The 144,179-nt window shown below is 38.4% G+C and overlaps 6 protein-coding genes, 2 long non-coding RNA genes and 1 pseudogene across 11 annotated transcripts; 2 read left to right on the top strand and 7 right to left on the bottom strand.

The window, feature by feature from the left end:
- The first annotated feature begins 859 nt into the window (after window positions 1-859).
- LOC122648819 lies at window positions 860-13,017 on the top strand. 3 transcript variants are annotated; one of them, XM_043842061.1, is made up of 7 exons: window positions 860-1,267; window positions 2,461-2,637; window positions 8,880-9,005; window positions 9,193-9,372; window positions 9,745-9,909; window positions 12,429-12,817; window positions 12,869-13,017. In XM_043842061.1, the coding sequence occupies exons 1-7, from the start codon at window positions 1,049-1,051 to the stop codon at window positions 12,873-12,875; spliced, it is 1,263 nt and encodes a 420-aa protein (XP_043697996.1). In that variant the 5' UTR covers window positions 860-1,048; the 3' UTR covers window positions 12,876-13,017. The 3 variants fall into 3 exon arrangements, with proteins under 3 accessions (XP_043697996.1, XP_043697994.1, XP_043697995.1); XM_043842059.1 differs by having other exon boundaries at window positions 12,429-12,824; window positions 12,880-13,017; XM_043842060.1 differs by having other exon boundaries at window positions 12,429-13,017.
- Window positions 13,018-17,206: 4,189 nt separating this feature from the next.
- Window positions 17,207-32,493, bottom strand: LOC122648818 (RING finger and transmembrane domain-containing protein 2-like). Of its 2 annotated transcripts, XM_043842058.1 has the most exons (9): window positions 31,716-32,493; window positions 29,401-29,477; window positions 23,479-23,647; window positions 21,613-21,701; window positions 21,320-21,484; window positions 21,078-21,155; window positions 20,151-20,254; window positions 17,501-17,596; window positions 17,207-17,469 (listed from the first exon to the last, which is right to left on the bottom strand). In XM_043842058.1, the coding sequence occupies exons 1-9, from the start codon at window positions 32,365-32,367 to the stop codon at window positions 17,460-17,462; spliced, it is 1,440 nt and encodes a 479-aa protein (XP_043697993.1). In that variant the 5' UTR covers window positions 32,368-32,493; the 3' UTR covers window positions 17,207-17,459. The 2 variants fall into 2 exon arrangements, with proteins under 2 accessions (XP_043697993.1, XP_043697992.1); XM_043842057.1 differs by having other exon boundaries at window positions 17,207-17,596; window positions 31,716-32,492.
- A 9,728-nt stretch (window positions 32,494-42,221) lies between these two features.
- Window positions 42,222-43,255, top strand: LOC122672046. The gene has a single exon (XM_043869580.1). It carries the CDS (start codon window positions 42,284-42,286, stop codon window positions 43,253-43,255), a length of 972 nt encoding a protein of 323 aa, XP_043725515.1. The 5' UTR covers window positions 42,222-42,283.
- A 35,476-nt stretch (window positions 43,256-78,731) lies between these two features.
- Window positions 78,732-100,939, bottom strand: LOC122659160 (annotated as a pseudogene).
- Window positions 84,341-84,851, bottom strand: LOC122659176. Its single transcript, XR_006332515.1, has 2 exons — window positions 84,497-84,851; window positions 84,341-84,440 (listed from the first exon to the last, which is right to left on the bottom strand). It is a non-coding gene; the product is annotated as an uncharacterized LOC122659176 (long non-coding RNA).
- Window positions 100,940-102,468: 1,529 nt separating the features above from the next.
- LOC122671953 (putative zinc transporter At3g08650) lies at window positions 102,469-105,269 on the bottom strand (the record flags this gene model as incomplete). The annotated part of the gene is made up of 3 exons (XM_043869485.1): window positions 102,469-103,499; window positions 103,740-103,837; window positions 105,132-105,269. Coding segments are annotated over 3 exons (1,050 nt in total), but the record flags the coding sequence as incomplete, so codon positions are not given.
- Window positions 105,270-109,167: 3,898 nt separating this feature from the next.
- On the bottom strand, window positions 109,168-111,803 carry LOC122659169 (NADH dehydrogenase [ubiquinone] 1 alpha subcomplex subunit 1). The gene is made up of 3 exons (XM_043854313.1): window positions 111,636-111,803; window positions 111,454-111,543; window positions 109,168-109,371 (listed from the first exon to the last, which is right to left on the bottom strand). Exons 1-2 carry the CDS (start codon window positions 111,741-111,743, stop codon window positions 111,454-111,456), a joined length of 198 nt encoding a protein of 65 aa, XP_043710248.1. The 5' UTR covers window positions 111,744-111,803; the 3' UTR covers window positions 109,168-109,371.
- Window positions 111,804-120,060: 8,257 nt separating this feature from the next.
- LOC122659153 (hydroxyacylglutathione hydrolase cytoplasmic-like) lies at window positions 120,061-143,953 on the bottom strand. The gene is made up of 7 exons (XM_043854300.1): window positions 143,892-143,953; window positions 143,613-143,735; window positions 128,144-128,305; window positions 127,056-127,131; window positions 126,374-126,487; window positions 121,270-121,446; window positions 120,061-120,407 (listed from the first exon to the last, which is right to left on the bottom strand). The coding sequence occupies exons 1-7, from the start codon at window positions 143,936-143,938 to the stop codon at window positions 120,333-120,335; spliced, it is 774 nt and encodes a 257-aa protein (XP_043710235.1). The 5' UTR covers window positions 143,939-143,953; the 3' UTR covers window positions 120,061-120,332.
- On the bottom strand, window positions 127,368-128,137 carry LOC122659181. The gene is made up of 2 exons (XR_006332516.1): window positions 127,524-128,137; window positions 127,368-127,467 (listed from the first exon to the last, which is right to left on the bottom strand). It is a non-coding gene; the product is annotated as an uncharacterized LOC122659181 (long non-coding RNA).
- Window positions 143,954-144,179: the final 226 nt, after the last annotated feature.

Below are 144,179 nucleotides of genomic sequence, written 5' to 3'. Positions count from 1 at the left end.
ATATGATACTTTTGTTCTTATTATTATTATTTTTTTTTATTAGAAATCTAATTTCTTTTACCATTTTACTTTTGTCCATATAAGTAGATTGGATTGGCTCGGTCTCAACCGATACCGATCTGATCTAAGATTACGAACCTTGAAAATCACAGACAAAGGCCAACCTTCAACAAGGGAGGCAGGAACAACAATAGTAACCATACAAACTTAACTTAAAGCTTAAAGGAGAGAATGCACATCCTTATTCTCTCTTAGGCTGGTGACAGCACAGGTAGATGAGTTTCATTACCTGCTATTTTTTTGACACGAGACCTACATTGGGGGGTGGGGGTGGGGGTGGGGATAAGGGGGGAAGATAAAGACTCACAAGGGGCCAGTAGGGAGGCCAATGGTATGCATATTCTCATCGGAAGACTATGCATACATGGGAAAAAGACCCTCTCCAATGGTGGGGAGGACTTGGATATACATCTTTAGGTATTGACAAATGTTTACATAAGTGTCCAAATCCTCCCAGTCGTTGAATGGATGATTAAAGAAAAGTTGGACGTCAAAGTAGTTATAGAGGATCTGGATCCGATACACATGACGTTGACGCTATGATTGGACTTTGGGGTTGTCTTTTAACTCCTACCTTTTATTGTTTATGATCTGAAATACCCTTATTGAATCCAATCAGAGCCTAAGAGGGAGGATCAGTTGGCCAGGATGAAGGAAGAGATTTTCCTTTCACCAGGTGTAGAGAGAACCTGGGTAAAAGGATGGGAGAGAGAAACTGAGAAAGAGAAGGAACCAGATATGAAACCAAACCAAACGAAACGTGCCAAATATAGAGAAGAGAGAGAGAGAGATGGAGGGAGAATGGGAAATTGGTCGAGAACAAGAAGGGGGCCGGTTTGAATTCGCATTTCGAGTCTTCTGTTCTCTTCCATATAACGAGGGGGAGGTCGTTTATTAACGGCTTTCGATTTCGAGTTCCTCTCTCCCCTTAGGATTGGAAAGGAAGCCTGGACTGGTAGATTCGTCGTGGTGGTTTCATTCATAATTAATGGCGTATCGAAGAAGACATGGCCTCACCAAGGCTTCGACGTTCAAGGAAGAGATTCGACATCCTTCGGAAGAAAGCTCCTCCTCGTCTCTAGCCGCACAAGCCATCAGAGCTTCCTCCGCTCATCGTGATTCGTCTTTCTCTTCTGCCTATGGCGAATCCGCACTGGCCTCCGCTTACAAGGAACCCAATCACCAAAGATCTTTTGGATCCAGACAGGTCGGTTCAACAATCAACCTCTTTAAAGAAATTTCTTTCTAGGTTTATCTTTGCTATCGGACGGTTCGATCCTCCTTGTGCGGAAAAAATGTAGGGTTTCGTCCATTGGCAGGATATACTTACATATGTTCTTCAAATTTATGGCTTTGGATGATCAAATTATCCCTGGTGCCTAGCTGGAGAAGTTTAAATTGGTTCCGCTGATGCTTGTTCTGGATCAAAATAGTGGTCTTTCGGTTTATGATTGATTCCCTTTTTCATTTTTATTGTTTTCTTTGTGTTTTAGATTGGAATGGTCTATGAGGGATGATGACCTGGATCTTTATAAGAGTTTTTTTTTTGTCCGTTAGATTTCAGGGGGCCTTATATATTAGCCAGGCATTGAAATAGGGCAAAACATTTTCCATTTCCTACAAATGCAGCGAGGAGACACAAGAGTAGGAAATATATTTTGATTTAATTGATTTTTATTGCACTCGTTGAGATTCTGATTTTAGAGCAGTGTTCTGATTGCTTTCATTTTGATTCTATGGTGATGATGGTATTCTTCCGGGAAGAAAGTCATGACTTTTGATCTTTTGCATATTCAATCCATTTAGCTAATGAGGTAGAGATAGAAGATAATATAAGTAATGCAGTTAAAACTGACCTAATATTATCAGAACCTTCTCCTCATTAAAATGTCAGATGATGTTGATTAGAGTTAATATTTTGCGACAGATAAGTGAATAATTTAAGCCTTGTTCTGATCAATTCATCAAAGACATAGAAAAGACAATTTAGTTCTAGCAGTTTTAGCCTGATTTTGTTGGGCTGAATCACTTTCTTCTGGCTTGAATTTATCATTTGATTAACATGCAAAAGTCTGCATTTCTAAATTTCCCCCCTCCCCCCTCTGTATCTGGTGAAGAATCTATAAGTCCACTCTGAGCAGCTCAAGTAACTCTCAGATTGAAAAAAGAATTTGCCACATTAGAAACTTGGATTTTGTAGGGGAATGCTTGTTCATTTGGGAGTGCTAGTAAAAATAAAGTCTGTCTGCAACACCCCCCCCCAAAAAAAAAACAAAGAAAAATCCATTGTTATTGTAATGGTGGTATCTGATTCTTTATTTGAGTTCTTGTAGTTTAGCCTTTTGCAACCTATCTTTGTTTTGTTTGATACTAATAGGCTGATTTTGTCTGTGAATGTAGGATCCAACGTCTTATAAATATACATCATTTGAGAATTTGAATGAGTCCAAGCATGGGTTTTGGGGAATCCTTGCTAGAAAGGCTAAAGCGATTCTTGACGATGATAATGCTGCCCAACAATTTGAAACATCTAACAAAACAACACCCCAAGTGCTTGAAACGTCAACTGGTGGTCGGGTGAGAATTAGGTTCCTCTGACACATAAAAGTTGATGGAAACTGATATTTTGGCCTTTACTCTTATCATTGTTCTGAGTAATTCTATTTTATTTCTGTGGTTTTTATTGTTCAATATCTTAGGATCAAAATATTTTAAGTTTTGGTCATTTTTTCAGTTGAAACTTAATTGTGATAGATTATGAAAATGTAGATAATTGTAAGCATAATGTATATGTTTTGAATCTTATGTAAACATTGTGAAAACCATAGAAACATGTGCATTGATATTTTAGAACGATACCCTATCTTCATGGGAAACCATTTTGGAATAAGCAAGATTAATGTAAACTGGTATGCTGAATCCATATGTAAACAAATTCGAGCAGGGATGAAAGAAGCATCAAATCTGTTTAGATGGGTGACAACGTGTAATGTAGTACTGAATTTGAAGAATCAAAACAGTACCAAAATAGGACCTTTTCTCAGAGAATAAAAATCCAGATTTAAGAGAAATCAAATTAAACAAAATCAGATGGTCAAACAAGGCTGAAACTGGGATCGAGTTCAACAAATCAATAATAGAACAACTACTAAAAATTGGTGGGATCAATCTATTGGTTAGATCAGAAAATAGAAGGTAATCCTAGTTGATCTAGGATAGGGGCAAGACAGTTAATTTACCTTTCGAAACAGAAATCAGATTATAGGAACAGGATGAACATTCGAATCTGAACATTGACCATAAAAATCAGCATTAACAGATCAACAGAAGTCACGGTTCGAGTCAGTTTGTTAATGACAGAATTCGACTTAAGAAATAAGGACAGAATTGGAAATATTAAATAACTCAGGATCAGCTGGTCAGAATTAGGTCAAACTAATATCGAGTTCACCATTAGGGTTCCTGGACATATGGTCAAAATATTGAAGGAATCTAATGGCTAGATTGCTTAATCTCAAAAAACATGTAACATGTAAATTCTAGGTTGAATAGGAATTTGTAGAAAACTCAAGGTCTGAACTTACTTGTTAATGGTAGAAATTAAAAAGAAGAATCCAATATTTCCAGTAGAATAGTAGCAGCAACAGAACACGAACATAAGGATGATCCAATCGGGCTTCCCACTTCAAGGTGTCAATTGGATCAAACACCAATCCTTTTCCTTGAGCACGCACAAGGGGTTTCTTGATCAAACACTAGAGATCTTCAATGGAGAAGAAGAATAGCAAAAGCAGCAACTTTATTTATCAAATTCGTGTACAATGCTGGCCTCCTTACAAACTTATATATAAAACTCAAAAAATAGACTTAAACATTAAAAAGGAAAGACCTAACCCAATCCTTAACTAATTACTAACCTTAACTGAGTTGGAAATTGACTCAAAACAGGGCTGGACTTATAGAAGCCTAATCGAGCCTAACTAAGACACTTATTAACAATTAAAATAAAGAAATAAAAACACTTAGGCCAGATTTGGTATGATTTTGATTTCTATTTCTATTTCGGATGATTTCATGAAATAGTCAACAAATAGATTTTTGGTAAAAAATTGAAATTGTTTTGGTTGTACCAATATGAAATATTTCAAGAATAAAAAAATCCATTTGGTAGTTCAATTTATGAGAATAGATTCTCTATATTTCTTTGGGAAGGGTGGTGGTGGGGGCGGAGTAGTGGTGGTGGCGGCAACGGTGGTGGGTTGGTGGTGGGCCGGTGGCAATGGTGGCGGTGGGTGGGTGGTGGTGAGATCATTAGGAGAAAAAGGGTGGTGTTATATTTTTAACATCAAATTACTACTGCGCCCATCAAATTAACCATGTGCTCATTAAAGAGCAAGAGTGAAATCAAATGAAATAGAAATTCTGAAACAGCTCCTCAGCTATTTTAAAATTTCTATTCCACTTGATTTCTATGTCACTGAAATAAGGTGCAAAATCAAACAAAAAAATTTCCGAAATAGAAATCACCCCCTGAAATTGAAATAGAAATCATACCAAATCAGGCCTTAACTATGTAATCCCATATGCCTAGCCTATACCCATATTATAGGCCCAAGTGGCCCTTTACAATAAAAACCCATTGGACTAAAGGCCCAACACATATAACCCAACCCAAGGCTTAAGCCTATTTAGATGATCTAACTGCATCAGTGTGCCCCACCTCTTCCCCCCTTCCCCCCTTCCCCCCCCCCCCCCCCTAAAATTAGCTAGTTGTGGACATAAACTACCTTGATAGTGAAAAAAACAATGTCGAGCTAAGAGCATCTTTATTCCTTTAAAAAATGGTGGATGTAAGAATTCACAACCGATCATGCCTTTCAAGTCACATGTTGCTTTCTACCACTTCGTTTCAATACTATACATTCCTCTAATTTGGAACAGGCATGGAATTGATTCAATACAGAATCGTGAACTTTTCCATTTTTATTCATGTTACCAGTGTTTTGATCCAAGATTTCAATTCTTCCATGTTTCAGTAGTAGCAAGAACTGGTTCAATTATTAATGGCTACTTTTTTGTCAATTCTATAAAAGTTAGATCCCTCTGAATCAACATTACATTCAGACTCATTTCTTCTCTTTGATAACATACTAGTCATTCCTTTGCTGGCCTAGTCTAGATGTACCACTCATTTTTCAGGGCAAAATAACCACCAGAACTTCTCATATAATCCGTATAAATTCACCAAATGTTCATGGATTGGCATACCATTCAGATGGGCCCAAAGGGAGCTTCTTTGTGGAATCTGGTTCCTTTTGCTATCATAGGGAACTGAGAGAAACAGAAGTTCAAAATATAAAGCAATGGGGCTCCTAAGGTATATTGACTCTTTACTGATAGAATGGGCATGCAACCTACAATATTCTGCCATTCTGGCTCTCTATGCTGGTAACAGAAAGCTGAAAGGAGGTGGAAGAATACTAGTGACTCTTTTTGAGCTGTTGTAATTTCTTAGATTACCCATGTGGCCTGTTCCTTCCCCTAAAATTTTATTAAAGTTAAACTGGTTTAACAGAAAACTCATTGTTATTGGAGGGGGTGTTGGGAGAAATTTTCACTACAGAACTTGATATGCACCTTTTCCAATTTTCTTTCTCATGATTGGGGATGCGGACCTTGTGACAATCTGGACCATGTGTTAAGCAAGACATTAGTCCAGCATTTTAGGATGTTGCTCCTTAGAGCTAATTAGAATATAGTTTGGGAATTTCTGTTGCTCATGGATGAAGTATTTAATGGAGTAGGTTTCTTAGGTTTTCATACTCTGGTGGACAAGGTTGGATAATGGTAGCATCCTATGGAGTGAGCATAATTTGAAAATTCACAAAAAACATAAGAAATATTCAGACCAAATCAGAATTGGTTCAGGAAAAATTAGTGTTTTTTGGAGTTTGCAATATTTTGGGACACGAATAATTCGGTTGAAAATCTTGGAATCTTTACGAAGCTTCAATACAAAAGAGGAAAGAAAAAATGGAACGTAATTTTTTGTCCTAAAATTTTGAAGCATGAATGTTTATTAGCTGAATTAATTTGTTTCCAACCTTTTGCCTAGAGTCAAGGTTCCATGATGCAGTTAAGATTGTCCAATTGGGCCTCAGAAGATTTTATTTTAGCCTATGGATGGGTTTCATAGGCCTTGGGCTTTATTTTTGAGTTTAAGATGTGAAAATAAAGCCTCTTTTATAAGGCTCGTATTTGGGGTTTTAAATCTGTACACAGGATTAAGTACATGGATAAAATTGTGTTGGTTCCATGTGCTGTGAAGTAAGTTCAGTGTAGAACGAGTCCTTTTTATTTAAGTATTTAATGTAAGACTAGGTTAGGGTTAACCTAGCCCCAAATTAAACCCACAACACAAAATAGAAGAAAAGGCTGAAATTAGAAAGTAATCAAATCTGAGCAAACCAGCCGCAGGAATGGACTCCAAATCTGATCGAAGACTAGCCTTGGTGGTGTGAATGCCTGCTCCAAATCTGGTCCAACTCTGATGGTCAGAAGTGGAGATCTGACTTGGTCTTCAAAATAGAAGGTAAATCTCAGAATTAGAAGGTGGTGCTGTAGAACATTCCAGCCAGTATAGGCTGAAACTGAGGTCGAGTGAAGGCCCAGACAGCAGTAGAAAACCCTCCAAATCTCAGTCAATTCTGACCCAGGGCTGCTGAGATATAGGACAGATTCAAAAATAGGAAGTCTTTGGAGATCTTGCAAACCAGGGGGAGTTTTGGACTCCAAGTCAGGATCGAGTGTAGCCCTGGGTTGTGAGATTCAGTCCTCCAAACCCCTGCTGAAACAGAGTACAAGTTACTGAGGAATCAAGGCTTGAAGTTTGCAGGAGTAACTGGGCTGAAACTGCAGATCCGCAGGTGTTCTGGAGCCTCAGGTTGTATAATAGCAGCAACTAATAAGAACTTGACAGCGGCTTGATTCGGGTCTTCAAAGTATACTCTCACAGTGATTAATTGCAGTCACAGAAAACAGCACAGCAATGTTGGTCGAGTAGGAAGGGAGGAGAAAGTTAGAAGAAGAAGGGGGTAGAGGGGGATGGGCTTTCTCAGCCCTGGGTCTCTCACCCACAGCTGTCCCAGCTGTTGAAACAATGATTTACTACCATAACTGAGTGCAAGGATGCCTCAAAACTTTTATTCAATAATTCATTGTCTAACTATTACAAAAAGTTAAGTTGTCCAAAGAAAGGTCACCAAGGAATTGACCCGTATCACCATCCTTAAAATGTTAGTTTTGGAAGAAAACTTTATAAATAGAAGTGTAAAGGATATCCTTAAGCAATAACAATCTGAATACGATGCTAAATTTGAAATTCAAATATACGATATACAGTATTGAGTTCTAAAATATCAATCAGAAAGTATACATGTTCATTTATCTGTGGTATCTGTTCGATGAAATATTGGCGAAAGTTTTTCTTCATCGTGGGTGAAGAGAATCTAGCCATTTAGGTTTTATTATTCCCTCTGCCCCCCATTGTATGAAGTTCGAAATGCGTAATGTAAAGAACCAGAATAGGTCTAGTCCCAGGCAGGATCAAATAGAAAACACCCAGAGGACAAGAAAGAGAACAATGGGATCTCAACTTTGTTGGAAGAGAATGATGAGATCTCAAATTGATAACCACAAGGAATATAATCCACAAAATAATAGCCTGTTGAAGCTGCAATTGAAGTTGAATGATCTCTTGAAGAATTAAGTTGAACTCTCCCCAATAGAAGAAACCGATCAGAACAAGAGAAACTGAGATTGAGCAGCACTTAGGGTTTTGGAAAACCCTAGAGTCTTTTGGATCAATGATAGGAATGCTATTGATGGTTCGGCTGATGAGAGTAATCTTCAAGAATCAATGAAAGAATCTTGTAGAAAGAAATCTCAGCAATCTTGTTATTCTCTTGAAATCGAGTTGAACAGAGTTAGGGCTTGGAGTCTATAATCAATGGAAGGAGATGGGGGAATGGAATGGGCATCTCTCCCTAGGCCTCACCTATCCTATCTCAAGATTTCAACATTGCATAAGCAAACTTTTCTACTATTCAAATTCGTGTACAATGCTGGCCTCCCTTACAAACTTATATAGAAGACTCAAAAATAGACTTAGACACTAAAAAGGGAAGGCCTAACCCAATCCTTAACTAATAAAGTAACCTAAATTGACTAGGAAAGTGAAATATTAAAGAAAACAGACTCAAAACAGGACTCTAACTAAACTAATGAAGTAAATCCTGTTTTCCTACTTTCTACCCATATTTTAGGCTCATTAAATTGGCCAATTACAAAGTAAACCCACAGTATCAAAGGCCCAACACATACATAACCCAACCTAAGGCATATTCCCAATAAAATAAGCCCTCTAAGTGACTTTTCTCCATCAATGCCCTTGGCTTTATTCCTGGAGTCCCATCCAACCACCAAAACCCGTGGATTAAGATATTTTCTGTTCACCTTGGGTGAAGGAAAACTCAGTCCTTAAATATTTTTACTTACTTTTTTAGACGTTTGTACTTATAATACACTTCCTTACAAAATTACTAGTTTTAAAGTGGTTAACTGAAGGGATTTAATTGTGTTCAACGGTGGTCAACGCAATAGACTCAGGCTTCAGTCCTCACCCCATCTCACTCTTAAGTATGGAATTTTTAAATTTGTCTTTTGGTCCATTCAGTGGCCACTTGTTTTGAAATGCTTTATCCTTCTTATTTTGCTTTACATTTACGTGTCCCTTCATTGTGCTTATTTTCTAATTGCAGTTCCAGCAGCCTTATCTATCATCTGAGAGCGGTCGCAAGTCGGAGAATCCTAAAATTCAGAAGGGGCTAGATGCAATCACCTCTTCTCTTAATTACCTTGGCGGTACAATTGGAAAATCTTTGGAGGTAAAGTTCAAAATAATGTAATATTCAAGTTCACTATTGTTGCTAATTCAAATGTTTTGCCTGGTCTAAGTTCCAAGGTCAGTCTCAAAGAGAAATATGTCATGCGTGCATTTTCATTATTTCTTTCTCAGTGTATATATTTACTGCATGTCCATGCTTTGATATATTTTGTATGAAAATTGTACAGGAGGGTCTGACAATTGTTGAGAATCGTACTGCTGATATCATTCAAGAAACCCGTAGGCTGCAGATCAGGAAAAAGGGTAGCGGTTCTGATTCACAGAACCAAGCCAATGATGTATGTGCTCCACAGCAGCAAGCGCAGATGCAAATGGACCATGAGACTCAACTCAAGGCATCCCGCGACGTAAGGTGGCAATTGTGTATCACTGGATCATATAGTAAAAGCATTTGCGAATATTGGTTGGGTTCTTATGTTCATAAACAATTAAATTAATCATGCGTCCGCTTTGATGCCATCCTTTATTTGTTGACCTGTAGTATGTATTGTACTTTGGAGTTAGAAAGGCTTAACAGATGAACCAAAATAATTGAATAATCTTTATTAATTCAGTGAGTGGCATGTTCCAGTACCTTCATCAGTTATTAACTCAGATTTAGGGGGCTTTAATTTTAATATGGTCTGTTTATTTTTTTCGGTTATTTTCATTAAAATTTGCTTTCCAAATGTATCTTTCTGCTGGTAATATATATGATTGGCCTTTCTTTTGAGACACAGGTTGCAATGGCAACGGCAGCCAAAGCCAAACTTCTTCTACGAGAGCTAAAAACGGTCAAAGCAGATCTGGCTTTTGCCAAGGAGCGATGTGCTCAGCTAGAAGAGGAGAATAGAATTCTCAGGGAGAGTCATGAGAAGGGGGATAGTCCAGAGGATGATGATCTGGTAGGCTTTCCCTGTTCCTCTCCCCCCTCTCTGAAAACAAATTCAATTTAGAGAAAAGCATCTCTTGTGGTTCTGATTTTTATGATGCATTTATATGTATTTTCTTTTGTGTGTGTGTGTGTGTGTGTGCTTGCGTGGATTTTATTGACAACGCCTGCATTTCTGCTCTTCAAATGAGTTCTTGTTTACCATGGCATGGACCTCAGATGATTCATCTGACAGCTCTTTTAAAACATACCAATCTAAACTGTACCCTTGGTTAAGATATTTTCTCCCTAAGTCTCAATCTTGTAAGTTAATTCATGGATATAGATATGAATTTGTGTCCTCTTCGGGACATACATGGCGATATCTTTCTCCTTGTATTAACATTTGCCATGCCTCTCTGAATGCTTGTCCTTTATGCCTGTAACTTAGTCACCTGGATCATGGACATTAAATGGGTATTGGATCATTGATGCTTGGATGTACATTGAATGTTGCTGAAAGTGGAGATGGGAAAAAGATAAAGGTTCTGGTGTCTGAGATTGGCCATTTAGTGGTGTTTTAGAGAGTGGTATTGGTGGCTGATTCACTCACCATCTAGGAGTCAGGAGGTCAGCTGGTGGCTACTGGAGTCACTTGCATTTCTTGGATAACACCTGTCATGTGCTTGTTATTTGAACATGATTTCTTTTGGATATCCTGATTGGCTAATGCCTTGGCAGATCTGTTGGCTGAAGGTAGAGAGTTTGTATAGTGGGAGAACTAATTCCATGCTATGCTTATTAAATTTGTGATTGGTCTGTGTTTTACTTTTTGCATTTTGACATTTCCCTGTTCTATTATTAGTCTGTTAATGTAGTACTGGTTTGAATATCAAATCAGTAGCCAAAACAAGATCTTTATTCAGGGGGATAAGGTTCAGATTAGGGTGATTTAAGATAACAATAAAATAGGTGGTTGGATGGGGCTGTGAATGAGGTCAAGTGTAATAGGTAATGGGGGCGGGGGGGGGGGGGAGAGGTTTGGTGAAAGTTTCAGCCAAAACGGATGGGTAAAACAGAAGTTATGATCAACTCCTAGTGAAAATAGGAGTAGGGCTAACAGGGTAATTTCGGGTTTAGAATATGAAATTAATTTACTAAATTCAGATATGATGTAATCTAATATCAGCAGCTTAATTAGGTCATGTAAACAGAATCGGTTATGGGTGATCGAAGGTCTAAACAGTGCTTTAATGGAGGTAGGGGCAGAATAAGGAAAACAAAAATATATCCAAATCTAGCTGTCAGAACAGGGCCAAATTTGAATCGATTTCTAGATTAGGATTTGTGAACATGTGGTAGAAATTTCAAAAAGATCGAGTGACTGATTTATTTACTCTAGAAAAAACCCTTGTATCAGAATAATTAGAAACTAGGATTCTAGTTGCAGAAATTTAAGAACACTTACTTGATAATGGCTATGATCTGAGATTAAGGATTACAAACCAGTAAATCAGTAGTAGAACTTGAACAATAACAGTAGAAGATCTACCCGGGCTTCACACCGCAAGTTGTCAATTGGATCACACACTAATCCCTTTACCTTGATCAAACACAAGGAAATCTTCACAGTAGAAGACAAGTTGCAGAAGCAAGCTTCAATTCAGAGTAAGGTAATGAAACCCCCCACACACAGCTTTATTTATAACTTGAAAACTAAGACTTTGAGTTGGGCTTGGAGTGGGAATCCCACCCTAGCCAATTCTCTTTACATTACACAACCACATAACTAATCTTATACCTGCCTGTAAGTGGTGTGGACCGAGGAACTTAATTGCTAACTTCAAAAAATTAAACTACTTAAATTAACTCAAACATTGGACCAGTATTAGACCACGATTCAAGTGACAATTAAAACATAACAAAGACTCATAAACTAAGTATAGAATGCAACTAAAACAGCATAACATCAACAGGACTAGGCCCCAGTTTGGCCTCTCTTGTTGGCCTTCTTCCTACGGATGTAAGTCTTCAGATCTGCATCAATTGGTGTGCATGTCATTTATTTTTTCCCTTTCAAATATATTTTGCATGTGAGTGGGAAGGAGGAATGGCAAATATTGGGAAGAGAGAACTATATTAGTACATCTGAAGGAACATGTCACTCTTATGAATGAAATCATGCACGGTGAAGGGCTATTTCCTGCTCCTAGTAAGGAGCTATCTGCCTGGTTGTTGGCTGGAAGGGCGAAATGATATCAAGGTGATGGGATGTAGATGCATGTACTATTTTATTGGATATACATGATCTGACATGATTATGATAGCTGAACTTATGGAGTTGTGACAATGCTTTTGTTGATGATTATGTGTGATAAAATATGATTGTGCGTTGTGTTTCCTCCCACAATGTTCCATTTATTCAACTATTCAAGAGTCATGAATATTGTATCAGTGATAAGATGGTAGAGAACTATCATGGGAATTGGAAATGCCTTCTTCGGATCAAATCATGTCTATTCCAAATTTTGATAAACAATGTTTGCATCTCAGATTCGGCTTCAACTGGAGACACTTCTGGCTGAGAAGGCTCGTTTGGCACATGAGAACTCTATCTATGCACGTGAAAATCGCTTCCTGAGAGAGATTGTCGAATACCACCAGCTCACCATGCAGGATGTTGTTTACTTGGATGAGGGCATAGAAGAGGTCACAGAAGTTCGTCCCATTTCAGTTTCTAGGACCACCAGTGCGAGCTTCACTTCAATTCCTACATCTGCAGCCCCAACCCCACCATCCACACCACCACTATCATCATCACCTTCAGCACCATCTCCACATGTTTTTACTGCTACTGTAAGTCCAGTGGTGGACAAGGATGTTCTACCTGTTCCCACAAGCCCAGTTAGAGAGATCTCCTGCAGCGTACCACCAGGCTCTAGTGTCCACGTTCCAGCAGTGGAAGATCCAAAGCATCCTTCATCAAAGTCTTCTGTCTGAACAGAGTCTCTCTTTCTCCAACTCATCAAAGGCCTTTGCATGTAACATTAGTTTTTTTATAGACATCCTGTGAATCATTTTTTGGGTGTATTTATATGTATGATTTTTTTCAAAAAAAATCTGCAACTGTATTGGCTTTTCCTTCTGTTTCTTTTGGTGTATTTTTTGGGGGTGTGGGATGGGAGAGGGGGAGGGTGGGGGAGAAGGGGAAGAAGGGGGGGGGGGGGGGGGGAATGATTATGTGTATTAGCATTTTGAGTTGGTTGATTACAGCGACAACTATAATAAAATACCATAATTTGGTTGCCTCAAAACCCACCTTATTGGTCCTAATATCTTTTCTTTCACACATTTCACTTAATGTGGCCATGTGTTTAAGGGCCTCTTTCGTTGGATTTCAGTTTCAATTTCTGAGCAAGATAGTTAATTTCTGTTCTATTCAAAATAAATTTCAATCTATTATGCGCTAACCTGTTAATGAGCATGGGTAAAATTGTAATTTCGATTAAAAACAGAAAAACCCTCTCTCTCTCTCTCTATCTCGTTTTTGCTAGAATAGGTGCAGAGAACACATGGTTTTGTGAGCCATTGTCCCCTTGCCGTGAGCCACCGCTCCACCTGCTGCCCACAACTACCTTTGCTGCCACCTACTGCCAGCTTCGAGTTAAACTCACAATCCAAAGGTAAGCTCATCAGAATCAGAGCTTCTGTTCTTACTCCCAAATGCCCCGGTTTGCAACCAATTAATTTATCACTTCTTTCATTCTGTCTTGTGCAGGAGGTATTGCCACATTGAAGAAATTCCTCTTTCTGTCTTATGCAGATGAGGTATGATCACATGGAATAAATTTTTCGCAGTCCTTGCAATTACTAAAGAATTCCAGATTTTGTATCTCTACAGAACCAGAGCCATTAGCCAAAAGTACTGTTAAACCATACAAGCTGTTACTCACTTACTGGAAAGAAAGCTTACCTTGACGAGCAGGACACTATTCTTTCTTCATCCTCCCAAAGAGTTGATTCCATTGGACCCGACATTGTATAATCATGCTGCCTATCTTTAATCAGTTGTAGTGGTGATTTTTCATTGCTGTTATTCTGTTAATGTCTTTCAAGCAAATATGGTGAGTTTGTTGCTGTTGATGCGTTAATGGTGTTGTTCTCTATTACATATGAACCCCTGAAAGAGTAATTTTTCATTCGCTGTTTAGGTTGTGAGGTTTTCTAATTTGTTTGTTCTAGTAATAGTAATTTTCTGTAGATGCTTCTTGCCCTCCTCTGTTCCTCTTTCCACTATCCTTCAGAGGGTTAGGAGGAACTGCCACTTTTTCCTCCCATTTCTGGCCAACTGTTTGGCCTTCTTGATGCTGGTCTTGCCTTTGCTTCCTTTGATTCATGTCTAAGCACCTGCGGACCTTTCTCAATTCATCGCGAATAGCCATTAAGGACCTTGCCTGAATTGTTTATTTTTAGAAATCAATTTGAAATTAAAATTGAAATCCAAACAAAGAAAAATAAAAGAGATTGTTATTAAAGCAGGTCGAGGTTAAAGAAAGAGCTGAGAAGTCATGATCGGTGCCAGATTCCAAGTCACCTGGACGAGATGGCTCACAATATGAATTTTATGAGGAGATTTTTTGGTTCACTATCAAGTTCTGGAGTTGAGAATACAGTAAAACTGGGTCTTCATTTAGGCTGCCAGTTTAAGAACCAAGTCGTACCCAAATCCATCTCTGAACAAGTTTGTGAAACTCTAAGCACAAATATATGTGACACTCGCGAAAATCCTCACATGTAGGGGACTTTTCTTCCTAGTCCAACCATTTACATTGTAGTTAATATCTTGCTTGCTAATGAATCTCATATTAAAAGGCCGTCGGTAGATTAGAATGGTGGCAAAATTGATTACTAGTAGATGGATTGATGCAACCAACCAATCTTATGTCACTGCATCAATTCTCCCTCTATGAAAAAGAACTCGACCAAATCGAGTTTGGATGAGGGCCAATTCTACCGTTTGATTAACATGCTCTGGAGGAGATAGCCTACTGTCCTCTTGAACTTAATGGCTGGCGAAAAGAAGTTTCATGATCTTCGTGCTTGAAAGAATTGGTATTCTCATAACCATAGACCATATTGTTGCACTTTCTTGTCAAAGAACCATCATCGTCTAAGAAAAATATGACAAACCTTCAAAGGTAGCATGTAAATTTGCGGAGTCTCCATTAACCCATCAATACAATATCGTGAGTTTCATGAATTTTTAGATTTGTGTTGTTCACCCAAACAACCTTATAGAGGTGAGGGATGTACGTAGCTCTTTTATTCAAGCCAAGTTTACAAATAGCGTCTTCTGAAACGACGTTGGCACAACTTTCACTGTCAGTCACTATTTTGCACAATCGGTTGTAGCACTTCACCCTTGTTTAGAAATTACTGTTATGACGCCAATTATCATCTTTAGAGATTTTGTGGCCAAAAGAAGACGAAGAATGTAACAAGGTTGTTGTTCACCATCGCTGTTATCACCTCTCTCTCTCTCTCTCTTTAACTAGCCTCACGCTGTGCTTCCAAATAAACAATCTCATTCTTCCATTGCTCTTCTGAAGTAGTTAGCTATGAGAGCATCCTTATCAGCAAAGGTTACAAGATGAATAGGATATTGAGCAGAAAAATGTCTATATCTCTTACTACTAAACCCAGTATTTTAGTCCTTATCTTCGAAGTAGATCCTTTAGAACCACACCCTCAAGGAGGAGCAAAGCTGCGGTTTGGCCTAGAAGATGCCATAGAAGACCTGCTGGCCTACGATTTACTGAATGGATTTCTTAGGTGAAAAGAGAACTTACTTGAAACTTCATATGCATATCAGAGTCACCTTTCTCACCTATGGAGTCAACTTATTGCCTTTTACCTTGATCGTATGAACTAACGGTCCATTCGTTGCTTGTAATCTATAGGCAAGATTCTTATCTTTCGTGGCCTCTTTTATCACAGCCAATCTCCCCACCAACCCACCCCCCCCCCCCCCCAAAAAAAAAAAAACAAAAAAAACAAAAAAAGGCTTGAACATTGAACTTGGCTCATCTCTCTGACAAGCATCATCAAATAAAGTGAAACAGCCCATGAAACATAGGAATCCAATCCAAAACCTTGTACATTTAGACACATCCAAGGTTCCAGATAACATGTGAGACTATTACTCTAACTCCAAACAGGAAAATCTCTCTATCTCACACACTCACAAACAAAAGACTCTCTTGCGCCTAGTGTTGCCATAGTGCTTTTTCATATGGAAAAAATGTTGGGAGGTGACGATTTGTAGAGAAATGTTGATTGTCTAGTTGTAATATAGAGTCCTACATTATCCCAATATGAAATGCAATGATACATAGGCTGATGGAAGACGTATTTTTCTCACTCAATTTACTATGGATTATGAAATCCTTGAAGAAATTGCTAATGCTACTCGAGAATTAGTCTTAAACCTTCAGCGACTAACTCTATTAGACCTTCCGACTGATCTTCTTTTTGAGGTTGAAGAAGCTCTCACAGAACTTGAAGCTCTCAGAAAGAATAGCCAACCAGTTTGAGGAGAAGTCTTGTTAATGTTCTTTCTTTATTTCCACCAATTAACAATCTCACTCCCAGCTAGGGTTAACCTTTTCCTTTCCTCAAAAACATGTGCTTAACTGCAGCTGTTAAGCAGTTGACTGGTACACGATTCATTTAAAAAAATATAAAGCTGATGGAATATATTATATCAAGGTAAAGGAAACCAAGAAAAAGAATAAAGACCTAGCTTTCCTAAACAAACATCACCAAAAGAATCTCCTTCAGGAACATGCACACCTACCACATGATTGAAATTGTGGACAGGTGTAGAACCCAAGGTTCTTATTCAAATGTCATTTCAGAGCAATCCAAGTTTGTCAAGGACAAAACGAAGAATTGAAAATCTGAAGAGTACTACAATGAGGGTGAATGGAAATTACATTAAGAAGGTATGGGTTCGGATGAGAAAACAAATGATTCAATTCGAAGCTAGAATTTAACATTTGACATATTCAGACCATTCACTAGATATCCAAGGGTCAGATTTATCACATCACTCTTACAAGTGGCAAAACTAGATGTCCCACCCCCGCTCCCCCCAAAAAAAAAAAAAAAAAATTAAAAAGATATTTCACATTTCTCATTTTTTGAGTGCAGATCTGAATTTGGATATCACAGATCACAGTAAGATTTGCGTTCATTTTCAGGGCTTGAGAGGAGAGGTATTTCTGAAATAAGAAAGTATTTTTATATAAATGCTACACAACAAACAATCATACATCGAAGATGATTCTCATTACCACCTTAACATGTATATATGATAATACGGTCAAGAAGACCCTGTGCTTGTGAATATAAACCCTCCGGGTTACGACATATGAACATAAAAACAAGTTGCTCTTCAACTTAAGTGACACCTTTCCCAGCAGCAAACCTCTGACGGCAGCCCAAGAAAATGGCAACGGAATAAATTACATTCAGAACCTGTGCTGGATAAGAAAATTGAGCAAAACAAGATTCAACAGGCTATCAGAACAAGGTATGTATTTATATAAATATCTCAGAACAATTGGAAGAACAGGCTGGTTGATCCATCGCCAAATGATCGGAGGTCTGCAGGTTTAACCAATGCCCTACACAGTGGGCACGTTCGTTCTCTCTCAAACCTGAAAAAAAAAAAAAAGGGTGGTAAATCCTTCAACACACAAAGGTCACATGCTATTCAACAAAAAAAGCATACACGCCCAGCTAGTTCATGAGTACATTTTCAAGGTGTGTAAAGAGAGAAATAATGTATTACCTTATGAATGAAAGTATCGATTATTATATAAACACCAACACGCACGTAATTCAGTATTCTGAAACATTAACCCAAAAAAAAATATTTTTGCACATACAAGTACAACACCTAAATACTATATGGGAATTTACCAAGTATATTACTCATGAGTACAAAAATAAAGTCCTCCAACACATGTTCATGACTGCAATGAAATTCATCACAAAATATTAGGAAACAAAGTATTCAATGTATGAAATTTTTCGGTTTTGACAAAGGGCAGAACGAAACCAGGTGCAATACCTTGGTCTTACCAAGTTTCGGTTAAATTTCAACCATATTTTGTGTCTTGGCGAAACGATACAAACCCTTTGTACAAATGCATGGTTTTGATAGAAATGGGTCGACTTCTCTAGTTGCAAGAATTTAGACTCCAAAGAGTAGAAACTTCCAAGAAAACCTTAGTTTTTCTGATTTTGGCCAAATAACTCCCATATCTTTGTAGAACACGGTGTTGGCAATATATTTCGTAACATTTGATAATTATAAAACGGTTTTTGATTTTATGTTTATTGAGTCATAATGTATATTTTAATTGTTTTAATTGAATTATTTGTATTCTAGTACTAAATTTTGTATAGAATAGAGCATACAGCAGTGTACAATGCACACTACCGACCTAGGGTTTGAAGCCAAACTACCGTTTTGGGTGTATTTTTTTTTACAATCTAAGGGTTTCACTATGTTTAGCAGATCTAAAATAGGGTTTCCCAGAAGTTTTGGGATCTAATTTGGTCATTTGGACCTTGACACTAGCAGTCGAAACATACAGCCCAAACTTACAAGGTTTCGGCCAGTTTCGACCAAAACTCAAAATATTTTGGTTTTCAACAAGGTTAAAACCTGCCTCGAGACCGAAACTTCGAACCTTCGAACCTTCGCACCATTCCAAGTAACAGAAAAAGGCAATGACACATGTAGATGACTAGATGCTAAAGAGGGAAGAACAAATGCAGATATGCAGAAGTATCAAATAGAGTACCCATTATTTCAAGTTCTCCTAGGTATCAGCAAGCTGACAACTAAATCTGGTCAGGGACAAGATAACCACTCAGACTTGATATCATGGTTCACTAACAACTTACAATCAAGCTAGCAATAACTGCTGCTAAGGACGAGATCCCTAGTACAGAAATAAGCAGTTGTATCATCATCTAATTGCCCAAGCATTATGAGTTGGTTAAACAAATTCCATTTCAAGTTACAGGATGCAGACAGCATTTCAAGAATTGGGATTGGATCGGAATCGGCCAAGGTCGATCCTAATTCCGGCCGATGCGGCTCGTCCAATCCTTGTATGGAAACCAGGGTTAGGACATTAAAACACCGATTCCAGGGCCGATTCCGATCTGGAACAGAATCAGCCAGGACCAATCCGGATCCTGATTCCGTGTTTTTAAACCCCAGATGCGAGTATAAAATGAAAATCAAAGTAAACCACAAATGAGAAGGACTAAATGGCCAGTTGGAACAACCTTTAAAAGATGACGTGATAACTTAATAACAGAAAAGGGTTGCAGAATTGCTTCATACAGCACCAATATATGGATGGGGGGCTGCCCTCATCCCATTACTGTGTTCAGCCAGATGGACCAAACCCAACCCAAATGAAACCTGAGAGCATTCCCCACTTAAGAGCTGGTTTTTAAACATACATTATATTGGCCGCTAGTTGTTCTCTGTGGCCTGGACAGCCCAAGGCAGCAGGCAGCTAGCTGTAGACTATTAGAAAACGGTATGTAGTCTGTCAACACATTGTTGTTGAAGACACCTAGGCATGCCTTTGCAGTCAGAAGGGGTAAGGGACCATAAAACACTCGTCTGGGGATCACCAATTAGGTGTGCACCTGAGCACCCAAATGCGCACCTAGGCTGTCATTTTGGCTCGGCAACCACCCAGCCAATAAATGTATGCATATGCTCTGTTGAATTTGTCTTGAACTTGTGAATACCCCAAGTACATTGACACCAAATGCAATGTTAGACACCCAGAATATAAAATATATTAACCAGGTTGGTAGTTCACAGTTCCCATATACCAGAGCACAAATAGATTATCCCTATCTAAGATACAGCTGAGAAGTGTTGATTCCGTACATCTCTTTCATGCCACCAAATATGAACAAGCACCACTGTACAACTTAATGGAGTTCCCAATGTTTCTGGGGCATTCTTTATAAGCCACTACAAACTTAAATAATTTGTACCCAAATCAACAAATTTTCAGTTCCCATTCCAATTCTCAGACAGTTGCAAATGCTCAAACAAAAATAATGCCCACAGCCATACAGATCAAACAAAAAACACGAGTAGCAAAATTAAACTTTTGTAAACGCTGAAAGCAAATGAAAACAAACTAGAACTAAAGGAAAGTAACTGACCACTCTGATACACAGTCTTCACAAAATAAATGTTTACAGCGAAGTAAGATTGGAGTATGCATCTTCTCCTGGCAAATAGCACACAGATCACCAGCTGCATTGACCTGCATTATATTACTGGTGACTTAGAATGCTAGTAAAGAAAAATTATATAGCTAACAAATATAAAAGATTAGGAGCTACATATACTCATGCTTTTCTAATGTTGTCCTCAGAACATGAATTTACACTATCCCAAAGTGAATCATTTTTAATTCCAATAAACAAACCAGAACCATAGGTCAAAGAACACTCCATTTGATGATCATATAAATTAAGGATAGAGTTCTTCGTTTCCTTCAAGTTCCTACTCATATTAAAAAGCCAATAAGAAAAAATAAAATAAAAACTAGAGATAGAATTTGTTAAACTACAACCTTGAAAATCTGTTCTACGAACTATGCTTTTCTTCGAAGGAATCTTGTAGGTAACATAATAAAACCAAAGATACTTTAATTAGAATGTCAAGCTTCAGATATCAATATTGACAGAACAGAATAATGATGTCATTACTAACTACAGCATTAATAATTCATTTCCCCTTTTCTGATGAGCCATCAGTTATTCTTATTCTGACCAATTTGCTCCTTGCTTTGTCAACAAACATACAGTTGTAATGAATTCTACAGATCAAAATTTTCCCAAGAACTAGAAATTACTTACTAAACCACTCTTTTGTTTTCTGGCCTATATGTAATTTTGCATGATGGAACATGGAAGTCCCGAAAAATATTTAGATCAGGAAGGAGGATTGAAGTAAAAGAGATGGTATGAACATAATGGATGAGAATAATTAGATATCACAATTTGGAATATTGTTTAAACTTTAGGGGCACTAGAGCTAGAGAAAACTAAATCCCCCAAGTAATGGACCTTTTTTACTCCTACCTGTTCTGATGTAGCATAAGAACCGTAATGGACCTCTTTACGAGACAATGCCTTGAGAGCAGCAAAGAATGATTGGACCTGAGCATCAGATACGAAGAAAAGTTAAAAGGGCAACATATATTAACGCTCCACTTGAAGCAGTTTCCGGAGGATAAAAATGCAGACAATGAAGGGACATAAACGAACAAAAATAAATTATAATTGGTCATGGACACAAAAGATTGTGTTTATGGAACCCATACCTTCTCAACAACTGATGTAAGCTTAAAAGTTAGGTACAACCCTGTAGTTAGTGATGAGAAAAGGCTGCCATATTCCTTGTTCAAGAAAAACCGGTACCAGACAGGTGTTGGTAACAAAGCACGATAGAGCAGCAGAAGATACTCAACTAGAGTTAGCATTTGACCCTGGATAAGCCAAGCAAGGTTTAAACAAACCCTTAGGCACTTTGAGACAGAAACCTAAGATATAAAATGGAGATAATTGTCTATTATAAGATAGTTTCACATAATATACTCTCTAAGAAAAGCCTTACCTGCCTACGATAATTCCGGCCTCTATTGTTTTTGTAATACATCAGTAGAATACACTTCAAAACCATAGCTGCCTGCCGCACCATTGTGTCTGAAAAATAAAGCAATACTGACTTAATGTTGCAAAGACATCTATATGCTTTTATATATACAGAAATGGCAAAAGTACTTCATACATGAACTCAATAAAAACAAGAATGCCAAAGATCAAAAGAGAATGCAAGATCAACACATTGACATAAAACAATAAAATTGTTCAAAGAGGTGGCACCTGTAAAGAAGAAACTTCTACAGGCATGTAATTATTTATTTATTTATTATTAATTTTTCTTTTGGGTGTTAGGGATGTGGATAAGTTTTGTGTCGGCCTCCAGAAGACCCTGAAGCCCATGGAAAGTCCGCTTTGAAATCGTCCGCCCTGCACCCACCCCCCGAGTATATGCTTCAACAGGAATCAAACAAGGCGAACCCATAGCTGATGATGGAACTAGAATAGATATCAATTTTGAGTGAAATAAATACCGTGACTTCGGTCTTTTTCCGGGATGTTAATGAACAAGACGTACTTCTATTTATCGACAATATCTTCGGTTTCGTCCAAGCAGGATCCGAAGTATCCGCTTCATTAGGCAGAATCCCTTCTGCTGTGGGTCAAAATAGAGAGAGGCCTATCACGATGCATGCAACATAGAACTGAGGGATCAAAAGCCCACCCATGATGTGAGGAATGACGGTTCAATTGGCAAGTGAGGAGTCCGAACATTGTGCATTGTCGTGATAAAAAGTGACTATAGGCCTACAACTACATGAGATTTTCTTCCAACCAAAAGAGAGGGGGGGGGGGGGGCAGAACTGCATGGAATTTTTTTCCCCCCACCTTCTTTCATCTTCTTTGTCCCACCTTATTATATATCTGTAACTTACCTTGCTTCAAGAAAGAGTAACAAAAAAAAACTCTGTACAATTTACCAGGATCAGAAATGGTTTCAAGGCTCTTGTAACCTAACTTCTGCTGGACTATATCCAACTCCATCTTTTGGATCATATTTTTCTCAACAAGACAGCTTCAAGCCTTCTATGAACCATCAGCAACAATTTATTTCCTGCTTACAAGAGAGACCCCAGGTTCAAAGCAAAATAAAATAAACTGATCTGTGACTTTTGGGATGGCAATTTTTCGGGCAGCCCAACAAAGCCAATTATCCAATCCTGCCTGCATCCGGGGCCAAGCTTGAGCTCACCAAAGGCCTTCCTAGTATTCCTCCAATTATATGTCTGTATATACATCTTATTTGTAATGCTTACAAAAACAAGCAATATAAGCCAAAGTGAGACAGATGCCATTTCATATGTGAATTTAATTTTCAAGATACCAAACTGAAGGAAACTTGAAGTTCTGCCCTGCATTAATATAAAGGCCAAAAGCCTTCGAAATTTTCAGTATCAATATAATCATCAAATAATCCATAGGCAGGTTGCTTAAGATTAAGTGCCATCACTACTTCCATTATCTATTACACCAGGGTTTACACGACTGTTGGACAAGGCAGTTGAACTGCTACTACCAGAATTGCCAGGCAGTTGCAGTCCTGGATCTTATTTGTCTTATTCTTTCAGAATGTTGAATACTCAAATGACCGTTCACCCCAACAGTCTCAACAACAGTTGGACCTTTTTGACCATTCCATTGAACTGGAACCCAAAGAAAATGTACATATTCAAACTAAAAACATATTCACAGACAATCACCGGGCCGGAATGGTTGAACAGCTACTCATTTTCTAAAGATACTGACTACCTAGTAATTGTATATCATAACCCTGGAAAGATATTTGTAGCCATAATCTAAGAAAAAGTCAAGTCCATACCATTCACCATTATTATGAATATAGCATGCCAGAAAGGTGGTATTGCTTTTGGTGGAAGCATGACCAATGGGTATAGAAGATCATCATTTCGATACCACCAGTAAACACCAACCACATGAAGCATGAAAACGATCGTGATGCCAATAAGGACAGAAATTTTTCGCTCTCCCTGTAGAAACCAAAAAATAGGAATAAAAAGAACAGCAACGCAAATCCTATTAGCAAAGGTCAAAACCAAAGGGGACCACTATAAATCATAGCGATAGAACATGTGAAATGAAATTTCTTATATTTACCAGAGTACCGAATACATTTATAAATTAAGCAGCAGATAAAAATAAATAAATATTAGCAATAAGAATAAGTTTTTGTAATAGGAAAGTACTTGATCACATAAGATATCAGGAAAATCAAACAGTAGGCAGTAAAAAGGAGTTAACCACCATTCTGCCTGATGACTCCACAGATCCTGAGGATTGATCTTCGACTGCGTCCCTAGAACTTGAAGCTAGCTTTAAAACAAGAGCAGTGAATAGGAAAAGAGTTGTAAGGGACAGAGGTTTTTGTTTCGACTCAAAACTCAAGAGGTAAAGGGGATAGAGCACAAGAAAGTGCAACTACAGCCTCATAGGACAAAGCCGGCAAGGCTCCTAAGCTGAAGAGGCATAAGCATATGCTAACACAGAGGCACAGCATTGGATGATTTTGTAATTTAGCAATTAAACAATATATTAGAAAAGCCCGTGGCATTGGAGACTAACACATACAAGGGGTAACAAATCCTAAAAATAAGGTTCAGGGACTTGGGGGGAGGTATACAGTTTTATTAACATAAACATGAGAAACTCCAAAGTCTCAAGTATTCACAAGATGTAGGCTTTATATAGATTAGCAACTTGAAGGGTCAAACCTCTTCAGAATTAAGAATATGGATTGTGGAGGAGTCAGCACAACAGATGTGTTATGTTCAAGTAATGAGCAAACATCTAAGATGACGATACCCAAATGTTTGATTGGGTTCTGAACTTGATGTAGTTTAAAAGAAATTATAAAATAATTTTTGAGCAATCACCAGTGAGGGAAAATCGAATATAAAATCAACTAGACCCAAAATCAGGGTTAAATCTGGTCTAGGGATTTTGCTTAGTGCATTATATCACCCAAGTTCTAAAATAAAGGTTTTCAGTTATCACCCTAGGTCAAACATAGCGTTAGATAAGTTGCCTAAAAGAGATATATTCTGGCAAGCGAAAGAATCATCCAAGTCTTTACGCAGGTCTTGATGCGACCCCGGATCACAAAACCCCAATTTTGGGTCGCTATGGGCCCACCCAAGTGCTAAACAGCTCAACATGAAAAGGTAATGGCAATTCTATACTTTTCGAGACAAATCAAGCCCTTAAGAGTAAGGTAACAGAATATGGACGAACCAGGAACTATTCTAAAGGAAAAAGAACAATCGGGCAATTAATATAGGTATAGATTAAAATAAAAGAAATTTTAAAAGGCAATGTCTTATAAGTAATTCTGGAAAGTTGGGCCTTAAGGTAAAATACGAAAGTAGTATGGAAGGAGAGAGGAGGTAAACCAGATCTTGTTCGAGTATGGAACTCACCCATACGGCATTTCAGACTAGTAAATCCAACTCACAACCCTCTTAGATAGTCAATGACAGGTCCAAATATCAAGTAAATAATTAGTTTTTATTTTCTGCAACTGATCCTAGCAGTAGACACTAAACCAGAATCAAAGATGGGTTAGGATCTCCCCATCCCCAATTCTTTTCAATTCAAACTTGGCGGGCTTATTCGCACATGCAAGGGTAACCTACGCCCAGAATTTAAGAGTGAAAGGAGTTGAATCAAAGGAGACTTACCCAAATCGGCTGCAAGTATCGCTTAGACACAGGATATGTTCAAAGGGCCTTAATAACTGAAACAAAAGAAGTAATGGACAGACGAAATGAAAGGTAAAGGTCTTAAAGGAAGATGAAAGCTAGAAAACAAGAGAGGATGGATCACACCGGTAGTTTGAGTGTGAAACCGAAACGCAGCAAAGGAGGAATGAGGTCACACAACCCTACAGCTACCAGTGGTTTTCAACACAAGAACCAGCAACCATAAGAATCTTTTCATTCAACTCTGATCTTCCTTCAATGGTTAAGGAAACTCAATCTAATTTCCTAGGTATATCCAACTCTAAAATAAACCCCTTACAACCCTTATTGGACCAAAAGCCTGATTGGGTTCGGTTTTGCCTCGGTCTAGGTTTCCAAATCGGGTCATGTCAGTCCAACCATGATAATGCTACTGCATCACGCCTATTTTGGAATCTACGTTCATAGATATGACCACAGAATTTCAGAGTGAGTTGACAAGTCTGGGTAACATATCATTGGAGGCAGTTAAGCACCTGATGTGAGTAAAAGATATGTACCTCCTCACAAGAGACCAGGATTTAGTGTTAGCCATGGGCTTCGTTGTAAGAGGTTTGGGCTTGGTTTTGGATAAAATAGAATCCATCTATGCTTACATAGGTCCTAAGGGATTTATTTATGGATTTTTATTTTGTCATGAGCTATAAGCCCAACTATGAGGGATATGTGTCAAGTACGGGAATAGGATTATTAGTCTAAGTTTTAGAGTCCTCTTACTGTAGTCTTAGTTTGACCTTGAGATTTCAAAGCTGCTGTGAGATCTTGATTGATGAGTTTCAGAGTTGCTACTGTAGAGTCCACCCAGTTCAATTTCAGGAATTTCTTATTATTTTTTTATTGATCTTCTGGGCTGTCATTGATTGAAAGAGGTCTGGTAGTTAGATACTTGAATCCAAAATTTCAGCTTGATTCGATTAATTTTGAGTTAGATTTGATGGTGATTGTTATATTGTCGAAGTGAAGAAGACAGCTTTCCTCATATTTACAAGGAAAGAACGTACGGCTATTTGTTAAGAATCCCTCAGTTTAAGTTGTTTTAAAATTCAATATTGCTCTGAGTTATAATTACAGAAAGGTCCCTCTCTCCAACTAAAATTATTCAATCACCTCAGATTCTGTTTTCTCTTTATCTGAAGGTCCAAAACTTCAATATAATTACAGAATTGCCACTTGTCTTGTCTTGTCTTGTTTTATTGACGAATAGCTTCTATATGACCTTCAATTGGGGATTTGATTGTGAGTGTGGGCACTAGGAGATGGAATTAGGGTATTGAAACCCTAGGGGCACCACCCCAGTCCTAAAAGTTGTAAGAATCAGGTGTGCCTATCATATTTCTTGTTTCATTAGAGGTGAAGTAGGAATGAGGAGACTGCAATATAGCAGATGAATAACGGGATGAACTACATAATTTTAGGCAGTACACTGGTCAAGATAGAAGCAAGGCAGGAAACCAGTTTCACCTTAAACTTCTGCATGTTCTTCACCCACAAAATACCAGCAAGGTTGAAAAGCTAAATTGAATACAAAAGTTGCTCTGGATGAGCACAATCTAAAAGGTATCTCTTGACAAGCAATTCACTTCAGATACATAGACTTGTGAACACTGGATGGATAGAACATCCCTTGGAGTGTCTATATGCCTACATGTCAAAGTTTGAGGCCCATCTCAACCTGTCAACCATATGGCACACCATCCAGTGAATTTTTCTTCCCTTGATGTGCAGAATTTGTCCACAAAATTGGTACTTGAACTAAAATGACATATGGCATATAAAAACAACCCAAGCAGTGGTCATCTATAGACCTCGATTACACATGTTTACCTAGAGAAACTGCACATTAAAGCGCAAGAAGTATAGAAAAAATCATAAGCTATTTACCGGATGATCCCCATGTTGTTACACAAGATGTAACAGGCCTGCATGATAACTCAAGCAAACACTCACCCCCATCAACTTGCCCAATTTTTAGCACAGCTCATTCCCAAAAAGTTCAGCACATGATATTCATGATATTTCTGAGAGCGTAAGTTACAATTCAAAACCTAATAACTCATTATCCCCATACAGTATTAAAATGAACAGCAGCTCTAAAAGGAACATTAACATGAACATGCAGTTCTGAAGAAAAATACAAATCCACAGAAGTGTGCTTATGAAAACATATCACATATGAGAGACCATTTAGAAGAATTTCAAAATCATAAAGGTTCATATATCGTGAGGAGGTTTCCAATGACTCAAGTGATCCAAATAGGAGAAAATTTCAGAGATTCCAGCTGTTGCGCTAAGAACTTCAGCTCCCCTTTTTTTTTTTTTTTTTTTTGGGGGCGCGACATCGACCCTAGCCTCCTCGAATTGAAGAAGCCACCCTAAGCCTAGGGTTTTAGTAGGAGCCTTAGTTTAGTTTATTTCAGTTCTATACTTAGTTTTTTATTTTGTGTTTTTAATTGAACTGGTTTAAATTGGTTGCATCCAATTGGTTCAATTGGTCTATAATTTAAGTGAAGTGCTCCTATTGGCTAGTAGGGAATCTTCTTTTATTTCAAGTAGTTTAAGTTGTTTTAAGTCATTAGGAACAATTGAGTCTTTTTATACCTTTTAAATTGTTTTAAGTCACTTAATTGTACCTCTCCACGATTTTGGTTGGAGATTAGAGTTGTAATAGTTTTAGGAATTAGGCCTTTGGCCTCCTATTTAATAATAGATCATGGTAGAGGCTCCCCCACCAATTATGTTTAAAAAAAATAGACTTTGCTGCTGGCCCTGGCTGCTGCTGCTTCTCTTTTCTGAGAATTGTCTTGTGAGTCATATCAAGACCCCTTGTGAGTGAGGTCTGGTGGATTCCGGCGACTCCTTGCATCTTGTAGATCGGGAGGTCCTTCTTCTTCTTCAATCAAGCTTCCTCAACTTGCTGCTACTGCAGATCTGCAGATCCGGTGAGTTGTTTGTTAATTTAGCTATTCCCTTCTTCCCCTGACCTTTTACAGCCAACCCTAACACCCCCTTTTTTTATTTTATTTGAGTTCCTTAACCCTGAATCACTCACAGCCCCATTCCCCCATCAATTCCATCGATTCCCCCAAAACTCTAATCCATCTAAATCTGTCCAGCCATAACTAACCATCAGAACCAGCCCCAAACCTGGTCGATCTACCCTCTCACTGTCCCCTATACTTGATCCAAACCCTGCCCTAAATTCCCATTAGAAATCCTAAATTCAGACTATTTCCTAATTCCTAAAACCCGAAACCCTAACCCTAATTCTGCAGAATTTTCAAACTAAACCAAATCCAATTATTTTTATCCCATAATAACCCCCTAGACCTGCATATTAAAGCCATGTAAGACTCATTCCCAAATTCCCATCCTAAACCCTAGAATTAACCTAAATCCTAGTGCTGTCCATTCGAATCAGCAACCCTTTTTTGCTATTGATCCTGTTATCTGGCTCCTATTAGGTCTCCTACCTATCTAGGACTACATTAGGGGCTCTGTTCTTGGATTCTATCCCTACCTTAAGTCGTCTTGGATTGTTCATTTTATGTTCATTTTTCCTTCCAAACAGATCCGGCCAAGGTCACCTTCCTCTTCTAGTAAACTCTAGCCATACAGGATCCCACCAACCACTTTCCTTGATTTAATAAATTATGCTTAAACCTACCCTCACCCCCCCCCCCCAAAAAAAAAAAAAGAGTTTGGGTACGTGGCAACAACAGACAGTGATAGGGTGTAGGAAAAGAAAAGGAAAAAAAAAATCCTCCCATTTTGTATGTTTTCCAAATATCCCTGCTTATCTCCTGTAGGAGCTGGGCTATTCAAACCTCTCATTTTATTGCTAATTTGCTAGTTTGACAAAGGGGAAAATCTTTTTAAGTGACATAATGAGCATATATCTCCATCCAGAAAATATGCAGGGAAAATCAAGAACAATCTAGCATAAAGAAAAAAGGGCAAGAATGGAAAGAAAAAAAAAATTACAACACCTTTAGTGCTGTCTGCTTTCTTAGAATGTCATTGGATTTAAACATTACTGCAGCAATCCAGATTGTGACAAAGAAACCTGCAAATTCTCCCAGAAAGGAAAATGTTACAAACAGGAAATAAACAATATTTGGTAAAATTGAAGCGGTAAAAGGGCTAGCAAACTAAATGATCAGTAGCAACAGAAATAATTAGCAAGGAAACTTTAAAATGTGCTAGAGTAATCAACATCCTCCCTGGTCCAATGCTATGTCAGCCTAAGAAGCAGAATACGTGGACAAAAAAACCAAAAAAAATTAATCTGTGCTCATTACAAAATCAACAAGATAACATAGTCCAAGATGACCATGGACCATGGGGGTGGATAACTAGAAAAGGGATATATAATTTAGCGATGGTTGGCTGCTCGAACTTCACTATGCTAAAATGTACTGAAGGAAATAAAAATAAACTTGATTGACTTGACCTGATACTGTTGACATGGTTTCAAGCAGTTATCAACTCTTTGAAATGGTGGTCTTTCTTGCAGCTGCAAATTTATTCCACATAAGCTCTACAGTAACACAAGCGTCTCTCTTGAATTTCCTCATAATGTGAGCAATAATTAGAATCGGTCTGACCACTTAAGCAAAAATTAGCATCACCAATATTTCTCATAATTTACTGGTTTGTTTATAATCAATTGGACCACCTAGCAATATTCTCTTCGTTGAATAATGTAATAAACAGTGGACCTCGTTATTTTTAAGGGAAAAAAAATCAGCCTCATTGTCTGAAATCAGTTAGATTGAAGTTTCTATGGATATTCACTCATATAAAATATATTGGTGATGGATCACTTAAAAGGAAAGAAAGGAGAACAATAAAAGATGAAAAAGAACATCCAGTGCCTCAAGGGGAAAAAGAAGAATATTTAAGCTAAACTTAATCCTTATTGCATAAGATATCCAGCCACACCAATCAATTACGTTGAATTTTAAAAGCAGAAGCCTAGGATGGATTCTTAGAGAATGGGTCTAGGTGCAATGGTTAAGGTTGCTCCATTGTGACTAAGTGGTCACGGGTTAAAGTCTGGAAACAGCCTCTCTGCGTAAGGCTGTGTACATTATGATCCTCCCCAGACCCTGCAGTGGCAGGAGCCTCGTGCACTGGGTATACCCTTTTTTTTTTAGCCTAGGATGGATTCTTCTGAAAGGCGTAATAGGGTGGATTCCCAGACAGCAGAGATAAAAGTGTTAGTTCAAAGGCTGACCATATGTGCAACACAAGCGTTGAATCATCCAGAGTTAAAAGGAAAACCAGCATCAGTAGATCACTGGACAACTCAGAAAGAGATAACCCTGAGGGGAGGCTTGCACACATTATCTGGAGAGAGAGATCGTTAGGTAAGCAAACAAACAGTTTGTTAATATGGTGACCTAAATCAGGCACCTACTTAGCAGATTCTTTAGTGAGAGATGGAGTGAGGACAGAGATTTTATACATCGGGCCTTGCTATGGGTTGATGTGAATACAGTTTTTGAGAGATGATGGTCCGTAATAATGCAGATTATTTCTTTCGTGTAATTTGTTATGTTTCTTGAAAAATTTCTGCCACGGCCAAGTGCCTGATAAAGCTTTTTCAGTATCCATTAATTAAAAATAAATAAAATCTTCATAGGAAAAGGCACGCCAAAAACCGACAGTTCGAAACATGGACTAGACCCACAAAGACTTGTATCCTGTCCACGTACTATCTCCAATTTAAACAATGACTGGGTGGAAAAATTAAACGGTCACACCGAGGTGGATTTAGTTCTAACTGATGCCTTCTAATCTACTATTCACTAAACTGACCAGATAGATCTCTGATCTGGATTCTAACTTCAAAGCTATTGCATTCATGGCATTTCAGGTTGTCAATTAGAAAGGGACAAGGACAAAAACTAAATAAAGGAAATAAATACTTCAACCTCTCCCTTAAAGGCTCTAATAAATCCTCTGCAAGGGAGCATTGGTGCACCAGAAATTATCATAAAGATTTAAATTTGATGATGCCAACTAATGGAACATTGTTCCCATCTTGGACCCAGTTGTCAGAAGATTCTACTGTCACAAGTATTATATAAGTTCCACAAATATACTTTTGTTGCAAGGTGTCCAAAAAAAAAAATCAACAATTTGGAAGTCCACCAAGGCAAATGACACTCTATCCCAACCCTGAAAACATGCGAGGGGATGACTATAAACATATGATTCTACCTACACTTCCATAATTTGTTTACAGGAGCAGCTCAGTAATAACAATATTTCAAAAAGAATGATTGGGAGTAAATACCTTGCAAATGCTGCCGAATAAATACAACCAACAGGAGCAAAGAGAAGGGAAGAATCTGCTCAATCCACCTCGCAACCCGCTGAATATCATATCTCTGGTAAGAAGTGTCCCTTGTATTACCTCCCACACCATTCCCTGCCTCCCCATCAGAGTTCCCATTACCCGAATTGACGGTCGAAGTTGACGAAGAAAGGCCATCAGCAGCCCCGCCTTCAATGGCAGCATCTCCCTGACGATCTGATGCAGCTGTTAGTGGTGCGACCATTTGGTCAGCGGACACACCGGAGTCGCCAGAATTTGCCTCCCTCCCAACTGCTGGCGAAGTTGGAAGGCTGGTTCCCAACCGCACATGCTCTTGTTCTCCGGCACCGATTATCCTAATGGAAACCTCCCCGCCACTGCCGGCTGCGGGAGGATCGTCCAACCGGTTCTGAATGTGGTCTCTGAAACCAGAACTAACACCTCCATTGATTAAACCCTCTGTTTCCTGATGATTTGACCTTGTACGAAATATACCAGAATATTCCAACAGAGCCGACAGAGGTGCCTGGATGAAATTTGCAGCAGAGAACTGCATTCCATATCTTCTCGAATTACTATTGCTGTTCGAAGAATTCCTGTAAGGGTCTGGACTGTTGCCGGAAGTCTCCATCCCTTCGAAACACTAACCCTCACCTCGATCGTTGGTTAGAGATCAGAATTAGAAGAATGCCAGTATTCTAATTCTACCAGGGAAAAAAAACCCACGGATTTCCCACCTAAGAATCAAAGAAAACCAAAACCAGCGAGTGGAAATCCCCCCTTTGAACGATGATCAGATACTAATCCATGAAAACAAACTAACCTTTAATGAGACGAAGCTTCGTCAACGACCCTAAGAATCAGAAAGCCAAAAAAAAAAAAAAATCACGAACCGTAATTTTAACCTTGAAGGGCAAAAGAAAACAATAGATTACCTCAAAGAGAGATAAAGGATAGAAAATAACGGAGAAGTAAGGAGACGGGAGGAATTCGTCAAAACTAACCTGAGCTCTGCACAGGAAATGCAGAAATTGAAAATATTCTTTCTTCAATCGCGGAGAAACCTTTCTTTCTTTCTTTTTAGAGGAGGTTTCGGAAATTCGGAATGAATAAGAAGATTCGAGGCAGCTTCGCCTCCTTGACTTGACTCTCCCCCGCTCTTTCAATCTCTATTCTCCATTTCTCCTCCTCGCTGCATATTTGCTTCTGATCGAAAGAAAATAATAAACGCTTCGCTATCTATCTATGGTGTCTCTGACCTTTTCTTTCTCTCTCATACCCCCAAAGCCCAAAGAGGGAGAGAATCATAAATCATTATTCCATTCCATCATCGTTCATGGACATCTATTTCACATTTTCACTCGTTAAGCGTATTATACTTCCCCATTATAAAGTATAATTGGGTCCCACCCGTATAAGGCATAAACTAGTAGGACTGCAACAGGGTCAGGTTAGATCAAACTTTATAAAACCCTAGCCCAACCCTGAGTCCCTATAGCTGGGTCCAGGCCCAACCCGGCCTTGAATCAAGGTCTGAAAAATACAACCCTGACCCCCCCTCAAGGTCGGGTCAGGTTGACCCTGGTTGGCCCTGATCATGGGGAGGGGTAAGGGAGATGCATGGAATGGATTGGGCTGGGAAGAAAATTATCAATTTTAAGTAAAATAACACTATAATAAAATATGTATATTACTTATTATCTTCATATATAATATATTATATAACAAAATATGGGTGATATTTAAAGTTTATAATATACATATCTATATATTATATCAATATATATTTTATAGTATAACTTAAAACAGGGTCTGGTCAAGTCGGGCCAGGATCCAGCTCAAGGCCTCAACCTTGGCCAGACCCAACCCTGACTTAGGGTTAGAAATTTCCAGCCCTGACCCGCCCTCAGGGCCAGGATATCTCAACCCAGGCCCTGTTCGGGCTCAGGATGGGCCAGGGTAGGTTTGGGCCGACAGGGCCAAACTTGCACCCCTAGCATAAAGTATATATATTTCCCTAGAGGAGGGTTCAACCCTAACCCAGCCCAACCTACCTCTAGTTTTCAACTCAAGCCCCGTTCACGAGCTTAAAATCCCAGTCCAAGCCCGGGGAGGGGGAGAGGGGAAATCAAGTTGGCCATACTTGGGCTCAAATTGTTGAGCCCAAGCTGCACTCTTAATCCTTCAGACCAACACCAATAAACCCCAAGGTTCACCACTTGAGTACACAAACAAAAAACATATGAAGTGTCCTCGCCAAGAGAAACTAGTCCCGTACATACATGGCGAAAGGTTTCCTTCACCCATTGAGTAGGAAGAATTTACCATGGGTTAAGTGACCTCATGATTGGACTCTTGGATCATTATTATACTCCCACCCATTATTGATGAAGTCAAAATTACCATCCTCTCTGACTATCTGATGGTACCAATGCCCATGGTCCTACATATATTTATGAGTTGCATGTAATCTAAAATTATCTTATCCAAAAGTTTCCCAATATATTCAATAAAGCCACAAACTCAAGAAGCTTACCCGAGCCCAATTATGGGTTGATCTTGGGTTGGACAAGTTAATTCCCAATGTTGGGCTCAAGCTATGCCCTCAACCCGCCCAACACACCCAATGCCCACCCCTAAATATAATAGATCCAAGGTCTACAACACCTAACGAATATAGAAAAACTTGTGACATTTCTTATTAACACCCTTTAAGGAGTTAAATAATTTGTAATCCTTTTTTTTTTTTTTTTGCCTTTTTTGCATAGCACTTTTTTTTTCCAATGAGGGAAAATTCTGTAATTTTTCATGTTCATTTGAAAAAATGAGCAAGAAAATAACAACTTTAGATAATGATGACAAGTCCACTTTCAAATTATTTTTGAAAACCTTTTTTTAACTCCTAACTTAAAGAACTTTTGAGGATAAAATAATGGAGAAATCAAGAGAAAGTGACAAGTTCTAAATACACCTATAGAAATGTCATTCAGACAGTCCAATTATTATATAGTATAATTATGATTAAATATATTAAGTTTCGTAGTATAAAACATGTATCCAATTCCATTGACTAAAATTCAATCATTATATAAACAAAAATCAATAATAAAAAAAATGTCTTCCATGGACTTGTTTAGTAGTATTTGTTATCAGAATTAATAATTAGACTAAGCCAAAGTTTTTCGGACAATCTCTTGATTTCATACCTAGTTAGTTGTGTCACATGGAAGGGTGATGTGACGAGTCTGTTTGATAAAAATATAGCTAAATGGGCCAAATTGGCCATGTGTAAAATCTCATTTTGGGTAAACTAGTGGAGCTGAAACTTTGTTGCATGAGCATGGGACCTTGGGATATATTTTTTTCACATTTTTCACCTCATATGAACTACCACATGACAAATATTTTTACCATCCATGGTTTCCACAATGATATGCCATCCAAGAATACCACTTGCTTGTAAGACTCAACTTCTCTAAAAGCTTTCTTTCAATTTTCTTTTTCTTTTTTTTTTTTTCATGTATTTTCCCACATGATGTGTGAGAAACAAAACTAAGTCAAAAGTTACCAATTTTCCCCTTGCTTTTTTCTCCCCCTTGTGCAACCAAACTATAATATCTCATGGGTCTCTCTCTCTCTCAAATTTCATTTCCTCCATCACCAGGAAAAGCAGCCAAATGCAGTGACTCTCTCTAATTTCAAGTGAAAAGATTTTTTTTTTTTTTTAAAGAAAGAAATAGAAAAGGTTTTATAATTGTAATTGTGTAACTAAATTATAGATTTACTAAATATGGAAATTATCAAGACTTTTTCAGATAGATTTCTTAGCCATTTACAGTACTGATTCATTCAAAATTTAATAATTTGGCAGAAAAACGAAGGAAGAAGTATGATAGAACTAGTGATGTACTTGTCTCATCACAACATGCAACCATTTGAGTTCCATGAATGGGAGACATCGTCCATCCAAACCATTATTACATTGACTACTTGTAGATTGGACTATATGTAAAAGGACTGAGTTTCCCTCCACCCAAGGTCCTATTCACCGAGGGGCAGGAGCGGGCGGGAATGGGTATCGAGAAGGTATTTTGAAATATACTAAAACCCTAGGGTGATGGATGAACCATCCTCTATGGGTGGAGGAAAACTTTGTCCTATGTAAAATTTGGTGCGTGTAACTCCTCAATCACCCTTTTGCTTCACCTTACAATAGACTTTTCACGTCTAGGGATATCTTATTTTACGAAGGAGGTGCTCTGATTTGTTTTTTTTTTTTCCCCTGATAAATTTACTTCTCATGTTATTAGCATCCAATGGGAGAGTAAGGTGTCATTAGTTGGTTGGCACCGGTAGGTAGGCCCGGCCTATACTGACTGCTTGAAGCCTAAGACAGATCCACTCGATTACCAAACATGTCGGGCTCAAACACTAACTGACTAATAATTTGACTTTGCGTTGCAAGGTAGAGGCCCGGTGGTCGTCTAATTGAGACCGATCAAATGTTGTGACCAACCAATAACCAACTGTTTATAGCCCGATTAACCTGTTTAAGCTCATTTAGTTCAATAGTAGCCAGTTTATGGTCCATTTAAGGATCATTCACAACCCGATTGGCGAATAAACCTGTTTAGAGCCCAAATACAATATGATTGTGTTCATGCATTGGCCTATGAGGCCACATTACCTAAACGAGCAAAAATAATGTGGGGCCTTAAATTAGTGGAGACCAATTAAATCTGACCAACAGGCCGAAACTGACCAATTGACACCCCTAATGCAAGCCTCCATCAGCGGAATTTTTTAATCTATACAAAGCATGGTGGGGTCAAGGTTTATTGTGTGTATACGTGAAGGGATGGAAACTCTTTAGAATACAAGCAAATTTAGTTCTTTAATAGATTATGAGCAAAGTTTGAGGGGGTGAATGTTCACGTATATGAACGTATGTGAACAATTCATAGCCGTTCAGATGGAACATTCCCATAGAGTGGATTCCATTTGAACGGCTGATCTGGTATACATTGCCACATCAGCATAGACGGTAGTTTATATAACCATCAGTCTTGTAACTTCCTCATGGTGAAAGTGAGTGAAATTTAAAAACACTTATGAGTAGTCCTTAACACCACAATATATATAGAAGGTAGTGTCATTGAATCCCTTCCGTCAGATAGAGTTTGAAGGTATAAAAAATGTGTATGGAAATAACAGCTTTTGAAAATAAAATAATAATATTTCACTTGTAATTTATTTTTAAAAACCATAATATACTCTTACCTTGTAAGACTTTTCAAGAAAAAAACAAAAAGTCAATTAAAAGAAGGTGTTAAAAAGTAAATACACCTATTAAGGTGTAGGTTATGAAAAAAGTGTATGCTGATGCGGCTTACATTTCCACATCAGGAGAGATGATAGTTTCTATAACCACCAGTCCCTCAACTTCTTGATGATGGAAATGAGTAGGGTTTAAAAATATTTGATAGTGTGAAGGTAACAAACATCATTGAATCCCTTCTGTCTGATAGAGCTTGAAGGTGCTAAAAGACGTTGTACAGTTACTGTCACCAGAGAAGAGAACATAACATTGGATACGATGATAGGGAATATCAGATGAAGAACAAGGCCCTTATGATAGAAAAAAAATTTCGTTGCTACCCAGTTTGCAGGAATGTTCCTGCTACTTGGATTTGCAGTCAAAGAAATAGATTGAATAATTCACTTTTCCTTTGGATTCACAAATACCTTGCTAGATTTTCATATTTTTCAAAATGCCTTTTTAGATTTCATTTCTTTGGCCGTGAACTAGATAACATGAACATTCCTACAACCCAAGTAACAGCAAAATTTCATCCCGATCGATGATAATACTTTTCATTCTTTTTTATTTTGAATAATTGTCGAGTGGGGTATGGGTATCATTTCATCAATACATATTTCTTATGGGCATTCTTATTGGAAACTTAAATAGAACCTTAACAGATATGAGCAGGCATGCCAAATATGTGAATTGTTTTTTTTTTTTTAATGCAAATAAATACGTGAATTGTTAAAACAGAAGAATTGAAGCCTATTTACCTCCATTAAGCATTTAAGCTAATATATTTATGGGAAAATATTATTAAGCTGATGGTGGAGGATACATTAGCATTCTCTCTCTTCTTTACATGAAATGATCTCTCCGTCTTTTGTTACCCCAAAAAAAAAAAAAAAAAAAAAAAACTCTCCGTCCTTTATAAGAGAAAAGGATCTCTGAGTCACCAGGTAGCACCATTGTGTCTGTATCTCTCTTATTCACATGAAATGATCTTGATGCCTTTTTATGTATAATATTATTTTGTATTTATAAAAAAAATAAGTACGAAATTGTTTTGTTGCTTCTCATTGATGCGATCCTCCTATGTTACTTGCTTAGAGAAACCTCTCTCTTATATAAGGGAGAGGTTTTCTGAGCAAGCGGTAGGCAGAAGAGCAATATGAGGTGCAGTAAAACGTAAGGGTGTCAAAGATCAGTTTGAATTGATTGGACCAACTGAGACCGACTAGTTTAGCCCTATCAAACTAAACCTCTGGTTTCCTGATTAGAAATAAAAAAAATCAGATCGAGCAAATGCACCGATCAAAACCTAAAACAAGATCGAACCCAATAAAAAAAACAAAGGAGACCGGACTGACGGTAAGCTAATAAGAAACCGAAAAACCAACCAAAAAAAAAAAAAAAACTTAACTTTTCCATTGCTTTCCTTATGTATACATGTAAAATCAAAGTCGGACCGAACCAACCAATTGAAATAGTATTGTACATTAGAGGACATCGAGGTCATTTCATGTTAGGAGAGAGATAAATACAGAACTGCTATCATACCCTACTCCAGTGTTTCAAAGAACTTTTTCCCGAGAAATATGTAGAAGGACCTAGTTTTTATGCACAATTGCCTCCCCCATCCGTGGTTGAAGGCACGATAGTGTACCTACATGATCCTGCATAAAACCTTTTGCCTATATAGAATATGAGACAATGTTCTCAGCACAGGAGCGACGGGTACGTTAGCACCTCTCGTTCTCTTTTGCTCTACTCCGAGCATGGATTGACCTAGGGGTGAAATAAGACAAGGTTGGATCAGGTTTTTTAAAACCTCAACCAAACCCTGAGTCCTCTTAGTTTAGCCCAAGCCCAACCTAGCCTTGAGGTTGGGATAAGATGTCTCAGCTTAGGGCCCAACCTTGACGGGCTCAACCTAGTCTAGCCCAGCCTTGATTGAACTTGGTTGGTCCCTTTTTTTTTTTTTTTGGGCTATTTGTGTCCTTATATGCACAAAATAAAATAAGATGAGACATCATCAACACCAATCATTCTTAAAAAAAATTCCTAAAAGCTTAACACCTTAGACGTAATTAAGGATGTCAATTGGTTTGATTTTGATTATTCGGATCAATTTCGATTCAAGATACAAAGTGCAAAATAGAACCGACGGTTCGATTTCCGTAAATAATTGGTTTCTTATTCAGTTTACATTCGATTCCATATTTGTTTTAGGTTCTATTTTAACATCCATGAATCACCCAAAACCAAGCTGATTCTTATTCGATCCGATTCAGCTCGATTTTATGGCCGATTTCAAATTCATTTTCAACACCCTTAAGCTTAATATGTAATAATTAATATATATATTTAAATACATAATTAATTAATTCAGGTCTGAAAATTCCAACCTAGATGCACCCTGTGGGCCGAAAAGCCCAACCTAGGTCCATGTTTGGACAGCAAAATTTACACCTGTAAAATGACCTAATTGCTCAGAAGAGAGAAACATAGAGCGGAAGATGGTGACCGAATAAAGAACTTTCGCCCATAGAATATTTATGGACAAAAGGTTCTCTGGGCCGCTAGTTGCCTCTCTCTCCTCACGTGAAATGACATTTTGACCCTTTATTTATAAATCTGTCCTCGTTGGCGCACTCCTATATGTCGTATCACCGCTTGCCCAGCGAACCCTCTGCATGTGTCAGGGTGTGTGTATTGTGTGTCTATATATATAAAAGGAAGCAAAATAATTGTTGTTAAGGTTTCAGAATTTGGAATCCTTCTTTAAGGAATTGCCAGCGCATTTGCACACCTTCCACTTTGAATTACTTGAAATCCCTCTATTACCCCTGGGCCTATCTTTCTTGATTTTTCCAATATGAAGTACGAACTGGCCTTATCTTGGGCTTCCTAATTCTTTGGCCCACATTAAATTTTTTGATACGCAGTTGTACTAGGATTCTTCATTTTTACTTCAATCTAATTTATGTTTTTTCTTTTTCTTTTTTTCTATGTTCTGCATTAAGCTTCCTTTGTTTGAGAGATTTTTTTTTTCAGAAATTCAATTTTCATATGAAATGTTGAGGGAAAGGTTTTCTACACACTGTGCCACGTGGATAGATGATGTAGCTATTCTAATGGTGGATAAAGAAATAGTGGTTTGGACTAGACAAATGTCAAATTTAAGAGTCTAATCCAATTAAATAACCTTCCATATATATTGGCATGGGTTCCATGAATGTCAATGTACACACCCTAGGGTCTATCAGTCTACAAATTTGAGCCCATCTGATATGCCACGTGGTAGTTATGGACTTTTAAAGTGGTTGAGTAGGAAACATGGTTCATAATCTTGGATCGGTTCGATAAAAAATCATCCGGATCCTGGATTGGATCATAATGATCAATCCTTGCCCAGTATTAGTGGATCATTTCCTAGATCGGTCAACTCAGCTGGATCGCTCGAATCTTAGGATCGGATTGGTTTGTAGTCATTACGATTCTAAAATAGTTTGCAATCTTGGAATCGGATCGGTATCAACACTGATTTTCAATTTACTTTTAATTTTCAATTCTAACTGATACTGGCCAATACGGGATCTGATTAATCAAAATCCAATTTTTGGTCATTGTTTTTATTGATACTGGCCAATTTTGACCGGTCCAAACGGTATCGGCCTTGACCGATCTGGATATTACAAACCATGGTAGGAAAGGTTCCTAGAGGCTCCCATTATATTTTTTTTGCTCTTGTGCAGATTTCTTTATACACTTCTCACATAATAAATAATATAATAACTAATAGGGCCCACATTGACATTCTTTTCTAATCTGACTATTTCATGTGGACCTCATGTGGATGATACCATTTTCCAATCTCTCATTGGTGTAGTGTGTATTTTCTCCACGGCATTGGAAAACGGAGGAAGGACAAAGAGTAGAGGCCCAGGTTTGTTCGCACAAGCCCAGCTCAGCCCACTCACATACAAGTTTAATCAGCTAATTTTAGCTGTGAGGGGATTCGTTGGTCAATTTGAATGATGCGGAGGTTTTATTGTCAATTCAAGGAATACTGTGGGGTTTACCAGTGGTTACTTAGCTGTAAATCTCTCCCTCGTTTTTTTTTTTCTTCTATTGCTTACATTTGTTCTTCTGAGTTTTTATTTTTTCAAGGATTACTTGTTCTCTGTCTCTCAATCTTTGAGTCTCCATCCATTGTAGTGGATGTTCTGAAATTTCTTCGGAGTCTTTCTTCTCAGAGGGATTCGTTTCAAGATACATCGATCGTTTCATCACTGGTAGCGCCAATCTTGTGCGAAATTTTCGGTGATAAAGAGTTCTAGAAGAAGGATTTCGACATTATTGCTACGGAGCTTCTTGAGAGACGCGATGCGATTAGTTAGGGTTTATGCGTCTCTTCGTCTCCCTATTTGAATTTCCTTTAAATGTAGAACGAAATTCTCTGCACATTGTTAGCATTTCCGTTAACTCTTGCTCTTGTCTTGGAATATTTTCTTGAAGCAATTACAAGACGGTATCAAGACAAAAAATGAGGATTATCGAAAGTTTTTTAGGGTTTTCAGCATGTTCTGGTGTCTTCTTCAGCGTCTTTTGTTCAAGAATTTGTATGTCTGTGGAATACGGAATGTTTGGGAGGATTTAGAGGTTCGTCATTTGTTCAGCTGAGTAATTTGGAGGATTTCATTTAAGGAAAGCTGGAGAGAGACTGCTTCCATTGCGAGAGAATCGGTGTTCTTCTTCTCTGGCATATTGTTCGACGATCTTGCCCAAGAAAACTGATGATCTACTACTGCAATTGAACGAGAGAGCTCAGATAAAGTCGGTCTTCCCACCTGTGTGAAGAATCTTAGAATCATCCGTAGCCGCTTTGTATTCTCATCTTCCAACTTCTTTTCGTCTCAGAGAAGTGCTGAAAGAGTCAGGATTATTTCTGGAGTGATACAGCTGGGTTGCTTTTCTGTGTATCCTCTGTGAGCCTCTTTACAAGGATTCTCTAAGGGGAAAAGGGATCTAAGATGCTAGTCTGTAACGGTTCAAAGCTTCAAAGCCGCTTTATTGTCCAGGGAGATTGTCTTTAGGAGAGTGTGATCTATAAGCTTCTTACGATTTTACATTGGGATTTCACTCGATATTCGGCTCTTCTCTGCTCTGGATCTGCAACGGTTTCTCTCCTGGTGTGTGAAGTTTTGGCATTGATTTTTACGGTAATTAGGAAGCATTGATGGGGCTTCTCGGAAGTCTCGCAATGCTTCTCTCGTTTCTTTCCATCCTGTGGTCGCCGGCACTTGGTGCTGTATCGCATGCAGTTTCAACCGACCGAGCAAGATCGTTGGATGCACTTCTGCAAGATTATGCTTACAGGGCTTTCGATCGGCCACGAACCGGCATCTCCTACAATGGAAAGGTCCCCTCGAATTTAACTGGGATTACGATTTCTGCGATGAGGCTCAGGAGTGGAAGCTTAAGAAACAGAGGTGTTAATAGCTACAAAGAATTCGAGATCCCAACTGGAGTTGTGGTGCGACCTTATGTTGAGAGGCTTGTTCTGGTCTACCAGAACCTTGGGAATTGGTCGGCGGACTACTATCCAGTACCTGGTTACATGTACTTAGCTCCCGTCGTGGGTCTTCTTGGCTACGACGCTTCGAATTTATCTGCAACGAATCTGGTAGAATTGAACGTAACGACGTCCGGTCAGCCCATCTCAGTCAGGTTCTCTGTAGTGAGATCGGTTCCTGTTGGGTCAACTGCAAGATGCGTAAGGTTTGATCTACAGGGCACAACGATATTCAGCAATGTGACATCTGGTAATGTCTGTTCGACAAATGAGCAAGGGCACTTTGGCATCGTGGCCGAGTCTACTGCGCCCTCTCCTGCGCCTGTGCTACAGCCGCCGCCGGCGTCTCTGCTACCGCCGGCGCAGTCTCCATCTTCAAATGGGGGTTTGTCGAACAACGATAAAATGTGGTGGAAGATTGTAGGGTCTGTGGGTGGTTCTATTCTGGTGTTAAGTCTGTTGCTGATACTGGTATTGGGGATTCGGAAATACAAGCGACGGAAGGCCATGGAAGAAATGGAGGAAAGGTCGGAGTATGGGGAAGCGCTACAGATAGCCAATATAGGGCCGGTAAGGGCTCCCATGGCGAGGGGTACCCGGACACCACCAGAAACGGAGATACAAAATGTGGATTAAGGTTTTTACCACTTTGTACTATACTGTTTTTAGTCTTACCACCATACATTTTCAGTTTTCCAACTCAATTCATGGAGTCAGAAATTATTGATTCTTCTTCTTTCATCCATGATTTTTGTTCAGAGATATTCCTTTCTTACAGGATTGATCCAGACCCCAGACAACTTGTTAATCATTTGGAATTGGGTCTTGTTGTTTACTCTTGAAAATTCATAGATTTCTGTTCTTCACCGAAAAAAACAAGAAAAAGAAAAAGAAATCTAGTTAGTGTTCATGATCCAAATGGCCTTTCTCTTTTCTCTGTATTCCTCTTTCTGGTGGCATGAGCAGGGCTCTGACGGAGCGTTGCGTTGAACGGCCGGACGGTTGAACTATAAGGCTGAGGGATTGACTAACCAATTCGACTCCTCTACTTCCACCTGCCCCTACTGCCTAACAATGGCTTTACATTAAGATAGAGCAGACAGTGCAGGGGCCAGGGGGTCTGTCGTTTACAGCATTTTGCTAACTTGGGGAAAGGAAAGGGGTTTGTACTGTCTCTGAACTCATCACATGGCTTTCTTGGGCATTTTCGTTGCTGAAATGTTTTTATTTTTCAAGTTTCAGCTTTCTAATCTGAGTGGTTGTTGGGGGTGTGGACTCGGGAGTCGGGACAGTGTGAATGAGAGGGATGGCTGTTGGAAGGAACAAGTTCACTGAGACTATTCGGTCAAAAGAAGCTCACATGTGAGAAGAGGGTTCACACAAAATAAAAATAGTATCTTACTTACCCATGGTTTAAGGATACGGGTATCGATATGGATCGGCTGGGGATCCGGTAATTTTATTTTATTACATTTTTTACACTTGGCCCATCGGCCAAGTATCCAGATCTTCTGTGAGTGTTGCACTGCTGCTGATACAGATCTGCATCGGTTGATACAGCTGATCCTAGACCGATACCTCAAACCATGATCCGACCCTGTTATTCCATTGCTAGTTGAAGTTCTAAAATAACCTTTGTTGATTTGATTTGGATCAATATTTTTCAAGGATTTAGGAGTCGGTATTGTGTCGATATCAGCCAACAAATAAAGGGTAAATCAGTCACACAAAAAAAAATAGTATAGTTGGTATCGTTCAAGGAAATTTTTTTCGATAATATGTATTGGATACGATTGGCAGATACTTCCTAATCCTTATTCCTTAGAACTGTAAATATGTACAATGAGTTTTGGGCCTCATTTCTTGTGATTTCTTATTCATTTAGTCATATAAAATCTTCAAGCTTGGGGATAGGTGTCATTTTTTAGCTGATCTACATGCCTATTGCATCCAAATTGATCCTAAAAAAATTATATTTGGGATACATTCTATTCGAACTTGAGGTAAAACTCGATTTCTTTTCCCTGCCCAAACATACTGTCGGGTGGGATCCACACTCCCCTATTAATTGTAATAAAAGAAATGGAGCTCCCCTATTAATTGTAATAAAAGAAATGGAGAGGCAAATAAATGAAGACGATAATTTTTCGTGATATACGTACATTACATTTATTTGGTAAATTTAAAAAAAAATTATTTCTTAATAGATTTAGTGAAAGAATAGATCGAGACGGGGGACCAATTCCGTGTTTTGAAACGTTGGATGGGATGTAATATTCAATCTTAGCTTTGACTCGCTCACCGCAACAACTTGGTCCCTAGTTCCTACCGTTGAATTCTAGACGCTTATCTTATGGGTTTTGAACATTTGAATATTCTATGACCTACATTAATTATACTAGGATTTTTTATTCTTAATTCCTTTTAATTATTTTGGGAACTTTTATCTAGTTTTTCCTTTCATTATTTTAATGATCTAGTTGCCTTCACTTCTTTAAATAATTCAGCTCCAAGTTCCACTTCTTTTTTTATTATATAAATTTTTTTTTTATCAGAGCATGATTAATAAATGTTATTCTTTTTTACATCAGATAGAATGGATAGATTCATATCTGAAAGAGGCTTAATCATATTTTCATTCATAATAATATTTTTGTATGATTTATGAATTTTTTTTTCTATCATTATTATGTTTTCTTAGATAAAATATTCCTTAGCTGCACTGTACATATAAGTAGGTAATTGAATTTCAAGCCAGTGATCTTGTGAGCAATGTTCTTTGCATCGCAGCGCATGGAGGTACAAGCTACGCCCAGACACATGGTGGGGAGGGGTCAGTCATTTTGTCCACCCCCATGTGTTTAGGCATAACCTGCGCCCCCGGTGAAGAGTACATTTTCCCCTACATTATTTACTCATCCACCTTCCCAAATTATATAAAAAAGGAATGGTCTTGGATTAGCTCTTTCTCCCAACGCGTGTGTTATTTTATTTTTTGATGAATTTGAGCTTCCTCATCTAACCCCACGGGTGATGTAATTACTAATAAGTGCACAATGGTTATTGAGAGCCATCATTTTTTGGTAGCGAAGTACTTCCAAACATTTACTTAATATCATCATAAATCATAGTAATATTCTCTCACTACAACTCTTGAAAGTCTTTAGCAATTGGCAATGCTTTGTTGACAAGAGTCCAGACTCTTATTTTGAGCTAGGGATCTCATTAATCCTTTCTTGTAGTTCTTAAAGGAAAATGTACTATTAGAAATGAGATTTTCTTATTGACAGTTGACACCACAATAGATTTATAACTTTACTTTTTATCTTTTGTTTTATTTTTAAAAGTTTTAATGTAGGGTAAAAAATGATTTTTCAAAAAGTTGAAAATCATTTGATGCAACATTTAATACAGTTGGTATATTGAAATGACATATTTTATCCTTAATAAAAAAAAATACACTAAATACTTCAAGAATAGGAAAAGGAAAATTAAAAGAAGATGTCAAGTTCTAAATAGAGATGGTGTTGTGTTGATAGTAGAGTATCCTAAGAGAAGTGGGGAAGGTATAGGCATCGGATCTGTGGTATCAGTAAAATAAAGGACTGTTTTTGAATTTCCCCCCGATATCGTGTCAATATCGTATTGGTATTGACAATGATCGATATTCGTGCTAATATTATACATTAAAACGTTAGGAAGGGAAAGGGTTATAGGTATCAGTATCGTATCGATTGATACCCATATTGGTATTGAAGAGCACTGAAATTGATGAATCTAAAGAATATTTCAACGATTTTGGTGCTTTTATCCAGGAATTGATTATATCGAATCGTCAAACATTGAGATCAATGACAAGTGATATCGAATCTTCAGAAATTGAGATCAATGACAAGTGAATGAAGTGATATCCAATTTGATTCATTGATTCACCGATTCTTGAAACCCTGTTGGGGACCTTGCAACCTTGCATAAGATCAGGTGTGGGGTGTGCGTTACATGAATCTGTTTTTATTGTTTACCCATAAAATAAAAAGGGAAGCAGTTTTCTGTACGGAAGTGTGGCCTACACCAACACTCTCATGTGTCTATCTCTCTCCTCCTTAAAACAAAAGGATAGAAATATATTTTCACATAGGGAGGAGAGAGATAGACTTAGAAGAATGCTCGTGTAGGTCACACTCTTGAACAGAGAACTTTTTTCCAAAAAAAAAAAAAAAAACAATCTATTTTGCTTGGATTTAATTAATCGTACGTGTTCATTTGGTGAAATAATTATTCCTACTATTTTATGATAAAAAAAAGGAAAAAAAGATTATTCCTACTTATATGTTCGAAAGCAAAAAGAAGAAAAAAAATTGGGGTCCTTATAAGGAAATTAAATGTTGATATGATGCGCAGTTAATGGGATTGACTTTGTCGATATCAAATTGGTTCAAATTGATGAGCAATCATGAAACACGAGAAGAACGAGAGAAAGACACGTGGAACGTACGATTTGACTTTGAATTGGTCTACCTAACCCGATACCAATCAAACTGGAATCCGCGGAAACATGATTTCTGAACTTCTGACTGAGTTAGACCGAATGATGTAAGGTCTAAAATTCTAAACTGATTCCAAAACGATTCTTAGCTGATTCATAACAAAAATAAATTGTTAGGGAGCGGTCGAGACTCGATACCCCCGCCCCCGATACATGATCATTATCGTATTGTTGGCATATGAACAGGGATGGGTAAAATGGTCAAAATACATAAGTATTGATCTGATAAGGATCTAAACGATGGAAATTTATCCTCTCAAGTGGGAGTAGTGCACCACACTTCAGAATCCGACCGTCTCTACCTAACACTTGAATGGATAAAAAAGATGCAACTATCCAAGTTTTTACCCTTGTTTGTACAAGTAGATTGCGATTGGTGTAACCCAATATCAATGTAATCGATCCAATCTTGCCAATATCGGCCGTTCAGGGTTGGAATAATGAATATCATTATTAACTCTCACATTCTATTGTTAAAAATCCAAAATACCCTTTCTTGCATGGTTTTAGTGCACAGTATCGAAACGAGTATCAGTCAACAAGGAAACCGATACGGTATCGGATCGATCGAATCAAACAAATTTACCCCTTATTCTTCTTTAAAAATAGATTTTTTTATTTATTATTTTACCCCTTGTCCATATTGTATCGCCGATACAATTTTCAATTCAATCACTTGCAAAATAGGTACGGGCGATACGATATCGATACCTCAAGCCATACTTTCTTGGCTATGTTTGGAAGCCAAAAAAAAAAAAAAAAAAAAAAAAAATAATAAAACAAAAGATATGACGACTGATTGATTTATATGGCTATTTGCCTATTTCTTTTTAAAGTTTTTTTTTTTGTTTTTCTATTCTTTAATTCCAAACATAGTTAAGAGATTCTCTCTTCAACATAGGTGAAAAAAATTTACATTAGAGTAAATTTCTTGTACACCTTTGAAAGTTTGTCCTGTTTACTTGTATACCCCCTTGTTTATAAAACCTTACTTACAGACCCCCTGGGATTGATGGAATATCCATTTCATTTGGGTGAACTTGTTAAGTGATGATGTCAGCAGGCCATAAATTAGTAAAAAACCAAAATACCCTTGGGTCTCTCTCTCTCTCTCGTTCTTCGTTCCTTCCTCCCATCCATGGAGAAAACCAACTTCAATCCAGAAACCCCCACCTCCTCATCAACCTTGCAAGTCCTCTCTCCAATGAGTAGTGGGAGGAGAAGCAGCGCTTCCAACTCATCCGAATTCGAGTTCTGGATGGTTAGGAACCCTTCATTCCCACAACCCCAAATCCTCTCAGTCAACGAATTGCTCGTCGACGACGTACTCCTCCCTCTCCACCGGACCCAGAAGAACACAAAGTCGATTTAGAAACTCCTAATCCTGAAATTGAGCCTGAACCTAAACCCGGACTGGGATCTGAGTCCTCAGCCATGTTATTACCCGAGTTATCGACAGGGTTATCTACATCGAAGCGATGGAGGGACATTTTCAAGATAGGGGAGAAGAGAACAACAACCACAACGTCCTCCGCAGGCTCCGAAGACAGAGAGAAAGACAAAGATAAGGAGAAGAAGAAAGAGAGGAAGAATGGTGGTGGCAGAGCTAGTGAGGCGGAGCTCAACATCAACCTATGACCATTCTCGATGAGCCGCTCCGCTTTGAGAGAGAAATCGCCACTGAGGTGCAGGAGCTTCATTGCCACTGAGTTGTAGTTTTTTCTTTCCAACGTTCATTTCTAATTTCGAGCCTTAAATTGTCATTTCAAAGTTGGAGATGGAATAAGGATACAACAGTTATTTTAGTTTTAACTATTTTAAAAGAAGGTGTACAAAGACTATTTGAGTCTTTTATATTGTAAAATTAATACTTAATTAATACCTCCTAATGGTAAACCCCAAGGGGTTTGTAAGTAAGATTTAAAAAATAAAAGGGTGTACAAATAAATAAAAAAAACCTCAAGAGGTGTACAAGAAATTTACTCATTAAATTAAGGTATCACAACACCAGCATATACCGGTCCAAAGTACAAACCCCAAACCCTATCAAGACAATGAGAACCACTGAAATTAATGGAGAGGAAGTGCCCCTGCCATGTGAGTTAGGTGGGACATCAGCCGTCTCTCTGTCCTTCTACATGGCTTTTTCCCCCTCTCCCACATTCTCTTACCCACCAGGTGGGAACCCTTTCTGGTCCTGATTTCTTTTTTGTTGATGGGGAAATCAACAGAAAGTAAAGATAGAAGAACACCCCCCCCCCCCCAACTCAAAGCGACAAAGGCTCCACTAAAAACAGATCAATATTTTGCTTTGAAAGCACACTTTGGATCAAGAATTCAATAACTAACTAATATAATTTCCTTCTTGTTGTGTAGTAGAAGTAGAGGCCCTACCACTACCTTTTCACAATGGCTAATGACTTCCAACCTGATGATCCTCAACTCCTTTTCACTTTAATGAGCCCTTCTTTAATTAACAAGTTTATTCCATCTACCTTCCACTCAATGTATTACATCAAGTTATAAATATTGTGGTCCTTCTCCTAAACTGACCCATGATGTTTGATGAATCTAATGCTTTCATTCACAAATAGGCTTACACTCTATATTACCCTCCAACTTAGGTTTTCAAGAATTGGGATTGGATCAATGATTCGGATCAAAATCAGCTGAGTCTGATCCCGATTTCAGTTGGTTTGACTCGATTGATCCTTATATGGAAACTAGGGTTCGATTCTGACCATCGTTTCACTAATATTCAGATTGAAATCTGCTGAGACTGATCCAAATCCCAATTTCTGGTTTTTAAATCCTGCTCTAACTCCTCTTTTGATTTTGTTTTCCTTGTTTTATTCTATTAAAATCAGATCTTTGCCCAACCCTAATTCCAAATGAAAGGTCACTAAGTTGGAGATGAAGCATACTCCATAAACTTGCTGCAGCATTTTCCCCCTTTTTCAGTTTGTTTGTTTGAACAGAAAATGTTCAGAAGTAAAATAAAGTTGAAATCTCTCAGAACCATAATGGTGGAGCCCCACCATATTTCTTCATTCTTTTCTTTGATTAGATCAACTTCTGCCCATTTTGTTATGGTACACATTTAGCCTTAATTTTTATTTTATTTTATTTTTTAAAAAGAAAAGACACACACACAAAAAAAAGAGATCAAATTGCAAATATTTAATTTAGAAATCCTCTACATAATATCATAGTTGGAACATTAGGTTTTGACACACCCGAGTCAGGGAAAAAAAAAACAAGAAATCTATTCACAGACATAAAAGACTTGCCTAGATTTAAGAAATGATCAGACTGTGTCTAAGTCAGTTTGAATGTTCATTGACTCGCCGTTTTTACTTTAGTCATGTGAAACTCATCAGGTTGATTTTTTTTTTATTAGGCCATATATACTATTCATTGTCCGTAAGTTTGGCTTACAACTAAATAAAATCCTATAATTTTTGTTTGTTGTCTGTAATATTATTTTCTTTTTTCTTTCTTTCACCTTGAAAACAACCATAGCCTCAGTCCCTCCCCACTTAGAGATGGAAAAGAAGGAAGGTATTAAAAAAATACAAAAATATATAACTCAGCCTAATCAAGCTTAACTTGCCATATTCATAAAAATAAAAAAAACACTTAACTTGTCCGAGTCATCGATTTTTGAAAAGGACGATCGAATTGAAAAACATAATTTCCCAACCATGCTATATATACAAAATAATACATAGATTTTTTTTTTTGGAGACAAGAGGGGTATCCGACTTTAGGTCGACTAAATCCCCCCTGGGCTGGTACATGACCCTCGCACCACGCACGAACCGGGAGCTTCTGGACCTTAATGAGCCTCAGGCGGGTGGCCCCAAGAAATTATGCAACGGTGAAGGTTTGATCACGAGACCTCGCTTGCTGATGCGAAGTCTCAAGTCCCCTCCAAGCCAACTGCGCTAACCCCTTGGGGTTAATAATGCATAGATTTTATTTCATGAGAAGTTGTGGAACAAACTCCCATTGGATGCTATTGACATGGGTTTCATTTTGGAGAACGAAACAACAAAGTACCAAAAGCAGAAAACACCACCACATTAGAGTGGCTCCCCTATATGTTTATGTGAGAAAACAACATATGAGATGAGACTTGAGAGTGAGTCCCGTTTAGGGGGGAAGGAAGAGTGTGTCATGTGATTACTGTTTAAAATGACACATATGACACGATAAGGACTACCCTACCCTTATTCAGATTTGGTCCATTTTGGAGTCTATCTCTCTCTAGTAATGGTAGACTGACAGGAGAGAAGTCCCAAAACTAGAAAAGAATAGAGGACCATAGAAGAGGTTGGTGATCATATTGATCACTCCCTCTCCCTTTCTAGTCTTTAATTTCTGGGTGGGTCACCTATGTACTCTTACATTATTGGATCATTAACACCATTGTATTAAAAAGTATTACAGACTATACAGAGTTGTGAGTTGTGACTGACAAATAAAACGTATTAATAAGTAAAAAATTAAGGGGGGGAAAGATAGATAGAGAGAGAGAGAGAGAGAGAGAGAGAGAATGTGTTTGTGGGAGACAAACAGGAGAAGGGAGGAAGTTGGTGTACGTGTTGAAAATTTGTATAAGAATTGAATCGAAACAAAATTAATTGACAACATTATGATCCAAGATTGAAAAGCCCAGAATCGGTGAGGAATCGATAAGAACTGTCTTAAATGGGGGCAATTACTATCACTATCCTACATTTAGCCTATATTTATTAAAACTATCCAATCTTCAACTTCTTTTCTAAAACTATCTTGTTTTTTAACTTTATATCTCCTTCTGCCCTCATGTTTTTATATACCCAGATTACCCTTTCTTTTCACCTAGTAACCTGCTAATCTATTCAACCTACCATTCTTCTTCTATTTTTTACTATTTTTGTCATTAAAATAGTAAAAAATGAAAACACTCACCCGCTTCTTCTCTCTCCCATTTTTTACTCCATTTTTTTTTTGTTTTTTCTTCAATTTTTCTATTTAATTAAATTTTTAAAAAGAGTCGATCTGTTCCATGGTTTTAGTGCACGGTATCGGGTGCTTTGAAGAGAATCGATCTTTTCCATGGTTTTTGTGCACGGTATCGGTAACTTGCCAAAACCAATACGGTATCGACACAGTATCAGTGACTAGTAAAACCGGTACATATCGCCCGATACGGGCGATATGATACCGATACTTAGAACCATGATTTGTTAGAAGAAGAATGATGATGATGAAATGTTGAATAAAAAATTAATTAAATAGAAAAATTGAAGAAAAAAAAAAGGAGTAAAAAACGAGAGAGAAGAAGCTGGTGGGTGCTTTCAATTTTTACTATTTTAATGACAAAAATAGTAAAAAATAGAAGAAGAATGGCAGGTTAAATAAATTAACAGATTACTAGGTGAAAAGGAAGGGCAATCTAGGTATTTAAAAACATGAGGGTAGAAGGAGATTTAAAAGTTTAAAAGCAGGGTAGTTTTAGAAAAGAAGTTTGAGGTATGATAGTTTTAGTAAATATAGGCTAAGAGTAGGGCAGTGATAATAATTGCCCCTCTTAAATATGCCTTAACCCTAGTGTTTAGAAGAGAATCAACCAAGCTAGATTGCAAAATATTTAGAAGATTACGTCGTTTCCTAATAGACACCAATAAGCTCCTAAATGACCAATAGATGTGACTATTGGACGACTTGTTTGAATGGTCAATAAACAAGTATTTTAAGAAAAGACATGACATTAGGGCATGTCTCTCGGAGATACCCCTAGTGGTGTTTCTTCCTCTCCTATATATATAGAGAGAGAGAGAGGGGGGAGGGGACCTTTATTGCTTATGGTTCCTTACCCGGTACGGTTCCTACAGTTCCCTAACAAGGGGGACAAAATGACCATTCCACCCCCTGACTGAACATTCTGCCCCGGGTGGGGTCCATCCCCTCTTATTAGAGGCATTAGGGAACTGCACCGGGCAGGGAACCGTAGGTGATAAAAATTCAGAGAGGGGGTGTTACCTATTTCTCTAAGATTTTTTTGCTTGGAGACAATGGTTTTTCGATTGCATTAAAATCATTTTTTGAGCCTAGCCTTGCTCTCCCTCGTAACCAAAGTCTTCGTGCAAAAGACCGTGATTTGATAGTTATTTTATCTTGGAGGTAAAACACAAGAACCCCGGTTGCACTAGTACAGAGGCGTTTTAGACCTTAAGGAGAATATCTTCATTGATACGACTCAACCACAAATACTAGTTCATGGCTATCAATAGCACCGAGTTCATGATTATCACAACATCATCACAGTCTACTACACTTGAGCTTGTTGAATCATATTAGAAATTGGGAAAAAGATCTTTATCCAGGGGATAGCCTATGCAAGCGCTCCCATTTGTCTATCTCTCTCGTCTCCCTGTTCTCTTTGTCCCTTATTTAGGGGAGGAGAGATATAAAGAATCTTCAAAGAGTCTCAAACAAAGAGAAGGACAAAAGACAGATGGAATCAATGAATGATTCTAGAAAGGTCGAAATCGCTGGCCTTGTCCTGCAAATTTTTGAGGGGAACTTATCTATTTTCACATGGGCCTCCTAGTTATGTAATTATGGGCCCCCACCCACCCAACTCCAACCCCCCACTCCCAGTAATTATCGATCGGCCTGCAATTCTTCGATGGGGTTGGGTATTACCTATTAGTGTGTTACACTATACATTAAAGTAAAATTTTAATTTCACGCCAGCTGTCTGTGTAGAGTAATTGAGGGGAGATTACCTAGATGTATGAGATAAGAAAATTAATTATAAAACTAATAAGTTTGATTATATTTTACATTTTGTCTTGTAAATCTATTTGTTTTATAATTTTTATTCTTATCTCGTAGTAGAACTAAGGAATTGTCTTTTTAGTTCAGGTGCATGTGAAGTTCCCATGCTCAGAGACGAGCGAAGGAAGAGGAACAATATTTATTTTGTTTATAAGCTTGAAAAACATATGGAGCCATTTCAAAAATCAGATTGAAATAGTCACAAGGGTGAATCCGACCTTCCTTCTTCTCCTTTCCTCTCCTTCTTTTTCTCTTCTCTGTCTTTTCTTCCTCTTTCTCCTTTCTCCCCAACGATTGAAACAGTGATAGGTTTAGGAAATAGCTGGGTTTATATAGGTATAGGTCCTAGGGTTTGTTTGGCTAGGGTTATTTACCTAAAAACTGATTTTTAAGTCGAATTCACGTACACAGGCCTATACGCGGGTCCCACATACCAACATTAATAGAGAAACATTTCTACTAGATAATTGGGATGCGACGACGAGATCACTGACTCGAGACACTGGGCCCCGCACTCCTGAGATAGAGATCTGCTATGACAGCAGCTATGGTCGATGGGAGTAGTCGATCCAACATCGATTAGAGGGATCAACCAGAGTGGGTTTTCCTTGCTGTTTTTATGCAGGGACATCGAGTGTTGGTGTGACACGTAATAACACTTTTCTATCGCATTTTCTCAGGGTCCAAACATCAGTTTATGGTTTGGGTTCGTCAGCCAGTGGTACTTACCATAATCTGTACATTCGATGGTGAATCTTACAGTTGCACGGGGAAGGTACCCATCTACTTTTTGGCAAGTGGAATCTCACAACTAGGGTCCCTTCTTCTCATTCAAGCACCCAATTAATATTCCACAAAGTGCTGGTGGCCATGGCTTCGGTTTCCAAATCTGAAATTGGATTCGGGTTAGGACCCAGGTTGGAATTAAGCCAAATTGTAACAGAAGGGGGGGGGGGGGAAACAACATCAACAAAGATCTCTAGGACAGCGACCCTTTGTAACTATGTACAACTTCTTAACTGCCCAACATTCTGCGCTAAATCTCGAAGAGGTCAGGGTGAATACAAACAATGACAACAAATAACAAATACCAACTAAATAGGGTTGATCACATGGATCTTTGATCTCCAATCAGCTCTATTTGAGGTCATACTTGGAGCAAGGCCTAAGCTAAGCATGTCTTTCTTCACCACTTCTCTTAAGGTTATCTTAGGCCTGCCCAAGTTCTTTTGGTTCCCTCAATCAGGATCATGTCGCTCCTCCGGACTAGAGCCCCGGATGGCCTCCATTGGACATGACCATACCATCTCAAAAGATTCTCTCTAAGCTTATCATGAATCGGGGCTACTCCCAACAGCTCTAATATGATCATTCCTTACTTTATCCTTCTTAGCTTTCCCACTAATCCATCTCACCATCCTTATCTCTACCACACCAAGTTTAAGTACTCAATAAGGGTGTACTCAGGGCATGAGGCTCCTGCCACTATGGGGTTTGGGGAGGGGCAGCTTTACCCCTGCTTTCACAAAAAGACTGTCTCTAAACTTGAACCCGTGACCACTTGATCACAATAGTGAAGTATTCAATGAAATCATTAAATTGTAGATATAATCAATTTGCCCGACCAGGCCCGGCCTGAATACTTAAATGAGCGGTCACAGTGCAGTCTTTAAGGACTGTGAGGCCCAGCTAGCCCGACAGAACCTGACCGGTTGACACCCCTACATTGGGGTGTCCGTTTTAATTAAGATTATCATAAATTCTTACTTGACTTGCTAATAACTTTAAATCTATTGTTGAAACAGGGAGACAGGACCTATGCAGGGACAATAAGTATATTACCCAAAATGTGAGTTCCAATCAATTTAATTCAAGGGAAGTTCTTTATGTTTTTGAACCTTCTTTATCATGCATTGACACAAAATGAAATGCATGGACCCATTGTCTACCGTCAGCCCAAAGAGGGGGAGGGCGAAGTTCTTGGTTTAGACTATGGTTCGTCATGACCCGGTCTAATCAGATTCAAGTTTTACTCTAACCCGGCCAGTGGGGTACTTCTTTAAGGTTAGTTTGGCACGATTAATTCAGGTCTGGGCCCACAATGTGGACCTCTGAAACTCTTGGATTAAAACTTGGGTAACTACGCAACGAAAAGGTGGGGCCCAGAGTCAAGTTACTATAGACCTCAAGCATATTCCTTCCCTTGATCAACATAGATAGATGTTAAGGGTGTCAAAATGTAACTGGAACTGGATACCGAATCCAAAGCCGAGCCGAATTAATCGAATTGAACCGGACCGAATTAATTCGGTTTGGATTCAGATCGACCAAGCAAGATTTTAATTTTATTCTGTTCGGATATGGTTTCGATGTAAGAACCATCGGTTCTATCGAACCGAATGACCGAACCTAAATCCCTATTTTTTTTTAGTTTTACAACTTTACATTTGACAGTTGACCTTTAGGCTTTAATGCTTTATTTCTTCATTCCTATGTTGCAGACTTGCGGGAGACTCTTTACCTTCCAAAGTTCCAAGTTCCAATACCTTTAATAATTTTTAAAAGGTTTTACTATCTCTATTCTCTACGATTCTTCGTCTCTCCAAAGTTCCAAGTTCCAACCTTTTATAATTTTTTAATTAATGGATTTTCAATGTGTGCATTTAAAAATGCAAGGCCCAAAAATACAAGATGGGCATTTGTAGGACTTTCAGTAGCAAATGTTGCTGGGAATTTAAAACCAAATAATAGAACAATTTAGCAAACCGAATAGGAACTGAGTTGTATAACCGAATTAAAACTGTATCAAGACCCGAATTAAAGCCGTATTCTATAACCGAATTGAAACCATAACCAAACCGAACCGAGTAGGTTCGGATTAGGATTTAATTCTAGAACCGAAACGGTTCTTGGTTTGGATTTGGATCATACTATCACTTCATGGAACCAAACCGAAACCAAACCGATTGACACCCCTAATAGATCTGAACCCTTCAAACTTCAATTTTAAAGGTTGAACCGATCTAGATATAATGGATCGGTTTGGATTCTTCTACATTTGAGCCTAGCCAGGTTCGACTTTTTGGTTCTTGTTTGCATGTCTAATCTGAGATTTTAATTGAGACTTCAACCCCTGATTAATGTGCAATTAATTAATTTATCATAGCAGTTGGGGATTCGACGAGGCGATCCTAGGGTTTCCTTTGGAACTACGGAAAAACCAGAATCAGTTTAGAAGTGGGAAATCAAATAGTGCATTCATTCCAAGTTAAAAAAACAAAAAAAAAACCCTAATTGTAGTTGAGAAAGGAAACGAGAACCAAATCGGAAGAATGAGGAGATAATTACTCATAGTGGATCATAAAATCCTTGTGGGTGCTTCAATATCCTACTATTGACGATCATTCGCTCCAGGTACTACTCATCAATTCTAACAGGTTCTCTGTTTGTTTGTGTGTTTGTGTTTTGTCTACTGTTAGTTTAGTTTGTTGAATGTATGTATTTTAATTGAGATTGGGTGTAATTGGAATCTTCGATGGATAGAAGATGGATGTGCAATTTTTTCAAGGTTTTGTTCTAATCTCCTTCGGATTATTGTTTGATATTACTGTACGGATCAATAACTCTGCAAGCAGGTAGAGTAGTAGTAAGATAAGAGCATGGATTCCCTTATGGACTATTTCACTGCTATTAATTTTCCCAGCTGCTGCTGCTCGAAAATTGCAATGGTGGTGTCAAGAATAGTAATATTGCACAAAGAGTAAGTGTACTTCCAGAGGATATCATGATTCTGATCGTAAACAAGTTAGACTTGGTGAGCTTTCATCGTTTTAGTGTAGTCTGCAGATCCTGGCAATCCATTGCCATTGCTGCCAAGAAAATACGACGGCAGCATCACTTTCTCCTTAAACCTCAACAACTCCCATGGGTGATGTTTTCCTCCTCAGAGTCAGAGTCAAAAGTATCATAATCATCGTTGTTGTCATCATCATCATCATCATCATCAGGGGTTTTTCAGTTTCTCACTGTCTCCACCCATCTGGTTCACACCAATTTCTTGGTAGAGAGAGGATTGGGGACTGATGTTGAGATGGGGTATCAGAGATTTGTACATTCAAGCTTGTCTTATGATTAACATTACGGGGGGAATAATGTAATTTTGTTCTTACTTTTTATCCTAATGTTATTTGAAACGGCTCTCTTTTATTTTATCTAATTAATTTGAATATTATGGATCGGCTTCCAAATTTTTACAATGTTCATTTTGGGGTTGGGGGTTGAGGGTAGGGTACGCTCGCTCTCTCTTCATGTGATTGAAAAAGATATCATTCATATGAAAAAGAAAAAAAACACATGTGAAAATCTAATGGAAAAAAAAAAAAAAAACATATGAAAATCTAATAAAATATATATATATATATATATATGAAAATCTAATTAAAAAAAGAAATGAAATGAAATGGCTGACTATAAAATATAAGTGAATATACCAATACAGGGGAGGATGTATATGATTGAATTTGAGTTTGAAATTTGGCCTTTTGCCATTCTATACCATTTCTAAGATATTCGTTTAATAAAAATTGCTTCATCAGCCATCAATGTAGCAAAACTTGATGTCCCTAGTCAGATGTTTTTTTTGTCCATCCTATCTAACTACCCAACCGGACTTTCACTATAGTTAGTTACAAGAGATTTCTAACTACAGCTACCAAGGGTTTGCCTTTGGCACAAATGTAAAATAGGAGAGTCAGTCCCATTACCTCCTGGGGGCATGCACTCTACTGCAAGCCACCAACCAACTAACCATGCAATTGTTCACTTCGAAAGTTTGATTACATGAGACTAAGCTTCTTGCCCTTCTACTTCAAGGTCTTAAAATTTGAAAACCAACTTTAAGTGAGTATAAGGTTAAAAAAGTAGGCTCACTAAGAATGTGTCGTTTGGAATGTTTACTACCATAAGCACTAGAAACTCGACAACCACCCTCTCTAGTTTTGGGGGCTTCTTGAGCTTTTGGCGGTAAAGATTTCAAATACTTTTTTTTTTTTGTTAGATTTGTCTTTTAATCCCTATAATCATTAGAAGCTGGCTTTAGAAGTGAATAAGCATAAGTTCGGGAACCTAAGCTAATATTCCCTTAGTCTTTAACTAAAATATAAAAAAGATTGAAAAAAAATATATTAATAAGCTAACATATAGTAGGTTATGTGGCTGCGAGAGGCCACTATGTGGCTGCGAGAGGCCACCAAATATGATATGTTATTCATCCTTGGCATGGGATTCTTAATCTGTGGAATTGTTATATGACCAAACGGCGATTTCTACACAGCATATACAGAATATGGAGACAAAGTGTTGTGTGATCGATGTATTCCGAGAAAAATTTTATAGAACAGTCATATGATCGGCTATAATGTATAGTATGGAATGTTGGACAGTTAAGAAGTACCATATAGATAAACTCAGTGTAGCGAGATGAAGATGTTGCGATGGATGAGCGGCAAAACTAGGAATGCTCAAAGTATGGAACGATCATATTAGAGTTGATTTGGGAGTAGCGCAGAGCCGATTGATCATTCCTTACTATAGACGTTGTGCAACTTGTCCGCAGTGCATGACCATATTCAACGGAGGCCTTTAGATGCTAAAAGAGCTAGGGCAGACCTAAACTGAACTTAGAAGAAGTGGTGAGAAAAGACATGCAAAGCTTAGACCTTATATCAAGCATGACCTCAGATATAGCTGATTGGAGGGCAAGGATCCATGTGGCCGACACCACTTAGTTGAGATAAGGTTGAGTTGTTGTTGTTGTATAGAATATGGTGACAAATTATAGTATTAAGAGAAAATTTCGCGTACCTCCCTTGAGGTATGACTTATGTACACTTTCACTCGTAAGGTTTGGAAAATTTCATGTACATCCCCTGCTTTTCAAACTAAGTAACAAAAACACCCAGTCAGTTAACTATAGACGTTAAACATTTGTTTTAATTGACCAAATTTCCCTCATCTTCCCCAATTCGTTTAACCCACAACTCATCTTCCCCAAACCTGCAAATCCACTCCAATCCATTAATAGATCTTCTCTCATACTGCTCGGGACGGGAATCAGGATATGACATACCATTGGCCATTTCCATAATTTGAAAACAATTAAATCAGATAAAAAAGAATGGAAAATTTCATGGAAGAAACGAAATGGTCAATAGCAAAATTTTTACATTCCTTAAAAATATCAAATCAGTGCATCTTTAATGGCTTGTGCTTTTCAAGGCTCTCAATTCTCACAAGCTTCTGCAATAGCCATTACGCAGAAAGGGAAGGGCGACCCCAGACCAAGACGTGCAACTTGTCCACAGTGCATGTCGATGTTTCTCTTCTCTGAAACCCTTCTGGGTTCTTCACATTCTCTTTTCTGATTCTCTACTGAGTAACATAGATCTGAGTATGGAGTTCTTTGTGAGTAGCGCAGAGCCGATTGATCAAAGCATTGTTCTACTGTCTCAATTGTTTTCTTCTGAGCTTTTTGTTGTTTTTTCTTCTTCTTTTTGTTGATTTCAATCCTTTTCGGGGTTTTTTTTTTTTTTTGGGAGGGGGGAGGGGGGGGGGGGGTAACTGAAACCCACAAAACCCCACAAACCCTAGACCATGAAGGTAACACCTAAGGATTCAAAGAAGCTACTTTGGGATCAGATGAGGAGCAACTTTAGTAACCCCATTGTCTTTTCCTTCGGTCCTTCTCGGACTCTCTCGAAGCTCATGGTCTGGCTCATCGTTTTCATTTCTCTTACCTACGTCGTTTACACCTTGAAACTCGTCTCCAGTTCATGCAACTGTAATGAAAATTGTTTGGGTCCTCTCCACCTTCAATCCACTTCATCTCGAGTGTCCAACATTAGAGCTTCCAATGCATAGGCGAATCAGAATAGGAAGGTTCAATTTGTCGGCCAGGCCGATAACCCCAAAATCTCCCAAAAATTGGGGCTACAGGGCATTGTCTTTGGCATTGCAGCTTCGGCTAGGCTATGGGAACAGAGGAAGAACTACATCAAGCTCTGGTGGAAACCAAACGAAATGAGGGGGATTGAGTGGTTGGATAAGCTTGTAAAGACTCAGCTGGACGAAGTGGTCCCACCTGTGAAGATCTCAGGCGATACGATGCTAAACTAAGAAATGGAAACCATGGGGGATCCAACCTTTGAACTATTGCATGGTGAGCTTCCTAACCTCTAAGACTTCGGTATTTATGAAGTATGAGGTAGGGAAAGTAAAGAATAAAGACTTAATGAATCTTTGTGTAGACTCGAACAGATTCCCGACCGGACCCAAGTAACGGGAGTCCATTCGAGAATTCGTTTAGTGTAAATGAATGATTTCAGGAGGCTTGGCTTGAACGGATTCACAACTGGATCCACCAGACTGACTCCGTTTGAGAATCCGTTCAACACTTCTTTGCTATATTGTGAACGGATTTACCAACGAATCCACAAAAGAGAATCCGTTCGAACTCTGTTGTGTTGCACTAACATTCAAACCTTGGGGATCCTCCATGGGACCCTGCTACCCATCCTCACACCTGTGTTCACACACTCTTAGGCTATAAATCTTCTACGGGGAAACGTGTATCACGACGATCAATAACAAATACAAAAAACGATATGCAAACTATTGGTGAGTGGGTGTCGAGTGACTTCTTCGGTTGAACTATAATTAAACACGTACTTATCATACCACTTGCATCATTATCAAGCATATTGCATACTTGCATTCTATATCTTGATTGATGAGTTGATTTGAGTATTGTTGTGAATTGTGTTTCATTACTTGTATCGTGTTACTTCTAATATATATGTGATGTTTATATTAATTTAAACTGTGATTTGAGACACTACATTTGGGATCCTGGTGGCTTTTGAGATGACACGTGTTGTCCTAGTCATATTATTTATTGTATTTTCTTCCTTAATGAGATAGGGGCATGACAAAATGTGCATTAGGCCCGATGCTGTCTACCCCATTTTCTAGGAACTTGAGCTTCATCATCTGGGTGTCGGAGGCTAGGCCTTTTCGTCGATCGCACTGTTGTCCTCCTCTTAACTTTCCATTGTAGTTTATCCTCGCACAAGTACACACCATCATCCTTCTCGCTCTTCTCTTCTGAGCGTATCGGCTCCTTCCACAAGGCTGACTCTTTATCATTTCGTCTTTGTACATTTCTTTCAAGAAGTTTCTAATGTTTGTTCTTGCTTTCGTAGGAGGATCCATCAGCCACATGAGGCGCACTCTTTCCCTCCATATCCTTCTTAACTCTCTCAAAGGTACCTTTATGGGTTGGATCAGAGAGGTAGGGACTAAACTGGAAGATGCCCAAAAAAGGCGATGAGAGGTCAGCTGACAGAGAAAAGTCGAATACACAAGGGGAGACACTAGGAGTTGAAAAAAGTTCACATGCGTAGATGCTAAAAGGCAAAAGGAGCATCGCACTTGAGAGTTGAGACCCCTCCAAATACTAAAATTAGTATTATATAGAAGATATGAGCTGTTCATTGCGTTACTATTCATTTGCTTGTTTCAATACCTCTCTGTCCTCACAAATGGAAAACCAAGAGGTAAAAGAGTATTTTGGGCTATACCTTCTCTTTCTTTATCATCTCTCCCAACAACCAAACATTATAAAGCTTAATACATAATATCTTTCCATTAGGGCTCGAAACTGTTAGGCCTAACACTGCTAAGATTGATTTTGATTAGCAAACGTGCAACCCAAATCAAGCACTACACAGGCTGAGATATGTGAAACTGAAACTGTGAAAAGGGTCGGTTTCCTAATTTGCCACTATTCTCGATACCTGTAAAAGGGAATAATTATTGAGTGACAAAAATTATGACCAAGTTATATTTCGGGGTATGAAACAAGTCTCAGAAACTCAGAAAAATTAAAAAATCCTAATTAAAAAGGTAACAACACTCGGAAGGCCAGCATGGAAAGTGACTAAACGATCTAGAAACCTTAGTACTTGCATTTGGGCACAACAAACAGAACTCCTAGAGATTTTATAAAAGTAAAGCATATTCATACCACATAAAATATAAAAGGAAATGGAAAGTTTATCGTAGGTGCAATTGAAACAACCGTTGAGCAGTTCCTGCAGATAACATGTGCACTTTATTCCCTTCCAAACGATCAAACGATTCCAATGACAACATTCCTGCATTACCACATAATATCATAAGCTTAATTCATACTTTGGCTATAATATTTGTCATGGATGAGAAAATGAAGATGCCAAATAATAATACCTTCTATACTACTGTCAATAAATCATCTTCTAGATTGTTTGTAGTTTAGAAACTCCTCAAACAAACACCATTTCAAACAATGGAACCGACTCCAAAAACTATCCTCTCTGCTCACTATATTCTGATTTTTTTTTTTTCAAATTAAACCAAAAATCTCAAGTCTTTCCTAAAACAAGAAAAAGGTCAGTTTCCACACATTTTCATTTTGTGTCTCTATGTTCGTTTAGAAACATGGAGGAAGCGGTCTGAAAAAATGGTGACACATAATATTTTAATCATAAATTAAGTTTATGTGATTGTGTTAACCATGTTTCAAAAATTATACAACATTTCTGTAGCAACAAGAAACTAATTAAAAGAATGTTTCATATTCCTCTAGAAATATTAAACTAAAACAAATGTTGAACTTGGACCTCATATTTCAATGGAATAGAACTGTAAATAGGCACAGATCAACAGTTCTTTTGTTCAAACTTTGAACTCCTACCCCTTCCCCCCCCCCCCCCAAGGTAATCTTCTTCTAATCAGTGGGCCCCACAAGATTTAAAGGGGTAACAATATCAGACAGATTGATGCAAAAAAAAACTCGAATCAAATAGTTACACAGTTCTGCCTTTCTCCTTTCTTTCATTTTTTATTGTGGCTTCTATCCTTATTTTCCTGCTTTTAATTCCTTTTTTGTCTGTCACTTGTATTGGATGTGCCTTTGCCAGTATTCAATGAAACAAACCACAAATGAAATGGATTCTTGAGGACAAAAACTAAAATGTGCATATGAAAACAGTTTTAAATCTAATGTAAACTCGTGGAAAATCACCTTGATCTCCTTGGTTAAAAATGTATTCAACTTCGAAGACAATGAACTCTAGCCCTGGAACACTTGGAATAATCTGCCAGAATTTTATTTAGTGACAGTTGGATGATTAGGTGTCATTAATTTATTTCTTTTCAAATTCCCAGTTAACAACTTTAAGACCAGTACACAGATCTGCAGTATTCATTATGTATTAAACTATGCTTCATGAACCAGATATCTAGATAGTAGATACCAATCTAATACAGGTAAATTGGCAATCTTAAAAAGCCAGTAATGTCTGTCGTTCCAAATGGTAGGAGATCAAGTAGCATAATAAAATGAAGATCAGTACAATGGCCCAAAAGGGCTGGAAGTAAATTCTAAAAAACATTAAAAGTGGTTAAAAGTGGTATTATGGATTTACAACTTTTCACTCTTCAGAGCTCAAGTTAATTATTTCCGAAGCAGAGAGTTTATGTAGTAGTCATTACAAGCTCTCCAAAGCTTAAGAAATGTTTCCAAAAGTGTCCAAGGCATGCCTCAGGGCAAGGCATCAAGAAAACGCCATGGAGCATATACCAAAAATGCATATGCTTGTGGAGCATGCATATATATATAAATGCATATGCCTCATGCCTTTTTAACACCTCAGCCATGGGGTACACGCCCCATGTGTGTTACAGTCTTACAGATTAAAACCCAAAAAAGAAAAAGAAAATGCAGAGGGGCAATTAGATTTTTCAGGGGAAACATCAAAGATTAGATTTCACTTTATGAAAAGAAGAGAACAATAAAAATGCAAAATAGGGTTTCCATTTGAGAAGAAATAGAGGGAGAGAAAACCTAAGAGGCCAAGTTGTGATTCACTAAATATCAAGTGGCTGCAAAGGAGTTGTAATTCCCATCATAGTTCCACTAAGAAAAACTACATAGGAATGGATCTGTTTTAGGGTTGTACTCCTCAATGGTAGCCCAATCTCTTTCCCCCCACAAAATTATTCTGGTTTTAAGAGATCAACTAAAACTAATGTAGTCCTAGGTGGCAAAAGAACCAGCTATGAGCCAAGGCTTTAGGATCTGGTGTGAACAGGCAGTTCGAATGGGCAGAAACAGGGTTTAGGTCAAAATTAGGGCTAGGGTTTGGTGGTAGGGTAATGTTAGGCAGGTGTGGGGAAGGCTAACAATATAGGTCTAGTGATGTTTGGGTGAATAGGAATGAGGGAATTCACAGGACAGCAGGTTGGGGTTAGGGTTTCGGGTTTTTAAAAAGAGGGAAGTGAGAGGATCTAGGGTTTAGAGATGGTGATTTGGCTGGGGCTTGGATCGAGTTTCCTTAATGATGAGGAGAAGAATCGATCCAAGTTTGGGCAGATTCTGATGGAGGGAAATAACTGGGCAGAAATCTAGGGTTTGGGGGTTTTAATGGAGGTTGGATTTTCTAGGGTTTGGGTGGGAGTTTGGGGACCAAACTCAGATTGAGTTTCCCAGTTGGGGAGGGGGATACTCGATCCAAATTTGAGAAGAAGGTGATGGCTGGAATGGTCTGTGCAGGGTTTAAGGCTTTGGGTTTTAATTTGAAAAGGGGGGAAGTTAGGGTTGGCTGTTTAAAGGGTTTAGAAGAAGAGGAATGGGGATGGGGGCTTCAAACTTACTTGGAATGGCAAGGGGAAAGATGGCAGCAGCTGAAACTTGAAGAAGAGCACTTGAAGAAGCTTGTTCGAACCACCTGGGCTTCGCACCGCGAGGTGTCGATTGGATCAAACACCAATCCCACCTGGCTTTGATCAAACGCAAAGCAAAACTCTCAAGAGAGAATGAGCAACTTGCAAACAGCAGGTTTAATTTCATAAAAGTGGAGATAATGAAGCTCCATGATTTCATTAAGTTAAATAGGGCTTAACAGCCTAAAACATAATTAGCCTAGGAGTCAAAATTACCCCTGGCCAACCTATCTAATCCACACTCCCTCTCTAAACCGTGGGAGTACGGTGTGGATCCAAAAAACAGAAAATTACATAAATATTTAAAGGGCGACTCAAGTCACTTAAACTGAACCAAAGGTTGAACCAGTTTGAACCGGTTCAACTTAAAACATAAAGAAACACTTAGAAAAATAAACTAAGTATGGATCCACCTAACACTACTGAATATCACTTGGGCAGCAGCTTGTTCTTCTTCTTCTTGCGGATGAAGGGCTGTAGCTCTGCATCAAAAACTCTAATGAATTACAACATTGAAGCCACGACCTCTAATAAATAATAAACCCATAAGCCTTAAGTAAAAATCTAAAATATGGCATAACCTCTTGCTTTGACATATGGCCTTGGCCTTAGGTTTTTGTTGTATTTTAGCAGTTTTCCTTTCTTTTGGCTGGGCCAAAGGCCCTCTTTGTTGTTGCTGTAGTACTTTATATCTTGTATATGTTTTCCTCCCTAATAAGTTCCCAAAAGCTTTTCTTTTTTTTCTTGCCGAAAACCCTTGGCTGCCGCTTTGGAGGAGATATTTTGGCAGATTGTGTGGGCAGTGGGCCCATGTGTAGCTGCCACATGTGAAGGATATTTAGTTAGTTACTATTTTGTCATAATTTCTATTTTCTTGTATTAGTCTTAGTTGCCCAGTCAGAGGGTGGGCCTTGGTGCAACGGTAAAGGTTGCTCCATTGTGACCAAGTGCTCACGGGTTCGAGTCTGGAAACAGCCTCTCTGCTAAAGCAGGGGTAAGGCTGCGTACATTACGACCCTCCCCAGACCCCACAGTGGCGGGAGCCTCGTGCACTGGGTACGAGCTTTTTAGTCTTAGTTGCCAAGTCATTAACAACATAGGAGTTTCCATTTTGATGTTATGGCAACTATATCTTATAGGAAGTTTCCATTTTTACGTTAGACGCTACATAGTATCAATCACTTTCTATTTTGTAACTCATACTTCTTATTTTATAAAATACAAGAGAAGGGCTACTACAGACCACGATTTGGCTATTGACTATTTGGTATCTTCTTCAATGGAGCAGCAGCTCTTGTGGTGAAACAAAATGCAACCCAAGGTGGTGAAGCCATGCCATTTCCTTCTTGTTCCTCTATCTTCTCTCATCTTCTCTTTCCTTCTTCTTCCATACTGTTCTGTCCAATTTCATCAACCATCTTTGTTTCCATTGTGGTGATCAGTAGGTAACTTCTATCCCTCTTTGTGTCTTCTTATTATATCTTTAATAAATATCTCTTTGTTAGTCACTTTTCTGTAGGATTCTCTTATGTTTTCCCCCTGTGGTTTGTGTTTTTTTTTTATCCTATTCTAGCTGTGGCTTGTCATATTGTTTCTCCCTATCCAGCCATTGGATAGGGCTCAATCTTTAACCAAGTATTCTCCTCTATGAGTTCTTCCTTCGACCAAAACTGGAGGTCCATCTGAATTCTGGTTTGTGAGTTAACCTTGTTTCTTTCCTGTTTCTTAAATCTGTCTTCCTATAGTTTCTATTCCTGTTACCTACTGTTTCAGCAGATCCAACCAGTGGATCAGCTTGATATTTGGAGGGCTCAAACAACCTATTTAGAGATTTACGCAGTTCTACTCTCAGCCTCATCCAACTGTTAGATTTGAGATATAAAGCTCTTTATATTTAGTCTCACTTTGATTCTGCCCTGTGTGGTTTGTTGTCTAGTAATCTGTCCTATAGGTTATTGGTCTTCATCGCTTTCTATGCATATGGGTGACACAAACCAATTACCTGTTTGCATCTCTTAAGTAAAATTGGCCATGTATCAGAAGCCTAAACTTGCCTAGAATTTCTCCCTGAACCTTGGATTGCTAGCTCGAATGTATCACAATCATAAGCCAACAGTAGGATAATATAAGTTCTTGAGGTTTTCAAAGTATACCTCACAACCGGGAACAGAAACAGCCATTCCCGTGTAGCAACTAACTGCCTACATATTTGGTACAGAGGACCTTCAAGCCAATTGTTTATAGGCCAAGCATTGAAGAGATAAAAGAGAGTGATGCAGAATAACCAAGGGTTGATTGCAGCAGCTCCACTGAGTGTGCAGAGGAATAGGATGGCTGCCTATAACATTGTAGCATAGGTGTAAGCATCTGTGGTGTAACATGACACAGATGGAAACCATGCAGTATCTACCGATCAACGGAACCAGAAGGTTGACGGTTGTCAATGCAAATTGGATGACAGTTCCTGATTCAGGGATTTCAGGGTATTTTTGAGGATTTAAACTTGAAACGAAGTATGCGGAGGCTGGACTTGAAGCGTTTTATAAGACGTACGGAGTGTGGACTGTACGGATATGGAACAAAGCTGAAGACAAATACAGTTCTAAGGTTTAGAAGGATGCCAAACAGGAGATCAAACCATAAAAAGAGAACATGAAATAGACTTATCCAGAATTGCGGAAGAATGGAGTAGAGGGGATTATAAATAGATGTCACTAGGGGGGTTGGCATCAGGCAGGGTAGAGGGGAAGCCTGGGCGTTATTGTAAAAATGCCCAGGAGATAGATCCTCGATAACTTAGGAGTTCACCAAGGAATGCATGCCAAAATTTCTCCATCTTGCTTGATTTACTTCTAGACCTACTTCATATCAACAAATGGCATTACAAGATTTAAAATAGCCCCAAGCATGAAGATTGAAGGCTAGAAGAAGAAGAGAGTAGTTGATTTAGTATTTCTAAGTTTAGTTTAAGAATAACTTGACAGCTGTGTTTGGGGGGGGGGGGGGAGCTTAGGAATACTCTTAAATCTTCTTCTGCAATGCTAAGAGTTGGCCCAAATCTATGATAAGTTTCTACTCTTGAGGAGGAAAAACATCTATTAAGATCTCGGAAAGAATAGTCATTTTTAAAGAATTTCTTCAAGTCCAAGTTAGTATAGATTTAGTAGTTGTTTTATAGCTCTAAACACATGGGCAAGAAAATTGCTACAGTTGAATATATTACATCCATGACATCAAAGTACTTTGAGTGCAGAAATCTGCTTTGTCTCTTAGCCAATAGGATCTATAGTTGGAGGCTTGAAGCCATTATTTCAGCTCAAAGTCATATGCAATAATTAAGATTTATACTTGCAGGTGATGAGCTATGAAATCTGGATCTTCAGATCAAGATACACTAACCATAATATACAACATTCATCTACTATACACATTCATTGAACTAGTCCCATCTCACTACTATTATTTAACCATTACCGTTCAACATCCCATTGTCCCTTATTCCAGCACTTGAATCTAGCCCAGATTCCCATTCAATCAGACAAAACCCACCGCCCTCATAGGTCATCACATCTGGTCTACATCAAGCCATCAAGGTACCACCATCAATATTTAATGGTTTCATGCACTCATATATACAAATACAGTGTCAGTATACCTTTTCCTTCACCCGGGGGGGGGATCATATGAAAAAGAACTCAACAGTCAAAGAATTTTAACAGTTCCAACATCATGATTTTTTCCCCAAGGCTAAAACAGTAATAAGCCTAGATTATTCCCAATTTATTTTACGTTATATCAATTTCACTATCAATGATCACACCAATAATACTTAATTTGTCTTATAAGTCTTACTAATCTCAAAACAGCATCAACCCAGAGAATAGGTTGACATCCTCTAACCAGGATTCAGGAACCTAAGTGGATACCTGAAATGAGCTTTAAATGGATCAGACTTCAAAAATAAAGGGGGAGATGACTAGGCAATAACACTAGAAGATGTGAAATCCCTAACACTATCATACTCTCCTTTGTCACCAGTAGACCTGGAACTGAGCTCTAGATGGATCAGACTTGTAAAAATCAAGGGGAAGAGAACTGGATGCAATAACATTTGAAGATGTTAAATCCCCAACATTGTCATACTATTGTTCATCACTAGAAGAGAGGAGATACCATCTACTGCCTAAAATATAAAACTGATACAAAGATCAGATTCCATAAAACATGTAGTAGCCTTATTAATCTTCGAAGTATATGGGACCGTTTCAAGCAAGTGAAAGGGAACCAACAGAAATTATAGCCCAACAATTAGATTCATTAACAAGTAAAGGAACTGCTAATGCAGAAGAATATGAGGCCCTCTGTTAAATGAAATAACGGAAAATCCAGAAAGAGTACTTGATGAAAACATTATTATACATCGACAGTTCAAGCAAGAGAAGATTTTGAAGTATGAGAAGCAGGTAACAGTGCAGGACTGCTACTTCAGGCCCTTAGGTGTTTGAACAGTACAGATGCACTAACTGAGAACGGAGTATCTGCACTCCACAAGATTGAATTCTACTCCATCCAAATGGAATTTGATAGGAAGCGAAAATTCTATATTTCAAATCAACGGAAAAACTGAAACTACGGTTGCGAAGCACAATAAGAAGAAATCTATCAAGATCCCGCGTGAACAATTGGACCATTAAAACGGGCCTCGGAAAAACAGCCAGATAGAAACCCAAAAGGAACTAAATTGAAAAATTAAATTTCAATGAAAAAACGTATCTATGTACCAAAGATTAGCGGTACACCATCCAAACGAAGACAAATTTTATCGAATTCCAATATCTAAAACATATTCTCGCGTCTCTTCGGAAACCCAATTACTAATACAATGGATCATCGAAAATCCAATTAGTATTACAATGGACCATCGAAAACCCCATTCTAAACTTAGCGGAAGGAAACAGCTGGGTTGGAAAGAGGAAAAACCAACAGAAATAATCGATCAAAATTAAACTTTAGAAGAAGCCATAAACAAAATCTGACCTAATTTTGGGCTGAAGAGAACATCTCCATGAGCTTCTTGTCCCTTCTCTCCATGGCCACGTCCCAGACATCGTTACCGATGTGCTTCGGCTGCAAGATCTCGCAGAGAAAACGTTACGAAAATAAAAGTATAACTAAAATCCGATTATTAACGATTAGGGGAAAGTTGATATCATCTTTACCCTGCCATGAGCAGCTTTGTGGATGTAATACTGAACATTTCCAGCCACACAGAGCATTCCAGCAATGATTCCTAGCGGAAGAACAGCTTCCAACCAGAAAAGCCCCATTTTGCAGAACAGATGCAACCGCAGAGATAATTGGAGAAAGGAATACTGGAGATTTTGCTGTTTTACCACTCCGTAGACTTTCTTGTGGTATGAGCCAGGGATTAAATAATCGGAATCGAAACCGATTCGATCGGATTGGTAATCAGAAACGCCTGATTTGAATCGGAGTCGTCCCGATTCGTACCATTCTAAATTGGGGTGGAGTGGATTGGGCCAAGTGGAGCGATCCGATCCGGATTAGTCGGTTCGATCCATCCGGTTGATTCCCTTAAACATCCATGTGCCCAATGCATGGTGCCATGGTGGATATGTGGCCTCGTAAATTTAAATTTAAAAACAAAAAAATTATGAAACCGGTGCCGACCAAGATCAATCTGTCAAACTAGGTTTGTTGGTTTAGGGTCACACTTGAACCGGGCCCAAACACCTTTGGTAAATCAAAGTCAGCCAAATAAGTTTGCTCGGACCGGCAACTTCGATACCAGGAGCCGGTGCCGACCAAGCTTCATTGCTTGATGGGATATGAAAATCCTGCAACGGATTATGGGTATTTGCAGATTTTTGGACTCTTGAGAGTCTTTCATGCATTGACCTTATCTTGCCTTTTTCCGACTTAAAGGCTTACCAAAACCCTACCAATTACTCTAGAGGACATAATGAAGGCCACCAAGATAATTGGAAATCCATCACATTCTTGATTTAGAATTACTTGATGGAATCTACCTCCATTTTTTTTGTTATTATTCCGTATCCCCTTGGGATCAAAGAGGTCTTTAAGAGTGTTAAAGAAAAATTATGCCTTGGAGATGGGTAACCTTAGGATATAAGTAAGAACCTCCTTAGGAAGTGTTTGGTTCAGTTATTTTGACGAATTAGATTCTGATTCTGGATCAGATTTCATGAAATCAGTTTCTGTGGATTCGTATCTTTGAAATTTAATTGTTTAGTTACCCTAATTTCGTAACGTAAATCTTCTTGAATAATTGTTTGGTTACCCTGATTCGGTGTCTTGATTCTCCCTAAAAAACTATTTAATTACTCTGAGTCTATCATGTGGATTCATTCTAAATCTATATGAAAACTGTTTGGAGCTACAATGTTGGTAGAAGAGTCCAAAAGAGAGAGAGAGAGCTACAATGTTCTTTGATGCAATAGAACTATAATGTTGGTAAAAGGTTGTTCAATTCAATCACATTATTCACATGTTCTCATCACATACAAAGACTGAAGGTTTTTCAATTCAATCACATTATTCACATTTCTTATCACATACAAATACAAAGACACCAAAAGCAAAGAAACAGAATCATAAGAAACGAAAATCATGATAACATAATTATTAACTTATGTGTCTATTTCTCTTCAAATTTAAAAAACTTTGAATTGTTTTTTTTTTGTTGGGCTTCCAAACATAACCTAAAGAAATAGTAACCAAGCCAATTATCCGGTTAAGTTGGTTCTAACTTTTCCTGCTTATAGATTAAGGCCAACAGCTAAAACACTCAGGGGGCAGTGGAAGAAGATGAAGACCGATGATTCTAGATTGATGGTGTCTCTCTTCAATCTTCCCCATCCACTTTCACCATAAAAGGGTTCAAGAATCAAGACTTCAAGATCAAAATCAAAGTCAAGATGAGAAGGCGCAGAAGGGGACTGTCCTCCTCCATCCATCCAGTTATCGAAGTTAAGGTAAAATCGCCTGATGCTCTGCCCACAGGTCTGACAAGGGAACAAAGATGCCCGTAATTCAAGAATACCTAAATCTCCTATGGGTTTGAAGAAGTTATGGGATTAGCTCTTCCATGCTGCAAACTGTTATAATCACCAATTCCTTGGTTGGGGAGCATAACAGTGACTAGCATAATCTCTATCAACATAATAGGGTCTTGAAAACATAAGATGATAGCTCATTTTCAAGAACTTTTTATTTTAACACAGATTACTAAGTTAAGTGAAAAGCTCCCAACCAAAAATTTGTGACTATAACAGTTTGCAAGACCTAACCCCATGACTTCTTCAAACCCATGCCAAATGTCATAGGAGATTTGGGTGTTATTGAATTAGGCGCATCTTTTGGTTCCCTATTTGTCAAACCAGAGCATCGGCGATTTTACCTTTACAACAGGTTCTTCCAATATGTACCCAACTTTTGAATTTGGTATTTTTATAGATATTACAGATTCTTCCAGTTGGTTTTGGATCTATGTTTTCTCATTACTATTGGCTATATCAATCTTTGGTGTTTTGTTTTGATTAACTGCAATTATTCGGTCCAAGAATGCTGTTACTGTGTGGCTAGAAAGTGAAAATTAGATTGGTTTGGTATGCTTCATCCTCACTAATCTTGCTGCTTGTTTTGACTGTTCTCATATGCTTGTATTGCTACTCATTTTCTTTTCTTTATGGGCATAAATGTGACTGCAGAATTAATAAGATCCTGCAATAAGTTGTTATTTAGAAGCTTTTGATTTCAAGGTTTGTTTTGCTCTGGAGTAGTGTATTGCTGGCAATGGAAGTGATATCAACATCTCTACCTAAAAAAGAATACGAAGTAGTAACAGATAGTACAAACTACAAAGTAGTAGTATGAAAGACTTAGCTAGGATGGCACCAATATGGTCATTTTGGATGCGGACTGGATTGTAACTAAAGATTGAGTCAAAGGAGAGTAACTAAAGATTTATAGCAGCGAATAGTAAAAACTTTCAACTCATGGTTGTGCATAACAATTACTGTCAGAAGCATTAAGCAGCAGTAGAGTTGATTTAGGATCTGGAATGCATACAAAGGTAGAATACAAGTTCACTGTGGGTTAGAAGAATCTATGGTCATGAGACTCATGACATTAGGGTCAAGTGATCCTCTAAAGCTACAAGAATCATCCATCTAGAGCTGTAACTATTTCTGGCTTTTGCTTATTTCAGAACCTGGAATTCACACATATTCAAAGTTTGGACTGTTCTAATTGAACCCTTTCTACTCTTCATAAGTTTGTGATTGTGAATTGTTTCAGTAGCACTATTGACAATTGGAATCAACGGAACCAATCCTTCCTCGAATTGGAGGAGTAGGACATTTGCAAATGCAGTTTTAGCCTTGCTTTATTTGGTTAACTAGTTTGGATGGCCTTGTAGGGAACTTCAATAACTCCTTACCCTTTTTTAAAATTTTATTACTTTTGCTTGTTCAAAGCTGTTTTTTTTTATTTTTTATTTCTTATTTACTGAAAAAAAAAAAAGAATGCTTCATATGTTTTCAAGACCCTTTTATGTTGACAGAGATTATGCGAGTCACTGCTATACTCCCCAACCAAGGAATTGGTGACTGTAACAGTTTGCAGCATGGAAGACCTAACCCCATGACTTCTTCAAACCTCTTGTCAAATGTCATAGGAGGTTCAAATGTCTGGAATAACCTCCAGCATGAGGTAAATGATTGCATCTTGTGTTTGTTTTAGAATTCCAAGTTCTGGAAGTGACAACAGAAAGAGGGGGGGGGGGGGTAGTGGTCTTTCTGTAATTGCACTAACTGTCGCTTGTAGTTTAGAAAAAATTGGGGAGTGTCCATTGGAGAATCTGATGGCAAGATCCCTCTTTATTGCTCCATAGACAGCTTAAAAGAAACTTCTTGTTGGAGGAAATAAAAGAGAACTTGGTAATGCCACGAGGCCCACGACCTAGGATTGATGGTAGGGAAATACTTCAAAGTGATAATTTTCGACACTTACATTTAATCATATATATAAAGGAGAAATTGAAGACATTACACATAGAATTAGAGCGGAGTGGATGAGATGCAGAGGTGCTTTGGAGTGTTGTGTCAATACACTTCACTAACAATCAAGATGCCATATGGAGCTTAATGTTGGGAAATATAGAAACTACACATAAATAAAATAAGTGATTAAAAGAAACTGACTATAAATAAAATAAGTGATGCCGATATGAGGTAGTTGAGATGGATGAGTGGCAAAATCAAAAGGTAAAATAAAACATGGACAAATTCATGTTAATCTAGGAGTGGCCCCAATAGATGATAGGCTTTTAGAGCTAAGGTTCTAATAGTAAACCTAATGGAGGTTCATTTTGCTTAAGTATGTGCTTCTGTTTTATAGGACAGTCATACGACCGGCTACGATGTAGGGCGGAATGTTGGGCTGTTAAGAAACATCACATAGATAAAACTCAGTGTAGCTGAAATAAGGATGCTGAGATGGATGTGTAGTAAAACCATGGTTCAAAATTTCGCAATATATCGTCGAAATTTACCAAAATTTTGGTAAATTTCGTAGAAATACTTTGTGTATTGAGTATTGGACTATTGACTATTATGGAGCTTATGAGTTATGACTTATGAACTTATGCACTTCTTACTTTATGAGTTTAACTTTAAAGTTTAAACTAAAGGCTACATTTGACTTTATTTTTGTTTCATTACTTTGTTTAAAATTCTTATTATGTCTTTTAGTACTTAAACAATGTGTATTTAACTATTTATACATCAAGGTTGGCGACCGTATACTGTCAATCAAGAGTGCATACGCAAAACACCACTTTGAGTTCATTTTTTTACAATATGAAGGTTTAAATGTGTTTATTTGGCCTAAATAAGGGTGTACATGAAGTATCAGGCCTTAATATGGCCAAAAACCCACCGAGATGGACTGTCGAAATATGGCAGAAAAAATACCATATTTCGGTTATATTTCGGCCATCTCGACAAGCCCGAGATACCGATATATCACGAGATCTTAAACTATGAGTAAAACTAGGAAGGATAAAGTAAGGAATGAGCAAATTAGAGCTGATTTGGGAGTACTTCGATACATAATAAGCTGCAAGAAAGTCGTTTGAGGTGGCATAGCCATGTACAATGAAGGCCTTTAGATGCTCCAGTACGGAAGAGCGATTTGATTCAGATTGAAGGACCTAAACGAGCCAGGGCAGTCCTAAAATGACTTTGGGATAAGTGGTGAGGAAAGATATGCATAGCTTAGGTCTTGAATCAATTCTAGCTTTTGAATAGAACGATTGGAGGGTAAGGATCAATATAGCCGACCCCATTTAGTTGGGATAAAGCGAGTTCATCAAGTTGAGTCGTTGTATGTGCTTATTGATGACCTTTTGGTGGCCATCAAAATTTCATGGGAAATAACAATTGTCAGTAAAACAATCAGATATGATCATCTTGGTTTTTTTTTTTTTTTTTTTTTTTGGGGGGGTTCCATTACCTCCATTACCGTGTTGATCGATTCTGATTGTCTATTTGTTTTATGTTTTGGACAGAAAATTGTAGGCTTCGCATCTTAGTTTTGATCCTTCATTTGTTTTATTTGTTTATTTGTAGGCTTTTGCATCTAATTAACTGGTTCTCTGGTTGGGCCACCCAACTAAGGTTGGGACTTATTTGTGCTATGTAACGGTTTAACCTGAAATTTGGTGGACAGGTAGGCTCCAACGTCCCTTGCTAAAATGTCAGGTTTTAGCCAACCCGAGTTGGCCAAGTGGTAAATAAAGTATTGAAAGGTCTGGGACTGCCAAGAGGGTGCACAAGATGTAAAAGGGAGGGTATCCCATCACATAGGAGGGAGAATGATTGAATTTGTGTCTAAAATTTGATATGTGGCTAATACATACCATTCCCTTGACATTCATTAGTCATAATTGCCACATCGTCCTTCCATGTGGCATTATTAGGTATGCCACCCATCCTGGGTGATCCAACCAGAGATCCTTTTGCCTAATTCTTTTACTCTAATTATGTGTTGTTTAAAGAGGAACCTGTCACCTGTGTATTAGAAATCCTCATGATTACTTTTTTCATGTGTATCAGTTACTAACTTGAATTAACTGTGAAGCTAAGACGTCAGTTTCATCTATAACAGAGATTAGGTGGGCCGCAGGGGATGTCTATAGACTGGCAAGGGTTACCAATGGAGAGGATTTGGCGCTTGGATATTTTAATAAATAGTTATCCAAATGAGCGGATTCTAAATATATCTCAATGGCCAAATTTTAGTCCTAAATAAAAAATTGCTTAAACTTTGATTCACAGTTGTAGTAAAATTACTAAAACACCATCAAATGGAGATGAATATAAAATACAAAATGGCAATTTTTGTTTTTAGCTACTTCCTCTACTCATTTGAAGCTGAAATTGTACCAAATGAGATTGTTTGGTTCTGTATATCGTGGTATAATCCATGTATCATGTGACAAATAATAAAGTGTTATATTAAACTAGGCATCATGACGGGAAAACACCCCCCTACCCCTCAACAACTTTTATCCAACCTAAAGCACAATTAGATTATTCTGATTGGACTGAATCAATACAATCAGTTACTTGCTGACTGTTGCATAGGAGGAAAATTGCTGACTTGAGCAACCAAACATATAAGGTATAGAAACATTCCCTATCAGTGGTTCAGATCAAATGTGAGTTTCACGTGGCATATTCAGACATTACCCTTATATCTAATAGTTAGAATCATCACATTAAACTGCCAGGTTATAATTTATGTGGAACAACCAGGTAAGCTTTTCTAGTTGGGGCTGCAAAAAAGCTGATCAGTCCAGTAAGAAATTATATTGATAGCCTCTACTCGTGTCCTAGTCCGTCTGAGAACTAAATTCGCACTCAATTGTTTCTCTTTCCTTCAGCTCTTCTGAAGTTAGTTTCAGCTATTTCAAGAGTTCGCTGAGCTTCTTGGGAACAAATCTCACTATTCCTTTCTGGATTGATCCAAATTTCAAGTTGCATCAAGTTCAATGAGCTACACGTATTGGAAGAGATATGAAGCCACATCGTTAGTATAGCCATGGCAGGCCAGAGGTACTTATTCCGGTATCGATAGGTCACGGAAAAACTCGATAGGCTACCCTCTTGTGCTCCATTAACCAGGCCTGGAGGAAGCCATACCTATATGTAAAGCTTCCATCCAAGTGGTTGGATCAAGCAATTCACGGAGTCTAAACTGGCTTTCCAGAATCTTCAGCTCCTTCCACATTTCCTGGATATCTGAGCTGGTCATATTGACAAAGAGCATAGTTTCTTTTTGGGACCGGATTTTTGGGTTTACAGATCTGAGGGGGCCAATTCTAGGATTTTTAGGACTGATTCCAATCTGAAGTCGACCTAATTCGAAGTTTAAAATCCTTGGATCCAAGTTACCGTCCTGTTGATCTACCTGTTCAACCTCCAGACTTGATTTGGCTCTTCTAAGTCCTAACTCCATTTCATCCGCCTTGAGATTCAATTAAAACGTATCCAACTCTTGCTAAATACCAAACAGCATTGTTCAACCCGAATCTGGAAAATGGGTCAACTTGCCAACCCTACTCAAAGCTGGAACAAAATTTGTTAGCACACACAAACACATGTTTAACCATGTCGGCTTTTTCAGTTTTTCCAGATTGGAAGCATTAGCCCCAAAATCGACCACCATAAGTCCACAAACTGCAACCAGAGTCAATTTAAACAAAAACCTTATGCACAAGACTAATTCACATAGTCTTTTGTCGGACACATTCTAGTTTTCCATATCCCGGAATTCCACATTGGCCTAGAACCCCACCTTCAGCCACTATGACAATCGACAACCTACCAAGAGGATCATATTAGTTTTTATACTTCGCTTCTACTACAAGTAGCATATTTATGGCTTAGATCACCATTGGTTTTACACTGGTTATTCATTCTTGGAAACGTATAAAACTCAAACAGGATACTCTCTCTCTCTCTCTCTCTCTCTCACACACACACACACACACACACACCACTTTTCTCGTGCAAACTAGGGCACACAACACAGCGGTTACAGAACAAAGTGAGATATTGATGGTAGATGACCTTTCCTTATCAGCCCCTCCAATGGTCTTTGCGACGCCTTATTTCTTGCATTGTTTCAACAGGAGAGTGACAACCAACACTAGTCTGCAAAATAAAAATAATATTACATCATGTTCTTTGTAATCTCAGGCTCTCAGCAGGTAAGCAGGCATGTAAAACAAAAAAACATACACAACCACAATAAATTGGTCGTCCATTAGAATGTACAGCACGCACAGTTCTTTACAAAATTTGGAGAAGGACAAAGAAGACGAGAGATCAAAAGGTCGGACAAGTATTGTCACCATGAAACAGAGAACTCTTCTATATGAACGCAATCATCTCCCTGGTCGAAAAAATGGGTAAATGTTCATTGCATGGTCCAGTTAATAAATAGAAGCTTCTCTTAATGGCCCTAATATCTGCCATGTGTTAGCTCAATTGGTGCTCAAATTTTGGGGGCTTGCAATCCACATCACCATCTATCTAGAAAATTGCAGCCTTGGCCCTTATGCTTATCATGCTCTCTATTTGTATTATGTATTTTGTTTTCTTTTGTTTGGTGTTGGGCGCGCATGAATGAATAGCCTTCTTTTCTACCCCAAAAAAAAAAATAAAAAATGATTGAAACCCAACTATTGCTCAAAAGGTTTTGACCATTTAAATCCAATCCTCAAAGCTTAGAAATGGTGGGTCATATAGTTAAGAGGGGACTCCAAATTTTACATGTGGCTAATCCCATGGGGTCAACTATCCTCCCAATGGTTTGTTTACAGAGGTCAGTCCTGCATGTGGCTCACAAAGGATGCCCATGCCAGGATGACCATTAAGGAAAATTAGCCTTTAAAAAATTAAGCATGCCACAATAATAAAGCTTCATCAGAAGTCCAAATCCAATTTCTTTGGCTAGGATGACTGCGTATCTGTGTGCATTGGGGAGAAAAAAAGGCAATTTTTGGAAAGTACCTGCAGCTCCGGCAGATCAACACGCATAAAGGGTTGGTCTCCAACTCTTCCTCAATTGTTGAAGGGATAGTGGGAGATTTTCCTTTTGCTGATGCTGAGCCCATAATAGCTTCTGCGCTGTCCTTGCATTGCCTGGTTCAACCGCCAAGGCAAACTGCAGATTTTTCACTGTGTACTGAAAAGAAACAAGTAGCACATTATCTTACATTCTTACTGCACAAAATCAATTAATCAAATAACAAACATTGGAATAGCTAAAGAAAACCACAATTGTTGTTTTCAAAGTACTACAGACTGGGACTAACCTTGGAAAAGTTTTCTTCATGTTATATATGTTTAGGGTAAACAAGTTCAACATCATGCAGTCTATACCTTCACATAAGAAGCAATTTCATTTCTTTGTCCAACTTTGCTTTCCAAATTGCCCTCCTATTTTAATTTATATTATAACATAATAATAATCACCAAGTATAATGAGTTGAGGTTACTCTCTCTTGTTCATGGATAATGTCTGTAATGCAATGCTTCAGTACTTGCCAGCATGCCCTACATTAACCTTCCTGGCAGAGCTAGCTTACCATAAGATTCTGAGAGGGACTCTCTAGTGGATAATCTGAGGCTGCCCAGTTTGGGGTTTATGACTGTATGGTAGACTCTTGATATTCTTGGTGCCAGCAAGGCATACTTCATAGTGACAGCAGAGGGCACACTTAGTACCTCAGTTGCAAGTTGTGAACTCGCAAAGAGGGATTCTCAATGATAGGGAACCTTTGCACTTTTGCAGTAAGGCTTCTGATACGTGCACGGATAGGGGTGGAGATAAAATAGGAAAAAGGAGAAAATGAGGGAAAGATAGAAGAGATAGGAGAGAAAATAGGTGTTTTGGTTTTACAGACGAAGCCTGATGTCCTGGAGTGATTAGGAGGTCATCGATCCTCTTACTCAATAGAGAAGTTAATTAGGATTCAAAAGTCTATCCTCCATCTCGGATCATCCCTATTTAATAGATTACAAGTAGTTACACTAACTCCCTCCCACTTAGAATAACTCCTATAACTTCTCCATTACAACACTTACCCACTACTAATAACTACTCACTTCCCATAATTAATAAACTATTCATAATTAACCACTCACACATACGTTAATCACAATTACATAATACAAAGCACAAATAACCATTCCACATAAGCATGAACCACTTGTGTAGGCACATAACAGCTTCATGTTTGAGTTTCATAGATAGCTTGGGGTTTAGTCTTTCTCAGCATGGTCCACCCTTTTATGAACAATGAAACGCAGAATGTGACGCCAGGAACTCCGGACACTTGACTCTGAGTTGGAGTGCTGTGTTTTCTCAATTTCTGAAACTTAATTTTTATTGTTGTTGTTTTTCCTAGTTCCTGTATCATGCATAATTGGATTCCTGATGAGTCAGAGAAAAGAAAAGGTAAGATAGTCCGGCTGTGCTTTCACATGAAACAGAATGGGAAAGGGGAATTTCGTCAGTGTTGTTGCTATTGTTTTGGGGGCTCATAGTTGATGGTTCGCTGTAACAACAATCCATGTTCTGTGACCTTTACTTTGGTATTTTGTCAGAGATGTTGCTATTATTTTTGGGGCTCATAGTTGATGGTTCCCTGTAACAACAATCAATGTTCTGTGACCTTTAATTTGGTATTTTGTCAAAGTGTAGAGCTGATAATGCAAGCGACTCTTGACGGTGATGCTGGAGAAAGAGTGGTTTCCGGGTTCCTGGCTTTCTGGCCTTCTCTTCTACTTTTGCCTTCTTGGAAGATACTTTCAAGTTTCACCTCTAAAGGGGATGAACTTGAGAAGGCCAACAATGAAATATGGCTGCATAACTGGCCTGTGCATGCTGCCCTAGTCAGTGTCACATTAAGGATTTTGGGTACAAGAACTGCATATACTAATTTGCAAGGTTAAGAGGATCTCTGGGAGAAGAAAGGAAAAGAAAAATCAAAACATGGAGTACAAGAGAGGTATAACTTTCAACAACTTGGATTATCAACTGAATTTCACTGAACTTTCCCCAACATGTAGATATTGGGCATTTTACAGAACATGGTGATAGAATCTGCAACAACCAACCTAGGATCCAAAGTCAAACTACCATTTTGAGTGTGTGTTTCACTATATTTAGAGGGCCTAAAATAGGGTTTTCTATTAGTTTCGGGACCTAATTTAGTCATTCGGACATCGAAACCATCCACCGAAACCTTCTAAGCTTCGACTAAAATTTTAAAGTTTGGAGAAATATTTCGGTTTTCAAGCTTGGTCGACCAAGCTCGAAACCGAAACCTAGAACCTGGTAATACCTAAAGTTAACTCACTTAGCTTTTGGCGATGACTTGATTATTTTTTCTAAGGCTTCTATTGTCTCGCTTGAATCTACTTTACTCTGTCTTCAAGCAATTTCATGAGCTATCGAGCCTTCGCATCAACCCGGGCTAAGTCTCTGCTTGTTCTTTGCTTGAGGTATTCTTGATGATTGGGACAAAGCTGCTTTCTTAGAGAAATCAGGTTTCCAAGAAAGGCTTCTTCTGTCAAATACTTAGGAGCTTCCTTTGATCCTGCTAGACTCTCGACCCATCATTGCACCCGATGTTGGAGCTCATTCGGAAAAGGCTTGATTGTGGAAAGGCAAGCTTCTATCTTATGCGAGCAGGTTGGTTCTCATCAAATCAGTTTTGGAGTCATCCTATATCTCTTGGTCTGCGCATCTATGGTCTCCCTCAAGCCACTATAAAATCCTTGGAATCTCTCTTGGCTTCATTTCTTTGGAAGAGTACTAAAACTATAAGATTTCTTCATCTTCTTAGTTAGGGCTCTTTGTGTGCCTCCCCAAGAAGGAAGGTGGTTTGGGTATTCAAGAATCAAAGAAGTGAACGTTGCTGGTATCATCAAGCTAATCTGGAAAATTGTTACAAAAAAAGAGCATATGGGTTGGATTGGATTTATTCGAGCCTCCTTCACCAGGACTCCATTTGGACCGCTATGTCCTCGTCGAGATTCTTCTTGGGTTTGGCGCAAGATCCTCGCTTCCCGCCACTTGGTGCTTCAGGTTATCCACTCTCAGATTGGAGATGGTCTCTCATCCTTCCCTTGGCTGGATCATTGGCACCCGAGGGGGATCCTTCTTCACTCTGTTTCCCATAGATCTATATGCCTCGGGCCTCCACAGACTCTAGTTTGTGTGGGCACAAAAATATCAATTGTACCGCATAGAACAAAAAGCACAATGAATTATTCTAACAGAGATGACTTAATATGGCATAGGATAAGAAATGAAATGGTCTTCTTTCTCTTAAAATGAAAAATGAAAAGAAAATGAAGTGGTCTGTTAATTAAATTTTACAAAGAGATCACCGAATGCTAAAGAAAATGTACCTCATGGCCACAATAAACCCGAGTTGGCTTTGGTAAGGAACCCAATGTGACACAAGCGACTGATACATTTGTTCTGCAGTGCCTTCAAAAAATCTCCCACAACCAGCAACAAACTACACAAATAAAAAAAATAGTAGCCAAAATCATTCTCTAAACATCCTTCTCCCCCTCCCCCTCCAAAAACAAAAAAAAAGTAGCCAACTCTGCTGGGACCATTACGAATTTTCAGGCCATGGAAATCACAGGCACAATAACATCACTCTCCAAGACAGGGAAATAGCACTTTATTAAGTAATGACCCACAATCAGGTAGACATAATATCATATCAATCACAGGAGCCACCGTTTAATAAGTCTCATCCAGAAGATCTTGCCAAAGTTGACCAGAAAATGATACTAAATCCGAACTGTTTCAGGAAGTACCATAATTTATTGACCAAACAGAAAGGATGAAAAGATTTAAAGGTTTTGATCAACTACCACATCATGTTTAGCATAAAGATCACGTGAGAGGGGACTATCATATGATGGTTCCTGCTGCCACAGATGTGTGTCGCATAGATAACTAATCTTCAAAGGCCATATTTATTGTTTGTATGTTACTATGGTCTGTACCCTAGGTTTCACTCACTGATCAGATTAAATGAAAATAATACTAAGGAACTTTGTTCTACTCACCAACGTGTCCCCAGTAAACACAGCTGGATCCTCTTCTTTGCTTGTCACGTAATAACTTATATGACCTTTCGTGTGGCTGATGAAAACATGCCAGAATAAAGAAAAACTTAGACTAATAGTAGAAGAATAAAATAAAGATTACAGTTTGAGAAAAGTGCACAATAAATGACAATAGAATCATATTTTTGGAGAGCTAAGGGCAAGGAACTCAAGGGCTGACTGTTTGTTCACTATGCGAAAATAAACTCAAGAATCCTTCTGGATTTCATATGAGAAAATTATTTGGCTTCCCATATATCGATGTTAAAATTTAAGCACAACACAACAATAAAATAATCATCCAACGCATTTCGGATAGACCAGAAACATAATTAATCCCATCCTGAAAGAAAAGGGAGAAAACGAATTCATACTAAATCAATCAATATGAATACATTTCATTGGGTTTGGATTTGAAAACTGATCTACTTGAAATTCAGGTTGTGTGTTTTGGACTTTATTTGAACACAGTTGTAGAAAAGCCGAGGCTTAAATGTGCAAATCATATTACAAAAGTTTTCAGGATGAAGAATACTAATCGGTTTCTCATCCAGGTCCAACCCTATTTGGGTCAGATATGGATGAGGATGTATATATCCAAAATAAAAATATATTTTTTGGATGTGTTTGACATCTAAAAGTTAATATTTATACAGAAGAAAATACAAGAGGGAAGTCAAATATGTGGTCACTATATGCTTGAGTTGGGGTATAAAATTAGACGTGGCAAATCCTGAGAATCCACTGTATAGAATGGTTACAATGGCCATATAACCATTGGTTACCCATAAACACTTGGGTGCCAAGTAGGCTGCCTCAAGCTATATATATGGGAAATGCTCCGCCCACAAAACTGAGAAAGGGGGGAGAGGTGGAGGGGGGGGGGGAATGCTCCACTCTGCCATGTGAATATAAAAAGGCAAATTTTTTATGCAGCAGTTTCCTAATTGGAAAATTTTTTCAAAAAAACAAATCTAAGAGTGAAGATAGAGGGCATATGATTGGCATCATGGCATGTGATACAGTTGGATGGAAATATGGAAAACATACCAAGGTGTATGGAGTGACAAAATATTGACATCAGCTCCTAGTGTCAGCTTATCACCATTTTCCAGTTTATCAGTACACCCCTCGACATTGTCTATTGAACCACCATAAACCTTGATTCCAGGCACCAACAGCTTCATTTTCGCATTTCCACCAGCATGATCCCTTATATAGATACCAAGATAGTAGCATGGGGGGGGAAAAAAAAAGCAATGGTGGTCATTAATAAGTCAGATTAATCAGAGCCCAAACCACCAAACTTTTGAGAAGCAAAGATTCCATGAATAAAAGCAACTTAAAATATTAGATTCATAGACCTAAGCCACATGCCAGAAGAAATTTAACCCCTCCCACCAATAAAAAGGGTAAGAGAAACCCAACAAGTTCATTTAGCATTAAAATTTATTTACTAACAAGCTGTTATAATAATAAAGTTTTAAAGCAAATTTCCTTTTTCTTTTTTTCCCCCCTAAAATTAATGAATGATAAAATGAAAACATTTTAAATTATGACCAGCAGTATGAGACAAAGTTTTTGCATTCTACTATGCATGGGAACTTTTTAAAAAATCAAAGACTTCTAAATCTAATTGCCGACTCTACAGAGCACAATTGAGAACCAAGATTTAAATTGATACACAGAAAAATGTTTTGTAACCAGCAAATCTATACACTAAACTGATAATTAGATGACACAAAACCATGGATTGTTTTCCAAGCATAAGGGGGGGGGGGGAAATAACTTACTAAATGATCCTAGAAAAGAAATTACCAGATTGACTAAAAGATAAATGAAAAATATTGAAAGATACAAACCTGGAAAGAATCTCTAGTAGGGAAAATAGTACAGTAAAACAAAAATGAAATATCAACAATCATCATTGTTAAACAGTGTATAGTGGGGTTTTATGTTATGTCCTTATTATTGAATGGTTTTTTTTTGGTCATCTCCTATCGAGGGCCCATAGGCCACTAGGGGTAGGCGTCCCAACTCAAGGAAGGTAATGCAAGCTCGACCTCGAACCAGGAAAAACCAATGGGAGATTGCTTGCAGCTGGATCAATACAATAAGAAGGGACAAAAATGAATAACTAAAATTTTTTTAATTTCTTTTTTCTGTTTACATACGAAAGAAGAAGAAAGGGATATGGACGGGGGATAGGGGACTCTGTCAGTCCAGGGTCTCTCACCCAGGGCCTCTCACCCACAGTCTGTCACCATTGCCGCATCTCACAGCTTCAACCATAGCTCTCTTTCTTTTCTTCAATCTCATCTCCTTTTCTGCTCAGCCACATACACTCATTAACAAACCAATTACAAAGCAACCCAATCCAAATCTAATTAAGAAACTAAAGAATCCTAGAAAACAAAAAGGAAACTACTAATTCATAAAACCTATAAAATGGAAACTAATCTTTAACTAATAAAATCCCCCACTCAAGGAACAAAACTTCCCTAAAATATAGGACTCATTGCAAGGCGTCATAATCCTCTAAAATCTTCTCCACCTAAGCTGTCATGGGCTGGAAAATTATTCTCTCCAATTCCTTAAAGTGTGGCAGTGCGGCAGTCCTAGGTGGAGATGTCGACACCTGGCAGCTGCCACATCCAACCGTCCATATCAATGAGCTCGGACCGTTGGATGCGGCAGCTGCCAGGTGTCAACATCTCCACCTAGCACTGCCACACTGCCACACTATAGGAATTGGAGAGGACCCCACAGAGATTTACTAGTACCCACGCAACAGCCTGGCTGAAATCCTCAATTATCTCCTTCATGCGAGGTGGCCATGGGGTCCACACGATCTGATCATTATCTCCTCCATGCTGGTTGATAGCTGTCCTACTAGGTTCCCACGAGATCTGTTAAATCCCCTACAAATCAGTAGCTAATAAATCTGGGAAATAATCCTCCCTTAAATCAGCAATCTCAATCTCTTCTATGGACAAAATTGATGATGGAATATGACCCAAATTATAGGCCAGGTACAGGTTAATTTGATGGCTCAGAATAAGGGCCAGAATTGAGCCCAATTTAATGCCCAATCGTAGGACCTGATCTGCATCAGAAGGGTGGCCAGTTTTTTTTTTTTTTGGGGGGGGGGGGGGGGGGTGGGGACGGGGGTTGGAATAACAAGATGTACACATCCGATGGGGAGGAGAGTCAAACATGCGACCTTTCCTTGAACTTAGGCCAGCGCTCTATTGCATTGGCAGCCACCATTACACCAAGAGGCGCTTCCCCAAATGGGTTTAGTTGTAATTAGATTAGACTGTCCTTATTTGTAATTTTACATTTATTAAGATATACGTATGTGGATCTAGGCTCACAGTAGGTTATTCTGAATCCTACCGAGAGCTCTAGGGTTCCCTTCTTTTCTCCATCATGCTCTCTCTTCTTCTTCCCTATTTTCTCTTCTCTTCTTTCTCCTTGCTCTTCAAGACCTCCGGTGGACTCTGTCATGTCCAAATTACATCTATCAAGCTTAGTGGTGCCTCCAATTTACTTGGGGCACAAGTAGTAAAAATGAATATCAATGCCAAGCGTAAGATGGACTGTTTAATTAATGGTCCTTCAACTCCAAATTCTAAGGAGTATGTTTTTCTCCTTTTAACAGAATGGTAAATCAGTGGGTGATTATTATATATATATATTTTTTGGTGCGAGGATGATTATTATATTGCACTCAAGGACATGTGGAAGGAGCTTAATGTCTACCAGCCTTTGTCTATTGACCTCGAAGTCATAAGATCTCAACATGCAGAGTTTCTTCTTGTGAAATTTTTATCTGGGTTAGATACTAACCTGCAGCCAGTCAAAAGCCATATTCTTACAGGTGAGAAGATACCTTCTATGAATGAAGCATTTTGTCGGATTCAATGCATTGTCTCTCCCTCCCTTGCCAAATCTGAACCATCCTCTTCTTAGGATAATTCAGCCTTTGTTTCAAGTAGTGATGGCCGTGGTTGTGGTGCTGATTTTCCTGACAGAGGTCGAGATTCAAAGGGAAGCTCAGGTCATAGTGGTGGTATAGGCAGAAGACAGCAACCTGACCAAGGCGTACGTCAATGTACTTACTATGGAAAAATTACTGGTACTATTGATACATTTGGGAGAAGCATGGTAAACCCAAGTGGGCTCAGCAGATGTCCATTGATCAGAGTTCTACAATAGTTTCATCTTCCAACGCCAATCATGCTTCTACATCTCGAGGTAGTCAGTTTGTCTCTTCATTGCTAGAGGAACTAAATCAATTACTTGAATGTTGATGTAGATCGAAGCATGAAGAAGACCCCAAAAAAAAAAAAGTTACTGTTCACACGACACTATTCACGTGAACAAAGATTTGGGGGCTGACATGGACTGCTGGCTTAGGGAGTTGATTTTTTATTTTCTTTTTATTATTAGACACTTCCATAGTTTCCTATTTGAGTTCTAATCCTAATTGGGAATCCTAGTTCTGTTAGGAATCCTAGTTAGAGTTTAGTTTCTATTTTATAGGTTTTTTAAAATTAGTTTCTTACTTAGATTAGGATTGGGTTGCTTTGTAATTGGGAAATTATAAATAAGCATGCGACTGAACAGAAAAGAGACAGAGATTGAAGAGAAAAGAGCTATTGATGAAGCTGTGAGATGCGGGAACAGTGAGATACCTTCGGTGAGAAGCCCTGGATGAGAGGATGATGGGCTGAGATAGCTGATCCTATCCCCCCTTCTATATCCCTTTCTTCTTCTTCTTATCCTTATGTTCTTCCTCATATGTAACAGAACATAGCAATAAAAAAAAATCAGTTTCAGTTATTTAGCTTGTTCTTTTATTTTATTGATCCTGCTGCAATCGATCTCCCGCTGGTTTCCCTGGTTCGAGCTTGAGTTAGGCATTAAACGTATTCAGCAAATTGAGACATCTGCACCTATATCCAGTGCTACAATTGCTCACTCAGGTAGTGGTACATTTCTTGCTTCCTCGTCTTCTACACCATGGGTCATTGACTCCGGTGCCACCTTCCCTATGATTGGTAAGTTCCATGTACACTCCTCTTTTCAAAACATCAGTCACCCCTCTAGAGTCATACTTTCTGATGGCTCCACTACTCAGGTGTCTGCATCTGGTTATGTTTCCTTGCCTTCTCTGGCTATGTTAAATTTTGTTCTTCATGTTCTCAATCTACCTTTAAATCTTATCTTTGTCAGTCAACTTACTAAGTCATTCCATCAAAAAAAAAAAACTTACTAAGTCATTGAATTGTTCTATTACCTATTATCCTACTCGTGTTTTTCAGGATCTTAAGACAAGGAAAATGATGGGTGGAGGACGTGAGAAGGATGACTTGTATTACTTCGATGGTGTCGCTCCTACTATCGTTTTTGGTACTTCTAGTGTGTCCTCCCCTCTTCATGGTATTACCGGTTGGGAAATATTTCTCTTTCCAGGCTCCAACATATAGTTCCCAGTTGCAAGATTATTTCTCGACTTGAATGTTAGGCGTGTGAGCTTGGAAAGCCTCGTCATACCTCGTTCCCTTCTCTCATGATGCTTCTCGGAATTCTTCTTTGTTTCTTTAGTTCATTTTGATGTTTGGGGTCCTTGTCGTGTCAAGAGTCGCTTTGGCTTTTCATATTTTATTATCTTGGTAGACGATCATTCTCGAATGACCTGGTTATATCTATTAAATGATTTACCTGTTTGGGGTCCTTATCGTGTCAAGAGTCAATTTGGTTTTTCATATTTTATTACCTTTGTAGACGATCATTCTCGAATGACGTAGTTATATCTGTTAAAGGATCAATCTGATTCATTATAAAAAAAAGGATCAATCTGAATTATTGTCTACTTTCAAGCAGTTTTATAACGAAATAAGGATTCAGTTTGGTGTGTCAATCAAAATTTTTCATTCTGATAATGCTTCAGAGTATAACCAATATGAAACCTCTGATTTTTGTTCTAATCATGGCATGGTACATCAAACCAGAGTCAGTTTGGTTTTTCATATTTTATTACCTTTGTAGACGATCATTCTCGAATGACGTAGTTATATCTGTTAAAGGATCAATCTGATTCATTAAAAAAAAAAGGATCAATCTGAATTATTGTCTAGTTTCAAGCAGTTTTATAACGAAATAAAGATTCAGTTTGGTGTGTCAATAAAAAAATTTCATTCTGATAATGCTTCAGAGTATAACCAATTTGAAACCTCTGATTTTTGTTCTAATCATGGCATGGTACATCAAACCAGTTGTGCCTATACTCCCTATTAGAATGGTGTTGTTGACAAGAAAAACCGGCCCTTATTGAAAGTTGCTCGCTCTGTAATGCTTCACATGCATGTTCTGAAGTTTTCCTAGGGTGATGTTGTTCTAACTGCTTGTTATTTGATAAATTGTATGTAATCTGCTGTGCTTGAAAATCATTTCCCTTTTTCTGTGGTTTTTCCCTATTCATCTCTGTTTGAATTACCACCACAGGTGTTCAGATGTACATGTTTTGTTCATATTCTACACCTTCATCTTGACAAATTGTTTTTGTGTGCTACCTGTAACAGAGTATAAAGCTAAAACACCAGAATCGAGAATGAGAAAGAAAGAGAAGAAGCTGAAGAGATGGAGAGAAGGAGAAGAGACAGATACTGTCTCCCTCATAAGGGTTGTATTTATAATTTGAAATTACAATGGAAAGGGGAACTCCTATTCAGATTAGGAATTCCTAATCATGATAGGATTCCAAGTTACAATAACAATAAAACTAAGACTAACAATTCAAAGTAAAACTAGGACTAACAACTAGGACTCATAACTCAAATTAGAGCTAGGAGATTATAATCCTAAAATCACTGTTCACATCACTGTTCATGTGAACAGTGTCACGTGAACACTACTTCAACACTCCCCCTCAAGCTGGAGCATACAAATCACCTAGATCCAGCTTGGAACAACTTTGACGAAAAGCAGGTCCAAATAGTGCCTTTGTAAACATCTCACCAAGTTGATTGGTAGTAGAAACAAAAGGAGTAACGACTAACTTCTTCATACTAGCATCACGAACAAAGTGACAATCAACCTCAATGTGCTTTGTCCTCTCATGAAAAACAGGATTACTTGCAATATAGATAGCGGCTTGATTATCACAAAACATTTACATAGGCTGGTTGATGGGAAACCCTAATTCCTGGAGTAAGGATTTGACCCACATCAACTCAGCTGTAGTATGTGTCATCGCTCGATATTCGGCTTCAGTGCTGGATCAAGCAACGGTGGTTTGTTTCTTGCTTTTCCAAGTGACCAAGTTTCCACCCACAAAGGTACAATAACCAGAAGTAGACCGTCTATCACCATCAGCACCAGCCCAATCAGCATCAGAGAACCCAACCAAATTAGCATTCCGATTAGGTCGATAAATAAGACCTTTACCAGGAGCACTCTTCAGATAGCGCAACACACGACAAGCAGCATCCCAATGAATACTTTGGACACTGTATAAATTGACTAATAACCCCAACAACAAAGGATATATCCGGGCGAGTAACTGTAAGATAAATAAGTTTGCCAACTAATCTTCTATATTGATGAACATCTGAAAAATCCTCACCCTCAACGGATCCAAGTTTCTGATGAGGATCCATGGGAGTATTTGCGGGTTTGGAAGCAAGCATTCCAATGTCGATCGAAGGTCCAACATATTTCCTCCGAGACAAGCTAATACCGGTCTTGCTTCGCAAAACCTCAATACCAAGAAAATACTTGAGAACACCCAAGTCCTTCATCTGAAAATGTTGATGAAGATATGCTTTAACTTGGGCAATACCAAAAGCATCATTACCAGATATAATAATGTCATCCACATAGAAGACCATCACCACCACTTTAGAATTTTGATGGCGAACAAAGACAGAATGGTCAGAGTAACACTGCGAGAACCCGACCTTAGTAACAATGCAGCTGAACTTATCAAACCATGCTCTTGGAGATTGTTTCAAACCATAAATTGCCTTGCGAAGTTTGCAAACTTTGGCAAAAGACTCCCCCTGAGCAACGTACCCTGGAGGCCGCTCCATATAGACCTCCTCGTGAAGATCACCATAGAGAAAAGCATTTTTTATATCCATTTGATATAATGGCCAATCAAAATTAACAGCCAAGGAAATAAGGATCCGAACAGAGTTCAGACGAGCAATTGGAGAAAAAGTTTCAAAATAATCCACACCATAGGTTTGAATATAGCCTTTTACAACCAGGAGGGCCTTCAGTCGTTCAACAAAACCATCGGGATTGTACTTGATAGTATAAACCCACTGACACTTAACAAGATCTTTCCTAGCAAGTAACGAAACCAGAGTCATAATGCGTCCATCTCGGTGTCCATGGCGGATTTCCAACTAGGGTGAGAGAATGCCTCATGGTGGGTACGAGGGATAAAGTTAGTAGATAATGCGGAAGCAAAGGGGTGATAGTGAGAAGGAAGATGAGAAATGGTTACATAGTGCTCAATAGGATAAACAGGTTTGTGAGTACAAGAGCGAGTACCTTTACGAACAACAATGGGTAAGTCGATGGAGCCTTCAAGATCGAAGTCGATTGAGTGTCAAGTTGAGCGGCATCCGCCAGTATCACTAGGTAGTACCGAACAGAGGAACAGTGGTCCGTAGTAGGAGTGGGTAATGGATTAGAGAGGGATACAGTGGCGGAGCCGTGGGAGCAGGTAATGTCGGTGGTCAACGCCGACAACAATGATAGACCTGAATTGGTGAAGGAACAGTATAGGAACAGGTATGGGTGGACCTAAAGGATCTTCACTGCTCACTATAGATGGTACAAGAGAAGAGGAAAAATAAGGTGTATTTTCAAAGAATGTGACATCGGCATTAATAAATTGTTTGTTGGAAATAGGATCAAAACATTTATACCCTTTTTGAGTACGAGAATAACCAAGAAAAAGACATTTAACAGACCGAGGTGAGAGTTTATCAATGGTGGGATGGAGAACGTGAACAAAACACACACAACCAAAAACACGTGGTAGAGAGGAAAACAGTGGACGATCAGGATGAAGAATAGAAAAAGGAATTTTACTTTGTAAAACAGAAGACGGCATACGATTAATAAGATAACAGGCTGTGAGAACAGCATCACACCAAAAACGTTTGGGAACATTCATGTGGATCATAATTGAACAAGCAACTTCGAGTAAGTGTCAATTTTTGCATTCGGCCACCCCATTTTGTTGTGGAGTGTACCAGCTAGTTTGGTGAATAATACCGTGAGTAAGACAAAAATCAGAAATAGCAAACTGAGTGTAATCCAAGGCATTATCTAAACGAAAAATTTAAATGGATGTGGCAAATTGAGTTTTTATTTCTTGATAAAAATTTTGAAATACAGTAAGAAACTGAGTCCGGTCTTGTAACAAATAAACCCAAGTGGAGTGAGAATAATCGTCCACAAAACTAACAAAATAAGAAAACCCTAGCCTATTACGAACTCGACACGGACCCCAAATATCAGAATGAACTAAAGAGAACAATGAAGAACTTCTAGGTAAAGAACGGGCAGGAAAAGAAGAACGATGATGTTTGCCTAGTTCACAAGCCTCACATTCAAGATGAGATGTGGTCTTGCAAATAGGAACCATTAATTGAAGTTTAGGTAAGGATGGGTGACCAAGTCGTAGATGCCATTGCATGGGAGATGGTATGGTAGTAGATGTAGCAGCAGTGGAAGGTCCAGTGCCATCCAGATAATATAGTTCATCGTGCTCAAGCCCTCCACCAATCTTCTTCCTTGTCTGAAGGTCCTGAAAAACACAATAAGAAGGATAAAAGGTTACAGAGCAGTTAAGGGATTTAGTAAGTTGACTAACAGAAACAAGATTTAAGGGTAATTTAGGAACATGAAGAACAGGAGAGAAAGTCATGGATGATGTTGGAGAAACAGTACCATGACCAGTTATCTTAGTAGAGGATCCATCAGCAAGAATAACATTGGAAGAGGTTTGAACAGAATTAATGGAAGAAAATAAATTTGACTTACCAGTCATGTGACATGAAGCACCTGAATCGATAAGCCATGAAGTAGAAGAAGGGAAAAATACAGTATTACCGTTATAGGCAAGAGTAGCTATAGAGGAAGAGGCAGATATAGCTTCAAGTTGTTGGAGGCGTTTGACTAGCTGATTGTAATCATCACGGGACACAGTGGATGGAGTACTTGATGTGGAACTCTGGTTCATATCACTGGTAGATTTTTCTAGATGGTTGTCAGTCATGGTTGTATTGGCCAATTCATATGCCAAGTCGAGCTTACCATGTTTAGCCCAACAAGTATCTACAATATGATTTGATTTCCCACAATATGTGCATTGCGGGAAGATTTATCAAAAGACTGGGAACTAGTACCACTTCCACCAGTGCCAGTGCCATGGCCCCGTCCACGACCATGATTAGCAACAAAAGCAAAACTCTCTTTGGGAGCAGTATCAGATTTAGATGGGTTTGCCTGTCGATTGATACGTGAAAATACTTCATTAAGTGAGGGAACTTTCTCCCCTGTAAGTAGTTGACCTTTCACTGATTGATAATCAGTATGTAATCTAGCTAGAAATTTAGCAACATGAAATTCAGCCCGCTGTTGTTTTAACTGATCCAAGTTGGTAGTGAGGGGCTGATGAATCTGAAGTTCTTCAATCATACCCTTATAGCTGGCAAAGTATTCACCTAAAGTTTTATCCCCTTGTTGGAAAGTGAAAATCTTCTCATAGAGATCATACATCCGGGAAATATTCCTTTCTTGAGAAAAACTTTCACGTAAATCATTCCAGACATCCTTGGCAAGGGTATGAAACATTACATTGGATGCAATAGCAGGCTCAACACTATTCCATAGTCATATTTCTATAATAGAGTTCTCACGCATCCACTGATCATGAGCTGAAATTGAAGCAGGATCCTTTGGATCAGCAGTAGGAGGATCATCAGTGATATATTTTATTTTTCCTTTGGCATGAATATATGCATGCACAGCCTGGGCCCATAAGAGATAATTGGAGACTCCGGAGAGCTTGATAGTAGTGATTTGAACTTGGACATTGTCCAATGGTAGTTTAGGATCAGCCATATTGCAGAAATAGTAGTAGTAATAGAATCAGATTAGGGTAACACAAGACCCAAAATAGTAGCAGCAAAAATATCACACTTGATAGCAGTAGCAGGAACAACAAAATTGGGATTTGAAAACCTAAAACAGTAGTAGAAAGGCCAACCGATAGCAATAGTAAGGTAAGGGTATGATTAAAAAACCCCAGTAAAACCAACAAGACAATCGGCAGATTTAGGTTTTGAAGAAACCCATACTCAACCAAATAACAGAAGAATAATCGACTGTTGTACCTGAAGAAGAGAACTGGAATTGGATCAATTGGAGACACAATTATCAGATAATAAGCCCTTAATAGAGAACCACAGGGGATAGAAGAGAGAAACTTGCAAATAGAACTGTTGAATCTGCAGTCGATCTTCATAATTGAGCAGTTTCAACTTTAAATTCTCCAATCGATAAGATCCTTCAGGTAAGTAGCAATAAACCCTTAGTTTTCAATTGAAAACTTTATCTAGGGCTTAATCCATATATGCAGCAAAGGGTGCTGCACCCTTAGAAGAAATTTAAAACTTGAAGAAGACTCTCAAACCAGAATCGCAGGAGACAACAACCTAATGGTTGTGCTCTGATACCATGTAACAGAGTATAAAGCTAAAACACCAGAATCGAGAATGAGAAAAAAACAGAAGAAGAAGAAGAGATGGAGAGAAGGAGAAGAGACAGATACTATCTCCCTCATAAGGGTTGTATTTATAATCTGAAATTACAATGGAAAGGGGAACTCCTATTCAGATTAGGAATTCCTAATCATGATAAGATTCCAAGTTACAATAACAATAAAACTAAGACTAACAATTCAAAGTAAAACTAGGACTAACAACTAGGACTCATAACTCAAATAAGAGCTAGGAGATTATAATCCTAAAATCACTGTTCACGTCACTATTCACGTGAACAGTATCACGTGAACAGTATCACGTGAACACTACACAATGTGTTCCTTGGTTATACCCAAACTAAAAAAGGTTATCTGTATTATGATCCTACTACACATCAACAGTTTGTGCTAATATTACCTTCTTTGAAACCACCCCGTATTTTTCTGATGAGTCATAGGATGGATACAGACATTTTTAGTCCTCCACCAATTCCTGTTGTTATCCCTCTTACCGACTCATCTACTACTTCCTCACCAGTGCCATTGCAAATGTATATACGTCGTCCCAAGCCGGCTTTAACGGTTCCAACTGATCCTTCGTTACCGCCCTCTACTTCATCAGACTCCTTGCCTGGGGATTCTTCTTCCTCCACTGACTTGTCAGTTGCTCTTCGTAATGGTATTCAAACTTGTACTCAAAAGTATAATATTGTTTATCCTATTCTAAGTTTGTTACTGTCTCCCACCTTCCTTCTTTACTTCACAACTTTGCCTTGTTCTTGTCTACAATTTCTGTGCCTAACAAGTACCAGGAAACATTGTCGCATCCTGGTTAGAAGAGTGTTATGGATGAAGAAATGGATGCCTTGTTGACTCATTAGACTAGGTCTCTAACTGACTTGCCCCCAGGAAAGGAGCTTGTGAGGTGTCGTTGGGTGTACACTGTCAAATATCTCCCCAATGGATCTATTGAGCCGTTGAAAGCTTGCTTGGTTGACAATGGTTACACTCATACATATAGAGTTGACTACTTTGAGACCTTTTCGCCAATGGCTCGTCTTAACTTTGTGTGCTTGTATCCTTGATGGTTAATCTAAAATGGCCTCTGTTTCAGGTTGATATAAAGAATGCTTTCTCTATAGTGATCTTGAGGAGGAGATTTATATGGAGCAACCACCTGGGTATGTTGCTCAGGGGGAAAATGCAACAAAGGTTTGCCGTCTTCACTAGGCTATTTATAGGGTGAAACAATCTCCTCGTGCTTGGTTTGATAAATTTAGTAAGGTTATTGATGGTTGGGGGTTCCCACAATGCTTCTATGGTCATTCTGTATTTGTTCGTCGTCATGGTTCCAAGATCGTTATTCTTTTTATGTATGTTAATAATATTATTATCTTTGGTAATGACTCTTTTGGAATTGAAGATACTAAGGCATATTTACATCAACATTTTTAGATAAAGGATTTAGGGATGCTTAGATATTTTTTGGGAAGTGAGGTTGTTTGATGTAAAAAGGATGTCAGTTTGTCTCAAAGGAAGTATGTTCTTGATCTTCTATTTGTGACTAGCATGTTGGGCTCTAAGCCTATTGATAATCCTATGGATCCTCATATGAAACTTGGGGCGTGTGATGACAAATAGTTTTTGCATAAGGCAGATGGATGGAAAAATTATTTATTTGACTATTACTCGACAAGATATTTCATTTGTTATTGGAGTTATTAGTCAGTTTATGAAAAAACATACGTAGGCTCACTATGATGTCGCATGTTGCATTTTAAGATATCTTAAAGTGCACCCGGGAAAGGTCTTATTTATTTGTGTCATGGTCATATTGATATTGTGGGTTACAATGATGCTAATTGGGTTGGTGCTGATGGTGATTGCAGATCTACTACTGGATATTGTACGTTTGTTGGTGGCAATCATGTTACCTGGAGGAATAAGAAGCAGAATACAGTGGTTTAGTCGAGTGCAAAGGCTGAGTATAGGGCTATGGCACATATGACAGCCGAACAAATGTGGCTGAAATCTCTTATTCAGGAGCTGGGTTTTTCAGTCACTAAACCTATGGAGATATATTGTGATAATAAAGTTGTTATTTATATTCTAGTAATCCGGTTTTCCATGAGCGGACCAAACACATGGAAGTCGACAGTCATTTTGTGAGCAATGTGTTATGTAGAAACTGATTTCTACTCCGGTTGTTGACTCTGGCAATCAACTTAGTATATGTTTACTAAGCCATGGTTTAGGCATGCATTTCTTAATGGTTGTTTCAAGCTGGGCATGGGAGATATATAAGCTCCCACTTGAGGGGGATGTAGTATTGGGTTTTATGTCATGTCCTTATTGTTGAATGGGTTTAGTAGTAATTAGATTAGACTGTCCTTATTTGTAATTTTACATTTATTAAGATATATGTATGTGGACCTAGGCTCATGATAAGTTATTCTGAATCCTACTGTGAGCTCTAGGGTTCCCCTCTTTCTACATCGTGCTCCTCTCTTCTCTCCTTCTCTCTTTTCTTTTCTATTCTTTCTACTTGCTCACCCAGGGACTGGTTTCCTTGTTTCTACATTGTTTCAATCATCTAAGCCATATTGCACTTCCTCTGCTATTCCAATCTTTCCTGGGTCATACCTTCATTAAAGTATACTTTTAAATAATATCTCATACATTTAATAACCAAACTCAGATTATAGAGCTGCTGACCATCACCCATGCAGTATATTATCCTGAATGCTACCATCTTAGAGACTTTTTGGTCCATGAATGGGACATCTCAATCAACTCTCTTCAGTCTCTTGATCATCTTCCTATCAATTGGGCCTCCTTAGGTTCCCTTGACTCACTTTAACAGCTTTATTTTAGTTACTTGTGCACTCATTGGTTCTAAATTGCACAATATTTTAGCATTGACCTCAACAGGAATGCTCCATTTTCTGAAGTCTGCACCAAACTCAATCATGTACTCACATGCCAAAAGCACACAATAATTTAACAGCAGGGATGGAAACACGGCTAGTTCGAGGTGGCTTTTATCAATACCATACCTCACCCTCTTAAAATATTGCTTAACATTCATGGGATGCACCAAATTTAGGGAAGGCGCCTACAAATCAAGGTGTAGCAAAGTGGGGACCCGGGGTTTCACGAATTCCATACCAGGCCCTAACCACTATGCCACCACTTCATCACACCTTGATCCACATGCTGCCTCTTCAAATTCCACTTATTCCACACTCATAGCTGATGAAATAACCCATTAGGCACTGTTCACTTAGTCTATAATACTGAATTACATCCATATATCTTATCTTATATCATAGATATCATGTATATAGGGGAGGGGTGGGACTAATTATACATTAGGTTTTATGTAAAACATTGAAAATTATGGTCTAAATGGACGTATGGAACTAGGGTTAGATTTTTCAGTGAAAACAGTAGAGACTTGCAAAAAGAGTCACAGAAAATCAATTATACATGGTTAACAACCAATCAAACTTTGAAATAGACATTTCCCAAAGTAAAAGCAAAATATTCCATCATCTGGATCAATAGATAGACTTTTCAACTCCAAACTAAACCATGACTATTAAGACAAATCCTATCGCAAACTGATAAAATGCTAGTAATTTGGCAATAACCTTCCAAATAAAGTATTTTTCCAAGATCATGGTCTAATTAGAAATTTAACCAAATACACTTTCAAACAACATCAAAATCTTGCAGCTGTTATGATTCAAATAGCACTAGACTCAAGTTGACATGTAGAAACTTTTCCAATAAGTTAAAAGAAAACTTACACAGTTTCTTATTAAATAGACAACCCAAAACTAATCAAAACAACACCATTCTAAAGTCCAAACACCAATCAAACGACAAAAAATATTAAAACCCAAAATGCCAAAAGTGTTCTACCAACCCGAATATAGAGAAAGCAAACAAGGACTTTGCTTACCTCACATAAATTGTGAGGGACAATGCTCATGTTTCCAATACAAACATGTCATAGAAGACCTTTTGGCATTGGGAACCTTGTAAAATATAGGGATAGGAAATAAAAAATAAAAATAAAATTTCCCCTCGGCAACTGATTAGCAGTGTGACTCACATTTTTGTGAAGTTAGCAATTTCGGGGAAACAAACCTAAACAAGAGATTATTTAGCTCAACCAATCAAGTCGTCCCATATGACTTTTGACCTGCAAGCGATAAAACAGCCTGACCAAGTCATCCAAAAAATTACGCCCCTTCTGCTTATAAGTAAAGGGGAATCAAGGGATGAAGCACTTACTTAAAAAGGGAAAATGAAAACCTTAGGGCTTTGGCTTTGCTTGGCAATTAAAATTTTCAAATAGATTCTTTAGCGCTATCGCAATCTCCAATTCAAACCCAAGTAATTTGGTTGAAATATTAAGCAAATTATAATTATTAGAATTAGAATGCTTTAGAATTGGTTACAAAAGATATTGTTGCTTGTAGTTTCCATTTTAGGTTTGTTCTAATTTTATTTTCCATCACTTCTGCACTTCTGCACTTCTGCACTTCTGCGACATCCTCTTTTTTTCTCCATGCACAAAACAACAACAACGACAACAAAGAGAAGAAAAGAAAAAGAAAAAAAAATCAATAAATGTGGCAAAATTTGAATAAGATTATAGCAAATAGCACACCAGTGATGGTGAGTGGTGAGAACAAGCTTCAGATCAACCCCATTCTCATTGACTGCTTGAAGAACCTTCTCTGGCTCGACAGGATCGACAGCAGCAGCTTCTTTGGAAGACTCATCGATAATTCTGCGAGTGGAAGAACCGGAACTGTGAATTAGGGAAATAGCATAACATACATAATTAAGCCCAAAATAAAGGGGGATGGATCCAAATTGGCGAATTGTGCTGACGATTATAATTAGAGTAGAGTGAAGGGATAAACTATAGAGATAATAGAGTTACAGGTATGCGTAATTGTCTCCAAGGCAAGGAATGTGATGGATTTTCATGGCCTCTCCTCTAGACTCTCACTTCTACTTCTTCTTCTTCTTCTTCTTCTCGTCAGTTGTCAGCGGATTCACTTCAGATGAGAGTATGACACCGAGAAATGGCCAGAGAAGTAGTTGGCTATGTTTATGTCTATTGGAGTTTGGATTTGGGAATTGGGGACCTGAGGTGGTTAGAACTTAGAATCGTCGAGTTGACGATGGCAAGAGCCGTGACGAGTGATGATGCACGTAAGGATGAGTTTACGCGTCGGCAGGAATCAGTATTACTGATGGGGCTGACGCTCACCGTCACGTCAGCAGCCAAGCTTCGTTGCATTTGAGCATTGTTTCTGGCGCTCCACGCGGAACAAGGGTCGTGATTCGTGACATTACCTAACCGGACCGAGTTTTTCACCCACAGCCACAGGCTACAGTAAAGGAGGAATCCCTTCACCTATTGCTATTAAAAACTTCCCAAGTACATAAATAAGGTGTACTATATGTTCAAACATCAATTCTAAAGCATACAAACACTCAAATATGTGATTATCTCATTAGTATTTAGTAATAACAATTAACAACAAAAATGATAACCTTTATTTTTTCCTTTTAATAATTTTTATGACAAAATTTTCCTCCACACAGAAGATGGTTCACCCACCATCCTTGGTTCCACAAACTCCTTCTAGGGTTTTGGTATGTTCCAAAATACCCTTTCGAAACCCATTCCAGCTCTCTCCCGCCCCTCAGTGAATGGGATCTGATTCACTGTGGGTGGAGGAAAACTCAGTCCTAATTTTTATGTCATAATTATTTTTTATTGACTATAACCCTAAATAAGTAGAATCCGGATCAGCTACCCACTTGGGGACGGGTGGGGACAGATCTGACCCCTCAATGGGGCATGGGTCCCACACCCTAGAGGTGGGTCCCATACCCCCATGGATGGTTCAGATCTGTCCCCACCCATCTCCATGTGGGTAGCAGATCTGAACTCAAATAAGTAGTGGGAGGGAGATTGTTGTCAAGCTACGTGGTCACTGCATCAGCACTAGGACCAATAAATCGTAGGCATGGGCATCCAACCAGGGGAAGGGTGGTCATTTTACAGCACCCTATGTCTAGGCATGGGGTGTTGCTAGGTTTTCCCATAAATAATTTAAGCATGTTAAACAGGTTCAAACAATTTCGAATCTAGTCTAGCTTTCAGTCCTGGATCCGTGGCGAAACCCGTCCCATAACCATCCCTTTTAGTAACTGTACAGGCTGGTTCTAGGTTTTCGCAAATCAATTCTAGATTTTATTTTTATTTTTTTTTTATAGGTAGATTCCAGTATTGTTTCAATTTTTTTTTAATTTTTTTTTTGGTAGATAGGATTGTTTCAGTTACGGACCCAAATTGACACACTTACCTTCTAGATGAGTGTCTGAGAACATTGAATGACATTTCGGGGACACCCAGCGTAAATGGACAGATAATTAATCGTTGATGGATTACCATGAGTGAAAGAAAACTTTCCCCTTAACCCTTTTGCCCCCCCTCAATAATAATTATTATCCTTAGCCTCCCCCTGCTTAATGGAGGGGTAAAGGTGAACTCACATATTCGCATTAGGCAATGTGAGCTTAGCAAATATACACCCCAATTAATTGTATCGGCGCTGACATTTGTTTTTCCTCCTGTAACAATATGTCAATTCAATTGGATCTACACATCGACAGGGAAGAAGAAAACAAATAAAAGAGAGCTACTACAATTGTAAAACCTATCTCTCATGTACTATTCTTTTTTGAACTTCACAACTTCATTTTGCTTTGTTTCCTGGGAATCCTTATTTCTATTTGACAGCCTCCGGGGCAGAGTTACAGTAAGGGGTATGTATGCAAACCAATCGAGTGAACATTAGACACAAACTAGCAAGAACCAAGCCTATTATTAGCCCAAAACTGCTCTTTCGACGATTCAACCTGACTGTGCGCCGCAAAATGCTTCCAAAACTTGGGATTAATACTCCACATGCAAAGACCATCCAATAATCAAGCCCGCTGTAGTCAATACCCGCAAGTATAGCTCCGATTGCAGACACTGGCCCTGCAAAGCCAGTCAGGGCAGCAGCTGCTAGAGCGGCTCGCCAGCTATCAGTAGCCCCAAAGATGCAGCTAGCAACAGCAGCACCCCGAGGTAGCCCATGCAAAGAGACCGGAAGGACCATGTGCCGGCCAAGCCCATAAGCTTTCGGTGCAGCCACTCCAAGTGCAAGCCCCTCTGTCAAAGCATGCAAGGCAACAGCCCCACATGCCAAGAATGACTGTAGGGTCAGGGCACTTATAGAGAACCCTGATGCAGTTGACAAGTTGTCCACTGAAGTTCTTTTGTGGCTTGCAAGCTTCAAGATGCCGGAAGTTGATATGTGGAAAAGTGAAGAACCCATCACAAGCAGCGATAGTAAGGGAAGGAAACCCATTTTCAAGGAGACAAGTAGCTGTAGTGGTCTCCATGCAGCAAGCACAAAGGCAATTCCAGAAGCCACACCCATGAGGAGAGCATGTTGTAGACTAAAGGCAAGAGCAAAAGTAACAAGAATGACACCACCAAGCAACGGCCCAAGACCAAAAAGTAGTGAAACAATGAAGCCAGAAGCATCCTCCGAGCTGCAGCGCAGACCAAATCAAAAGTTCCAAGTTATTAAAGATGCAGATAAACCCAATATAGGTCACGTAAGAACCTGCGACACCACTATATATCCGTTCATTATGGTGTCGCTTGTAAGGTTACCATATAAGCAACTAGATCTTCTTGTGTCACAAACCTAATTTGAACATATGACTCCCCCTGTTCCTTGTGGACATTTATACTACAAAAATGAACAGGAATTAAGAAAGAAAACCAACCTGTAGCCATGGCTAAAATTCTCGAGTACAGTGCTAAGAGTTTCCATAAATGCAACAGAAAGGGTAGCTGCTGAAGCAACTTGGGAAGGAGAAGCTTCCTGGGGAGAAATAAAGAAAAAAAAAATTTAAACAGGAAAGAAAAGTAGAGGAAACTTGCATGACATTATTCCTCATGCAATGGTTCAGTCAGCAAAATTAAGATAGGTGCTTAGGTATAAGTTCATGGTCCCAGAAAAAGGATTCAGTTGATATTTGTTTTGAGGTTGCTATTTGTTTGAAAAAAATATTAACGGCAATTGACATGATAATAAGCTAACTTCTTACTTAATAATAAGGTATCTAACAACAAATAAGTAAATTCCTTAAGTCAAGCAAGCACACAATTAGTTGTGATGATACAGTTTTACTAGTTTCATAGCATTAATAACAACTTCATAATTTCTATAATCATTTCGCCGTCCTAAATTTCATAAGTAAATCCCCAGGTTTTAATAAGAAAACCTCAATAACTTGTGGGGTACAAGATGCGCTATAGTTCACAAAAGAAAACTAAAAGGAGGAAATCAAGATAACTATTAAATAGAAAGTAAGGAAACTTACCAATGGCTTTATTTAAAATATGATTAACATGCAAGATATACCATCAAAGAGGAGGAAAAAACATATACATACATATATATAGGTCTGGAGTCATCTGCCGTAGAGAGGGCATTAATACTTCCCCCTATTGAATGAAGTTACTGAATTGCCCCCTACTCCCATCCAAGAGTCATTATGACCCAACTTTTTTAACCTGCCGACCAAAGTATCTCTTCCCCATATATATCCATCCAATCTGTCCACTTTTCTGGAGCATCAGGCTTGTTTCAAATAGTCAAAAAAAATACCTCTGGGTTCTCAAACCTTTAGAGAGAATAAAAACTGGTTAACGGGAACATGCAGGACTCATTAAATTTTTATTTTATTTTTTTTAATTTTTAGATTGTTTACGAAAATGGTTGGTCTACCTTCATGTGTGCCAGGTATAGTCATATAAAAAGACCCTTATTCCACAACATCTAGGACATACCTTGAATTTCATTCATTGAATTTTGAAAACAGAAACAAAACAACGTTCCTAAGTTCTATAATTGCTTCACAATTTGACATAATTGGAGTCCAAAAGTTATGAAACAGTGATCAGTTTCAGTAATGTGTTCCTGGTTTCATATAAACCAACCAATTGCTTATTAGTTGACTACATATGAACCACCAAAACAGCTTCCAGTTAAATCTTTTCGGAAGTGTAAGGGGTAATGTAGAATGAACTGTAGTCTTTGCAAGCTTACTGCCCAAACGAAGCCCTTAAGTACAGGACTCAGATGTACACATGCATGAGCTCAGGAATATTACCTTGAACCCATCAGGGAGGACCTCTGCTATAACCATCCATATCATACACCCAGCAGCAAAGCCCGTACAGAAAGGCAGGAACTTGTTGAATGAATCAGCACATATGAAGGAGGGAACAGCAACAATGGGCTGCAGCGATTAAAGTCATCAACTAAAAAGTTCAGGAAGTTATGCATTAAACATGAAGTACAAGGAAACCATTAAAACCTAATCCTTCAGATCACTGGAATAGAAAAGGAGCCACAAATAGAAAGAATAAAGTGTGTAGCGAGAAACATCATAAAAGTTTCTGCTCTTTGTAAATGTCAGGAAACTCTTAGCCTCCATCTAGTTTGATGTAAAATGTTGTAACACAAAAACAAAGAAAGTTTTTAGCGAATATGAGCAATGATCCTGTTAATCAAATATTACAAAATGTAGAATCTAATTTTCATCAGGATTCCTTATATTTCGTGAAAAAAAATTTCCCTAAAGAAATATTTTACTTCACTTTCCAACTACCACCTGATATGCTCATATTTTCTGTTATGCTATTGATCTTTTCTTCCTAAAATACTCAATTTCCAACATTCCCTTGTAATTAGGTAGAGCCTTAGGCACCAACATATAATCAGCAAGAAGAGTCAACATATGGGTGCCAGTTTTATGACAGATTGCTCCTCCCACCAGTCCTTTTCTTTTGTTACAAAGAATGAATGAAGATGACTATCAAAAAAACCCCAGAATACTGTGCACAAGGACACACTAACAATGCTATTAAAGAAAAAGAGCATGTAGCTAGAAAATAGCCAGACAACTCATATACGTCCCTTTCTATATCAGTAGACTCTTTAGACGCCAATCCATTCAACAAGAAGGGTTCACACAACCAAGAGTATTCCACATCTTGGAAGATCGTCCAACTTCTTTCCTTTTACTTTTTATTTTTTCTTATCATACAATATGAATATTAGCTATCTAAAGGCCCACAACAACTTACAATTCCTTGGATAAAGGCTATCAAAAAAGGGAAGGAAGATATAGACAGTTAAATATGGAGTTCCAGCAGCCAGCAGGTTTCAATTTTAAGGGATCTCATCAGCACAGCAGTTTAGATGAATACCTCCACTCTTGATAGTCTATCCTAAACCATTCAAGATAACTGTTCTCACACCTTTCCTCCAAAAACATCATAACGTACATATAAACCAACATTGACAAAAGCCTAATCCCATTCCCATCCTTGAAGGTGACACCTCTCAAGAATCCCTTCCATCACTCCAAATTTGAAATCTATAAACCTTCTCCAGAAAGCAAAATTTCTTTCTCAAACCTCCAAGACAATTTCCAAAGCAACAACCTAATATTGTCCTGCAATGTATCTCTATGACTCCAGAATTTTAAGGTTTGAATGTGAAACTTCTTCCCTCATATCTTCATTCATTACTTAAAAAATCATGCTGAATCTTCTCCATTACACTGCAAACTGAAATGGACAACTTACACAATGTAATAATAGTTGTCACAGCAACGCTAAGCGATTAGAGGTCGCTTAGGAGTCTCATAGGCAACTAGGGCATTACATATTAAATGAGGGGGTTAAGTATAAATATTTAGAATTTCTTCTTTTAATTCTAATTTTAAAAGGCGCCTCTGGTGTAAAATGCGAAATTTGGTCCCTTTTACTTATAAATATTAAAAGACTTATATGTAAATAAGAAAATACTTTACTTACAAAAATAAAAATAACACTACAATAATAATAGAACACTGCAGATCCATCTTCTTCCTCCCTCTTCCAGTCATCTCGATTTTGGATGACTCATCGGATTTGATGCCAGGCAGAGATTATGTCACAGACAAATCTAGAGGCAACAGCTACACCAGGCAGGTACCCTTCCTTCTCTTCTTCTTCTTCTCTTGATGGTGGTGGTGGCAGACGTAGTAGCAGCTGATGCTGCTTCCATCTCTCTTCTTGGTGGAGGGCCGGTTACGAGAAGGGGAATTTCTGAGATGAGTCTCAGAGTTGCAGGGGGGAAAGAGGAAGCACACAACCACACACTCACACAGATTAAAACCCAATATTTTTCTATTCAATTCTGTCCACCGGTTACAAGCAATGCCCATATTTAAAGATGTAAAACTAAGACTCTTAACTATACTCTAAAACTGAAAATAACTTGCAAACCAACTCTAAAACTAAGTACCCTATTCCTACATATCCAACTCAAACAAATAAAAGACTAAACAAATAACTTGGCTACTTTCAACCTTGGTGGACCAAAAAACCCCAGTTGGACCGATTCTTGGTTTGGGCTTCTAATGACGTCCAACCCAAAAACCCAAGCTTCAGGGTGGAGAGGCCCTTTCAAGGTCATAAGCCAAACTAACGCACACTACTTGACCAATGTGGGACTAAACTCCCCTCCCATTCCTGCCATGGAGCACATTCACTGCATCAAATCCCCTCAGTTTTGGGCCATGGGCCCCAACATGGCCGGTGCACAAACAACCCGCTTTGATACCACTTAAAGACGTCCAACCCAAAAGCCAGAGATCAGGATGGAGAGGCCCTTCCAAGGTCATAAGACAAATTGCTGCACACTACCCGATCGATGTGGGACTAAACTCCCCTCCCATTCTTGGCCATGGAGCGTCTTCACTGCATCAGCCTCCAAAGTGGGTCATGTTTGTCTAGCCAGGCTAGAGCAACTGCATCAGCCCACGTCCTCTGAAAAGAACTCGACTCTGTCAAGTTTGGATGAGGTCTAAGAATGCCTTCTGAGTCAACTCATCGGAGGAGAAATGTACCAACAGTCCGCTTGATTGTTGATAGACAAAAGATCCTTCGTCGGAAGAAACTCCATCTCAAGCCCACCATTCTGAAAAGAATGTGTATTCTCATAAACACAATGCTTAGCTTTCTTATTATACAACCATGGACGTCCCAAAAGAATGTGGCGGACTTTTAGAGGGAGGAAATCATAGTGCACCTAATCAATCAATCCACCAATGCAACAGGTGAGCAAACACCTTTCATTAATCTTGAGATTTGTGTTGTTCACTAACGTAACCTTATAGGGATTCGAATGAGGTTCCATCTTCAAATCAAACTTGCTAATATCATCTTCAGTGACGACGTTGGTGCAACTAATGGGGTTAATCACCATAGTACACAAGTTGTCATTGCATCGCACCCTGGTCTGCAAGATATTACGAAACCACTCTTCCTCGTCAGGAACCTTATGTGTAGTCAAGAGAGGACGAATAACATACCACTATTGAATCACACCGTCATCGATTTCAGTAGGCTCACGCTCACACTCCACCTCCAAATTTACTGTCCCTGTCTTCCGTTACTCTTCCAATGCAAATGGTATGAAATTGTCTTTGTTTATGTAAGCTACCAACCGGTTAGGGCATTCAGCAAACATATGTTTGTACTCCTTGCACGTGAAACGTTGAATAGTTGCTACCTTCACTTCACCGAAGTCCTGTCATATCCATGTCAGGGTGGAGACTAAGGTTTGTCTGAACCTCGGCTAAGTGGGAAGGATGAACCAGTGGTGTAGGTGCCATAGAAGAACCACTAATCCATGGTTTACTAACCGAAACCGACTTCTCCTAAGAAGAAGACAACTATGGGCGAGTAATGTAGTCCTAGATAGGTAGGAGACCTACTAGGAGCCAGGTAAATCAGAGTTTTTAACTATGCTGGCCGAATGGGACAGAATGGACAGCATAGATAAACTAGGGCAGAATTAGGGTTAGGGATTATAAGGCTGCAATGGAGAATTGAAATTAGGGTTGTTGTCGAGTAAAGTATGAAGGCTGTGGATGAAGTTTAATGATGATTGATGAAAAGGGTCGGTTTCCTAATTTGCCACTATTCTCGATACCTGTAAAAGGGAATAATTATTGAGTGACAAAAATTATGACCAAGTTATATTTTGGAGTATGAAACAAGTCTCAGAAACTCAGAAAAATTAAAAAAATCCTAATTAAAAAGGTAACAACACTCGGAAGGCCAGCATGGAAAGTGACTAAACGATCTAGAAACCTTAGTACTTGCATTTGGGGCACAACAAACAGAACTCCTAGAGATTTTATAAAAGTAAAGCATATTCATACCACATGAAATATAAAAGGAAATGGAAAGTTTATCGTAGGTGCAATTGAAACAACCGTTCAGCAGTTCCTGCAGATAACATGTGCACTTTATTCCCTTCCAAACGATCAAACGATTCCAATGACAACACTCCTGCATTACCACATAATATCATAAGCTTAATTCATACTTTGGCTATAATATTTGTCATGGATGAGAAAATGAAGATGCCAAATAATAATACCTTCTATACTACTGTCAATAAATCATCTTCTAGGTTGTTTGTAGTTTAGAAACTGCTCAAACAAACACCATTTCAAACAATGGAACCGACACCAAAAACTATCCTCTGCTCACTATATTCTATTTTTTTTTTTTCCAAATTAAACCAAAAATCTCAAGTCTTTCCTAAAACAAGAAAAAGGTCAGTTTCCACACATTTTCATTTTGTGTCTCTATGTTCGTTTAGAAACATGGAGGAAGCGGTCTGAAACAGTGGTGACACATAATATTTTAATCATAAATTAAGTTTATGTGATTGTGTTAACCATGTTTCACAAATTATACAACATTTCTGTAGCAACAAGAAACTAATTAAAAGAATGTTTCATATTCTTCTAGAAATATTAAACTAAAACAAATGTTGAACTTGGACCTCATATTTCAATGGAATAGAACTGTAAATAGGCACAGATCAACAGCTCTTTTGTTCAAACTTTGAACTCCTACCCCTTCCCCCCTCCCCCCCCCCCCCAGGTAATCTTCTTCTAATCAGTGGGCCCCACAAGGTTTAAAGGGGTAACAATATCAGACAGATTGATGCAAAAAAAAACTCGAATCAAATAGTTTTTCCTTCACCGGGAGGGGGGGGGATCATATGAAAAAGAACTCAACAGTCAAAGAATTTTAACAGTTCCAACATCATGATTTTTTCCCCAAGGCTAAAACAGTAATAAGCCTAGATTATTCCCAACTTATTTTACGTTATATCAATTTCACTATCAATGATCACACCAATAATACTTAATTTGTCTTATAAGTCTTACTAATCTCAAAACAGCATCAACCCAGAGAATAGGTTGACATCCTCTAACCAGGATTCAGGAAGCTAAGTGGATACCTGAAATGAGCTTTAAATGGATCAGACTTCAAAAATCAAGGGGGAGATGACTAGGCAATAACACTAGAAGATGTGAAATCCCCAACACTATCATACTCTCCTTTGTCACCAGTTGACCTGGAACTGAGCTCTAGATGGATCAGACTTATAAAAATCAACGGGAAGAGAACTGGATGCAATAACATTTGAAGATGTTAAATCCCCAACATTGTCATACTATCGTTCATCACTAGAAAAGAGGAGATACCATCTACTGCCTAAAATATAAAACTGATACAAAGATCAGATTCCATAAAACATGTAGTTGCCTTATTAATCTTCGAAGTATATGGGACCGTTTCAAGCATTTGAAAGGGAACCAACAGAGATTATAGCCCAACAATTAGATTCATTAACAAGTAAAGGAACTGCTAATGCAGAAGAATATGAGGGCCTCTGTTAAATGAAATAACGGAAAATCCAGAAAGAGTACTTGATGAAAACATTATTATACATCGACAGTTCAAGCAAGAGAAGATTTTGAAGTATGAGAAGCAGGTAACGGTGCAGGACTGCTACTTCAGGTCCTTAGGTGTTTGAAAAGTACAGATACTTGCACTAACTGAGAACGGAGTATCTGCACTCCACAAGATTGAATTCTACTCCATCCAAATGGAATTTGATAGGAAGCGAAAATTCTATGTTTCAAATCAACGGAAAAACTGAAACTACGGTTGGGAAGCACAATAAGAAGAAATCTATCAAGATCCCGCGTGAACAATTGGACCATTAAAACGGGCCTTGGAAAAACACCCAGATAGAAACCCAAAAGGAACTAAATTGAAAAATTAAATTTCAATGAAAAAACGTATCTATGTACCAAAGATTAGCGGTACACCATCCAAACGAAGACGAATTTTATCGAATTCCAATATCTAAAACATATTCTCGCGTCTCTTCGGAAACCCAATTAGTAATACAATGGATCATCGAAAATCCAATTAGTATTACAATGGACCGTCGAAAACCCTATTCTAAACTTAGCGGAAGGAAACAGCTGGGTTGGGAAGAGGAAAAACCAACAGAAATAATCGACCAAAATGAAACTTTAGAAGAAGCCATAAACAAAATCTGACCTAATTTTGGGCTGAAGAGAACATCTCCATGAGCTTCTTGTCCCTTCTCTCCATGGCCACGTCCCAGACATCGTTACCGATGTGCTTCGGCTGCAAGATCTCGCAGAGAAAACGTTACGAAAATAAAAGTATAACTAAAATCCGATTATTAACGATTAGAGGAAAGTTGATATCATCTTTACCCTGCCATGAGCAGCTTTGTGGATGTAATACTGAACATTTCCAGCCACACAGAGCATTCCAGCAATGATTCCTAGCGGAAGAACAGCTTCCAACCAGAAAAGCCCCATTTTGCAGAACAGATGCTACCGCAGAGATAATTGGAGAAAGGACTACTGGAGATTTTGCTGTTTTACCACACCGTAGACTTTCTTGTGGTATGAGCCAGGGATTAAATAATCGGAATCGAAACCGATTCGATCGGATTGGTAATCAGAAACGCCTGATTTGAATCGGAGTCGTCCCGATTCGTACCATTCTAAATTGGGGTGGAGTGGATTGGGCCAAGTGGAGCGATCCGATCCGGATTAGTCGGTTCGATCCATCCGGTTGATTCCCTTAAACATCCATGTGCCCAATGCATGGTGCCATGGTGGATATGTGGCCTCGTAAATTTAAATTTAAAAACAAAAAAATTATGAAACCGGTGCCGACCAAGATCAATCTGTCAAACTAGGTTTGTTGGTTTAGGGTCACACTTGAACCGGGCCCAAACACCTTTGGTAAATCAAAGTCAGCCAAATAAGTTTGCTCGGACCGGCAACTTCGATACCAGGAGCCGGTGCCGACCAAGCTTCATTGCTTGATGGGATATGAAAATCCTGCAACGGATTATGGGTATTTGCAGATTTTTGGACTCTTGAGTCTTTCATGCATTGACCTTATCTTGCCTTTTTCCGACTTAAAGGCTTACCAAAACCCTACCAATTACTCTAGAGGACATAATGAAGGCCACCAAGATAATTGGAAATCCATCACATTCTTGATTTAGAATTACTTGATGGAATCTACCTCCATTTTTTTTGTTATTATTCCGTATCCCCTTGGGATCAAAGAGGTCTTTAAGAGTGTTAAAGAAAAATTATGCCTTGGAGATGGGTAACCTTAGGATATAAGTAAGAACCTCCTTAGGAAGTGTTTGGTTCAGTTATTTTGACGAATTAGATTCGATTCGGATCATATTTCATGAAATCAGTTTCGTGGATTTGTATCTTTGAAATTTAATTGTTTAGTTACCCTAATTTCGTAACGTAAATCTTCTTGAATAATTGTTTGGTTACCCTGATTCGGTGTCTTGATTCTCCCTAAAAACTATTTAATTACTCTGAGTCTATCATGTGGATTCATTCTAAATCTATATGAAAACTGTTTGGAGCTACAATGTTGGTAGAAGAGTCCAAAAGAGAGAGAGAGAGCTACAATGTTCTTTGATGCAATAGAACTATAATGTTGGTAAAAGGTTGTTCAATTCAATCACATTATTCACATGTTCTCATCACATACAAAGACTGAAGGTTTTTCAATTCAATCACATTATTCACATTTCTTATCACATACAAATACAAAGACACCAAAAGCAAAGAAACAGAATCATAAGAAACGAAAATCATGATAACATAATTATTAACTTATGTGTCTATTTCTCTTCAAATTTAAAAAACTTTGAATTGTTTTTTTTTTTGTTGGGCTTCCAAACATAACCTAAAGAAATAGTAACCAAGCCAATTATCCGGTTAAGTTGGTTCTAACTTTTCCTGCTTATAGATTAAGGCCAACAGCTAAAACACTCAGGGGGCAGTGGAAGAAGATGAAGACCGATGATTCTAGATTGATGGTGTCTCTCTTCAATCTTCCCCATCCACTTTCACCATAAAAGGGTTCAAGAATCAAGACTTCAAGATCAAAATCAAAGTCAAGATGAGAAGGCGCAGAAGGGGACTGTCCTCCTCCATCCATCCAGTTATCGAAGTTAAGGTAAAATCGCCTGATGCTCTGCCCACAGGTCTGACAAGGGAACAAAGATGCCCGTAATTCAAGAATACCTAAATCTCCTATGGGTTTGAAGAAGTTATGGGATTAGCTCTTCCATGCTGCAAACTGTTATAATCACCAATTCCTTGGTTGGGGGAGCATAACAGTGACTAGCATAATCTCTATCAACATAATAGGGTCTTGAAAACATAAGATGATAGCTCATTTTCAAGAACTTTTTATTTTAACACAGATTACTAAGTTAAGTGAAAAGCTCCCAACCAAAAATTTGTGACTATAACAGTTTGCAAGACCTAACCCCATGACTTCTTCAAACCCATGCCAAATGTCATAGGAGATTTGGGTGTTATTGAATTAGGCGCATCTTTTGGTTCCCTATTTGTCAAACCAGAGCATCGGCGATTTTACCTTTACAACAGGTTCTTCCAATATGTACCCAACTTTTGAATTTGGTATTTTTATAGATATTACAGATTCTTCCAGTTGGTTTTGGATCTATGTTTTCTCATTACTATTGGCTATATCAATCTTTGGTGTTTTGTTTTGATTAACTGCAATTATTCGGTCCAAGAATGCTGTTACTGTGTGGCTAGAAAGTGAAAATTAGATTGGTTTGGTATGCTTCATCCTCACTAATCTTGCTGCTTGTTTTGACTGTTCTCATATGCTTGTATTGCTACTCATTTTCTTTTCTTTATGGGCATAAATGTGACTGCAGAATTAATAAGATCCTGCAATAAGTTGTTATTTAGAAGCTTTTGATTTCAAGGTTTGTTTTGCTCTGGAGTAGTGTATTGCTGGCAATGGAAGTGATATCAACATCTCTACCTAAAAAAGAATACGAAGTAGTAACAGATAGTACAAACTACAAAGTAGTAGTATGAAAGACTTAGCTAGGATGGCACCAATATGGTCATTTTGGATGCGGACTGGATTGTTATATGTTAGTTATTGCAAGCTTTTGAAAGTTTGAGTCAAAGGAGAGTAACTAAAGATTTATAGCAGCGAATAGTAAAAACTTTCAACTCATGGTTGTGCATAACAATTACTGTCAGAAGCATTAAGCAGCAGTAGAGTTGATTTAGGATCTGGAATGCATACAAAGGTAGAATACAAGTTCACTGTGGGTTAGAAGAATCTATGGTCATGAGACTCATGACATTAGGGTCAAGTGATCCTCTAAAGCTACAAGAATCATCCATCTAGAGCTGTAACTATTTCTGGCTTTTGCTTATTTCAGAACCTGGAATTCACACATATTCAAAGTTTGGACTGTTCTAATTGAACCCTTTCTACTCTTCATAAGTTTGTGATTGTGAATTGTTTCAGTAGCACTATTGACAATTGGAATCAACGGAACCAATCCTTCCTCGAATTGGAGGAGTAGGACATTTGCAAATGCAGTTTTAGCCTTGCTTTATTTGGTTAACTAGTTTGGATGGCCTTGTAGGGAACTTCAATAACTCCTTACCCTTTTTTAAAATTTTATTACTTTTGCTTGTTCAAAGCTGTTTTTTTTTATTTTTTATTTCTTATTTACTGAAAAAAAAAAAAGAATGCTTCATATGTTTTCAAGACCCTTTTATGTTGACAGAGATTATGCGAGTCACTGCTATACTCCCCAACCAAGGAATTGGTGACTGTAACAGTTTGCAGCATGGAAGACCTAACCCCATGACTTCTTCAAACCTCTTGTCAAATGTCATAGGAGGTTCAAATGTCTGGAATAACCTCCAGCATGAGGTAAATGATTGCATCTTGTGTTTGTTTTAGAATTCCAAGTTCTGGAAGTGACAACAGAAAGAGGGGGGGGGGGGTAGTGGTCTTTCTGGAATTGCACTAACTGTCGCTTGTAGTTTAGAAAAAATTGGGGAGTGTCCATTGGAGAATCTGATGGCAAGATCCCTCTTTATTGCTCCATGGACAGCTTAAAAGAAACTTCTTGTTGGAGGAAATAAAAGAGAACTTGGTAATGCCACGAGGCCCACGACCTAGGATTGATGGTAGGGAAATACTTCAAAGTGATAATTTTCGACACTTACATTTAATCATATATAAAGGAGAAATTGAAGACATTACACATAGAATTAGAGCGGAGTGGATGAGATGCAGAGGTGCTTTGGAGTGTTGTGTCAATACATTTCACTAACAATCAAGATGCCATATGGAGCTTAATGTTGGGAAATATAGAAACTACACATAAATAAAATAAGTGATTAAAAGAAACTGACTATAAATAAAATAAGTGATGCCGATATGAGGTAGTTGAGATGGATGAGTGGCAAAATCAAAAGGTAAAATAAAAAATGGACAAATTCATGTTAATCTAGGAGTGGCCCCAATAGATGATAGGCTTTTAGAGCTAAGGTTCTAATAGTAAACCTAATGGAGGTTCATTTTGCTTAAGTATGTGCTTCTGTTTTATAGGACAGTCATACGACCGGCTACGATGTAGGGCGGAATGTTGGGCTGTTAAGAAACATCACATAGATAAAACTCAGTGTAGCTGAAATAAGGATGCTGAGATGGATGTGTAGTAAAACCATGGTTCAAAATTTCGCAATATATCGTCGAAATTTACCAAAATTTCGGTAAATTTCGTAGAAATACTTTGTGTATTGAGTATTGGACTATTGACTGTTATGGAGCTTATGAGTTATGACTTATGAACTTATGCACTTCTTACTTTATGAGTTTAACTTTAAAGTTTAAACTAAAGGCTACATTTGACTTTATTTTTGTTTCATTACTTTGTTTAAAATTCTTATTATGTCTTTTACACATAGAATTAGAGCGGAGTGGATGAGATGCAGAGGTGCTTTGGAGTGTTGTGTCAATACATTTCACTAACAATCAAGATGCCATATGGAGCTTAATGTTGGGAAATATAGAAACTACACATAAATAAAATAAGTGATTAAAAGAAACTGACTATAAATAAAATAAGTGATGCCGATATGAGGTAGTTGAGATGGATGAGTGGCAAAATCAAAAGGTAAAATAAAAAATGGACAAATTCATGTTAATCTAGGAGTGGCCCCAATAGATGATAGGCTTTTAGAGCTAAGGTTCTAATAGTAAACCTAATGGAGGTTCATTTTGCTTAAGTATGTGCTTCTGTTTTATAGGACAGTCATACGACCGGCTACGATGTAGGGCGGAATGTTGGGCTGTTAAGAAACATCACATAGATAAAACTCAGTGTAGCTGAAATAAGGATGCTGAGATGGATGTGTAGTAAAACCATGGTTCAAAATTTCGCAATATATCGTCGAAATTTACCAAAATTTCGGTAAATTTCGTAGAAATACTTTTTGTATTGAGTATTGGACTATTGACTGTTATGGAGCTTATGAGTTATGACTTATGAACTTATGCACTTCTTACTTTATGAGTTTAACTTTAAAGTTTAAACTAAAGGCTACATTTGACTTTATTTTTGTTTCATTACTTTGTTTAAAATTCTTATTATGTCTTTTAGTACTTAAACAATGTGTATTTAACTATTTATACATCAAGGTTGGCGACCGTATACTGTCAATCAAGAGTGCATACCCAAAACACCACTTTGAGTTCATTTTTTTACAATATGAAGATTTAAATGTGTTTATTTGGCCTAAATAAGGGTGTACATGAAGTATCAGGCCTTAATATGGCCAAAAACCCACCGAGATGGATTGTCGAAATATGGCAGAAAAAATACCATATTTCGGTTATATTTCGGCCATCTCGACAAGCCCGAGATACCGATATATCACGAGATCTTAAACTATGAGTAAAACTAGGAAGGATAAAGTAAGGAATGAGCAAATTAGAGCTGATTTGGGAGTACTTCGATACATAATAAGCTGCAAGAAAGTCGTTTGAGGTGGCATAGCCATGTACAATGAAGGCCTTTAGATGCTCCAGTACGGAAGAGCGATTTGATTCAGATTGAAGGACCTAAACGAGCCAGGGCAGTCCTAAAATGACTTTGGGAGAAGTGGTGAGGAAAGATATGCATAGCTTAGGTCTTGAATCAATTCTAGCTTTTGAATAGAACTGATTGGAGGGTAAGGATCAATATAGCCGACCCCATTTAGTTGGGATAAAACTGAGTTCAGTCAAGTTGAGTCGTTGTATGTGCTTCTGTTGACAGCCTTTTGGTGGCCATCAGTAAATTTCATGGGAAATAACAATTGTCAGTAAAACAATCAGATATGATCATCTTGGTTTTTTTTTTTTTTTGGGGGGGGGGGGGTGGGTTCCATTACCTCCATTACCTGTGTTGATCAGTTACAGTTGTCTATTTGTTTTATGTTTTGGACAGAAAATTGTAGGCTTCTGCATCTTAGTTTTGATCCTTCATTTGTTTTATTTGTTTATTTGTAGGCTTTTGCATCTAATTAACTGGTTCTCTGGTTGGGCCACCCAACTAAGGTTGGGACTTATTTGTGCTATGTAACGGTTTAACCTGAAATTTGGTGGACAGGTAGGCTCCAACGTCCCTTGCTAAAATGTCAGGTTTTAGCCAACCCGAGTTGGCCAAGTGGTAAATAAAGTATTGAAAGGTCTGGGACTGCCAAGAGGGTGCACAAGATGTAAAAGGGAGGGTATCCCATCACATAGGAGGGAGAATGATTGAATTTGTGTCTAAAATTTGATATGTGGCTAATACATACCATTCCCTTGACGTTCATTAGTCATAATTGCCACATCATCCTTCCATGTGGCATTATTAGGTATGCCACCCATCCTGGGTGATCCAACCAGAGATCCTTTTGCCTAATTCTTTTACTCTAATTATGTGTTGTTTAAAGAGGAACCTGTCACCAGTATATTAGAAATCCTCATGATTACTTTTGTCATGTGTATCAGTTACTAACCTGAATTAACTGTGAAGCTAAGACGTCAGTTTCATCTATAACAGAGATTAGGTGGGCCGCAGGGGATGTCTATAGACCGGCAAGGGTTACCAATGGAGAGGATTTGGCGCTTGGATATTTTAATAAATGGTTATCCAAATGATCGGATTCTAAATATATCTCAATGGCCAAATTTTAGTCCTAAATAAAAAATTGCTTAAACTTTGATTCACAGTTCTAGTAAAATTACTAAAACACCATCAAATGGAGATGAATATAAAATACAAAATGGCAACTTTTGTTTTTGGCTACTTCCTATACTCATTTGAAGCTGAAATTGTACCAAATGAGATTGTTTGGTCCTGTATATCGTGGTATAATCCATGTATCATGTGACAAATAATGAATTGTTATACTAAACTAGGCATCATGACGGGAAAAACACCCCCCTACCCCTCAACAACTTTTATCCAACCTAAAGCACAATTAGATTATTCTGATTGGACTGAATCAATACAATCAGTTACTTGCTGACTGTTGCATAGGAGGAAAATTGCTGACTTGAGCAACCAAACATATAAGGTATAGAAACATTCCCTATCAGTGGTTCAGATCAAATGTGAGTTTCACGTGGCATATTCAGACATTACCCTTATATCTAATAGTTAGAATCACCACATTAAACTGCCAGGTTAGAATTTATGTGGAATAACCAGGTAAGGTTATCTAGTTGGGGCTGCAAAAAAAGCTGATCAGTCCAGTAAGAAATTATACTGATAGCCTCTACTCGTGTCCTAGTCCGTCTGAGAACTAAATTCGCACTCAATTGTATCTCTTTCCTTCAGCTCTTCTGAAGTTAGTTTCAGCTATTTCAAGAGTTCGCTGAGCTTCTTGGGAACAAATCTCACTATTCCTTTCCGGATTGAACCAAATTTCAAGTTGCATCAAGTTCAATGAGCTACACGTATTGGAAGAGATATGAAGCCACGTCGTTAGTATAGCCATGGCAGGCCAGAGGTACTTATTCCGGTATCGATAGGTCACGGAAAAACTCGATAGGCTACCCTCTTGTGCTCCATTAACCAGGCCTGAAGGAAGCCATACCTATATGTAGAGCTTCCATCCAAGTGGTTGGATCAAGCAATTCACGGAGTCTAAACTGGCTTTCCAGAATCTTCAGCTCCTTCCACATTTCCTGGATATCTGAGCTGGTCATATTGACAAAGAGCATAGTTTCTTTTTGGGACAGGATTTTTGGGTTTACAGATCTGAGGGGGCCAATTCTAGGGTTTTTAGGACTGATTCCAATCTGAAGTCGACCTAATTCGAAGTTTAAAATCCTTGGATCCAAGTTACCGTCCTGTTGATCTACCTGTTCAACCTCCAGACTTGATTTGGCTCTTCTAAGTCCCAACTCCATTTCATCCGCCTTGAGATTCAATTAAAACGTATCCAACTCTTGCTAAATACCAAACAGCATTGTTCAACCCAAATCTGGAAAATGGGTCAACTTGCCAACCCTACTCAAAGCTGGAACAAAATTTGTTAGCACACACAAACACATGTTTAACCATGTCGGCTTTTTCAGTTTTTCCAGATTGGAAGCATTAGCCCCAAAATCGACCACCATAAGTCCACAAACTGCAACCAGAGTCAATTTAAACAAAAACCTTATGCACAAGACTAATTCACATAGTCTTTTGTCGGACACATTCTAGTTTTCCATATCCCGGAATTCCACATTGGCCTAGAACCCCACCTTCAGCCACTATGACAATCGACAACCTACCAAGAGGATCATATTAGTTTTTATACTTCGCTTCTACTACAAGTAGCATATTTATGGCTTAGATCACCATTGGTTTTACACTGGTTATTCATTCTTGGAAACGTATAAAACTCAAACTGGATACTCTCTCTCTCTCTCTCTCTCTCTCTCTCACACACACACACACACACACCACTTTTCTCGTGCAAACTAGGGCACACAACACAGCGGTTACAGAACAAAGTGAGATATTGATGGTAGATGACCTTTCCTTATCAGCCCCTCCAATGGTCTTTGCGACGCCTTATTTCTTGCATTGTTTCAACAGGAGAGTGACAACCAACACTAGTCTGCAAAATAAAAATAATATTACATCATGTTCTTTGTAATCTCAGGCTCTCAGCAGGTAAGCAGGCATGTAAAACAAAAAAACATACACAACCACAATAAATTGGTCGTCCATTAGAATGTACAGCACGCACAGTTCTTTACAAAATTTGGAGAAGGAAAAAGAAGACGAGAGATCAAAAGGTCGGACAAAGTATTGTCACCATGAAACAGAGAACTCTTCTATATGAACGCAATCATCTCTCTGGTCGAAAAAATGGGTAAATGTTCATTGCATGGTCCAGTTAATAAATAGAAGCTTCTCTTAATGGCCCTAATATCTGCCAGGTGTTAGCTCAATTGGTGCTCAAATTTCGGGGGCTTGCAATCCACATCACCATCTATCTAGAAAATTGCAGCCTTAGCCCTTATGCTTATCATGCTCTCTATTTGTATTATGTATTTTGTTTTCTTTTGTTTGGTGTTGGGCGCGCATGAATGAATAGCCTTCTTTTCTACCCCCAAAAAAAAAAAAAAATGATTGAAACCCAACTATTGCTCAAAAGGTTTTGACCATTTAAATCCAATCCTTAAAGCTTAGAAATGGTGGGTCATATAGTTAAGAGGGGACTCCAAATTTTACATGTGGTTAATCCCATGGGGTCAACTATCCTCCCAATGGTTTGTTTACAGAGGTCAGTCCTGCATGTGGCTCACAAAGGATGCCCATGCCAGGATGACCATTAAGGAAAATTAGCCTTTAAAAAATTAAGCATGCCACAATAATAAAGCTTCATCAGAAGTCCAAATCCAATTTCTTTGGCTAGGATGACTGCGTATCTGTGTGCATTGGGGAGAAAAAAAAAGGCAATTTTTGGAAAGTACCTGCAGCTCCGGCAGATCAACACGCATAAAAGGGTTGGTCTCCAACTCTTCCTCAATTGTTGAAGGGATAGTGGGGAGATTTTCCTTTTGCTGATGCTGAGCCCATAATAGCTTCTGCGCTGTCCTTGCATTGCCTGGTTCAACCGCCAAGGCAAACTGCAGATTTTCCACTGTGTACTGAAAAGAAACAAGTAGCACATTATCTTACATTCTTACTGCACAAAATCAATTAATCAAATAACAAACATTGGAATAGCTAAAGAAAACCACAATTGTTGTTTTCAAAGTACTACAGACTGGGACTAACCTTGGAAAAGTTTTCTTCATGTTATATATGTTTAGGGTAAACAAGTTCAACATCATGCAGTCTATACCTTCACATAAGAAGCAATTTCATTTCTTTGTCCAACTTTGCTTTCCAAATTGCCCTCCTATTTTAATTTATATTATAACATAATAATAATCACCAAGTATAATGAGTTGAGGTTACTCTCTCTTGTTCATGGATAATGTCTGTAATGCAATGCTTCAGTACTTGCCAGCATGCCCTACATTAACCTTCCTGGCAGAGCTAGCTTACCATAAGATTCTGAGAGGGACTCTCTAGTGGATAATCTGAGGCTGCCCAGTTTGGGGTTTATGACTGTATGGTAGACTCTTGATATTCTTGGTGCCAGCAAGGCATACTTCATAGTGACAGCAGAGGGCACACTTAGTACCTCAGTTGCAAGTTGTGAACTCGCAAAGAGGGATTCTCAATGATAGGGAACCTTTGCACTTTTGCAGTAAGGCTTCTGATACGTGCACGGATAGGGGTGGAGATAAAATAGGAAAAAGGAGAAAATGAGGGAAAGATAGAAGAGATAGGAGAGAAAATAGGTGTTTTGGTTTTACAGACGAAGCCTGATGTCCTGGAGTGATTAGGAGGTCATCGATCCTCTTACTCAATAGAGAAGTTAATTAGGATTCAAAAGTCTATCCTCCATCTCGGATCATCCCTATTTAATAGATTACAAGTAGTTACACTAACTCCCTCCCACTTAGAATAACTCCTATAACTTCTCCATTACAACACTTACCCACTACTAATAACTACTCACTTCCCATAATTAATAAACTATTCATAATTAACCACTCACACATACGTTAATCACAATTACATAATACAAAGCACAAATAACCATTCCACATAAGCATGAACCACTTGTGTAGGCACATAACAGCTTCATGTTTGAGTTTCATAGATAGCTTGGGGTTTAGTCTTTCTCAGCATGGTCCACCCTTTTATGAACAATGAAACGCAGAATGTGACGCCAGGAACTCCGGACACTTGACTCTGAGTTGGAGTGCTGTGTTTTCTCAATTTCTGAAACTTAATTTTTATTGTTGTTGTTTTTCCTAGTTCCTGTATCATGCATAATTGGATTCCTGATGAGTCAGAGAAAAGAAAAGGTAAGATAGTCCGGCTGTGCTTTCACATGAAACAGAATGGGAAAGGGGAATTTCTCGTCAGTGTTGTTGCTATTGTTTTGGGGGCTCATAGTTGATGGTTCGCTGTAACAACAATCCATGTTCTGTGACCTTTACTTTGGTATTTTGTCAGAGATGTTGCTATTATTTTTGGGGGCTCATAGTTGATGGTTCCCTGTAACAACAATCAATGTTCTGTGACCTTTAATTTGGTATTTTGTCAAAGTGTAGAGCTGATAATGCAAACGACTCTTGACGGTGATGCTGGAGAAAGAGTGGTTTCCGGGTTCCTGGCTTTCTGGCCTTCTCTTCTACTTTTGCCTTCTTGGAAGATACTTTCAAGTTTCACCTCTAAAGGGGATGAACTTGAGAAGGCCAACAATGAAATATGGCTGCATAACTGGCCTGTGCATGCTGCCCTAGTCAGTGTCACATTAAGGATTTTGGGTACAAGAACTGCATATACTAATTTGCAAGGTTAAGAGGATCTCTGGGAGAAGAAAGGGAAAAGAAAAAGGAGTACAAGAGAGGTATAACTTTCAACAACTTGGATTATCAACTGAATTTCACTGAACTTTCCCCACATGCCATATTGGGCATTTTACAGAACATGCTCATGGATATGGTCCATAAGCGTGAGTCACCTCTGTTATTATTGCACTATGTTCAATTTCTTAACAGAGATATCTTCTGTAAATGCACAGATCTTTGTGGGGTCTAATGAGGTCACTTCATCTGAATAAGGACATGTTCTATGATTTTATCCAAGTATGAGAGTCCATACATGTAATGGCAATCCAACAAAAACTGATGGAAGCTTACAAACAAACAGAGACAAGATTACCCTTCACAGATCTTTCTCTCCCCTCCTAGTCTAATAATACCCAAAGATCAAGGTTCCACCAGAATTTCGCAAAATTTCACAAAATATTTCGGTTTTGCAAGATGTCAAAACGAAATTCCATGCGAAATGTAAAGGGTGCAAGCTTTCGGCGAAATTTCAATATATGTGTGGCTTCGGTATCATTTCGATTGAAACGATACAAACCTTTAATATAAAATGTATAGTTTTGAACGAATGTTGGTTTCGACTCTAAGGTTTGTGGAACTTTATTTTTTTGTGATTTTTTGGCCAAATCACTCTCATACAAACGTGGAACAAGTTGTTGGGCAGTAGTGAAATGCATCAAAAGCGACGATTTGTTGCATTTGTGGAAGTTTTGTGGAATAAGCCATATTAGAGAATGTATACAGCAGCGTACAACATATACTACCAACAATGTAGACCTAGGTTTGAAAAGTCAAAGTAGGAGCCAATCATGAATCAACCAGGATCTGTTATCAACAGGAGAATTGGCTAGGTCAAAAATAGGCTTTTTGGTGAAATTAGGGTTAAGGTTTGATGTATGGGTTATGTCAAGTTGAGGTAGGGGAGTCTATCAGTGAAGGTCCTGAGATGTATTAATGGCTGGAAGTGTGTAAACTTGAATGGGCAGTGACTTAGGTTTAGGGTTTCGGGTTTTCGGTTCTAGTATGGGGCTGAATGGATAGAGGGTTAGGTCTGTGGGGAATTTAGGGTATGGGAAACTTGAAAATAACATGGGGGAATGCTAGGTTGGGGTTGTAGAGGATTAGGAGAAGGATGGGGATGCTTCCAACTTACTTGTAGTTGCAGAATTGTCCTGGCAACAACTTGTTTGATGGAAAAACTTGAATAAAAATTGAATCTTTAACTGAAACTTGAAAAAGATCTTCAAAGGAATCACCCGAACTTCACACCGCAAGGTGTCGATTGGATCAGACACCAATCCCACCACGAACCACCTGGGCTTCCCACCGCAAGGTGTCAATCGGATCAAACACCGATCCTACCAGCCTTGATCAACCACAAGACAAAAATCTTCAATGGAGAAGAAGAGCAACAAAAGCTTTTCATTAATATCAAAATTCGTGTTCAATACTTGCCCCCTTACAACTATACATAACAGACTAAAAAATAGACTCCTACACTAAAAAGGAAAGGGCCTAACCCAATCCTTAACCGATTAGGTAACCTAAACTGACTAAGAAAGTGAAATAACAAAGGAAATAGACTCAAAACATGGCAGGACTTATAGAGTCCTAATCCAGCCCAACTTAAATAGTCACATGACCACTAATTACATAAACATAAAACTAAGGAATCCCATATGCAACCTAATTACCCATATTTTAGGCCTATAAAGTGTCCTATTACATAGAAAACCGATGGGATCAAAGGCCCAACATGTAGATAACTCAATCCTAGACTTATTCCTAAGCAAAGAAGCCCTATTTGGTGATGAATCTGCAACAACCAACCTAGGATCCAAAGTCAAACTACCATTTTGAGTGTGTGTTTCACTATATTTAGAGGGCCTAAAATAGGGTTTTCTATTAGTTTCGGGACCTAATTTAGTCATTCGGGACATCGAAACCATCCACCGAAACCTTCCTAAGCTTCGACTAAAATTTTAAAGTTTGGAGAAATATTTCGGTTTCAAGCTTGGTCGACCAAGCTCGAAACCGAAACCTGGAACCTTGGTAATACCTAAAGTTAACTCACTTAGCTTTTGGCGATGACTTGATTATTTTTTCTAAGGCTTCTATTGTCTCGCTTGAATCTACTTTACTCTGTCTTCAAGCAATTTCATGAGCTATCAGGCCTTCGCATCAACCCAGCTAAGTCTCTGCTGTTCTTTGCTGGTGTTACTGATTGGGACAAAGCTGCTTTCTTAGAGAAATCAGGTTTCCAAGAAAGGCTTCTTCCTGTCAAATACTTAGGGCTTCCTTTGATCCCTGCTAGACTCTCAGCCCATCATTGCACCCCGATGTTGGAGCTCATTCGGAAAAGGCTTCAGTTGTGGAAAGGCAAGCTTCTATCTTATGCAGGCAGGTTGGTTCTCATCAAATCAGTTTTGGAGTCATCCTATATCTACTGGTCTGGCATCTATGGTCTCCCTCAAGCCACTATAAAATCCTTGGAATCTCTCTTGGCTTCATTTCTTTGGAAGAGTACTAAAACTATAAGATTTCTTCATCTTCTTAGTTGGGCTGCTGTGTGCCTCCCCAAGAAGGAAGGTGGTTTGGGTATTCGAAGAATCAAAGAAGTGAACGTTGCTGGTATCATCAAGCTAATCTGGAAAATTGTTACAAAAAAAAAGAGCATATGGGTTGACTGGATTTATTCGAGCCTCCTTCGCCAGGACTCCATTTGGACCGCTATGTCCTCGTCAGATTCTTCTTGGGTTTGGCGCAAGATCCTCGCTTCCCGCCACTTGGTGCTTCAGGTTATCCACTCTCAGATTGGAGATGGTCTCTCATCCTTCCCTTGGCTGGATCATTGGCACCCGAGGGGGATCCTTCTTCACTCTGTTTCCCATAGATCTATATATGCCTCGGGCCTCCACAGACTCTAGTTTGTGTGGGCACAAAAAATATCAATTGTACCGCATAGAACAAAAGCACAATGAATTATTCTAACAGATGACTTAATATGGCATAGGATAAGAAATGAAATGGTCTTCTTTCTCTTAAAATGAAAAATGAAAAGAAAATGAAGTGGTCTGTTAATTAAATTTTACAAAGAGATCACCGAATGCTAAAGAAAATGTACCTCGTGGCCACAATAAACCCGAGTCGGCTTTGGTAAGGAACCCAATGTGACACAAAGCGACTGATACATTTGTTCTGCAGTGCCTTCAAAAAATCTCCCACAACCAGCAACAAACTACACAGATAAAAAAAATAGTAGCCAAAATCATTCTCTAAACATCCTTCTCCCCCCTCCCCCCTCCAAAAACAAAAAAAAAAGTAGCCAACTCTGCTGGGACCATTACGAATTTTCAGGCCATGGAAATCACAGGCACAATAACATCACTCTCCAAGACAGGGAAATAGCACTTTATTAAGTAATGACCCACAATCAGGTAGACATAATATCATATCAATCACAGGAGCCACCATTTAATAAGTCTCATCCAGAAGATCTTGCCAAAGTTGACCAGAAAATGATACTAAATCCGAACTGTTTCAGGAAGTACCATAATTTATTGACCAAACAGAAAGGATGAAAAGATTTAAAGGTTTTGATCAACTACCACATCATGTTTAGCATAAAGATCACGTGAGAGGGGACTATCATATGATGGTTCCTGCTGCCACAGATGTGTGTCGCATAGATAACTAATCTTCAAAGGCCATATTTATTGTTTGTATGTTACTATGGTCTGTACCCTAGGTTTCACTCACTGATTAGATTAAATGAAAATAATACTAAGGAACTTTGTTCTACTCACCAACGTGTCCCCAGTAAACACAGCTGGATCCTCTTCTTTGCTTGTCACGTAATAACTTATATGACCTTTCGTGTGGCTGATGAAAACATGCCAGAATAAAGAAAAACTTAGACTAATAGTAGAAGAATAAAATAAAGATTACAGTTTGAGAAAAGTGCACAATAAATGACAATAGAATCATATTTTTGGAGAGCTAAGGGCAAGGAACTCAAGGGCTGACTGTTTGTTCACTATGCGAAAATAAACTCAAGAATCCTTCTGGATTTCATATGAGAAAATTATTTGGCTTCCCATATATTGATGTTAAAATTTAAGCACAACACAACAATAAAATAATCATCCAACGCATTTCGGATAGACCAGAAACATAATTAATCCCATCCTGAAAGAAAAGGGAGAAAACGAATTCATACTAAATCAATCAATATGAATACATTTCATTGGGTTTGGATTTGAAAACTGATCTACTTGAAATTCAGGTTGTGTGTTTTGGACTTTATTTGAACACAGTTGTAGAAAAGCCGAGGCTTAAATGTGCAAATCATACTACAAAAGTTTTCAGGATGAAGAATACTAATCGGTTTCTCATCCAGGTCCAACCCTATTTGGGTCAGATATGGATGAGGATGTATATATCCAAAATAAAAATATATTTTTTGGATGTGTTTGACATCTAAAAGTTAATATTTATACAGAAGAAAATACAAGAGGGAAGTCAAATATGTGGTCACTATATGCTTGAGTTGGGGTATAAAATTAGACGTGGCAAATCCTGAGAATCCACTGTATAGAATGGTTACAATGGCCATATAACCATTGGTCACCCATAAACACTTGGGTGCCAAGTAAGCTGCCTCAAGCTATATATATGGGAAATGCTCCGCCCACAAAACTGAGAAAGGGGGGAGAGGTGGAGGGGGGGGGGGAATGCTCCACTCTGCCATGTGAATATAAAAAGGCAAATTTTTTATGCAGCAGTTTCCTAATTGGAAAATTTTTTCAAAAAACAAATCTAAGAGTGAAGATAGAGGGCATATGATTGGCATCATGGCATGTGATACAGTTGGATGGAAATATGGAAAACATACCAAGGTGTATGGAGTGACAAAATATTGACATCAGCTCCTAGTGTCAGCTTATCACCATTTTCCAGTTTATCAGTACACCCCTCGACATTGTCTATTGAACCACCATAAACCTTGATTCCAGGCACCAACAGCTTCATTTTCGCATTTCCACCAGCATGATCCCTTATATAGATACCAAGGTAGTAGCATGGGGGGAAAAAAAGAAGCAATGGTGGTCATTAATAAGTCAGATTAATCAGAGCCCAAACCACCAAACTTTTGAGAAGCAAAGATTCCATGAATAAAAGCAACTTAAAATATTAGATTCATAGACCTAAGCCACATGCCAGAAGAAATTTAACCCCTCCCACCAATAAAAAGGGTAAGAGAAACCTAACAAGTTCATTTAGCATTAAAATTTATTTACTAACAAGCTGTTATAATAATAAAGTTTTAAAGCAAATTTCCTTTTTCTTTTTTTCCCCCCTAAAATTAATGAATGATAAAATGAAAACATTTTAAATTATGACCAGCAGTATGAGACAAAGTTTTTGCATTCTACTATGCATGGGAACTTTTTAAAAAATCAAAGACTTCTAAATCTAATTGCCGACTCTACAGAGCACAATTGAGAACCAAGATTTAAATTGATACACAGAAAAATGTTTTGTAACCAGCAAATCTATACACTAAACTGATAATTAGATGACACAAAACCATGGATTGTTTTCCAAGCATAAGGGGGGGGTGGGAAATAACTTACTAAATGATCCTAGAAAAGAAATTACCAGATTGACTAAAAGATAAATGAAAAATATTGAAAGATACAAACCTGGAAAGAATCTCTAGTAGGGAAAATAGTACAGTAAAACAAAAATGAAATATCAACAATCATCATTGTTAAACAGTGTATAGTGGGGTTTTATGTTATGTCCTTATTATTGAATGGTTTTTTTTTTGGTCATCTCCTATCGAGGGCCCATAGGCCACTAGGGGTAGGCGTCCCAACTCAAGGAAGGTAATGCAAGCTCGACCTCGAACCAGGAAAAACCAATGGGAGATTGCTTGCAGCTGGATCAATACAATAAGAAGGGACATAAATGAATAACTAAAATGTTTTTAATTTCTTTTTTCTGTTTACATACGAAAGAAGAAGAAAGGGATATGGACGGGGGATAGGGGACTCTGTCAGTCCAGGGTCTCTCACCCAGGGCCTCTCACCCACAGTCTGTCACCATTGCCGCCTCTCACAGCTTCAACCATAGCTCTCTTTCTTTTCTTCAATCTCATCTCCTTTTCTGCTCAGCCACATACACTCATTAACAAACCAATTACAAAGCAACCCAATCCAAATCTAATTAAGAAACTAAAGAATCCTAGAAAACAAAAAGGAAACTACTAATTCATAAAACCTATAAAATGGAAACTAATCTTTAACTAATAAAATCCCCCACTCAAGGAACAAAACTTCCCTAAAATATAGGACTCATTGCAAGGCGTCATAATCCTCTAAAATCTTCTCCACCTAAGCTGTCATGGGCTGGAAAATTATTCTCTCCAATTCCTTAAAGTGTGGCAGTGCTAGGTGGAGATGTCGACACCTGGCAGCTGCCACATCCAACCGTCCATATCAATGAGCTCGGACCGTTGGATGCGGCAGCTGCCAGGTGTCAACATCTCCACCTAGCACTGCCACACTGCCACACTATAGGAATTGGAGAGGACCCCACAGAGATTTACTAGTACCCACGCAACAGCCTGGCTGAAATCCTCAATTATCTCCTTCATGCGAGGTGGCCATGGGGTCCACACGATCTGATCATTATCTCCTCCATGCTGGTTGATAGCTGTCCTACTAGGTTCCCACGAGATCTGTTAAATCCCCTACAAATCAGTAGCTAATAAATCTGGGAAATAATCCTCCCTTAAATCAGCAATCTCAATCTCTTCTATGGACAAAATTGATGATGGAATATGACCCAAATTATAGGCCAGGTACAGGTTAATTTGATGGCTCAGAATAAGGGCCAGAATTGAGCCCAATTTAATGCCCAATCGTAGGACCTGATCTGCATCAGAAGGGTGGCCAGGGGTGAGGGGTTTTTTTTTTTTTTTTTTTTTTTTTTGGGGGGGGTGGGGACGGGGGTTGGAATAACAAGATGTACACATCCGATGGGGAGGAGAGTCAAACATGCGACCTTTCCTTGGACTTAGGCCAGCGCTCTATTGCATTGGCAGCCACCATCACACCAAGAGGCGCTTCCCCAAATGGGTTTAGTTGTAATTAGATTAGACTGTCCTTATTTGTAATTTTACATTTATTAAGATATACGTATGTGGATCTAGGCTCACAGTAGGTTATTCTGAATCCTACCGAGAGCTCTAGGGTTCCCTTCTTTTCTCCATCATGCTCTCTCTTCTTCTTCCCTATTTTCTCTTCTCTTCTTTCTCCTTGCTCTTCAAGACCTCCGGTGGACTCTGTCATGTCCAAATTACATCTATCAAGCTTAGTGGTGCCTCCAATTTACTTGGGGCACAAGTAGTAAAAATGAATATCAATGCCAAGCGTAAGATGGACTGTTTAATTAATGGTCCTTCAACTCCAAATTCTAAGGAGTATGTTTTTCTCCTTTTAACAGAATGGTAAATCAGTGGGTGATTATTATATATATATTTTTTTTGGTGCGAGGATGATTATTATATTGCACTCAAGGACATGTGGAAGGAGCTTAATGTCTACCAGCCTTTGTCTATTGACCTCGAAGTCATAAGATCTCAACATGCAGAGTTTCTTCTTGTGAAATTTTTATCTGGGTTAGATACTAACCTGCAGCCAGTCAAAAGCCATATTCTTACAGGTGAGAAGATACCTTCTATGAATGAAGCATTTTGTCGGATTCAATGCATTGTCTCTCCCTCCCTTGCCAAATCTGAACCATCCTCTTCTTAGGATAATTCAGCCTTTGTTTCAAGTAGTGATGGCCGTGGTTGTGGTGCTGATTTTCCTGACAGAGGTCGAGATTCAAAGGGAAGCTGAGGTCGTAGTGATGGTATAGGCAGAAGACAGCAACCTGACCAAGGCGTACGTCAATGTACTTACTATGGAAAAATTACTGGTACTATTGATACATTTGGGAGAAGCATGGTAAACCCAAGTGGGCTCAGCAGATGTCCATTGATCAGAGTTCTACAATAGTTTCATCTTCCAACGCCAATCATGCTTCTACATCTCGAGGTAGTCAGTTTGTCTCTTCATTGCTAGAGGAACTAAATCAATTACTTGAATGTTGATGTAGATCGAAGCATGAAGAAGACCCAAAAAAAAAAAAGTTACTGTTCACAAGACACTATTCACGTGAACAAAGATTTGGGGGCTGACATGGACTGCTGGCTTAGGGAGTTGATTTTTTATTTTCTTTTTATTATTAGACACTTACATAGTTTCCTATTTGAGTTCTAATCCTAATTGGGAATCCTAGTTCTGTTAGGAATCCTAGTTAGAGTCTAGTTTCTATTTTATAGGTTTTTTAAAATTAGTTTCTTACTTAGATTAGGATTGGGTTGCTTTGTAATTGGGAAATTATAAATAAGCATGCGACTGAACAGAAAAGAGACAGAGATTGAAGAGAAAAGAGCTATTGATGAAGCTGTGAGATGCGGGATCGGTGAGATACCTTCGGTGAGAAGCCCTGGATGAGAGGATGATGGGCTGAGATAGCTGATCCTATCCCCCCTTCTATATCCCTTTCTTCTTCTTCTTATCCTTATGTTCTTCCTCATATGTAACAGAACATAGCAATAAAAAAAAATCAATTTCAGTTATTTAGCTTGTTCTTTTATTTTATTGATCCTGCTGCAATCGATCTCCCGCTGGTTTCCCTGGTTCGAGCTTGAGTTTGGCATTAAACGTATTCAGCAAATTGAGACATCTGCACCTATATCCAGTGCTACAATTGCTCACTCAGGTAGTGGTACATTTCTTGCTTCCTCGTCTTCTACACCATGGGTCATTGACTCCGGTGCCACCTTCCCTATGATTGGTAAGTTCCATGTACACTCCTCTTTTCAAAACATCAGTCACCCCTCTAGAGTCATACTTTCTGATGGCTCCACTACTCAGGTGTCGGCATCTGGTTATGTTTCCTTGCCTTCTCTGGCTATGTTAAATTTTGTTCTTCATGTTCTCAATCTACCTTTAAATCTTATCTTTGTCAGTCAACTTACTAAGTCATTCCATCAAAAAAAAAAAACTTACTAAGTCATTGAATTGTTCTATTACCTATTATCCTACTCGTGTTTTTCAGGATCTTAAGACAAGGAAAATGATGGGTGGAGGACGTGAGAAGGATGACTTGTATTACTTCGATGGTGTCGCTCCTACTATCGTTTTTGGTACTTCTAGTGTGTCCTCCCCTCTTCATGGTATTACCGGTTGGGAAATATTTCTCTTTCTAGGCTCCAACATATAGTTCCCAGTTGCAAGATTATTTCTCGACTTGAATGTTAGGCGTGTGAGCTTGGAAAGCCTCGTCATACCTCGTTCCCTTCTCTCATGATGCTTCTCGGAATTCTTCTTTGTTTCTTTAGTTCATTTTGATGTTTGGGGTCCTTGTCGTGTCAAGAGTCGTTTTGGCTTTTCATATTTTATTATCTTGGTAGACGATCATTCTCGAATGACCTGGTTATATCTATTAAATGATTTACCTGTTTGGGGTCCTTATCGTGTCAAGAGTCAATTTGGTTTTTTATATTTTATTACCTTTGTAGACGATCATTCTCGAATGACGTAGTTATATCTGTTAAAGGATCAATTTGATTCATTATAAAAAAAAGGATCAATCTGAATTATTGTCTACTTTCAAGCAGTTTTATAACGAAATAAGGATTCAGTTTGGTGTGTCAATCAAAATTTTTCATTCTGATAATGCTTCAGAGTATAACCAATGTGAAACCTCTGATTTTTGTTCTAATCATGGCATGGTACATCAAACCAGAGTCAGTTTGGTTTTTCATATTTTATTACCTTTGTAGACGATCATTCTCGAATGACGTAGTTATATCTGTTAAAGGATCAATCTGATTCATTAAAAAAAAAAGGATCAATCTGAATTATTGTCTAGTTTCAAGCAGTTTTATAACGAAATAAAGATTCAGTTTGGTGTGTCAATAAAAAAATTTCATTCTGATAATGCTTCAGAGTATAACCAATTTGAAACCTCTGATTTTTGTTCTAATCATGGCATGGTACATCAAACCAGTTGTGCCTATACTCCCTATTAGAATGGTGTTGTTGAGAAGAAAAACCGGCCCTTATTGAAAGTTGCTCGCTCTGTAATGCTTCACATGCATGTTCTGAAGTTTTCCTAGGGTGATGTTGTTCTAACTGCTTGTTATTTGATAAATTGTATGTAATCTGCTGTGCTTGAAAATCATTTCCCTTTTTCTGTGGTTTTTCCCTATTCATCTCTGTTTGAATTACCACCATAGGTGTTCAGATGTACATGTTTTGTTCATATTCTACACCTTCATCTTGACAAATTGTTTTCGTGTGCTACCTGTAACAGAGTATAAAGCTAAAACACCAGAATCGAGAATGAGAAAGAAAGAGAAGAAGATGAAGAGATGGAGAGAAGGAGAAGAGACAGATATTGTCTCCCTCATAAGGGTTGTATTTATAATTTGAAATTACAATGGAAAGGGGAACTCCTATTCAGATTAGGAATTCCTAATCATGATAGGATTCCAAGTTACAATAACAATAAAACTAAGACTAACAATTCAAAGTAAAACTAGGACTAACAACTAGGACTCATAACTCAAATTAGAGCTAGGAGATTATAATCCTAAAATCACTGTTCACATCACTGTTCATGTGAACAGTGTCACGTGAACACTACTTCAACACTCCCCCTCAAGCTGGAGCATACAAATCACCTAGATCCAGCTTGGAACAACTTTGACGAAAAGCAGGTCCAAATAGTGCCTTTGTAAACATCTCACCAAGTTGATTGGTAGTAGAAACAAAAGGAGTAACGACTAACTTCTTCATACTAGCATCACGAACAAAGTGACAATCAACCTCAATGTGCTTTGTCCTCTCATGAAAAACAGGATTACTTGCAATATAGATAGCGGCTTGATTATCACAAAATATTTACATAGGCTGGTTGATGGGAAACCCTAATTCCTGGAGTAAGGATTTGACCCACATCAACTCAGCTGTAGTATGTGTCATCGCTCGATATTCGACTTCAGTGCTGGATCAAGCAACGGTGGTTTGTTTATTGCTTTTCCAAGTAACCAAGTTTCCACCCACAAAGGTACAATAACCAGAAGTAGACCGTCTATCACCATCAGCACCAGCCTAATCAGCATCAGAGAACCCAACCAGATTAGCATTCCGATTAGGTCGATAAATAAGACCTTTACCAGGAGCACTCCTCAGATAGCGCAACACACGACAAGCAGCATCCCAATGAATTTTCTTTGGACACTGCATAAATTGACTAATAACCCCAACAACAAAGGATATATCCGGGCGAGTAACTGTAAGATAAATAAGTTTGCCAACTAATCTTCTATATTGATGAACATCTGAAAAATCCTCACCCTCAACGGATCCAAGTTTCTGATGAGGATCCATGGGAGTATTTGCGGGTTTGGAAGCAAGCATTCCAATGTCAGTCAGAAGGTCCAGAACATATTTCCTCTGAGACAAGCTAATACCGGTCTTGCTTCGCAAAACCTCAATACCAAGAAAATACTTGAGAACACCCAAGTCCTTCATCTGAAAATGTTGATGAAGATATGCTTTAACTTGGGCAATACCAAAAGCATCATTACCAGATATAATAATGTCATCCATATAGAAGACCATCACCACCACTTTAGAATTTTGATGGCGAACAAAGACAGAATGGTCAGAGTAACACTGCGAGAACCCGACCTTAGTAACAATGGAGCTGAACTTATCAAACCATGCTCTTGGAGATTGTTTCAAACCATAAATTGCCTTGCGAAGTTTGCAAACTTTGGCAAAAGACTCCCCCTGAGCAACGTACCCTGGAGGCCGCTCCATATAGACCTCCTCGTGAAGATCACCATAGAGAAAAGCATTTTTTATATCCATTTGATATAATGGCCAATCAAAATTAACAGCCAAGGAAATAAGGATCCGAACAGAGTTCAGACGAGCAATTGGAGAAAAAGTTTCAAAATAATCCACACCATAGGTTTGAGTATAGCCTTTTACGACCAGGAGGGCCTTCAGTCGTTCAACAAAACCATCGGGATTGTACTTGATAGTATAAACCCACTGACACTTAACAAGATTTTTCCTAGCAAGTAACGAAACCAGAGTCATAATGCATCCATCTCGGTGTCCATGGCGGATTTCCAACTAGGGTGAGAGAATGCCTCATGGTGGGTACGAGGGATAAAGTTAGTAGATAATGCGGAAGCAAAGGGGTGATAGTGAGAAGGAAGATGAGAAATGGTTACATAGTGCTCAATAGGATAACCAGGTTTGTGAGTACAAGAGCGATTACCTTTACGAACAACAATGGGTAAGTCGATGGAGCCTTCAGCATCGAAGTCAGATTGAGTGTCAAGTTGAGCGGCATCCGCTGTATCACTAGGTAGTACCGGAACAGTAGGAACAGGGTCTGTAGTAGGAGTGGGTAATGGATTAGAGAGGGATACAGGTGGCGGAGCCGTGGGAGCAGGTAATGTTGGTGGTCAACGTCGACAACAATGATAGACCTGAATTGGTGAAGGAACAGGTATAGGAACAGGTATGGGTGGACCTAAAGGATCTTCACTGTTCACTATAGATGGTACAGTAGAAGAGGAAAAATAAGGTGTATTTTCAAAGAATGTGACATCGGCATTAATAAATTGTTTGTTGGAAATAGGATCAAAACATTTATACCCTTTTTGAGTACGAGAATAACCAAGAAAAAGACATTTAACAGACCGAGGTGAGAGTTTATCAATGGTGGGATGGAGAACGTGAACAAAACACACACAACCAAAAACACGTGGTAGAGAGGAAAACAGTGGACGATCAGGATGAAGAATAGAAAAAGGAATTTTATTTTGTAAAACAGAAGACGGCATACGATTAATAAGATAACAGGCTGTGAGAACAGCATCACACCAAAAACGTTTGGGAACATTCATGTGGATCATAATTGAACAAGCAACTTCGAGTAAGTGTCGATTTTTGCATTCGGCCACCCCATTTTGTTGTGGAGTGTACCAGCTAGTTTGGTGAATAATACCGTGAGTAAGACAAAAATCATAAATAGCAAACTGAGTGTAATCCAAGGCATTATCTAAACGAAAATTTTAAATGGATGTGGCAAATTGAGTTTTTATTTCTTGATAAAAATTTTGAAATACAGTAAGAAACTGAGTCCGGTCTTGTAACAAATAAACCCAAGTAGAGTGAGAATAATCGTCCACAAAACTAACAAAATAAGAAAACCTTAGCCTATTACGAACTCGACACGGACCCCAAATATCAGAATGAACTAAAGAGAACAATGAAGAACTTCTAGGTAAAGTACGGGCAGGAAAAGAAGAACGATGATGTTTGCCTAGTTCACAAGCCTCACATTCAAGGTGAGATGTGGTCTTGCAAATAGGAACCATTAATTGAAGTTTAGGTAAGGATGGGTGACCAAGTCGTAGATGCCATTGCATGGGAGATGGTATGGTAGTAGATGTAGCAGCAGTGGAAGGTCCAGTGCCATCCAGATAATATAGTTTATCGTGCTCAAGCCCTCCACCAATCTTCTTCCTTGTCTGAAGGTCCTGAAAAACACAATAAGAAGGATAAAAGGTTACAGAGCGCTTAAGGGATTTAGTAAGTTGACTAATGTAAACAAGATTTAAGGGTAATTTAGGAACATGAAGAACAGGAGAGAAAGTCATGGATGATGTTGGAGAAACAAGATACTGACCATTATCTTAGTAGAGGATCCATCAAAAGAATAACATTGGAAGAGGTTTGAACAGAATTAATGGAAGAAAATAAATTTGACTTACCAAATGTGACATGAAGCACCTGAATCGATAAGCCATGAAGTAGAAGAAGGGAAAAATACAGTATTACCTTTATAGGCAAGAGTAGCTGTAGAGGAAGAGGCAGATATAGCTTCAAGTTGTTGGAGGCGTTTGACTAGCTGATTGTAATCATCACGGGACACAGTGGATGGAGTACTTGATGTGGAACTCTGGTTCATATCACTGGTAGATTTTTCTAGATGGTTGTCAGTCATGGTTGTATTGGCTAGTTCATATGCCAAGTCGAGCTTACCATGTTTAGCCCAACAAGTATCTACAATATGATTTGATTTCCCACAATATGTGCATTGCGGGAAGATTTATCAAAAGACTGGGAACTAGTACCACTTCCACCAGTGCCAGTGCCATGGCCCCGTCCACGACCATGATTAGCAACAAAAGCAAAACTCTCTTTGGGAGCAGTATCAGATTTAGATGGGTTTGCCTGTCGATTGATACGTGAAAATACTTCATTAAGTGAGGGAACTTTCTCCCCTGTAAGTAGTTGACCTTTCACTGATTGATAATCAGTATGTAATCTAGCTAGAAATTTAGCAACATGAAATTCAGCCCGCTGTTGTTTTAACTGATCCAAGTTGGTAGTGAGGGGCTGATGAATCTGAAGTTCTTCAATCATACCCTTATAGCTGGCAAAGTATTCACCTAAAGTTTTATCCCCTTGTTGGAAAGTGAAAATCTTCTCATAGAGATCATACATCCGGGAAATATTCCTTTCTTGAGAAAAACTTTCACGTAAATCATTCCAGACATCCTTGGCAAGGGTATGAAACATTACATTGGATGCAATAGCAGGCTCAACACTATTCCATAGCCATATTTCAATAATAGAGTTCTCACGCATCCACTGATCATGAGCTGAAATTGAAGCAGGATCCTTTGGATCAGCAGTAGGAGGATCATCAGTGATATATTTTATTTTTCCTTTGGCATGAATATATGCATGCACAGCCTGGGCCCATAAGAGATAATTGGAGACTCCGGAGAGCTTGATAGTAGTGATTTGAACTTGGACATTGTCCAATGGTAGTTTAGGATCAGCCATATTGCAGAAATAGTAGTAGTAATAGAATCAGATTAGGGTAACACAAGACCCAAAATAGTAGCAGCAAAAATATCACACTTGATAGCAGTTGCAGGAACAGCAAAATTGGGATTTGAAAACCTAAAACAGTAGTAGAAAGGCCAACCGATAGCAATAGTAAGGTAAGGGTATGTTTAAAAAACTCCAGTAAAACCAACAAGACAATCGGCAGATTTAGGTTTTGAAGAAACCCATACTCAACCAAATAACAGAAGAATAATTGACTGTTGTACCCGAAGAAGAGAACTGGAATTGGATCAATTGGAGACACAATTATCAGATAATAAGCCCTTAATAGAGAACCACAGGGGATAGAAGAGAGAAACTTGCAAATAGAACTGTTGAATCTGCAGTTGATCTTCAAAATAATCTGCAGTCGATCTTCATAATTGAGCAGTTTCAACTTTAAATTCTCCAATCGATAAGATCCTTCAGGTAAGTAGCAATAAACCCTTCGTTTTCAATTGAAAACTTTATCTAGGGCTTAATCCATATATGCAGCAAAGGGTGCTGCACCCTTAGAAGAAATTTAAAACTTGAAGAAGACTCTCAAACCAGAATCGCAGGAGACAACAACCTAATGGTTGTGCTCTGATACCATGTAACAGAGTATAAAGCTAAAACACCAGAATCGAGAATGAGAAAAAAACAGAAGAAGAAGAAGAGATGGAGAGAAGGAGAAGAGACAGATACTATCTCCCTCATAAGGGTTGTATTTATAACCTGAAATTACAATGGAAAGGGGAACTCCTATTCAGATTAGGAATTCCTAATCATGATAAGATTCCAAGTTACAATAACAATAAAACTAAGACTAACAACTCAAAGTAAAACTAGGACTAACAACTAGGACTCATAACTCAAATAAGAGCTAGGAGATTATAATCCTAAAATCACTGTTCACGTCACTATTCACGTGAACAGTGTCACGTGAACAGTACTTCAACACTACACAATGTGTTCCTTGGTTATACCCAAACTAAAAAAGGTTATCTGTATTATGATCCTACTACACGTCAACAGTTTGTGCTAATATTACCTTCTTTGAAACCACCCCGTATTTTTCTGATGATTCATAGGATGGATACAGACATTTTTAGTCCTCCACCAATTCCTGTTGTTATCCCTCTTACCGACTCATCTACTACTTCCTCACCAGTGCCATTGCAAATGTATATACGTCGTCCCAAGCCGGCTTTAACGGTTCCAACTGATCCTTCGTTACCGCCCTCTACTTCATCAGACTCCTTGCCTGGGGATTCTTCTTCCTCCACTGACTTGTCAGTTGCTCTTCGTAATGGTATTCAAACTTGTACTCAAAAGTATAAAATTGTTTATCCTATTCTAAGTTTGTTACTGTCTCCCACCTTCCTTCTTTACTTCACAACTTTGCCTTGTTCTTGTCTACAATTTCTGTGCCTAACAAGTACCAGGAAACATTGTCGCATCCTGGTTAGAAGAATGTTATGGATGAAGAAATGGATGCCTTGTTGACTCATTAGACTAGGTCTCTAACTGACTTGCCCCCAGGAAAGGAGCTTGTGAGGTGTCGTTGGGTGTACACTGTCAAATATCTCCCCAATGGATCTATTGAGCCGTTGAAAGCTTGCTTGGTTGACAATGGTTACACTCATACATATAGAGTTGACTACTTTGAGACCGTTTCGCCAATGGCTCGTCTTAACTTTGTGTGCTTGTATCCTTGATGGTTAATCTAAAATGGCCTCTGTTTTAGGTTGATATAAAGAATGCTTTCTCTATAGTGATCTTGAGGAGGAGATTTATATGGAGCAACCACCTGGGTATGTTGCTCAGGGGGAAAATGCAACAAAGGTTTGCCGTCTTCACTAGGCTATTTATAGGGTGAAACAATCTCCTCGTGCTTGGTTTGATAAATTTAGTAAGGTTATTGATGGTTGGGGGTTCACACAATGCTTCTATGGTCATTCTGTATTTGTTCGTCGTCATGGTTCCAAGATCGTTATTCTTTTTATGTATGTTAATAATATTATTATCTTTGGTAATGACTCTTTTGGAATTGAAGATACTAAGGCATATTTACATCAACATTTTTAGATAAAGGATTTAGGGATGCTTAGATATTTTTTGGGAAGTGAGGTTGTTTGATGTAAAAAGGATGTCAGTTTGTCTCAGAGGAAGTATGTTCTTGATCTTCTATTTGTGACTAGCATGTTGGGCTCTAGGCCTATTGATAATCCTATGGATCCTCATATGAAACTTGGGGCGTGTGATGACAAAGAGTTTTTGCATAAGGCGGTTGGATGGAAAAATTATTTATTTGACTATTACTCGACAAGATATTTCATTTGTTATTGGAGTTATTAGTCAGTTTATGAAAAAACATACGTAGGCTCACTATGATGTCGCATGTTGCATTTTAAGATATCTTAAAGTGCACCCGGGAAAGGTCTTATTTATTTGTGTCATGGTCATATTGATATTGTGGGTTACAATGATGCTAATTGGGTTGGTGCTGATGGTGATTGCAGATCTACTACTGGATATTGTACGTTTGTTGGTGGCAATCATGTTACCTGGAGGAATAAGAACCAGAATACAGTGGTTTAGTCGAGTGCAAAGGCTGAGTATAGGGCTATGGCACTTATGACAGCCGAACAAATGTGGCTGAAATCTCTTATTCAGGAGCTGGGTTTTTCAGTCACTAAACCTATGGAGATATATTGTGATAATAAAGTTGTTATTTATATTCTAGTAATCCGGTTTTCCATGAGCGGACCAAACACATGGAAGTCGACAGTCATATGTAGAAACTGATTTCTACTCCGGTTGTTGACTCTGGCAATCAACTTAGTATATGTTTACTAAGCCATGGTTTAGGCATGCATTTCTTAATGGTTGTTTCAAGCTGGGCATGGGAGATATATAAGCTCCCACTTGAGGGGGATGTAGTATTGGGTTTTATGTCATGTCCTTATTGTTGAATGGGTTTAGTAGTAATTAGATTAGACTGTCCTTATTTGTAATTTTACATTTATTAAGATATATGTATGTGGACCTAGGCTCATGATAAGTTATTCTGAATCCTACTGTGAGCTCTAGGGTTCCCCTCTTTTCTACATCGTGCTCCTCTCTTCTCTCCTTCTCTCTTTTCTTTTCTATTCTTTCTACTTGCTCACCCAGGGACTGGTTTCCTTGTTTCTACATTGTTTCAATCATCTAAGTCATATTGCACTTCCTCTGCTATTCCAATCTTTCCTGGGTCATACCTTCATTAAAGTATACTTTTAAATAATATCTCATACATTTAATAACCAAACTCAGATTATAGAGCTGCTGACCATCACCCATGCAGTATATTATCCTGAATGCTACCATCTTAGAGACTTTTTGGTCCATGAATGGGACATCTCAATCAACTCTCTTCAGTCTCTTGATCATCTTCCTATCAATTGGGCCTCCTTAGGTTCCCTTGACTCACTTTAACAGCTTTATTTTAGTTACTTGTGCACTCATTGGTTCTAAATTGCACAATATTTTAGCATTGACCTCAACAGGAATGCTCCATTTTCTGAAGTCTGCACCAAACTCAATCATGTACTCACATGCCAAAAGCACACAATAATTTAACAGCAGGGATGGAAACACGGCTAGTTCGAGGTGGCTTTTATCAATACCATACCTCACCCTCTTAAAATATTGCTTAACATTCATGGGATGCACCAAATTTAGGGAAGGCGCCTACAAATCAAGGTGTAGCAAAGTGGGGACCCGGGGTTTCACGAATTCCATACCAGGCCCTAACCACTATGCCACCACTTCATCACACCTTGATCCACATGCTGCCTCTTCAAATTCCACTTATTCCACACTCATAGCTGATGAAATAACCCATTAGGCACTGTTCACTTAGTCTATAATACTGAATTACATCCATATATCTTATCTTATATCATAGATATCATGTATATAGGGGAGGGGTGGGACTAATTATACATTAGGTTTTATGTAAAACATTGAAAATTATGGTCTAAATGGACGTATGGAACTAGGGTTAGATTTTTCAGTGAAAACAGTAGAGACTTGCGAAAAGAGTCACAGAAAATCAATTATACATGGTTAACAACCAATCAAACTTTGAAATAGAGACATTTTCCAAAGTAAAAGCAAAACATTCCATCATCTGGATCAATAGATAGACTTTTCAACTCCAAACTAAACCATGACTATTAAGACAAATCCTATCGCAAACTGATAAAATGCTAGTAATTTGGCAATAACCTTCCAAATAAAGTATTTTTCCAAGATCATGGTCTAATTAGAAATTTAACCAAATACACTTTCAAACAACATCAAAATCTTGCAGCTGTTATGATTCAAATAGCACTAGACTCAAGTTGACATGTAGAAACTTTTCCAATAAGTTAAAAGAAAACTTACACAGTTTCTTATTAAATAGACAACCCAAAGACAACTTACACAGTTTCTTATTAAATAGACAACCCAAAACTAATCAAAACAACACCATTCTAAAGTCCAAACACCAATCAAACGACAAAATATATTAAAACCCAAAATGCCAAAAGTGTTCTACCAACCCGAATATAGAGAAAGCAAACAAGGACTTTGCTTACCTCACATAAATTGTGAGGGCCAATGCTCATGTTTCCAATACAAACATGTCATACAAGACCTTTTGGCATTGGGAACCTTGTAAAATATAGGGATAGGAAATAAAAAATAAAAATAAAATTTCCCCTCGGCAACTGATTAGCAGTGTGACTCACATTTTTGTGAAGTTAGCAATTTCGGGGAAACAAACCTAAACAAGAGATTATTTAGCTCAACCAATCAAGTCGTCCCATATGACTTTTGACCTGCAAGCGATAAAACAGCCTGACCAAGTCATCCAAAAAATTACGCCCCTTCTGCTTATAAGTAAAGGGGAATCAAGGGATGAAGCACTTACTTAAAAAGGGAAAATGAAAACCATAGGGCTTTGGCTTTGCTTGGCAATTAAAATTTTCAAATAGATTCTTTAGCGCTATCGCAATCTCCAATTCAAACCCAATTAATTTGGTTGAAATATTAAGCAAATTATAATTATTAGAATTAGAATGCTTTAGAATTGGTTACAAAAGATATTGTTGCTTGTAGTTTCCATTTTAGGTTTGTTCTAATTTTATTTTCCATCACTTCTGCACTTCTGCACTTCTGCGACATCCTCTTTTTTTCTCCATGCACAAAACAACAACAACGACAACAAAGAGAAGAAAAGAAAAAGAAAAAAAAATCAATAAATGTGGCAAAATTTGAATAAGATTATAGCAAATAGCACACCAGTGATGGTGAGTGGTGAGAACAAGCTTCAGATCAACCCCATTCTCATTGACTGCTTGAAGAAGCTTCTCTGGCTCGACAGGATCGACAGCAGCAGCTTCTTTGGAAGACTCATCGATAATTCTGCGAGTGGAAGAACCGGAACTGTGAATTAGGGAAATAGCATAACATACATAATTAACCCCAAAATAAAGGGGGATGGATCCAAATTGGCGAATTGTGCTGACGATTATAATTAGAGTAGAGTGAAGGGATAAACTATAGAGATAATAGAGTTACAGGTATGCGTATTTGTCTCCACGGCAAGGAATGTGATGGATTTTCATGGCCTCTCCTCTAGACTCTCACTTCTTCTTCTTCTTCTTCTTCTCGTCAGTTGTCAGCGGATTCACTTCAGATGAGAGTATGACACCGAGAAATGGCCAGAGAAGTAGTTGGCTATGTTTATGTCTATTGGAGTTTGGATTTGGGAATTGGGGACCTGAGGTGGTTAGAACTTAGAATCGTCGAGTTGACGATGGCAAGAGCCGTGACGAGTGATGATGCACGTAAGGATGAGTTTACGCG

The sequence above is a fragment of the Telopea speciosissima genome, chromosome 1, assembly GCF_018873765.1.
Source record: "Telopea speciosissima isolate NSW1024214 ecotype Mountain lineage chromosome 1, Tspe_v1, whole genome shotgun sequence".
In the NCBI taxonomy this organism is placed as follows: Eukaryota; Viridiplantae; Streptophyta; class Magnoliopsida; order Proteales; family Proteaceae; genus Telopea; species Telopea speciosissima.
The sequence above is the reverse complement of the archived record's forward strand: the minus strand, read 5'-3'. Positions and strand labels throughout refer to the sequence as shown.

Bases quoted from the DNA above. Each gene is read 5' to 3' on its own strand.
- LOC122648819 (XM_043842059.1), top strand. From the start codon at position 1,049: ATGGCGTATCGAAGAAGACATGGCCTCACCAAGGCTTCGACGTTCAAG. The intron at 1,268-2,460 runs GTCGGTTCAACA...CTGTGAATGTAG, and splicing joins GATCTTTTGGATCCAGACAG to GATCCAACGTCTTATAAATA. The intron at 9,006-9,192 runs GTAAAGTTCAAA...AAAATTGTACAG, and splicing joins CAATTGGAAAATCTTTGGAG to GAGGGTCTGACAATTGTTGA.
- LOC122648818 (XM_043842058.1), bottom strand. From the start codon at position 32,367: ATGGAGACTTCCGGCAACAGTCCAGACCCTTACAGGAATTCTTCGAAC. The intron at 21,702-23,478 runs GTATGGACTTGA...TTTATTTTTCAG, and splicing joins ATTCATAATAATGGTGAATG to ACACAATGGTGCGGCAGGCA. The intron at 21,156-21,319 runs GTATGGGTTCCA...TCTGATGCTCAG, and splicing joins TTACATCAGTTGTTGAGAAG to GTCCAATCATTCTTTGCTGC.
- LOC122672046 (XM_043869580.1), top strand. From the start codon at position 42,284: ATGGGGCTTCTCGGAAGTCTCGCAATGCTTCTCTCGTTTCTTTCCATC.
- LOC122659169 (XM_043854313.1), bottom strand. From the start codon at position 111,743: ATGGGGCTTTTCTGGTTGGAAGCTGTTCTTCCGCTAGGAATCATTGCT. The intron at 111,544-111,635 runs GTAAAGATGATA...GAGATCTTGCAG, and splicing joins ACAAAGCTGCTCATGGCAGG to CCGAAGCACATCGGTAACGA.
- LOC122659153 (XM_043854300.1), bottom strand. From the start codon at position 143,938: ATGAAAATCCATCACATTCCTTGCCGTGGAGACAAATACGCATACCT. The intron at 121,447-126,373 runs GTACATTTTCTT...GTTTCTTTTCAG, and splicing joins GGGTTTATTGTGGCCACGAG to TACACAGTGGAAAATCTGCA. The intron at 120,408-121,269 runs GTACTTTCCAAA...TTTATTTTGCAG, and splicing joins TTGATCTGCCGGAGCTGCAG to ACTAGTGTTGGTTGTCACTC.